Consider the following 144,179-nt stretch of genomic DNA (forward strand, 5'->3'; position numbering starts at 1 on the left):
AGAGTTAAGTTAGAAGCCATAGTCACATAGCCAGAAGAAAAGACTGACTTCAGACCCACTTTTGAAACTTTGTGTTGCTTCTATATAGATGATTTCTCTGATTCTGAACTTTTTTGATTATGTGGAATTGGTCTTATTTACTCAAACTAAAGGAAATTAGTGCTTACTTTTCTTCCTTCCTTCCTTTCTTTCTTTCTTTCTTTCTTTCTTTCTTTCTTTCTTTCTTTCTTTCTTTCTTTCCTCAAACTAAAGAAAGTTTTGCTTGCTTCTCTTCTACAAGACCTGTTTTACACAGATTACAGTGAAAAGAGTCAAAATTCATTTTAGTCTTGAACCAGGAGGACTTCTGACAATACGTCTCATTTTAAAAGTTATCTTCTCAAAGTGCATAAGCGTCCGAAGGTGCTAGTGTCAGATGGTATCCATCCCGCTCACCCGCGGAAGGCTGAAGTGCAGCCGTGAACATGTAATCTGGGAAGTGCAGGAGATCCAGTCACCAGCCTAACTCATAACTTTTTCATCAGATATCTTTCACTTCTTAAATTCGACCACTTTGTGGTCAGTGCACAAGTTTGCTAGCTAAAAGAGTGAGCAATTTGCTTCTTCCTTTGACATGTACAATGGAAGATTATGATGGCCAGTGGTTTTCATGTGAAACCAGTGCCTCACCTCTTTAAAATAGTACAGTACAGATGGCCCTTGCTGGGCCATACTCTAGATAATCTAAATATGGAATCTGCAGTTGGAGGGGGCCCTGGTATCTACATTTTTTTAAAGTGCCCTAGATAATTCTAGTGTAGCCAGAGTGGAGAGCCACTTCCCTAGAGCAAAATGAGATCTGGAGTTGGGGAGAAGAAAGAGAGGAGATGGCCGCAGAGGCCTCAGGTAAGAGGGTACCCAGGTCATTAGCAGAGAAGAGGCCATGGTGTTTTCTTTATTACTCACACACACACACACACACACACACACACACACTTCTTTCATCTGTCTAGTCTATGTCTAGAAAAGAAGAATAAGATAGCAGTAAAAAGATACAAATTAAAAAATCACTACCCAGCCTTGGACTCAGGTGGGTCTCAATAGAGTGGATTTTGTAGGGAATTCTATTGGCATAGCACTGTGATTTTCCTCTGAAACACTCCATCCTCTGTGTGTAGAATTGGAAAGAGTAGGTCTGGGTGTTACTTAGAGCTTGGGGTAGACAAGATGGACACAGAGGCCTCTTACTAGCTGCTGAACTAAGAGGTGACAGCAGACAGTTGATAGATTCCATGAAAATTCTCCTGTGGCTCCTATGAGTAAGCCACAATGCTAGTGGACATATGTTATTCCACTGCCCAGGAAATGCCACCTGGAGTGAATTCCCTGTCCAAAATAGAGGTGGTCCACATTGCTCATACTATGTTCCTTAGACTTCTTTCAAGCCTCCCTTGCCATACTCTGGAGATTACGTTCTCATTTCAGACAAACTTTAGATGTATAATCATCACTCTAGCTATTTCTGTAATAATGACCTTCTTGTATCTCATGGGACTGCCAGATCCAGCTACGACACAGCTGATTATGAATTTGTGACTCAGTGGTCGATGTTTTAAGACAACCTTTAGCCAGTTCCAATAAGGAGGCGTCAGCCAGCATCTTCCAGCAATTATTGTAATTTATGTATTAAAAAACCAAATAGCAATGCTCAGATTTCTTTAAGAAATTCTTGACTAACCACATGAGAATGGAGTTTCATCTGAAGGGGAACCAGCTTCTTGTTCACTTATGATCACAAGGAGTCTCAGAGTTAAGTGTTACCTGAGATTAAATTGTGGCTTTCTTTTCTTATCCCCTCTCCCTTTTTATTTAACTATCCTCTGCCCTAACCGGAACCCAAGAGTTAGTAGCATGGACAGTATGCCTTCCAACTGAACTGCCTGAGTGTCTATGACTCAGCTGTCCAGAGAGGCGCAGCTGGCTTGGCACTGATTTTAAAAGACTTCTCTCTCCCTCTCCCCCTCCCTCTCCCCCTCCCTCTCCCTCTCCCTCTCCATCTCCCTCTTCCCCTCCCTCTCCCTCTCCCTCTTCCCCTCCCTCTCCCTCTCTCTTTCTCCCTCTCCCCCTCCCTCTCTCTCTCCCTCTCCCTCTCCATTTACCTCTCCCTCTTGAGTCAAACAGTGTGGATCAAGAGCCAATTCCTTTTAGCTGGCTGTGAGGAACACAGAGGGAAACTCCTAGTTCTCTGGCTACAGGCTTAGGCTGGGGAAGCAACTTATAAGGTCAATGTCCCAAACCAAAGCAGACAGAAGTACAAATAAACAGCCATGGGGAGACAGACACGGAGTCAGGAAAATCCCCTACATGACTAGACTATCAGTTTCAGCAGTGCTGTGGATGGGAACATCAGGTTCAAGTCCATGACACTGAGGCCAAAGAGTTTGCTTTGGGCTAAGTGGGGTTCTCAAACCCATTTCTCTTTAGTCAGTGGCATTTGGTTAAAAAAAGAAAAATCATGTGTGGAATGGGTGGGAGTCAGTTTCAGATAATTAGAAAAATGATGCATTTTCAGTATTTGAGTTAACTGAGGTAGAAGGGCAATCTAAATTAGTAAAGGGCTTGAAGTTCTCAAAAGCCAGTGGGGAGGGGTCCTCCTGGGTGGTATTCTAAGAAAAGAGTGGGTGTTTGAGACCTGAGATGTCCACTTAAATCCTGGTTCCAGCGCAGTTTGCTGTGATCCGTGTTGCCAGAGGCAGCTGGGTCATGAGGCCAAGGAAGCTTCTATTTCAGGATTCCTCTCTGACCGGGACACAGCTAAGGGGCACTACCAGCATGTTCATATGGCTGTACATTGATGTAAACTTTGCAAAAGTACACTGTTTTGGTATTCCTTTTCATAAAAAAGGGACATTCCCCAACTTGTATTAACTTCATACCCTTTAAAACCTGAATCCACACCAGCTCAGAGCAGTGTTTGGGGCTAGAGGTGGTAGTGAGGTAGGTTGCCTTTGGAGTTCACTCTTGTTCCTACTGATTCAGGAATGGAGGAGGTACTTTGCTGTGTGTGTCCAGATTTTCATTTTCATTGGTGACTTATGGTTCCCCTGTCTTCTTCCAGGCCAGGCTCCCTTGTGTCCCTCAGGACAATTCAATGTGTCTCTACAGATACCTTCTATATTCTTGATCCTTACTTTAGAAATAAATGAAAAAGTGTGTGGGCCTGGCACAAAGAAAGTATTCAATAAATACCAACTATGGGCCCTTGCTCGTGTAGCTCAGTGGGTTGGTCACAGGCCTGCAAACCTTAAGGTCACTGGTTTAATTCCCGGTCAGGACACATGCCTGGGTTCAGGGCCAGGTTCCCAGTTGCCTCTCAACTGAACTGATCGATGTTTCTCTCTCCCACTGATGGTTCTCTCCCTTTCCTTCTCCTTCTCTTCCCCATCTCTAAAAATAAATAATCTTAAAAAAATACTCACAAGGCTACCACTCATCCCTAGCCATGGCAATTGTCCATTGTTGGCCTGTGACTTAAAGCAGGTCTTTCAGAGTCCTTCCCTGGGTTATTCCAACTGGAGCAGGGTGGAGAGAATTTCTTTTCTCTCTTCCCAAGGCTATAAAGAATATGAACCCATAGCTGGTGGGAGACAAGTCTCCTGCCTGGTGGAAAAGCTGGTCTGAGAATGAATGGAGAAAGTCAGTAGCACCCCAGTCCCTGATTTCAGCCAGCCCCATGCCATCTTTTAATGGGTTTATGAGCCAGTACATTTCCTCTTTCTTCTCAAGTAGGTTGCTTGTCTCTGGCAAGCCAAATTATCCTGACTAATACATCTTTTATCCAAATAATATTGTCTTGGAAAAAATTCATCCAGCTTTCTGTTTCATTTTTATTAGATCAAGGCTTCCTCTTGGGCATACGGTCTGTGGAATTGTTCTTTAAAATGAAATTTTAATCACTTCTATCAACACAACATGAATGAATTACTATACATCTTTGACACTTTCAACTCAGTGGCCATATATTGAATACCTATTATCCCCATGGCAACTGGCTCCCATCTGGACTAGGTAAACTACCTGGAATCCAATTGTGTTTATATTGAAAAATAAAGAAGACATAACTTCCCCACCCTCTATTGCTGAACAGAAGGAGGTTGACTAATGTTGGCTACAATTTTTGGAATATAGTAAGTGCCATGCAGACTCTGGATTTAAGATTATCTAAGAGCTTGAAGGACATTTTCGCCATCATAAGTTTTAAAACACAGACCTAGATGTGTTCGGTGTAATGACTTTGGTCTCCTGAAATTATTCACAAGAGACAACCATTCCTATTAGAGATCTCTGAGGGCGGTGATTTCCTGTATTGATGGCGCTGTGTGACTAGAAGGCAGCAATTTTTATGAGTATACAAAGATGTATACCACAGCTCAAATTTATTTAATCAACACTCAAATTAATGTTGCCAAGAATAAGACCTTTCAATTAAATAGTTAAGTACAGTTATAACAAATAATGTCTATGATTGATTTAAATGATACTATTGAAGAGATTGAAGATAGTCTTTTTCATAAGTAGGTTTTATAAGCAGGTTTACACACATACACACACACAACTTGAAAACTAATTCTCACATAAAGTGGAAAAATGTATATTAGCTCAGTTCACTACCCCAGTTTTCACACACTATATACTAGAAAGATCCAAATTATAGAGTAAGTGATGAATAGTAAATTACCTTGAATAGAGGGAATTCAGAAATTCTAAATTTTTGGCTTAGCTCTGTTCCTAAATTATTGCAACTAACCTGAGCCTCAGTTTCTTCATCTGTACAATGAAAGGGTTAAACTGCACAGTGACTGCCATTCAGCTACTACTATGTGCATGGCCGTGCACTTGCACTCCATGTTCATTTTCATACCACCACTTATTTCTCCCACTAATTCTTTTACTAAGTAGTTTGTGGGGTTTTTTGGTCTCTTTACATATAAGGAGACCAAGGCTCAGAGACCTAAAGAAATTTTCCCAAGATCTCATGCCACAGTAAGTGGCAGAGTAAAAGTTCAGACTAGATTAGAGCAGGTCAACAGCCCACACTTAACTATTTGATACTGCTACTCTCGAATGATGTCAAAGATTCTTCCAGCTTTAAGGCACTGTTCTCCTATGGCTATGTAACAATCTATTTCAGCCTTCAGAGGGTTTCATTGTCATTTTAATATATTTGGACCAGATTGTGGCAGTTAATTTCTGATTAATCCAATTGTAATAAAAATGTGATTTCAGACCTATTTGTTCAATTATAACTGGTTTAGAACTAATTTTTAACAAAATTAAGATATACTAGACAAGAAAAAACCAATGGTCATTTGATTCCATAGCTCCTGACCACACTACATTTTTTTTAGACAGAAACCCCATTTAGAAGGTGAATTCTGTCCTGTAAGGGAAATGAACCACTCTTGGCACTTTCTCAGTTAGCAAAATCCTAAACCAAATATTCATTTTTTCCCCTGGTCCCCAATCCCTTTACCCCAGCCACTACAAACACTGTCTGAATGTGTGGTCTGACAGGTAGTTGGTGGTGGTGGTAGTGATTTTTATCCACCTCCTCCAAACTTGGGGATTCCAAGGGAAATCTTTCAACAAGCTGATGCTTAGCTTCTAGAGTGTTCAAGGAGGAGCTGCGGGTTGGAGTTGCAAAGAAATTCCTTGTAGTTGCTCTCAACGGTGAGGGCACCAATGAAGCAGATAGAAATATAAAACAGTGTAGAATAAAAAGTAAGTGATACTCTAGGGCAGGGGTGTCCAACCCATAGCCTGCAGGCTGCATGTGGCCAAAGACGGCTATGAATGTGGCCCAACACAAAACCGTATATTTACTTAAAACCTTTTTTTTTGCTCATCAGTTTTCATTAGTGTTTGTGTATTTAATGTGTGGCCCAAGACAGCTTTTCTTCTTCCAGTGTGGCCCAGAGACACCAAAAGGTTGGACATGCCTGTGCCTAGGGACTCCTAACTGCTATGGTAAAAACAAGGGGAGAAACGATAATTATGAGCTGGGGTGGGGAAGAGAAACAGAGTCCAGTTACAGGCAAGACTTGGATCTGCTGGAGAACCTCGATGAGGCACAAAGAAGGGAATGAAAGTGATATTCTACAGCACTGCGAAGAGATGTCCCATAGGGAGCAGACTTCTAATCCAAACATCTAGCTAAAAACTGGAAAATTCCATCAGAAAAGGTGGTCGAGGGCAGAAACCACATTGCGCTTTTGCTCATTATTCTGCCCCCGTGCTTATAACAGTACTTGACACAGAGTAGGTATTCAACTAATATTTATTAAATGAATAAATAATTCATCTGCTTTCAATATCTAAATGTTGTATTTCATGTAGACCTGTGGCTCTCCAAGTGTGGTCCCTGGATCAGCATTGTTGACATCACCTGGGATCTTGCTGGAAGTGAAGGTTCTTGGGCCCCACTCCAGACTTGTTGAGCCAGAAACATTCAGGTCAGGGCCCAGCAGCCTGTGTTTTAACAAACTCTCCAGATGATTCTGATGCATGCTAAAATTTGAGAGCCACTGATGTAAGATAAAAGTCCAATTATGGCAATTTTACCACTGCCTCTAAAATTTCAGATACTCCATCTTCTCTTCCCAGGTTGCTCTACAATGGAAGGATAGGAATAGTAGAAAACAAACAAGCAAACAAACAACACCAACTACTGACAGGTAACATTTGAAACCCTTGGATGGTAGTGAAATCTTTGTATTTAAAAAAAAAATCCAATTGTCAAAAATTCAAATAAATAAAACTTAGATTTATCCCCTTATTTACACTGTTATTTTAACAACTTAGGGGAATGTCTCTGATAGAAAGAGGAAGAAGACTCCAGGCCCTCACAAGGCAATACGACTCAAAAATCAGGTGAGGAGGTTCCAGTTCAAGACGGCTGCCTGGCAAACATTTTCCTTACCTTCCAAAGGCCCAATTAAAGGGTGGAGCAAAGAAAATGGGAGAAACACCAAGACAACACTGAAGATTTCAATTAATGTCTGAAATTTGAGGAAGAAAGAAGACAGTGGAGCCTTCTTGGGCCATCTCGAGGGTTCTTGTGCTCCTGTTTGTAAATGCTGAGGCAGATTCCTGAGGAGCTGGGCCTGAAAGATTAGCCAGGCTCCCTCTATTCCTGAAGTAGACCAGCATCCCTCACAGTATTTCATAGAATAAGAGAACTTGTAGAGACCTTAGAAAATGCAATTCTAGATTCCACACTAAATAGTTGAAGAAACTGATGCATAAGGAAGTTAAGAGATTGCCTCCAATTACACACTAGTTATTAGCAGACTTAAGATAATCAATTGTATCTTTTTCCCAGTATGTTTTCCACCATATCCTGCTAGCTGTGTCGATGACCAGGACTGTCAAGGCCATCCATGACCAAGTCCCCTTATTTCCAGTCACAAGTACGTCAATCACATCATTGCATGAGGTGTGGAAGAAATACTGAGCTGGGAGTCAGACGCTCACTGCACATGAGTAACTGTGTTGATTCACTCACCTGTCTTGTAATTATGGGGAGTCTATGGTGTGTTAAGGAGTGGGGTGGGGCAAAAAGGTGGGGTTGTTCTTAACCTGCATTTTCATATTTTTCTTTTTCATTTTAAAAGTCATGTATGGGGGTGTTATTTAGCCACGAAAATAAGGAAATCTTGCCATATGCAACAACATCAGTGGACGTTCAGGGCATTATGCTAAGTGAAAAAAGGTTAAATACCATATGATTGCACTTATGTGTGGGATCTTTAAAACATACAAACAAAACCCAAATGCACAGATACAGAGAACAGAAGGGTAAGGAATGGTAAAAAGGTACGAACTTCTGGGTACAAATCCTGGGATGTAATGGATAGCATGGTGACCGTAATGACCAATTATACTCTGTATTGTGGCTGAACCGTGTGTTTAAAAACTACTAATAGAGTAGATCTTAAAAGTTTTCATCACAAGAAAAACTGTGGTGACGGATGTTAACTTACTGTGGTGATCATTTTTTTTACTCTATTAACAAATATTTAAGTTTTTCTTTATTTCAGAACTGTCTTTATGTAAAGACATCATTAAAAAATGCAAATATGCTGGAGATTTTCCAAGGAATAGAACAGGAAATAAAAGTAAAGGGTAATCAGAAGAACTGAAATTGTCCCAGAGAAGCTCTGAGGATCACACTTCCTTAAATGTCCTTGATAACCTCCTCACTCTCGTCCTCTGTGAACATGTGGAAATTCTGGCCAGGATGCACGGAGGCTTGCTCTCTGTTAGTTGTATTCAGCTTCTCCTCCATTACTTGTTTGAGGATGAGGAACGAAGACTGGATGGCTTCTTTCAGAGTCATAGACTTGTGCTAAATGTCTTGCAAGGAGCTCTTGGCACTCTCTGAAGCAGAGACAATTGCTTGAGCATCAAACTGTACAAAGGTCTCAGATGGACATATATGAAACAGTTGGAGTCCTTTCTCATCAACACCTCCAAAACACAGTGCCACTCCAAAGGGACAAGACATGATACCCAGATCTGCCTCTTCTCCAAACTGTACAGCCAGATTGGACACAGCCTGGGTCACACTCTCCATTGTCGTTGTCTCATGGTTCTGGGTCTCCACCCTGGCTTCATCAATTAAAGTCGTAGCATCAGCAATTAGTCCACTCATGGCACAACCTACATGAGCATCAATCTCTACAATTTTCTTAATGGTGCTGCCTCCATGAGTGGGGAGGTAATCCTCTTCTCCACAGCTGCACACACTCCTTCTGATATTTGGACCCCAATGACTGTAGAACCAAGCTTAATAGTCTGAATAGCATATTCCACTTGGAATAATCTCCCTCGAGGAGAAAAGTATTCACAGCCCTGTCACACTCAGACCAGGTGAGGAACGTCGTGAGGATAGGAGAAGGTGGTGGCAGAAGTGTTTTTTGTACTATACATATATCAAATGATTATATTTACACTTAAAACTATATGCGATTTATATGTTATTTATATTTCAATAATAAATGAATAAATACCTAAATGTAGTGTATGCTTATTAAATTAAATGAACTCTGTCATGGTAACCATTGATAAATTATTTAATCTTCGAGCATCCTGTAGGACTCATTACTTTTTGGTGTTTAATATTCAGCTTCATAGCCTTGTGAATGCATCAAATAATTAACATTTCTTTAATCATTAAACAGTCAACATCCCTGTAAATATCTGAACACATCTCATAACTAAAATAATTTTTAAAATATGGATCTATCAAATTAATACTTTCCAAACATCTAAATATTGATTGTGAATGCAAATGCTTCTAAATATTTGCTTATTAAAACCACAATTCTACCATAATAAATTATCTGGAAATATTTAAACACTTAAAAAGAGTACACATATACCACTAAAATAATAAAATGCTGGTCTGTACACCAAAACAAAAACTAGTTCCTCCAATCTTAATATCCTAGATTTAAATACCATTATTTTATTTGTATTTCTTCCCAGGTTTGCCTCTCTAAAGTTTCTGTAATTGTAGTATTTTTATGTCTCATCTGACCAAAGACAAAGGACTAGTCTCAGAAATGAGGCTAATTCATCGTTTTGGAACCCACCATGACCCACACACCTCCCACTGGGTCTGTTTGTGAGACTACCAGTGCCGGGGAAACCGCGGGACCCTGCTTCACCAGCTCTGGTCGATCTCTATTATACTGCTTACAGCCCGTACCTTCCCCAGAATCACCCTCAGTCCCCACTGCTTATCTTCCCTGCTAACCCAGAAAGTAGCAGGTGCTCAACTATAAAGTATGGACTTATTTTTTAAAGAAATGAGACAAAATATTCATTTATAATTATATTCCCTTAATTTAAGGAATCAGTATTATTAAATATGGCTTATCATATTAGCCCTCTTTGTATTACAATACATTTTTATATACTTTATATCAATCTTCTCTTTTGTGAATTATTAGGAATGATATCTTTTCCTAGATAGTTGCAACTTGTTTTGATTAAACATTATGTAATTTATTTTATTTTGTAGTGCTCATCTTGTAAGGGGAACCCCTTCATACCAGCTTTCTAAAAAAAAGATTTTGTCTATTTTTAGAGAAAGGGAAAGGGAGGGAGAAAGAGAGGGAGAGAAACATCAATGTGTGGTTGCCTCTTCCACACCCCCTACTGGGGATCTGGCCCATGACCCAGGTACATGTGCTGACTGGAAATCAAACTGGCGACCCTTTGGTTCACAGGCCAGCACTCAATCCACTAAGCCACATTAGCCAGCACTATATTAGCTTTTTTGTCCTTTGAATGTTGCCTCCCGAATTTTACAGAAGTACGCAAGCCATCTGGAAGCACAGGCTGTCCCAGATCCCTCCTGACTTTTCCCTGACCTCAGAACATGGAATCAGCTATGTTCCAAGGATCGTGGTGTCCCTCAGAGGAGAGACGTAAGAAAGACCCAAACGGGAGCAGAGATCTGCACAAGAAGAACAGGCAGTAGGAGAACTGATCGAAAGAACTGGAAAATGCGCGTGCATCTTAAAGGAAGGCCACACATTCACATAGAATTTTGTACTTTAGCATGGTGTGTTTACACATGCTTCTTTTCCTACAGGATGTGGCTTCATCAATCACTAATACTCCCTTCCACACTGACTACAGAGCAACAATATTCTATGATCCTGTTACCTACCCCCCACCAAAAATTAATATCTTGTTGTAGGCCTGTGGGCTTTTTTCATTAACAAGTTGCTTGTTAATACTTTCATCTTTAAAATAGGAATGATTCTCCAATGAGAAGATTAAATTAAACATTGTAAAAAGCATGGAAATGAAAACTATTTTGATACCTATTCCAACTATATTCTACTTATACACAACCTTCTCAGGGTTCCAAGAACACACCTATATTTTCCTATTTCCTTATCTTTGCTCACCAGGTTCCCTCCTGCTGAAATGCCCTTTCTCCTTTAATGTTAGTTGAAACCAGTTGTAGCTCAAATGTTGCCTCCTCTGAGAGCATTCCCAGGCTTCCAAGCAGGATGAGTCCTTTGTCTCTTGTGCTTTAGGAGTACCCCAAGAATTCTGCTTTTTAAAACCACTGGATTATGTAATTCGTGCATACACCCATCTCCTCTAATAAATTCATGGAGGCCAGAGATTATGTTTTTTACACCCATAGCCTCACACAGTGCCTTGTGGGAAGTAAGCAGGTGTTTGCAAAGTCAAATTGAATGTTGATTGGGTTAAATCACTCACTGATTTTCTATTATTGTGCAATTAAACTCAAAGAGTTATTGATGAGTAGGATGAATAATTATTTAAAACACTAAATTTACTCTGATATCATTGCAGGCTCTTAGAATCAAAGAAGTGTGGGCTTCTTCAACTGTGACAGAATCATCTAAAAGGCTTGTTAAAAATTCAGATAATCAGGCTTTTCCACAGACCTGGGGAACTGGAATCTCTAATGATGGAGCAAGCAATTTTGGACATTTTGTACATTTGCTCAGGTCGTTATCATGCACACCAATGGTTGAGACTGGCTTTGAAGGGGACAGTCAGAGAGCTTAGAAGCAGACAAGATAGATGGGAGGGATTACATAGGCAGAGAAAATTTTGGTATGTTAGCGGGATAAAAAGTTGGTTGGAATAGAAACCAAGCATTTGGTGAGAAATCCAGGCCCTTGGCTCACCCAATGCAGGAATCCTCCCCAGAGACCTCTGACAACTATCTCACCCTCCTTCACACTATTCTAAAAGCCTCTTAAAATAAGGCTTTTGATGCTGCAGTAGCTACATCTCCCAGGATATGAACCAAGGTGCGTGTGACAAAGTGAGGAAGGACGTCCTTTTAAACTCCTAATATTATCTCATAATAACTAGTGAGATTTAAAAACAAACTCCACTAGTGGAACAGCATTTCTGTCCATGCAAATGAAGTGTACTTAAATGAATGGGAGATCTGGCACCAGAACAGGAAGATTTGATTCCTAGCATTACCACTTGCTGACTGTGCGACCAAGGGCAGGTTACTAAGGCTCTCTGAGTTTTTGTTTTGTTTTCTGTAAAATGGAGATGGGAGAACTTCCTTCACTCTCAAGGTCGAGATGAGGACTTTTTGAGAGGCAACAGCATATGTAGAAATGCTTTATTAAACCTCAAAGTGGTCTTTGTAGATTACCATTTTCAACTCATGTGTCATTTAAAATGTTTATTTCCAGAGCTTTTCTTTGACTCTCCCAGCTTCTCTCTGCTGGGGAAGTGGCCCTGAGTGCAGCTTCACTATGACATCTACGATGACACAAATGACACAGATGACATGAATGACATCTACGATGCACACAGGGCCCCCCCTTACCCCGTTACTAGTCATGGTGCATGTTAGGGGTAACAGATTGGTCCCTCTGGTTTTCAGACATAAAATGGGAGCAAAGTTGCCTATTTTCATAGATGAGAATGCACAACACAACCAATGGCGTGGATCCTGTTCCTGTTCACTACCATTGTCCTGTTTTGAAGGTTGTTGAGCGCTACTTCAGTCAAATGCCTGGGCTAATTAATATTCAATTCAATTCAGAGTGGATATGAACCATATAGCTCAGAACAAGCACTTTAGAAAAGAGAGTAAAGGAGGCCACATCATCTGTTCAATGAAAACCAGCCCTTTTCAATGGTTTAGGTTCCCCCTCTGCTGCCGGAGGAAGAGTTTTATCCTACTCATCAATCACCCAGAGCCCCCAGAGCACCTTGAACAGATATTCGTTCAATATTCCTTGAATTGAATGTACTGTATATTTTTATTCAAAAGGATCCTGGTTTAAGACACGCTGCATTGGTGAGTGGGTGGTTATAACTTTATACTGCTCTGCAGAACTCAAAGTTCCTTATGCTGCTTTAACAGAATCTTGCATTGGGAAGAGTCCTTGACAATCTAGCATTTTCCAAAATATGTTCCATACACACAAAATCAGTGTTGTAATTCTGTAAGACACTCCTTAAAGAGCGGTGGGTTTTGACTGTTAAATACTGTATTTTGCAGTGTGTAACGTGCTCCTGTGTATACTATGCACCCACGTTTTTGGTCCAGGAAAAAATCTCGTTTTAGTTTTTTAATTCAATTTTTTATTTCTTTGTATTTAGAAATAAAACCAATCATTGTATTCCAGGGTATTATCTTGCATACAGATACCATTTAACACATAAGCATAAATAAAAGAAAAATGTGTATAGATATGGAATTAGTACTACCCATGTATAATGTGCATCCTTATTTATCCCTCAAAAACTGGGGCAAAAAGTGCACATTACACACTGCAAAATCCAATAACTTTAGGAAACACTGCCCACCCCTTCTTGGGAGGTCCTGACGCACAATGGCATGTTAAACGTTCTGAGAAGTCCTTCTTTTAGTCCTGTGGTTTCAGAACCTGTTAATATGTGACACAATTTGGTACATTTTGCTCTCTCATTACCTCAGCTTTCAACGCCCTTACTGATGTGGCATGGGCTACGTGTACAGTAAGGAAGCCATCTGTTCCTATGCTTTTAACTGCCAGCCACTGCTTGTGAAAATCTGCCACTGGACTAACCTAAGTCCTAACTGACCGATCTTGTGGTGATGGTGTAGCCTCTGATGGCCTTCTAGGTAAAAGTGAACAGCGTTTTTTTTCTTCAACTTAATTTTTTTTTTGAGTAGTCGATGAGTTCTCATGATCCAAATATCAAAAACTAAGAAAAGGTATTGAGTGAGAATTCTCCCTCCCACCCCATCCCCAGTCTGCTCAGTTGCCATTTTCCATCACCAACACCAAAGGTAACTGCTGCTTTTAATTTCTTGTTTAACCTTCTCGAAAATGTTCTTGACAATTCACACTTACACATGACTTTTTATAGGAAGTGTAGGTTATTATATACATTAGTTTCAAAGAGCAAAAATTGTTTATCATCATCCTAAAGGTCATAACAATCACAGAATTGGATTCTGCCTCAAAGCCTTAATTTGCTCATGTGAAGAAAAGATAAGAAATATGTTTATGGAGGGCCTGTAAGTCTTGGGCCTGTGAGACTTTTAAACGGAAAGAGGCAATATGTGTCAAGTTCATGAACAAACTAAAATGCAACTTTGCCATGTAGAAGACCTCTCTGGGATACTGAATGGCTGATATGAAACATGCAGCACGCAAATGCAAAGACAAAGAGGTAAAATACAAAAGGAGATATGCCAAATAAAACGAATAATACATGAGCAAGCAGGAGACCAGGGAGAGGGAAAGGATAGCCACAGATGACACAGTGAAATATTCAGTAGCAATGCTATTTCTTTTTCAGTTTTAAACCACTGAGGCAGGGGGTTGTCGTATCATCAAGGCAATGGAACAGGTGGTTAAGAGGCTGTAGAGTCAGTCAGGACTGTTTTCATGTCCCAGCTCCTCACTGGGTTTCTGTGGGACATTGGGCAAGTTACCTAACCTCTCTGTGCCTCTACCATATCTGTAAAATGGGCAAATAAGTGTACCTACTTCACAGGACTGTTGTGGAGTTTCTAAGAGGGGGAGCCTGTAAAGAACTTTGCCAAGTGCTTGACCCAGATGAATTAGTATTTGCTGAACAGGGGTGATTTTGAAGGAGACTAATAAGTAGATGGGCTATTGACACGGTATCCTTACCCCATCCAAGTAACAATCCATTCACTTAAAAGTTCAGACTGAGAGCAGGTTGTTGCTGGATTCATTGGTTAGTGCCTACTTGAACTCTGATTTTTTGCTGGTAGTGATGCCTGTTCTTCCTTTTTGCTACTGCCTTAGAAAATTCTGATGTACCCAGTGGATTTGGGTCTTACTGGGTGTTTGAACCACTGAAAGACAATTTCAGTTCCAATGGATAACAAAGTCAAGTTCTCATCCTTTATTTTAGTCCCTGGAAATGGGTTAGTGGACTAGAATCATCTCGCTAATTTGTAGGAATGACTGAGAGAAAGATGCATTCCAAATCTTATCTGTTAACTCAACAAAAACTGCACTGAACCATGTTCTTTACATTAAGTAGAAATGATACTTGGAAAGTAGTAGGCTGCAGTCTAGCATCCAGCTGCATAATAAGAACCATATTGCTGATGTCAGCAACTAGAAAGCCGTAGCCTGTGGGAAGTCCTTGGGACTCTAGCTTCCACTATATTTATAACATCTTTGCTTTTTTTTGCCCTTGAGTTAACACATCATCTCAGAGTTTCAAAGAGAGTTCCAAATCAGCGAGGGCTGAGCCTGTTTAAGAGCTGACGGGAGAATCATGCCATCAAAGTAGCTCTTGCCCGCCAAATGAGGAATAGAGTTACTTCAGAAACTAGAAATCCACAAATTTCTTTAGAACTACGATCTCCAGACAGTTCTCAGACACGGGAGGAAGTCTAAGACTTTGGAACCACCACAATGTAGTGAAGGAGGAGAATTCTTTCACATGTGGCCAGTGAAATAATGGCTAGCTGGACTTCGTAAAATATTCAAACATTTCCAGGAAATATGTGAGCTATGGATCGCCAGTTATTAGACGTAGTTGTGCGTGTCTCACTGGGACCCTCAAGATGTGAAAAATCGTACTTAATATCTCTCTGGGTGATTCTGTTCTGGAATCAGCTAAATGACATGAAAATTGTCCTCTGTTATGGATGAGAATAATAAACTCAGAGAGTAATTTTTATCCTGAATTCAGACCCTGTCTGCTTCTCCCTCCCCTCTCTGTCTACATGCTGTAATGGGATAAATGATGTTTTCAATCAGGGAGGGATGGGAGAAATTAAGAAGCTTTAGGAAAAGTATATCCTGAATTTCCAAAAAACTGTCTAGGTCAGTCCAGAGTCTAGTCAGAAAGTGTATTCATCCTGCCTGGATATTTCCATTGACAGCGGAAGCGAGGCAGGGACAGCTGAAAATGATTGCACTTGTGACCCTTTCCCAGGGAGATCCTGAAGTTGAAGGTACTTGGAGGCTCACAGCTTGTTACCATTTTTCTTTATTTCTCTGGGTAAGCAGTCATGCTGAATGAATTTGTGATTCACTTAATAAACACTCAGGGGAATGATTTCTTGCTTCCCCAAGCCATGTTTTTAAATCTGGTCTACACCACCCTTCAAAATATGAAAGAAAGAAAAAAGTCTTAGAAAACCAAATGACTGTCTTTTCTCAACACGGGTGAAGAATGTTCTCATTCTGTTTGTGTTATTATGGAAAGGAGTACGCAGGCATGGGATGGGCACTAAACTGGATGTCAGTCCTACCTGCCAGTGGGCTGGTTAAGAAAATTACTGCATTTCAAGTGGCTTGAAAAGTGTAATAAAGTGTAGATATGTAAAGTCATATTATCCTTCTCTATTTGGTGAGCCTGTCAGACTTGATAACCCTACTTGACTAGTTTCCCCCGAACTACTGTACAGCTAAGAAGATATGCTATCCTAAGACCCCCAACTAGGCTATCTAGTGTTCACCCCGAGATATGTTTTTCCCATTTGAAAGTTGTTGCACAGAACTATGTGGTATAACCATTACATGGCCTTTTTAAAGAAGCCAAAGCAAACAGAGAACATATATTCTGCTTACACTGAACTGAAGCATTTGGTTGGCCCAGTCAACTGACTTCTTATGCTCAGATGAACTTCAGCCAACTTAATCTGGCCACTCTTCAGGTGAAATGTCCAGGTGGCCCAAATAACCAGCTTCACCTGCAGTTATTCAGTTATTTTGCATGGAGAGGCACCGTGAAGCCAGCATTCTCTCTATATTTTTATGCTGTATACATTACTAATCCTGGAGTAAACCAGTTGTTCAAGGATACGATAGCATTGCCAAAGAGCCAAACAATGTTTTGCTGTAGTTTATAGCTACTGAACTCTGCCAGAAATACAATGCATATATATTCCATACCTGTTTTACTTCAGACCATGGGGAGGAAAAGGTAGAATGTTCCAATATCACGATGTTCCTTTGTGAAGAGTGTATTTCTCACTGTCTGCAGTAAGGTGTTTGTGGACAGGGCCTTCCTGTACGGAGAATGTCGTTGGCTTGTGTCATAGACAACCATGTCAGTGCTGACACAGACGGTACAGCGCTGAAAGTGTACAATATACATGCCATGTGTAGCCATTAAAGCTTTAAACAATCACCACAAGGTGGTTTTAGTTTAGCAACTACTTCACCGCTGGTATATTCAGAAGCTTTTGCTTCTGAAAGGTGCTTAAACCATCTCCTAGAACCCACCACTTTAGGTTTTAGGCTTTGATTTAACTTTAACACTCATTTATGACTAAGAGTTCTTTAATTTCCTTCTGTCCAAGGTTCTTTTTCTCTCATTATAGCTTTCGAGGACTTCTCTTTTACCTGCTTGTTAGCCCAGGTGCACACTGAGTAATCCTCTAGGTTTCGGTACAAGTTGTATAGTGTAGTAGCAGTGGGGATCGCAGTGGTCTTAGTACTAATACATAGTAAAGTGTAATACTAATAATAGAACAATAGCTGCTGTCATAAAAATAGCTTGCTTTTGCTTTCCTAGAGTCCGTTCTTTCTTCTGGAGACTTGACCTCCCTTACTCTTGACCTATATGGATACAGGGCCCAGGCCTGGCCAACTGCAGCATTTCATCCCCTGGCCCCAGTGACTAACTCACAGCTGGAGATGAGACCCAACCAGGCCAATGGAACCCCATGCTAGGATTTTCAGGAAATTCTTGAGATCCCTTTCTCTTGTGATTGCTCAGCTGAGAGAATGTCTCAGCACCCATCTTATCATCTCATGAGGGACAGTGTACCTGAGAATGAAACCAATCAGAGGACACAGATCCAACCAATTTAGAGAAAACTCGTAGTGAGGACCTTGGATGAGCTCCTAGATCCAGATGCTCCGGAAACCTTTTTATTTCTCCTTAAGTCAGGTTGAGTTGGGCTTCTGTCACTTACAACTAAACAAATCCCAACTGGTACAGGATACAGTGGTAGCTGTGCCATTTGTCAGCATTGCTTGTGTGCCAGGCACGGAGATAAGCACTTTCATGGATGTCCTCTCATTGAATCCACACAATAATCTTGTGTTTGTGTGGATGAGAAAACAGATTTAAAGAGGTTAAGTAACTTCTCTGAGGTCATACAGCTGCTGAGGAACACTAAAGCCTCTGAATTGATAATATGGATAAGGTTGACTTTGGCAAAATGGGCCTGTGACATCGACACAAAGAAATACTCAGAAGGGAGGGCTGCCATTAACTGGGAACTGAGGCAGTGACAGCATTAGTTATTAAGTTATTAACTTGGCCACAGGGCTAGTTAGATCCTGAGATTCTCCACAGGGTACAACAGTCCCAGGCTTCCATGAAGAGACAGGATGTATATCAGGCCCTGTGTATTATGGTGCCTTAATGTCTGGATGAATTAAGCTGTCTTCTGAAATGGGCCTTGGGATTGGCCCAAATGGGGTTAAGTGGCTGGTGAAAGATGAGGCAGAGGTTGGCCCCAGAGTCCATTCCAGCAGTATTTGTGGCTTGCAATTGATTTGTCATGGTCTGGCCCAAGGCAAGGTGAAGTCATTGTGCTTGAAGGTAAAAATGATCCAAGCAGGTTCACAGTGCCTGGCAGGGCCTGTGTGACTCCCATCCATTCCTTAGCTCTCCCCTGCCCTGCTTTTCAGGGGGACTGACCCCTGCAGTTGTCTGTCTCAGGTCCCAATGTTAGGTGGTTTCTGCTTGGGTAGAGTCAATGGCAGTCACTGGTGAAAGATCAGCAGGAGGAACAAGGCCAAGTTAGGGTGTTTCTCTTCTTTATTCTCCACCTCAGACTCACTCTCTGGCAACTGTTGGGTCTCTTCCATGGTTCCAGCTCTTACAAGACAGACCCACCATGGTCCCACTTCTGCCTCCTAGTTCCAGCCCCCAGAACTCTGGAAATGTTGCCTTTGTCCCTCCCGCTGAAGGGCTATTTGAGGCTTCCTGCTAGCACTGTCCTCTCTTGGTGTCTCAGGTCCTCCATCACCTGTGTAACCAATCCCCTGTTGTCAATGTTTGAAGTGTTTCCTGTTTTCCTGGCTAGCCAAACATCCCAAACTCAACCACTCCATGACCCCAGCAACCCCCCATTTGAGCACCCTCACAGTACTCACAGTACTGTAGCATGTGCTAAAAATAAATTGGTTGCTTACTTAGTTGGTGTGGAATCTCTTGCCAACCTAACCCATCCATTCATTTCCCCTGTTTTCACAGGACTGCTCTGCAGAATCAAAGATCCTGTTTCTCTGCTTCATTTTAATGGGCTGGCTGGTCCCCTCAACTTCCTACTTTCTCCTTTGTAGGCTGCTAAGAACTGAGCAACAGGAATCATTCCTGAAAACCTTTTCTGTCTTCTTAGTAATTGTATCAAATATCTGACTTTGTGTGGGCTGGTCAGAGAAAACACACTTCCCCTTTCACTAAAGGCAAAGCATCTCAGCACCACTCATTACTGCAATTGCTTGTTTTTAGTTTTGTTTGGTTTTTAATTTAGGAGTCAAGTCTGACTTACCCTGAAAGCAGTGGCTGTGGTTAATGGACTCAGCATACCAATTCTCACATAATGCAGTAGACTTCAAGAGTACACTTTTGTCTGAATGGAGGCAAATCACAGTATTTTCATACCATGGTATTGAAAAGCATCCATCATTAAATAAACATCATTTCTTTTAAGCCATTATGTCAAAGTAAAGTCAACATGAATTTCTTGTTTTGTGCCTGAAAGAGTCAGAAAATGTATCTTTAGCAGTAGCTTATACATCTGCCTGCCTTGGTCTCCAGAATGCCACATTTCCAATCCAAATCTTCCTTAATTTGGAACATTTTCTGCCTCAGGAAGCAATCCAGAAGGTTCTGGATGGGCATGTGGGGTCAACAGCACAGCTGACTGGAGCTGACTGAGCCAATGGTGCAGCTTTGGTACAGTGTTTTGTTGGCTGTATCATCTGTACTTGGGGTTGGCCAGAGTGGGAGAACTTTGGAAGTATTCACAGGAAGTGAATATTTCCTGACTGGCTCATCCTTTGCCGACTCTCCAGCATTTTCTTGTCTACACTAAAACATTTTGCCTTGTATGTTCCTGCCCAGGGCCTCTTGAGACAGTGGGTGTTTTTTCTTTCATTTTCAACTTGTGCCAAATGTGTCAGGAGTTAAGTCCATCATGCATAGGTCTTGGCCCCAGAGCTTTTGGGGATGTGGCCTGTTTCTGACACAGGCAGCACAGTAACCAAATGTGTCTGTAAGTCCTACCCTTTAAGGAATCTTGGCTTGATGCTTCTAGAGAAATGAGAACCCTGTTAAAAGGAGACTGAGGAAACAGGGCTGACAAACTCTCCTATAGCTATGACATAAGTAAAAATAAAAAGAGAGTGGAAGCCATCTAGATTGGATGTCCAAGGAGACAAATAAGGTGAAGAACCTTTAGTGTCATCCTCGGTGTTTAGCACTGGCTTTCACTTCAGCTCAGACTAGATCCTCTAGGCAGGGCCAACACATCTGGCCAGATGTCAACTCCAGGAAACACCATTCTTATAAACTCTGAAGTTTAATCTGCCCAAGCATACATGGTGGCCCTATTGTAGGAGGAGGCAACCCTGGCTCCCCTTGCCACACCTAGACCTAGACCTAGACCTAGGCCTAAACAGTCTTCTCTCCCTTAGCGCCAACTTTCTGTCTGTATAAACTGTTCCTTTTAGGCCTCAGTTTCTTTGCCTTGAAAAAAGGGGTGATTCTTACCTCCAAAAGCTTTTGTAAGCTGAAAAAACAGGGACTTATGTTACTTGGGGAAAGTCTTCCCCCAAAGACAATGTCATATTATTTCAAGTTGGCACTAACAAAATTACTCATCGAGAATGAAAAATGTACCCACATGAGCTAAACTAATACCATGTGCTGAGAAGACCATGGAAATTAGTAAGGGCTAGTGTGGTCCAAGGTCCCCAAGAAATGAGGCTGACCTCAAGTCAACCATGCTTTGGAAAATTGTGGGTTGTAAGTGGCCTTGAAATTATTATGACCCTGTGTATTAATACAACTCTTGAGTTGAAAATTGTAACATTCATTATTCTTACAGTCAACCACATTAGGAAATTCTAGAGCTTAGAGAAGGTTTTCTTCAGGTACAATTGTGTTCAGAAAGAAGGGATAGAGAAGCAGCTGTTGGAAGAAAAAGAAGCTCATGGAACCAATGAGACTTTCTTGGTGAGGAGCAACTGGACTGGCTTTGAAAGAAAGAGTCTGAGAGCTTAGGAGCAGACAAGAGAGATGTGAGAGGCTGCACGGGCCGAGGGAAAGTTCAGTACGTTAAGGATAAAGGGTTGATTGGAATGAAAACCATACATTTGAAGAATGAGAGATAGTGGATTAATGGGATGGAGTCATTACCGACCACAGACCACAGAGGGTTAGAAAGGCGCTGCAGGGCCTGCTTGGCGCTCAGACTCCATTGAACGTGTACCTTCCATTCCCCTCAAACCAAGCATTTGGGAACGAACCTATTCCTTTAACCAGGTCACAATTTAGAGGATCTTAACATTTTTTTGTTTGTTTGTTTGTTTTCTGCATGGTCTAGTTCTTTTCTCTATATATAATTTCCCGTGTGGGGACACAAACCACTTTGTCAAATAAACAGTGACTTCCTTAAGGCTTGTTCAGACTAGAACTTGTTTTTGAAAATACATTTGTCCCTCAGCAAAGAAAACAAATAGACCATCTTAAAACTGGCATCCTTCAAATTACAAACCAAAGCAAGTTGCTGCAAAGTACTTGTCATTGATAATTTATACTGACACCAAAGTTTGGTATTTTTTTTTAAAGCTTAAGTCCTTGAACACCCTTTCCAAGTGGTGTTGAACACTTAGTCAATACATAGACCTCCCTGAGACAGTGGGGTTAATTTCCTCACGCAGCCCCTGACTCAGGAGCAGGCCAGTGCAACCGCAGCAGCCGTTAGACATAGACTTCCTTGTGACCTTGAGCCAGTCCTCAAGCAGAGAGACCACTGGATCTTCCCATGTTATTCTCCTTAGGGTAGGTAATATATGGAGTATGTGTTTCAGCCAAAACTTTTTGGTTGCAAGGAGAGAAAACTCAAGTGAACTTAAATAAAGGTAAAGGTGTTGAGATGCCATTGGAATGATTTTCAGCCAGTCTCAAGGGAACTGAGCTTGAACGTGGGAAGCACCAGAGAGAAGGCAGCTTCTCCTCTGTTTGTCTGGAACAGCACAGTCCCTCTTCTGCTTTCCTGTGTTGGCTTCATTCTCCTCCATGCAAACATATTCGATTCTTGTTATTTGTGGCAGTTATGTTCTCTAAAGTCGACAGAATCACTGACTTAGTGAATGCTGAGCCATTACTCCTAGCAGAGTACAGGATTAGGTTCCTGCAAGCCTCATAACATTTTTTGCCAACTGATCAATAAATAACCTTGTTTTATGTGTATTTCTGTTTTAAGGCATATTATTGAAAGCATTGTTGATTCATCAACGTTGAACTCATGGCCAGTAGCACTGTAACGTATGTCTGAAGGAAGCTTATCTAACACATGTATTTTATCTGTAAGGAGCATCACAGCCTTCTTGAGCTTAGGAACACTAGGTAGCATTTCAAGACTGTGCCTGGGTGTCATTTTAAACACTGAAATTGCCAACAAAAATGCGAAAATGTGGCAATCAACAGACCCCCCCAAAAAACACTTTCTTTAGGAGAGTTGAAACAAGAAGGCAGAACATTGCCTCTTATTCCACATCAGCTGGGAGCATGGCATTGGGCGACTCAAATTTTTCACTATTTTTCAAATGTCTGCAAATGACTGCAAAGATATCACAAGTACTGATTTGGGGGACATGAATACATTTTAGTGAGTAAGCAAAATGGCAAATACGGGACACACTAATAATAAGGATCGACTGTAGTTTCTAGTCTTAGCTCAAGGTTTCTGCTTCTCTATAGCTTGAGCTTTCTCTGTGGCTCTCATTCCCCCAGCTGCAGCATCAGCTTTGACCTGCATGGTCTTTCCCCTCTGCTCCCATGGCTAAGTATCTCAGTAACTTCAGATCTCCATTCCAAATATCACCCTCTTCCCAAAGAATCTGTTCGGCCTAACGTAGCCTTTGGACTGATTCCATTTGGAGCAAATGTCCATCCATGATCAAATCAACGGGGGTACCAACAAGGGTGGTAGGTACGTGTTAGGGAAGAGAAGCCATATGATCCATAGGCTCCTACAGGACTGAATGCAGGGCATAGTCAACCAAAAATAGAAGTTAAATATTTCAGACAAAGTGACTATTTTCTGGTGTAATAGAACCCAGGAGTGCCAAGAAAAATCCCTTTCCACTTCCTTTCCTTCTGATATCTAAAATTTCTTTCACAAGGATAAAGAGTATTTTTTCATGATTGGAGATAGGGCTTACCATGCCCAAATGCATTGGTGGTTTTAAGACAAAGAATGTTGATTCATTCTCACAGAGGTATATATACATGACAAATGATAAGTCATTCTTCTGAAACCGGGGAACTGCAGAAGGTAGGAGAGGAAGATGTGCTACAGAGCAGAAACTAGCACAGCCAAGGTAAGCAAAGAGCTCTCAGGAGAAATGGCATTCGAATCCCAATCTTACCTGGGCTGGTGTTTGCTTGTTGGTTGGTTTCTTTTGTTTTTGTTTTTGTCCCCCCCTTCCTCCCTCCCTCCCTACACACATACTACAGCATCTCGTGGTCCATCGCTATGTCTGTGGGAAGCTTTGAATGAAACCCCAGAGCAGTCAGGTCTGAATTTCTCTAAACATAATCAACTAGACACTATCTCAACAACTCCAAACTCATATATCCAGCTATCGTGGAGTTGGACAGAAATTCAGTTAACAGGGCTTTGCTCTTTAAATGCAGTTTAGTAGCCCTGGCTGGTGTGGCTCAGTGGATTGAGTGCTGGCCTGCGAATTAAAGGGTCACTGGTTCGATCCTGGGTTGCAGGCCACCTCCCCAGTAAGGGGTGCAGGAGAGGCAACCATACATTGATATTTCTTATCCTCTCTTTCTCGCTCCCTTTCCCTCTCTAAAAATAAATAAATAGAATCTTAAAAAATAATAATGAATGCAGTTTAGCAACTCTCCTTTCATCTGAGCTTTCTCTTAGAATCTTATTCCAACTCCAGTATATCAAAGTGTTTCTACCAAACAAATGTAAACACAAGTAAGCTTAATAATAGACGCCTTCCAAAGATGTCAACAGACTACAATTTTCTCCATCTTATGACTCCAGAAAGGGAGAACAGCAAGAAATCACCCTCGTGGGAGCAGGGAGATAGGAAGTTAGAGAAACACAGATGAAGACGGCACACCAATGGCTCTGGCAAGCCGCCGGGGAGTAGGATGACAAATTTTCAGGGAGGCGGATTGGAGGCAAAAGGGTGAAGGTAGGAGAATGGTGAGTGATTCCTATATTGTTGGGCAGATAAGAGAAAACAACTATAGTCTTTGAAAAGAAGAGCAGTGTTTGAGAAAATTTACCCCCAGAAATGAGGGGAAGTCCAGGCTACAACTACAAGAACTGGAGAGATGTGGAAACCAGTATAACTGGGATTGACTAAGGGCTCACATACATTGCCTGACTAAGGCCAGGCTAAGCGTGGCTCACAACATTATCTAAAGTCTCGTTGAATTTCAGGGCTAGAACAACCAAAATGGAAAATCTGTTTTCTGGTACCAATCAACACTTTCAATTGCTTAACCCAAGGTAAGCAATGGGACATTAATGTCAGAAAAGCTTATGGCTTCTCTTTATAACACATCATGACCCACCCCCCCCCAACTCAGAAGTCTTCCTCCCTGTGTTCCTGATGTCATATCCTGGCATCCTAAAGGGACTGGGGGGAGATTACATAACTGTCTGAAGTATCACAGAATGTGAAACAATAAACAAGCTCAGTAAATTGTGAGACATGAGTCACGATTCTCTTTGTTCTGCCTCTTCATAGCTGTATTTTTAAAATTACATGTTTTCCCTTCATGATAGAAATCAAAAACAAAAAAAAGATAATAATAATTTTTAAAAACCCTCTAAGTGCCTTCTGTTAGAGAAACCTATTTTATCATATCAGGTTATACCTAGGCAACTGCTATTGAAATAATAGCCAGCATTTTTTGAGAGTCTATTGTGTGTCAGGCACTCAAAGCCACCTACTTCTATGCCAGTTTCAGAAATGAGGATACCAAAAACAGGGAGGTTAAGTGATTTTTCTATGGTCACGCAGTTACTAATTTTCAGAGACAAAAATGTGAACTTAGGACTGCTTGTGCCCCACATCCATGCTCTTACCTATTACACTATCCCATCTCCCCAGTCTCTTCTCAGAGCAGACTTCTCAAGAGACCCAACCAAAGCAAGCCTGAGGTTGGCCACCCACCCTACAACTGACTACTATTCTAGTCCACACTCATGTTACAAGTGGGAACTTTCTGCTACAAATTTCCAGGTGTTACTGGTATATTTCTCTCATCCTGATTTTGGAAGAATAGTCTTCAAACTCCTAGGCACAACCTACTACCAACTCTTGATAAGGAAAGAGATATATTAACATATAAAATAGTAGCAAGCCTTAGCGAACGCTGAAAAAGCATTTGTACTCATATTAAGTCTGTAAAAAAAAAAAATCTAATTCCAAGAATAGTTTTGGGGGCAAAGGGAATGAAACCAAAACTGACAGAGGCATAGGTGACTAGATGGACTGAGGGTAATTTTGAAACTAAGGATTTAGAAGTCTTTGGGGAGAAGAGTTCTTCTGAGCCCTCCAGTCCTCAGTAATGAAGTTTATGTGCTCTCCTCTCTCTAAAGATAAGAATTAAGTTCTAGGGATAAATACTTTGTTTAAATCAAGCCTCAGCTAGGTGATGGAGGTACAGGACACAGAGACAAACTCCATGCCCTTTAGGAGATTACAGATTGATTAGAGAAGGAAACACAGAATATAAAAATTCAGCTCTAAAGTTTCATTGAAAATCAATATTTTTATTAAAAGATATATGATTTCAATAGATACAGGAAAACATTCAGTTAAAAAATCATTACCTAGTCCTGGCTGGGTGGCTCAGTTGGTTGGAGCATCATCCTAGACACCAAAATGTTGCAGGTTTGATCCCCAGTCAGAACATGTGCAGGAGGCAACTGATCTCTCTCTGTGTCTCTCGCTCACTCTCTCTCTCTCTCTCTCTCTCCTACACACACCCTACTCCTCCCTCTCAAATCAATAATAAAAAAATATCTTCAGAAGATTAAAATCATTATCTATTCATTATTTTTTAAAAAACAGAAAAGTAACTCTTGGGGGAAAGGAATGAAAATACTACCTTTATTTGATAACAGGTATCTACCAAACCAATCAAAAGTCATATTAAATCTTGACATTTTATAAACACCCCTACTTTGTTTAGGCATAAGACAAGAATGCACACCTGCTATTCAACATGGCCTCGGCAGTCTTAACCAACCCCCCAAAAAGTTATAAGAGAAGATATAAGATTGGAAAGGAAGAAATTAACTGTCATTATTTGTAGTCTTTTTGCTCATTTATTTAAAAAAGCTGGAAGAATCAATGGACAAACTTTTATAAATAAAAGTTTAGGAAGATAGCTGAATACAAAAGCAAACAGAAAAGTCTGATAAAAATAGCTGGCAATTGTCTAGCACTTTGTGCAATTCACAGCACTCAGACATGTTCTCATTTACAAAAGCTCCTCCCAAGTCCTATGAATTTGATCTATCATCACCATACCCATGATCTGCAGCCACAACTACATTGTTTCCATTTGACAAATGGTAACTGAGGCAGAGATTGCATTTTTTTCCCTTTTTAAAAAGTGAGATGTGGGTCAGAATGGCCATCGCAAACAAATCAACAAACAAGTGCTGGCGAGGTTGTGGAGAAAAGGGAACCCTAGTGCACTGTTGGTGGGAATGCAGACTGGTGCAGCCACTGTGGAAAACAGTATGGAATTTCCTAAAAAAAACTAAAAACTCTGTTTTTTGATGCAGAGATCCCACTGTTGGGATTATACTGTAAGAATCCTGAAACGCAAATTCAAAAGAACCTATGCACCCCTATGTTCATAGCAGCACAATTTACAATAGCCAAGTGCTGGAAACAGCCTAAGTGCCCATCAGTAAATGAATGGATCAAAAAACTTTGTGACATTTACACAGCAGGAAGAAAGAAGGAGCTCCTATCCTTCACAACAGCATGGATGGAACTGGAGAGCATTATGTTAAGTGAGGTATGCCAGGGGGTGAAAGACAAGTATCATGTGATCTCACCTGTAAATGGAACCTAATCAACAAAACAAGCAAGCAGGTAAAATAGGACCAGAGACATGGAAATAAAGAACAAACTGATAGAGGGGTTGGGGGAGGAGGATAGCAGGGAAAGAAGGGGAAGGGTTGTCAAGGAATCTGTATAACGGACCCATGGACAAAGACAATGGTGAGGAGGATTGAATGTGGGAGGTGGAGGTGGGGAGGGCTGGGGAGGATAATGGGGGAAAACGGGGACAACCGTAATTGAACAAAAATAGAAAAAAGGAAAAAGTGAGGTGTGATTTATATATGGTGACATTCATACTTTTTGGCTTTATAATTCAATGAGTTTTGACAAACATATAGTCATAGAAGAGCCACCACAATCAAGATAACATATCTGTCACCCCCTTCCCACTTCCAGGCCCTGATAACCACTGATCTCTTTTAAATCCTATAGTTCTGCTTTTCCTTTTGCTTTTCTTTCTTTCTTTTTTTTTTAACGTTAGCATTCATATAAATGGAATCATACATTATGTAGCCTTTTGCATCTGACTTCTTTCACTTAGCATAGTGCATTGCTCTGCAGCCTTGTCAACACTGGTATTGTCAGAATTTTTTAAACTTTAGTCATTCTAATAGGTGTGTAGTAGTGTCTCATTGTGGTTTTAATTTTCGCTTCCTTAATGACTAAAGATGTCGAGTACCTTTACACACTGTTGGCCCAATGAGAGGCATCCATTGTACCCCCTAGGTCAATAGACATCCTTCACTGAGTGAAGGGGACATTGGGAGCTCTTCTCATTGTGCCAACCCAGACAGAGGACCTGTCATCATTCTTCAGCCGGATCAGGCCGTAGACAAGGATGCTGCTCCACCCTCTGAGTGAGACAGCTCTCTGAGTGAGGGTACAGAGGAATTTGCATCTCCTAGACAATCCTAAGCACTCAATAACCACTTGCTCTCAAATTAATCTATTCTCCATAGAAAGAAAAAGAAAAACAAGTTTATGAAGAACTTGAGGAGCTGGAGCCACTGGAAAGCTACACAACACAAATTGTGAGGAATCTGATAAACTGGCTAAGCCTAGCAGAAACCAAAGGGGGCACACAGGAGTTCCAATATAAGTATTACGGGAATAAATGGCCAAAATGAAAATTCAGTAAGTTGTCCTAAAAGGAATCACTGTCATAAGTTAGACTAGAATTCCTCATTCAGAGCCCAAGGGCCAACCACCAGAGTCATGGACGTCTGCTCTGGGGATGACAAATCCTTCCACGATGCAGTTACTGGGGAAAGGAGCTCCGATGTTGCATTCCTTCGGTTCTGTTGGGTTGTTGCTATCTCACTCGGCAAAGAAGGGATGAGTAAAATGTTACCTTCATTTTGAATGTGGAAGAGGAGACAGAAGGTAATGGAGTAGTAATGGTGTGTGTGTCAGGAAAGGGGGAGCAGGTAGGATGAAGGCCCACAGTCCTCTTGAGACACATAATAAGTCAAAAAAGTCAACAACAGAAATCAGGATACAGCAAAATCCTTCATTTTACAAAAATTTATGCCTTGACGGAAAGGAAGAATTTGGGGAGAAAGCATGAAAAAATGGCTTTTCCAATTTAAAATGGCCTTGTACATATTTCATCAAGATGGAGGATGATTTCAAATACATTTAGAGGAGCAGAGTATACTGAGAAAGGGTTTCTAAATAGATAGACACCTTACAAGGTAAAATTAAGACATTTAATAGTTGACATTCCATTATTACTAAAGTTATTATGATTTGCCACTGTAAGTAAATGTTCAAACAAAATGCACTAGAGCCGTAATGTTGACACATGCAGGAAGGAAAGGAGAACTATGCATTCAACTTTATGGAGGTTCATATCAAGAAGAATCATACAGAAATTGTTTATAGCTTAAAAGTGGCCAAAGATCAACACTTTTCTATGGTTAGACCTAATTTGGACCAGAGTCCAATCCCAATGATTAGTTTTCTAGCTACAGTATATTTCTAGTCGATATTCCTTCTCCTGATCAAAGTCTTTCCTGATGGGCCCATAGACCATGATTCATAGATGACTCACAGGGTTCCCTCCCTCAGGCCAACCGAGGGGCCACACTGGCCCCTTCTCTCCTCAACCATCATTATCATCCAATTCAATCATTGGCAGCAAAATGTAGCCACGATGGCATGTGGGATTAGCACCTCATCTAAGCAGTGCTTTTTGGAAATGTTCAGGTATATTACTTCCTTGATCCTAAAGAGAACAAGGTACGGTGTAGCTGCCAAGTGTTATCATTTTATTCAATTAGATCTCTCCTTTGGGAATAGCCAAGGAATAGAGACCTCAGAATGTATATGTGACCTTTTATCGGAGCGGAAGTCTACCCATTGCTGTTGACTGACTCATTTAACAGAGAATTGAGCAACTACCACGTGTGCAGCGCTGTCCCTGACACTGCGCGGATTCCAAAACTGCTGAACTGCCATGAAGGTGAACCGAAAAGATATACATCTATATGGGCTAAGTTACATGAGCTGAAACTTAAGAAACAAAGCAATGCCTTTGGCAAGTCACAGTGGAATGAAGGCACAAATGCCAGGAGATTTGTGCAGAGAGTGTTTTGCATTTAGGAGAAGGATAGCTTTGTGGCCAGAGAAGTGTAGGGGAGAAATGCAGTGAGGTTTGAAGGAAGGGTAACACTGAGAAAGGAGGAGACCAGAGAAAAAACAACCTGGGTAGAAGCTACAGGGTCAACGGAAACACTGCCCCAACAGAGTTTACAGGGATCGCAAGTAACAGTGTTCATTATTCATTTCATTATTCATTTCATGGGTGGTTTGGCAACATCCGCCATGGCGCAGTCCGGTGTAAATGACGGACACCTTCATCATTTGTTAATGAAGAAATCCACAAACAGAAAAGCAAAGCTTCCTGTGTTCTTTTAGCGAGTCCTCTTTTCTCACGTCCTCATTCTTCCTTGGAGCTGAGTCTGGGTGATTGGTACTGAAATCACGCTACTGAGTTGGGAACTTCTCAATATTTCTGCCGGTAACCCCAAGTTGGAAAGCACTACCAACTTTCATGTTTCTGTCATCTTTTAAATGTACTAGGTTTTAAGCATTTAAGAAGTTTCATTCATGATTGATAATTTCATTGCTGAGTTTAACTTTAAAATAAATGCAAACAATCATTTCAGGGAAGGCTCTGAGGCACTAAGCTGGTCATCACTTCCCTGTTCAACTCAGAACCCATACACATAACAGGTTAGTGAATTCACGGAGAACATCCCCTCGGGTGTGTTTATTTTAAGAGACGTTGTGAATGAGAAAAACTTTCTTTCTTTTACCCAAAAGAATGAATTTCTCATGGCATAATTTTTTACCCCAGGGCTCCTAGGTAGGAGAGATGGTTTAGGACAGGGGGGTCTTTCAAATACCACTGTATTCCAAATAACCACTTTTCTGCCCAGCAGAAAGGTTAACCCTTGCAGTGATAATAGAGAGACGGTGGCCTCTTCTCCTGCCTTTCCACACTTAAAGGGCTGGTGCCAGAACCTTCATTTGACCCTGGACAAGTCTGGTGACTTACCGAAACAGAATTCTGAAACTCAGATTCCTCCCAGAGAAAATATAATTTTGGCAGGTGAGAAAATGATAGATACAGTGTGAGCATTGCTTCACAATGGCCAGTATCCATGAGGGGATCCCAGACGATTTAGGCCAGCTGCCACAGCCTCCCTCGCACTAATGCAAATTTACCTGGGCCCGGAGCAAGGCTGTTTGTCCCAAGGCCTGGACTGAAGGGGCTGCCAGCATCATATAGCAGGATGTAGTATGGGCCTTCTCCTGTTGTCCAAGAATTGTCCCAAACAGCTGGAACTCATTGCCCTTCCTTCTAGAGACAGTGGCCAAAAATTGGAGCCAGATATTCTCCCCAACTAACTTACTAAATGTCTGTAGAACCAGCCTCACCACAATCAACCACAGTCATTGCTCAACCCACACCTCATCCTGTGGTCCATTCCTTACAGGCAGAGGCAGGGCTGGGGGAGAGAGAGTGAACAAGGGTCTCAGGTCAGGCCTGTGGGGTACCAGGGGCTTGCTAATGCAGTCTCACAGGAGCAGCCTCTATGTGAGAGAATTTCCTGGACCCTGCTGGATTCACCTAAGATGTCATCAAAGGTCAGGACATAGAACTGAAGAGAGCACAGTTAATTGCAGCAACTGGGAAAAATTTCATGTTAATAAATAATAAGATAAAGATGGCTCAAGAAACTGGTTACATCCTAAACCCATCATTGCACATTATATTACATCCATATTGTATACCACCTAAATAACATCCCTGAGACAATTCAAATGCAATGTTTGCTCAAAACAGTGTGCAGTAACCTCTTTAACTTAATTATTTAGAGCCCTCCTGATCTCTATCCCCTTAACAAACCTACCATAGATTCCTTCATTTATTATAAGGCCTAAATGACTTTTAAAGTGAGTATTAATGCTTTGAGCAATCAGGGTAGGATCTCAATGTTTCCCTAGAGCCTTCTGCTTGTCTCTGGATCCCTAATTATAGGCTTTGCACTGACTTCCTGGGGGTCAGTGGTTCTCAGGCTTAAGGGCAGTCAGCAAGTTGGAGTAATGCTTGTCGGAGCCACTGGGTGGCACTGACAGGCCTGAGATGTGGGCTACAGGGCGGATGAAAGAAGAAGGAGGCGAGGAGAGTCAAGGCGAGTCAAGGCGGAAGGGGAGAAAGGAGAGGGGGAGAGATGATAGAGAGAAAAGAAGGGCTAGGCCCCAGGCAGCTGCTGCCTCATGTGGCCTCTGAAGGCACCCCTGACACAGAGCAATGAGCCCAGCATATCTGTTCATCTCCACAGGCCCAGGACCCAGCCCTGTGCCTGGCACTCTGCTGATGCCCTGGGGCTGTAGAGAGGAGGAAGGCATGCTGCTGCTGCTGCTGCTGCTGCTGCTGCAGGAAGGGGTCATCAAATGGGGAGTTTGAAGCAGTGTGTGTCTCAAAACTCCATCCTATTGTTCTAGGATAACTTCGTTGAATATTCAAGAAGTGGTGCTTCAGTGAGGTTTTCAGCGCTAAAGGTTTGCCTTTTAAAAGACCGTAAAGCAGAAGTATCAGCACACAGAAGGCAAGATTATATAGGGTCGACAAACTTAGTAAAAACTGGATAGTAAATATTTTAGTCTTTGCAAAAGCCATGCAGTCTCTCAGAATTACTCACAGAGCTCATGTAGCATGAAAGAAGCCACTGATAAAACATAAATGAATGGGTCTAGCTTGTGCCAATAAAACTTTATTTATGAAAACAGGCAGCAGGTTAGGTTAGGCCCATGGTTTGCCAACCCCTCACTGCTTTGGGTTCTAAGATAATCTTTCTGATCTCTCCAGCCTTGCTCTTACATCCTATTTGATGCAACACCACCACTCTTTTGCTCCGTGACTGTTTACTGGACTCTCTTTGAATCTGTATTGGTGGTATGATCTTAGACAGTCTGAGAGTCCGTGGATGGCTCTGATGCACCGTATGGATTCCCATCTTCCTGTCTGGTCACGCTCAAGTGCTGCCCCCAACAGTGTTCACGGAGCCGACCCTTAGCTTTGAAAAATGTCATGACATGCAGCCTCTGAAGATTTCACAAAGGTACAGGTGAAGTGATGTGATTGATGTTAAGTTGCAGGAATTATACTGCTGTGTCCATAGTGAACCAGATTCGAACCAACTTGCGAAAGGTCCAGCTCAAACCATCAACTAACTAGAGTTTGTCTTTGGAACTGCCAACCGAACACTCTACCCCACCTCTCCTGGCTTTCACAGCCCTCATTCACTCTCTTCCCCACTCTCACTCGCACAGCAGGGAACTTCCTTCTCTTTGCTAAAGTGAAAATGACTAGTGACAGGTGGAATTGCTTCCTGCTGAGGGATGTCCACATTTCCATAGGTTGAGAGTATTTGAACAAAGGGACACAGTACTAATGGTGGGACATTATACCTTCTAGTGGTGACTTTTTATTGGAAAGTGGATTCTACTTTGACCATGGTCAGTGGGAAAATCCAGGGGAAACATTGAATAGAGCGACTCCATAGAGCCCCGTGCCGCTGCAGAATTTCACGGATTACGGTGTCAATGGCATCTTTTGGAGTTGTACAACACAGTAGTGGCCCAGGTAGTGGGTCCTCTGATGTGTGTGTATGTATGTGTGTGTGTGGCAGTTCCAAAGAGAGAGACCAAATTCCCTAAGGAATAGATGACTAACATGTGGGTTTGTACTCTCCAGTTTTCTTCCTTGGAAAGTGAAGGAAATTGACCTGGAGGAAATTTTTGCAGGCCAAATGGGATTGAACACCCTGGACAAGATGAAAATGCATTGGGTTCCTGGGAAAGACTTTCATTCACATAGTTTATCATAACTAGGTGTGGTGGAGGCCTCTTACGTATTTCAAAACCTCTGTGGTATCACATTTTACTCCAGGCCCTGTAGCAGAAACCAGCTCCTTGAAGGCTTGAGCCAGCTTCCTGCAGGTGCAGTCAAGCAGCTCTGTGCTCTCAGTACTCACTGCTCAGCTGACCTGCAGGTGACAGTTCACTGGAAGCAGCTTTGCACTCATACATGGGCAGCGTGGAAACATGGAGCCCCTTGACCAATAAGGGATGGGATCCAATGGATAAATGCTTCCTCCTTCTCTTGCCTCATGCAGATGGTTCTGAGACCACATTTTACAAGGTTCCTGAAAATGTCCTGTAGGGATTAAGCATCAGTCGCCAATACTAGGGACTAACTTCCAAAAGAATCCTAGTATTCACTCTCTTCTGTCCTTGTTTACTTTTCTCATCCCTCACCTGCTCCCTTGGATCACATCACAAATAAGTCATCTGCATAAAAGCCTCTGCCAGAGGCTCTGCTTTGTGTGGAACCCAGGCTCAGACACTGTGCTTGCTCACTTGTCATGAGAAATACTGCTGTCTCACACAGCAGCTATGGATTATTAGAGGCAAAATTGCATTCAAGTAAAATGCCTCATTCTTGATGGTAGTCTTCAAAGCATTTTGATGCAAAACACATATATACAAGATCTCAAACACAAGTTTACCTGTGGTACCCATCCCTTGCCCACGGCTTACTCTCCCCAGATGTCAGCATCTCCTACAGCACCCACCCATCTCTCTGATAGTGCCAGTTCTGGAGATAGTGCCCACCCTGCTCCACAGCTGCTTCTAGCTGAACTCGTCCACTGGCAGCCCTAGTAAGGGAAGAGGTTCTGGGCTAGAAGTGCCAGTGGGCTGGCTACTGATCAGCCCAAGGCAACATCTGGCCCAATGGTAGCCCATGCATGACCATCAGATGGCTCACTAGGTGGCCAAGTGAGAAAGCATATACTGAACTAGATTGATGTAATGAGTTAGGACAAGCACTCTAGCTCACTCAGAATTTGAACTTGAAAATATATGAAAGATTAGATGGTCATGGTAAAAGTGGAAGGAGCAGACATGCAGAGAGAAGCAGACTCGGCATGAAAAGGAGACCATGTGGACCAGGACAGAGTGGTCCTGAGGTGTCCTCTAAAGCACCATCAAGCTCAGGTTTCCTTCTAATAACTGCTCTCTGGTGGCCCCTCTTCTTTTTTAAGTTGGCTTAAGCATGTCTTAACTTTCTTATAAGCAGATAAACCTAAACCTGTTTTTATTTTACCTCTGTCTCTCAAGATCCTGTTTTCCTTAGGCCAGTAACAAACAGGGATATCTAATAGGTATCAACTCTCTTTAGACAGGAACTCTCTAGGGGAAGTGCTTCACCTCAAATAGATGATTCCAAAGCACCGGGGCAGGTCAGCAAGAGAGAGGTTGGGGGAAGTGAAGACAGTTTCAATGTTCCTTAGATGACCCTACAGAAGCAGCTGTTCAGACAGCCTATGAACAGCTCCTGCCCCATGGTAGGAATTCAGTCCTGGAGAAAATGACAGCTATCTACTCACATCTGGCAATTCTTCGACTTTATCCACAGAGGGTTGAGCTTGTGGCTTCTCAGCAGTCTCGCCAGTGACTAATACCCATGGTATAGGGAGTCTACATAACAAATTTGCTGGGGTTGTCCAGATTTCAAATATGCTATCCCATATCCCAGGGTTGTTATAAATCATTGATCTATCCCAGAAGTTTCAGTGTTTAGTAAATAGTTTCAAAATAATCCTAACTGGTGGGCATTACAATACAGAGACACATGGATTCAAAATATGGGATTCCCACTGGCTGAGGAAATATTAATGACTCACGGAGACAGATACACCATGTGTTTAAATCTGTCTGGATGTAATCTCCCACTTCAAAATTACTTGAAACACAGTAAAAATCATTGAAATCATCATAGAATTTGACTTTGCTATAAAAATGTGTACAAAGCAGAGGAGAAAATATAGTTTCAAAGGGATCCTGCAATGGAAATATCCCTTTTGGAAGAAACATTATAATTTAAAATAATGTTTTCTCCCTGCTATACTGCACTTCATCAATTTTGAGATGCCAACTTATTTAGAATTTTATACTTCTGAAACTGGGATTCATCTTTTTTGGTGGGTAGCATTTTCTATTTTAATTGAAAGCATTTTTTTCTTTCTTGGTGTACATAAAATAATGGTGCATTTTATAATTAATGGCATCTTAGATTCAATAATATACAGTGATAGTGATGTAAATGTCACTCAGAGTGGAATACTTGATAACACTTGTTATATTATATTAGATAAACACAAGCTTGCTGTCAGCCCTGTAGCTTCAAGTGTTGAAGAAATGTATTACAAATATGTCTTTTAAAATGCAGTTTGTGGCAAATCACACATCATTCTGAAAGACAGAGTTATGGCTCCACATATTTAGACTGTGCCTCTAATTTCTACCTCCTTTGAATCAATATAAATAATGAAAATATACCATTGTTTCAGAGGCTCAAGGTACTTGGCAAAGCATTGTGCCTCAAAATAATGATAGAGGCAGCTCACTGTTAGTATAAAAAAGTCGCCCCTGTCATAGCAAGTCATGTCTTAAAGGCTAACACTAGAATGCTGGCATTAGCAGGGACATAAGACCAATGGAAGAGAATTGAGAATCCAGAAACAGAGCCTTGCATTTTTGGTCAATTGATTTTCAACAAAGGTGCCAAGACAAATAATGGGGAGAAAGAGTTTTTTCAACCAATGATGCTGGGACAAGTGGATATGCAAGTGAACAAAGATGAATTTGGACTTTAATTTAACACCATATTCAAAAATTAACTCAAATGGAACATACAGATAAATGTAAGAGCAAAATGATAAATCTTTTAAAAGAAAACATAGGTGAAAATCTTGGCGATCTTGAGTTAGACAGAGTTAGTAGATGTGACACCATAGAAGAAAAAACTGGAAAAAGGGACTTCCATCAAAAAATGTTGTGTGCTTCAAAAGACAGTACTTAGAAAATGGAAATGGTAATCACAGACTTGGAGGAAAAAAATGCAAATCATCTGATAAGGGACTTAGATCGAGATTAGGTAAAGAACTCTTACAACTCAATAACAAGAAGACAAATAACCCAAATAAAAAAATAGACATTTCACTGAAGAAAACACACGTATAGAAAATAAGCAAATAAAAAACATGCTTAAAATATTGAGTCATTAGGGAAATAAAAATCATCCACAATTAGATACCACTACATGCCTATTAAAATACTTTTTTAAAATCCTAGAAAATACCAAAAGCTGACGAGGATGCATAACAACTGAAACTCTCATACGTTCCTGCTGCTGCCAATTTGGAAAACATTTACAGTTTTCAAAAAAAAATACAGTTAAACATATACTTAACCATTCCACTAACAACCCTATTCTTATGCATTTACCCAAAAGAAATGAAAACTTGTATTCACACAAAGCCTATAGACAAATGTTTATAGCGGTTTTGTTCATAATCACCAAAACCGGGAAAAGTCCAAATGCTCTTCAACTGGTGAATGGATAAACAGACTGGTGCATGATACAATGAAATACTACACAGCAATAAAAAACCTGTTATTCCACGCTAAAATATGGATGAACTTCAAAAACATTATGTTCAGTAAAAGAAACCAGGCACAAAATTTAAATTATGCATTCCATTAATACAAAATGTTCAGAAAACACTAGTGTACAAATACAGAAAATAGATTAGTGGTTACCAGGGGTTGGAAAAGAATGGAAGGAGACCGCAAACAGTAATGAAGGATCTTTTTGGAGTGATGGAAATATTATTATAAAACTGGATGCAAGAGCTGGTCGAACAACTCTGCAAATTTACTAAACATCATTTCATTGTACACTTAGATGAATTTTATGGATATTTCATATAAATGGAATTATACAGTTATACCTCAATAAAGCTGATTTTAAAAAAAGTTAGCACTGGACTGGTTATGAAAGTTTTTGAGTTTGACATCTTGCCAGGTTAGACAAGCAACTAATGCTTACGTGCCTGTTTCTACTATAATAAACCACACAACGCTTGTTGACAAGGTTATTGGCGTGGTCATATAACAGTATGGATACCAATTTTGGAGCTGTGAACACATAGGCTCTAATAATACGTTTTGGAAATTATCAAATAACTGAAGCATAACATTGGTGAGGATAGATGCCGACCGCATAGCTTGAAAGAATTATATGAGTTGAGAACCAAGATGGCGGCGTAGGTAGACACACTGCGCCTCCTCGCACAACCAGAACTGACAGAGAATCGAACAGCAAGGGGGACCAACACCAAGAAAATAGAAAATAACCATTCATCCAGACTGGTAGGAGGGGCGGCGACGGGCACCGGGGTGGAGAGGACTCGCGTGGCTGTGGCGGGACTGAGACTGGCGGAGTGTGGGACAAATGGCGCAGGCAGTCTGAGCACTAGCAGACCCTGCGGCTCCACATTTGCACAGATAAACCCAGAGGGCCAGACTCAGAGTGGTGGAGAGCGGGGCAGGCAGAGCAGTGGGTAGCACCCCGCGGCACCACATTTGCCCACAGATAAACCGGACAAACGGCGGGGAGTGAAGCAGACCGCGTAACCCAGGGCTCCAGCTCAGGGAAATAAAGCCTCAAACCTCTGATTGAAAACGCCCGTGGGGGTTGGGGCGGCAGCAGGAGAGACTCCCAGCCTCACAGGAGAGGTCGTTGGAGAGACCCACAGGGGCCTAGAGTGTGCACAGGCCCACTTACTCGGGAACCAGCACCAGAGTGGCCCAGTTTGATTGTGGGTATCGGAGTGAAAGATTGAAATCCGGAGGAGAGTAAGGCGGGCACCATTGCTCCCACTCGACCCCTCCCCCTCGTACAGCGTCACAGCGCTGCAACCAGCATTACCCCGCCCTGGTGAACACCTAAGGCTCCGCCCCTTAAAGTAACAGTCGCGCCAAGACCAAAAAAAAAAAAAAAAAAAAAAAAAAAATGGCCCAAATGACAGAACACTTCAAAGCTCCAGAAAAAATACAACTAAGCGACGAAGAGATAGCCAACCTATCGGATGCACAGTTCAAAGCACTGGTTATCAATATGCTCACAGACTTGGTTGAATCTATTCGAAAAACAGATGAAAAAATGAAGCCTATGCTAAGAGAAACAAAGGAAAATGTACAGGGAACCAATAGTGATGAGAAGGAAACTGGGACTCAAATCAACGGTGTGGACCAGAAGGAAGAAACAAACATCCAACCAGAAAAGAATGGAGAAACAAGAACTGGGAAAAATGAGGAGAGGCTTAGGAACCTCCCGGACGCCTTGAAACGTTCCAACATCCGAATTATAGGGGTGCCAGAAGGAGAAGAGGAAGAACAAAAAATTGAAAACTTATTTGAACAAATAATGGAGAACTTCCCTAATCTGGCAAAGGAAATAGACTTCCGGGAAGTCCAGGAAGCCCAGAGAGTCCCAAAGAAGCTGGACCCAAGGGGGAACACGCCAAGGCACATCATAATTACATTACCCAAGATTAAACGCAAGGACCTACATCCAAGATTACTGTATCCAGCAAAGCTATCACTTAGAATGGAAGGGAAGATAAAGTGCTTCTCAGATAAGGTCAAGTTAAAGAAGCTCATCATCACCAAGCCCTTATTATATGAAATGTTAAAGGGAGTTACCTAAGAAAAAGAAGATCAAAAATTGGAACAGTAAAAATGACAGCAAACTCACAGTTATTAACGACCACACATAAAACAAAAACGAGAGCAAACTAGGCAAACAACTAGAACATGAGGGTTGTCATTAAGGGAGTGGGAGGGGGAGAGAGGGGGAAAGGTACAGAGAATAAGTAGCATAGATGATAGGTGGAAAATAGACAGGGGGAGGGTAAAAATAGTGTAGGAAATGTAGAAGCCAAAGAACTTATAAGTATGACCTATGGACATGAACTATAGGGGGGGAATGTGGGAGGGAGGGGGGTGGGCAGGATGGAGTGGAGTGGGGGGGGAAATGGGACAACTGTAATAGCATAATCAATAAATATATTAAAAAAAAAGAAAAAAAAAGAATTATATGAAAACACACCTGAAGTTCCTTCAGTTGATGTGGAAGTTGATATTATAAAATACTGAAGTGTTTTCATATTTATACACTGGTACTAGAGACATTGAAATCATTTTGTGATTTTTACCCAACTGCTTTGCAGACAAATTTGATTGTGTTTGAATATAAGATTTCCAAGATTAATGCCTATCCTTGAAGGATCCCAATAATATTTCAACTTCTATAAGGTTAACTTTATCAGTTAAAAATGATAAATGGTTCTTAAGAAAGTTTTCAGAGATCCTGAGGCATAATTTTCATATTTATGGTGTTCCTTAGGGCAAGCAGATGTTGTAACAATCAACCTCCAAATTTCAGTGGCGAAGGACGATAAAAGTTTATTTCTTGCTCATGTTGTAGTGCAGAGCAGGTCATTAACTCTGACTTCCAAGCAGTCACTTAGGGACTCAGGTTTCATCCATCTTATGGCTCTACCACCCTCTACTCCCATGGAGCTTTCTTCATTGGAAAATTTTTATAGTCTAGACTTGGAGGTGGTGTGTATCACACAGGTACATAGTTCACCGGGTGAAACCCAGGTACCTGGACACGCCTGGCTGGAAGGGAGTTTGGAGAAAATAATTTAGTTATGTGCCCAGGAAGATGAGAAAACATGTGTGACTGGGCAGTGATATCTGTGCCTCATGGCTTTTGTTATACAATGTTCCTATTAATTTTTTCAAAACTTTTTTGATATAATCAACATACGATGAATTTCATCTTTCAGAGTGTACAATTCAGTGGTTTTGTGGTTTTTAGTATATTCACGAAGTTGTGAATAAACTAAAAACTGCTACCTTTGTGGGGTTGCTTTTTCCACCCCCAAAAAGGAACCCAGTACCCATTATCAGTCATTCGCCATTACCCCCTAACCCCAGCCCCTGGCAACCACTAATATACTTTCTGTTCCTATGACTTTGACTCTTCTGGATATTTCATATAAATGGAATTATCTATAATACATGGCTTATTATAAGTGACTTTTTTCACTTAGTACAATGTTTTTGGGATTCACCCATGTTGTAGCTGTGATATGTTGTAGTCATATGTATCATTCCTTAATTCTTTTCATTGCCAAATAATATTTATTATATTGTGTGACATACCACATTTTGCTTATCCATTCCTCAACTGATGGACATCAGAATTGTTTCCACTTTGTGGCTCCTGTGAATTACACTGCTATGAATATTCTTATACAGGTTTTTGTGTGGACATGTGCTTTCCGTTTTCTTGGGTGTATACCTACAGGTGGAATTGCTGGGTCATGTGGTAACTCTATTTTAACAGTCTGAGGAACCGTCAAACTGTTTTCCAAAAGGTTGCAATATTTTACAATCCCACAGCAATGTGTGAAGATTCCAAAATTTTCATATCCTTACCAACACTTATTACCTGTTTAATTTTATTTTAGCCACCCTAGTGAGTGAAAAGTGACTTTTATTTGCATTTCAGTGATGCTAGTGATGTTCTTTCTGTGCTTTCTGGCCATCATGTATCTTTTTTGGAGGAATGTCTATCCAAGTCCTTTGCTCACTTTTGAATTATTTTTCTTTCGTTGTTGAGTTGTAAGACTTCTTTACATATTCTGGATAGAAATTCCTTATCAACAACCTTGATTTGTAAATGTTTTCATCTATTCTTTAGTTGTCTTTCTACTTTCTTGGTGGTGTCTTTTGAAGGGAAAAAGTTTTAACTTTAACGAAGTGTAATTTGTGTATTTGTATTTGTCACATGTGCTTTTAGAAACCATTACCTAAATCCAGGGTCACAAAAATTTATTCCTATGGTGTCTTCTAGGAGTTTTATAGATTTAGCTCTTATATTTAGGTCTACGATCCATTTTGAGTTAGTCTTTACATAAGTGTGAGGTAGGAGTGAAACTTCATTCTTTTGCACGTGGATATACAGTTATCCCAGCAATCATTCGTTGAAAAGACTATTCTTTCTCCATCAAATTGTTTTAGTATTCTTGTCCAAAGTAAATTCACTAGAAAAGTAACGGTTTATTTCCGCACTTCCGGTTCTACTCCACTGGTCTCTCTGTCTACACCTCTGCCAGTACGTACTGCCTGGATCACTGTAGTTTTGTAGCAGGTTTCGAAATTGGGAGATGTGAATCTTCCAACTTTGGGTTTTTCCCACCATTCTGTTTTAAATATTCTGTATCTTTACCATTGTTTTTTACAATCTCTTTTCCAAAACTGAAGAGAGGAAAGTGTGGGGAAGGGGAGATGTTCAGGTGGGAAAAAGAAAATGTGGGCATGGGAAGCCAAAAGTGTGTACGTGTATTTGAATGACTATTTTTGCTTTACAAAGTAAAAATTCTTTAAGAAAATTGTTATTCATAATAATTACCATAATGTGGAATTTGACAGCTGTTTTCAAGGAAAGTAGGCATGAATAGTTTTAACTATGAAGACCTTGAGAATATAACATAGTCTTCATCAATTATCTCTGATTCGCTTGGATGCAAAAAGCCCTGAATGGGATAATGGAGGGGGGTCATTTTATTCTTTTTGCAAACCTAACTGCTTCATTATGAAATTCGATTTTTAAAGGACTTTATGCCCTTAATGTAAGGTGAACTTGGTAGCCAAGTGGAACAAGGTAAAATTATCTATAAAGCAGAGGATATTGGTGCCTAGAATATTGGTATTCTTGATTGCTAAATTAGTCAATGTACACACTGTGCCTTCACTGTTAGAGAGTTAGAGAAGCCACTGGTGACCTTTGAAATGATAAAATATCACTTGGTCTTCCTAATGATTACTCAGAGATGTGCCCAAAGGTGACTGTAAAGAACTGGGAACAAATAATATTGAGCAAGTGGGGAGGTTGCACCACATGGTAGGAAAAATACAGAGAGGCTTTAGGATAAGACAGCTGTGGATTTCAAACATGGACTTCTAACTGGCTTCCTGAACTTCAGAAAGATATTAAGCTTCACTCTTGTTATCTCTAAAAATTGGTACATAGCTCTTGCAGAACTGCTCTGAAGATAAGTGATTAAGAGAGACAAGAGATGCATGTGAACGTGCCCCAAAAATACCTGTCGCAGAGAGGGCCCTCAAGTCAACCTCAGTTTCTTTTTTCTTCAAATGCTGACAGGTGGATGAATGCTGAAAAAGACTGCCCAGATAATACAATAACTGGATGATAATAATAAATTTGGCATTTCTTCCCAAGAAATCATATTTTTTCAATAAAATAGCTGTCAAGTAAGATTCATGAAACATGATATTATTTTTATATCTTTCAGAAGAATTTTCCTATAAGTAAATAAATCATTTTTAAAAGCCTAGTTGTCAGCTCAATTGCCCTAATTCGTGGTTATAAAAAGCACGTTTCTTTAACAGTTTGAGACTCTGTGAACATCATACACTCACCAATCAAGATTCATGTTCTCACGAGGAAGTGAGACAACCAGAAAACAGGAAGTTAGATGTATGCAAAAGTGTGTGTCCCGACTGCGCATCCAAGAATGAGAATGAGGATGTGGTCTCTGTGTCCAGGGTCAAGTCTACGATGGAAGACCAAGTGCCCCTGATTCCAGATTATGGTTGATATTGCACCAGGGAATCTGCTTTTCGCTCACCATTGTTTCCTTGACAACAGCACCTGACACACAGCAAGTGTTCAATAAATATTTGTCGAAAGAAGGAATAAATGAGCGAACCACAGCAGGCATCATCTGATACAGTAGTTTACAGACATGTTTTGAGTCATGACTCTTGGTTCAAACAAAATATTCAAACGCAATATGACACACAGAGGCCGGAGAAACCTCTCTGGTCCAGGAGGCAGACCGAGGCCATTGCACCCCAAAGTTCTCTAGATTCTGCAGAGCATAGCCAGGAACCCCTAATCTGGTCAAATTTCTCATTTCAGAGGTGGGAACAGTAAGAGCCCGAGAGGAGCAGGAATCCCTGTGCCCATGGGGAAGAGGGCCCATTCCACCGAGTGTTTGCTGCACTGGGAGGGCGTGTGGACACCTCAGGCCATCCAGGTGGCCTCGCAGAGAAGCAGGTATCAATTGCTCATCCAACTTTTGGAAGTACAACTCATGCTATGGTGCAATGAAGGGCTTCAAGCTGTGAGGGCTGCCTGGCGGCAAGACTCTGCTTTTTTGACTATAACTGTATGTCTTCTCAGCTCTCTGCACAGGAAGAAAATTGGTCCCCAATTTATATGTAAAAGTGTGCCTATTGTCCCTAAATGAAAGGGAATATGGAGTCTTTGGGGAATCACTTGTCTCAGGTGAATGAATGAGAACTGAAGAGATAAATGTAGATTTGGTAATCCTAGAAACCTTCCAGGTCAGAGATTCTATCAGCACCCTGCCAAGAGATAATCTCAGCCTGTACTTTTTTCCTTGGGTCTTCTTATTTGCTCAGGTCACTTGTTCCTCTCCCCTCTCATCACCCTCTTGCAGCCCTTCATTTTAGGTTCAGTGGAAGCTGCTTCTCTTCCTCCACTCTCTGGTGAGCCACAGGCCAGTCCACCCATGGGATGAGTGAGGCTCAGGATCCGCCCCTGCTCTGGAGCCTAGCCACCAAAGCCATTTTTGAATTGCACCATCCTGGATAACATAGAACCTTTCGATGGAACATCAACAACAGTAACAACAACAACACCCTTTGTCAAACTGTTTGAAGACACGGGCAAGGTACCTGGGAAAGTTCTACCACTCAGGCAGAGGTTCAGCACAGTCTGGGGGCTGTGCGCCCAGAGTCCCTGCTGTTCCTCCAATCCGCCTAAAGAGGGAGGTGTTTCCTTAGAATGCCTTCAGCCAGGGGCCAGCCAGGCCCATTTGGGGTTTGGAAGACCACAGCAGCTGGCCAGCTTGTGCACTGGGGGCTATTCATAAACTTCATGTGCCTCCAAACAAACCCCAATTGCACTTTTCACATTTTTTTTTAATTGTGTCCACTAAACTGATGAGTTCTAATAGACCTAGTGGATTACTTAAGAGTCTGGAGACCCAGAATGCTGTGCGGCCTGCCTAATGCTACTCACCAGGTGCTGTTGGGCAAGTTCTGTTACGCTCAGGCTCAGTGAACTCATCTGTAAAGCAGGCACAGTAACACAAGCCCAGCTTATGCCACTGGGTGGTGAAGAGGTCTGATTGTGCTCGAAACAGTGTTGTGTTACAATTAAGGGTGCAAGCACTAGAAGCTGAAAAAATCAGTTTTATACTAATTTTCAGTTACGTCGCTTTGACAGGTTTCTAACCTCTCCACCTCTTAGGTTTTTCATTTGTAAATTTCATTCGCACTAAACCCTTTGGATTATTGTAAGGAATAAATTCATATGACAGGTTAAATAGGGCCAACACCTAGTAAGCTCTTAACAAATGGAACTTGTAAAAAATACAGCTACTGAAGCAAAAACGTTTTCAAACCCTGTCATACCTTGCACAGGTGAGGTGTATTATCTACTCTTTAACTTGGTTCTCACACAAAAAGTAACACAATATCCAAGAAGGAAAGAGCTATTTCCAATCCAAATGGAAGCATAAGACTTGAGAAACGTACCCCCTGATCAAGCAGTTCATGAATGCTTCGTTTATGTACACAGAATCTACACTACTTCCTCAGGGTGTGTCACGAAAGGGTAGACGCCTGGCCATAGGGAGGAGAAAGCTGATACTCCAGTCATATCATCTTGGAGAGTCACTATCAATGTGTTTTCTCTAGCAGCACCAATGAGTCCTTCCTCTGGTCTGTAACCCTATACATTTATTCATTTGAGAAACATCCACGGAGCAATTATGTGCACTATTAGAGTCCATACTAATAGAAATATAAATAGGGCTCAGCCTAGTTGAAGAAGAGGAAAATACAAATAAAAAATAGTTACAATATTGAGAAAGATGGGGAGCAAGCACTGGTGCTATGAGGTAACATAGAAGGGACCCCTCATCTGAGTGACAAAGAGGGGGTGTCCCAAACCTTCCTGAAAGAGATAATGAGCTGAATTTTAATAGGAATCACAAGTTTGCTGTTTGGAATGGGAAGGGGGAAGGTGTTTCAGGAGTTCTTCTCCAATTTCCTCATCTATACAATGCAGGAGTCCCGCTAGAAGTTTTCTAAGATAATTCTCTGGAGAAAGGGTAGCGGGAAATAGTGAACAAGGAGTCTCCTTGCAATAAATCCTGCTTATGGAATCCTCACTGGGCACATGAACGTGAGGGAACATAGCACTTTAGGGAGCTGTGGGTTGTAAGAACAGGTCTGAAAACAAGAGATGAAGCTGGATTGTGACAAGGTCATGGGTATTTACAAAAATCAACCTGGAGCTGTGGAGAATGGGTTGAAGGAGTACAAGCAAAGAAGTAGGTGGCAAAGCAGTCAGTCGGGGGAAATGATGAAGAGATGACTAAGGGTCAGAGGCAGATGCCAAGGTGATTTAGAAGACAAGGCTGAATGCAAAGGTATTAGAAGGTCCAACTGACAGGACTTGGCGGAGAACAATAAAGAGAAGTCAGTAATGACTCCAGGGTCACACCTGGGCCCTTGGAACCGTCTCAGAGCTCTCTCATCAAGCAGGTCATGGATGCTCCCTTTATGTCACAGAATCTACGATCCTCATTCTTTCCAGAGTGAAATTTAGAATCCATTAGGATACTGAGACATATTAACCTCAGGTGTTCTCCACCTTTGTTTCCAGCTTGGAGTTGGTCTGCTGTTGTTTTGGAAGGAAGGACTAGACCCTTGGGATGACTACCAGACAGCTGAAACCTTCAGAAGGAGGAGGTAAACATCCCCTGAGAGAAGGCAGACTCCTCCGCTTGTAACTGATGAAAGCATAAAGCAGCCTGATTTTAGGGCAGCTAGACAACACTCATCGGAAACCTTAGGAATGAGCGTGCCCTTTCACCCAGGATTTCCACCTTTTGGAATTTAGACTAAGGAAAAAAATAATTAAGATGCACCAGGACAGCCCCAAATATTTATTTCAAGGATGTACATTGCAAAGTTGTGTATAATTGTGAGAAGCTGGAAATAAGCATGACATACAAAAGTAGCGCCTGACTTCAGAGGAAGCCAGAGTGAGCCTCGCTCGGCCACTGAGGAATTCTGGACTACAAAGGATGGAGACTCGGATGGAGATGTCCCAAAACCTAGTGAGGCTCTGGAAGTCAGGTAGTGACCTACATGTTCTTTATGAATTGAAAACGAGGGCCTGTGGACAACATGCAGCTATATATCTCAAGAAGAGCCTTTCTTACCCCTTCTCCGAGCTCCCAGGCATAGCTATGCATTCCCAACTGAGCAATAAACATCAGTCTGAGATCCCTTCGGTCATCTCTCCCTCTCTTGTTTCTGCCTATCCCCAGAAGCCTTTGCTTCGTGTCTGAAAGCTGGAAGATGTGCTGAGTCACACTGGGAAAGTGGCATTGGTCTAGGGGGCAGAAAACTTCCTTTCTTTCTTGGACTTTGATTTGAGTCCTATGCTAAGCCTTGGAAAGAGAATGATAAAGAGAACAATCCCTGCATACGGCAGACACCTGCCTCCCCGATACTGGTTCTCCCTTTCCCCCCTACTAACAGAACCCTGGCTGTACTATGAATGTCCAATTAAACAACTGCATTTCCCATTCTTCTGACTACAGGCAACCAAATAACTCCATTCGGACCAAGAAGATACGAGCAGGAGTCACTAAGTGGGGTTTCCAAAAAAGCTCTGTAAAAGGGGAAGACTTGATTAGCGAAAGCTTATTACTCATTGCCCCTACCTTTTGTCCAGCCTAGAATGTAGATATGGGCAGGAGCAGCCATTTTCTGACCACCGGGTGACAAGCACCAGGAAAAAGCCCCATGATAATGGTAGGAAACTGGGCCCCTAATGATATCATGAGTTATTATGGCAAACTTGGCTATGTAAAACAAACGACCAAATGACAAAAAAAATTAACCCCCCAATTGGTCTAAGCTACGGATTAGGTGGGCTTTTCCTACTTGCAACTGAACAGAATCCTGACTGACACTGGACTTGATGGCCTAGGGCAGCAAACAGGCCCCTAACGAACGTCGTCGCCCAGGGTGCTCGCAGTCACGCAGACACAGCACAGGTAGCACGGAGAACACTGAACAGCTGTTCTGGAGAGGGTGGGAGGGTTGCTGGGAAGTGACACCTGGTCAGCAAGGCCTTCCAAAATGCCAGCATGTTTGAGTGGGGTCTTGGAGAATGGGTTGTTCACCAGCCATGGAGAAGCAGAAAGAGCGTTCCAAGGTGAGGGGACAAGAGACATGAAATAACACGACACACTCAAGGAGCTAACACGACTTCACTGACTGGGGAAAAGAATATAGGTGGGATGCTGTGGGGGGTAAGGTAGGGGAGGGGAGGAGGCAGGTCACAGAAAGACTTGTGAGACCTTGGACAAGTCACTGAACTGGTTCACCGCCTGTTTCCTCAGCGATAAAGAAAGGAGGTTCTCCTAGGAGCAGGGATAGCTGCGAATGGAGGGCTGCCCTGCCACCACCTTTTGCAGAAGCCTGGCTGAATGTTCTGGTTCCCTTGCAGGGCACGGAAGTTTCCACAGGAAGTGCTGTCCTGCCCAGCCCCACCTCCGTTGGTTTCCCACTGCATGGTGTATTCCAAGGATTGCACTGGCATTTCAGTTTGAACACTCAGTGGTGACTCAGAACGAACAGAAGTGTGGACAACTGTTTACTAAGAAGACAGCCTTTGGTGTGACAAATTAGAGTGGGCTGCTGGATTGTGCAGTGCTCATGAGCTAGGCAGCTTGGAAATAGCACAGACCATTGTGCGAGGCAACTGATTCATTTTTGTCCTGTCTTGCCAGGCAGGGAGTCACATGCCAATGCAGTCAGACCCCCTGTCCATCCAGGGAAAGTGTTCGTCCTTCTGGACTGTGCCCAAATACCCTGGGCTGTTTCTCCATCATCCCCTGTAACTTACGGTTTTCCTGTGCAGGTATACAACACTTTGTTGAGACTATTCATGCTTTTAGTTTACTGAACCTCTTGGAGCTAACAGACTTCAATCTGTAGGGAGCACCATGAAGTTTTAGAGTCAGAAATCTCAATACTATTTTTAATAGAATGGTAAAAACCAACAAATGTATTGATATCTCTTTGTTACAAGGGAGCAAGGGACTAGATACTATTGGACACACAGATTACTAAAATGCCATTCCTGCCCGAAATAGTTGAATTCAGAGAAAACACAGAGTAGAAAGGTGGTTGCCAAGGGCCAGGGGAGGGGGCCTGGGGGGGTGTCGGTCAAAGGAACAAAGTTTTAGTCCTGCAAAATGAATAAGCACTGGAGATCTAATGGACAGCATGATGACTAAAAAGTGAGAGTACTGTTTTATACACTGGAAAGTTGTTAAGAGGACATAACATGACATGATTCCTGGCCTTAAGCTTAGCATAACCTTAAGAGCACACTAAGCATTTGCTCTAGGCCAGGAGACCAGCAAAGCTGCACAGCAGACAGATCAGGATTCAAATTCTGGCTCCAGCACTGACAACAGGTGTGGGCCTGACTTATTCCCCTAACCTGTCCCAGCTTCTGTTTCTTCGTCCACCTACAGGGATAATAGTAGGACCTGCCTCTCATGGATAACTAGAGATAATGTAAGTGTTGTATGGTAGAGGGCAGTTGCTCCATAAACGATGGCTATGCCTATTGTTAAGCACAAAAGTTAAAGAATTCAAAACCATTGAGTGGCATCAAATGGCAGTGCAAGGTAACTGCTGAAATCGTGACTTAAAGAGTCAGGGACTTCCTTGCCTATATTTTGTTCCCGTGGGTATCACTACAAACCTCTGAGGAATATCTCTATTTGCAGATGAGAAAGGGGAGGGTAGAGAGAATTTCCAGGTGACCAAGGCCTTCAGTTCAGAAGAGGGAGAAATTGGGAAGTTGAGCTGGGCTGGAGGCTTCAGAGGTGGAAGCCCATCATTTAGTCCACCAACGATTACAAACACCAACTATTTGCAAAGCATCATTCTGAGCAAGATGGACAAGATCCCTGTCCTTGTGGGGTTGCGGGGAGGATTTGAAGTGATAGGAAGAGAAGAAGGGAAAAGACATTGCAGCTGTAGAGTGGTTACCCAGACTTCAATGAACCTGGCTCCCCCTCACACACCTGCCCAAACTGCCACCACCCCTCTGCCCCCAGTATTGTCTGGGACCACTTCGCATTTGCTGTTACACCACCCCTTGTTTGGCTTGTCCTAATTTCCTGACTCCCATTTTGCACCTTGCCCCCATGGCATTCTGTTTCCCCCAACACCTTGGATGGTCATCTCACCTGGCTCCGTGGTGTGCCTCCAGGCCATATTCTCCATCTAAGTTCCACCTCTGCAAGTCAGAGGCCCTCAGGCAGCAAGCCTGCTAATACTCCGGAGGGGCTCATCTTAGCTAAGCTGGCATCCACTCACCTACCATCTCACGGGGGAAGAGCAATTAGACAAAGAAAATACTAGGAGGATTTGTTGAGAATGAACCCAAATACTGGAGTGAGAATGACAAAGAATTGTCTATTGGTTTATACAAACATGCATGCATGAGCACACGCATGCACAAATCCACCACCAAATATGTGAACGTATGTGTATTAGATAAAACTTCATTTTCCCCCATAGAATGGAAGGTCCAGGAGCAGAGATTTTTAAGTTTTCTTCTCCAGAAGAGAGTCCTGGCATCCAATAGACCCCACAAGTACATGCTGAGTGAATGAATGAATCTGTGCAGCCCGTGCAACAGCTCCCGGCAGGGAGAGCTGCCTGGGCTGAGACATGAACCTTCGCGGGGTGCAAGGAAGCCTCCCAGGCTGGGGCCAGGCTGATGCCCTAGATCCATGAAGTAATGGGAAACCACTCTACAGAATAAGGGTGAAGCACTTGGCTGTTACAGGAAAACAAAACAAAACAACCACAGGAGAGAAGAAAGAGAAGGTGGGAGCCCAGCTGAGAACTGATACGGGGAGGAATCACAGCAAAAGGAGGCCCCACTGAAGGTTCCACAGAAAAGAGGCTAGGAGGAGAAGAAATTTGTCTAACAAATTTCATGAACAGATTTTGAGTGTTGTGTTATGTAAACCTTCTCATCCAATTGCCCTCAAAGGACCACCAGGTATGCCTCACACCACTTCCTTCTGTCCTTGTGCAGGTGGAGTTGCTATCAGTGGTGAGTAGAGAAGAGCTAAGAGAGGAATACAGTGACAGTTGACAGCTGGGTCCCATCTATTGTTTGTGGGGTCTGATATAAACTCAGAGAAGCTTCTCCCAGGGCCAGGCAGGGACCACCAGCCAGTGTTTACCAATCAGACTCTGCCGTGGCTAGGCTCTCTTCTTCCACTCTTCTCTCTGTTTCATGCTCTTCTTGTCCAGTGTGATTGGACTGGACTGGGCATTATCCTTGTTTTAGGACTCTTATTACTGCTGGAATTCATTGTGTTCAACCTCTGCTAATGTGATTGCACACAGGTACCAAATATTTATCAATTGGGGTTGAAGTTTAGATGATTTCCCAAATATGCTCTGAAAGACACTGGCTGCTGGTCTATTATGTAACCTAGAAAATGGCTTGTGTCTCTCTCCAATGAATGCCCAGTGTCTTTTGGCTGGCTGTATTGTTTACCTCCCTGCAAAAATTGGAGAGTTATACCTTCGTCTTTTGGCGGAAAGCTTCCCTTCCAGATTAGACTCCAATGGGAACCTCATACAGACCCACAGCTCTTCCTGCTTAACACCCTGGGAGGTGTGTTCAGCAGTAACCCAGGGGAGTCTTTCTAACCATTCCAGGCCCAATAAGGAGCAGGCCCTTCAGAACCTGCTTCGAAGAAAACCTGAAGATCCACCGATGTACCCGGGAGCATTTCTGCGAGCCCTGGTACAGAACGCCAAACAGTTACTGAGTCGACTAGCTCAGGCTACAAACTTAGGTTTGATTAAAAGAGAGCAAATGTTGAATTACTAGGGAACTTGGACTAACAGTTTTGTTATTCTTGGGTTGACTTTCATTTTTCCTATGAGTGTGGGGATGTCACAGTTTGAGATGAGCTGCTGCCACCATGAAATCCCTTTTACAGGTAAGGCAACTCAAGGCAAATGACCTGCCGGCTAGATAGGGCCAAATCATAGAGTCCACAAAGTGGTTCCCTGCCCTGGCTGCTTCTTAGGACCATCTGGAGAGTTAGAAACACACACACACACACACAAACAATGCCCAGGCTGCATCCTTAACAAATCAGATTTAATTAATTTAGGGAGAGGCTCCATTACTAGTATTTTTAGAAAGTTGCCCAGGGGATTCTAAAAATGCAGCTAGGTCTGAGAATCTCTGGCAGACCTACCCACTTCCAGTTTACAGCTCAACAGACCACAGTGTTTTCCCTTATCGCCCATTCCAACCAGGTCAGCCAGGCAGTGGCGGGGTGGGCACTTCAGTTCCCTCAACACACTCCTGAGAGACCTGAAAGCATTTGCTCGCTTTGCTCACCTGGGGAAGGGGGAGACTGAGATCTCTCAGAACTATTTGCTATATCTGAGGATGTAGAAGGCTGTTCTAGCACAGAGTAATGGCTCAGTAAATGGTAGGGGCGGTAAAGACAGTTGTTATAATCTTGGGGCAGTAGCTTTCTTTTTTCTATTTTTTTAATTACAATTTGCATTCAGTATTATCCTGACACTCTCAGGTGTACAGCATGGTGGTTAGACAATCACATGCTTTACAAACCCAGTCCAGATCTCACAGTCCAATGGCAGAACTGTGGCACCAGCCCTGGGGACTGAAAACAAGTGCCACCACTCTTGTCAAACACTAACTTCTTCAAGTCAGTCTTGGACACACAGCCGCACACACACTAGCATCTTCACACCTACGTATGTATCCAGGAAGTGGCCCCGTCAGCACCTTCAGTGTGGAGGAGCCAGGATGACAGATAAGCGAGGCGTCCTGGGGTTATCAGCGCCAACCATCACAGTTTTCGCTGTCGGTCTGAGTGTGCAGAGGTCCACGGCAGGACCTCCCGATACCGAGGAAACGCAGAGAGGAATCATTTACTACCCGCTTGCCTAATCATTTCCACTTAACACACAGTGAAAGCAGAACTTTGTGACACATTTACCCTGTCTGGGCAAAGGTTCTGCATTTTCTGGATAATCTTGGGAAAAAAAAAAAAACCAACCCTTGTCCATGAGGGAGGGAGAGCTTCTCCACCTTTCCTCTTTTCAAGAAGCACTGGGTTTCTTCACCCGTATGCCGTTCATTTGTATGCCCGGCACTGTGCTGGGGACCGAGGGCTGAAGGCAAGGTAGAGATGGCACTGCACTGGAGTTGGCAATATCCCTGCGGAGAAAACTGGTATCCAGGCAACCCCAGTGCTAGCAGCTCAGGCCCTATTCCTGGGATACCTGAAAGGACTGTCCATTCTGTCAGTGAGCACTCCAGGTCAGGAGCCTCGTGGCAATATCACTGTTCAGCCAGCATGCACTAGTATAGCCATAATGGTTATCAAACTATCAAGCTGGCAAACTGCTGCTGTCCTAACCATCTCCAGTGCTGCCCACCACCACCTTGAAAATGCTGCATTGAAGGAGTTAACCCCTGACACACGAGGTCTGCAGGGCAATGTTCTGACACCACTCCAGCCTTCTGATTAGTCAGTGCCTCTGGTAAGTGGGCTGTCCAACATTCTGAATTATACCCTGCCTCTGGGTCCGTGGAGTTCCTGTACAGAGAGGTCTAAGGGGCTCTAATCTACTTGTAAGGTAGAGATTAGAGCCCTGTCTCGAAGCTGCACGTGCAGAGCAGAGGCATGGGTTTTACTTTGATTGTGTGTCTATTTGGGATATGCTAGGGGAGCTGGTGGCTGTTTTAAGCAACTAGAGTCCTTACTGACACAAACCACCTCTTAACAATGCTTCCACTCTAAATTTAAAAGTTCGGAAGCCTGTATTTCCGGAAAGGCCCTCTCATAAAGAAAGAGAAAACCAACTCAATATACTGAAATCCAGACAAATACATTAAGAAAATATTTGTCATTCAGAAAGATGATAATAGGGCTCCATTCCCTGATAGGGAAACTTTTCAGGAATGTATTCCTTGGCAAAATGTGGCACAGTCCCTGCACTTTGCACATGAGAAGCAGCTCTGCTGGTTGCTACCAAAAGTCAGTGTGTTCCACCAGGAAATTAGCATTGTCCAGAGGAGTGCCCAAGAAATGATTATCTAAAGATTGAAGGGTGGACGTGAGGAGAAAGATAAGGGAATTTCTCCTCCTTCCTCTCTGCCTCAGGCAGCACCCCAAGCTGCAATCCATAACGTTGGTGGTACCAGCTCTCACAGGACAAGGCTTCTAGCTTCTGCCAGGAGGGCAGCCCCTGAGCTCCCACAATTCTGCCTCCTCCTCCTCTACCTTTCTGTGGTTGGAAATCTTGAGTTGCCTCATTGGCCCCTGTTGGCTTTTCTGCATCCTTATCACTTGTGCAATTAATTTCGTGCATGAAATGCCCTTTCGTTCTCTCTGTGTGGTGTCTCTTCTCCTGGCTAGACTCTAACTGATACACTGACTAACTGAGCTCTTTAGAATGTTCCTTTCCGTCCTTGGGCTTCAGTTTCCCTGTTTATAAATGAGACTGGAAGTACTTACCAGTTTTCTTTCAGCTTCATGGCATCTATGGATGTGAGGCCCCACATACCGGGGACCTCTGAGGACTGGAAGGCCTTTCACTCATCATTTGGTTTTTCCCAAAGTAGTCTACAATTTGAACTGCAGCTTTAAATTCTTTCTTTGGAAAGAGTCAGAGTATAAATGATAAAAAGTATATTTTTTAACTATGCAATTTTAAAAGAAACAGATTCTTGTTTCTGCCTCATTTCATAATTTGGTGTTTCTTTTTCTTTTTTTAACTAAGTGTTGTAGGTTTAAATGGTTTCCCTTAGTCCTAATACTCCCCCATGCGGCAGCGTGGCCAGTGTTTGTGACTGGGTTCCACTTCTTCTCTCTTTTTTCATTTGTTGGAGGGAGCATCTAAATCACCATCTTTCTGGGTTAAGAGCTGCTCTTCATTTAGTTTCTCCCCAAGCACCCACCTGTGCCCTGGGTCATTTTAACTGCCTTTCTCTCCATCCTTGGAAATCCTTAGATGTTTTCTGTGGCTGCGGCAGGTGATCACTCAGAAGATGAGTGGATGTATGGTTTAGGTGGGAGTGGTTCTGTTGGTTTCCCCTTTTCTCTTCCCAGGCACTATGTTGCACAAGCACCTTACCCCACCCCACCCCATTCTCCAGCAGAGGTCCCTCTGGGCCGCTGTGGGGCGGCGCTATGGTCCTTGCTGGGCCCTCCTGGCAGTCCTGGTGCCAACACCCGTGGACTTCCTCAGCTGCCTCCTGAGCTCATGGAGGCAAGACTCAGGCAACCAGAGGGGCTGGAAGCACATGCTTTTTATGGCTAGATCCCTGTCAGGAGTGATTCAGCAGGCAGTGACACATCCGTTTCCTAGAACTGGACTCTGAGAGGAAGAACAGGGATGGCCACACACGCAGCCTCGTCAAAGTGGCCCAAGGGGGTCAGAGTCAGATGTGGTTCCATCGCATACGATCAATGCAAACTTCTCTAATAATAATGGTCAACAATATTTATTGCGCTACATGTATGTGATATGTACCATGCAAAGTTTCCCTGCATGCATTATCTTGTATAATTTACACAGTCATGTGGGGAAGATTTTATAGATGAGGAAACAAGCTGAGAGAAATTAAGCAACTTGACCAATATCATATAACTAGAAAGTGATGGAGCCAGGAAATCCCCCAGGTCTATCTGCTTTCACAGTCTGTTTGCCACATTGCGAGTGAACTAAATTTTCCACGTGTCAGTTACCTTGTTACTTTTCCTTTCACATCAGGATATCAGTGCCTATCTTGCAGAATTCTTTCTCTCTTTCTGTCTCTCCCTCCCACTTAACATTTGTTAAGCGATTTTATCTATGCACTGAGTTACATCTGGATAACGGTAGCATTCACGAGCCAAAAAAGAGGTACAATTTCAAATACTACAGTAAGTATGCAAAATTTACTTGCAAGGTGGCAGGTATTTGGGGAGTTTTTCTTAAGTGTTACATGAGTCTGGATTCAAGTGGGTCCTCGAAATGCGCACAAAGAATCCATGACGCTGTAAAATGATGGAGGCATCTCCCCGCACACAAACACACGCCCCCTTTGCACCTGTGGAGCACAGGAGTGCTGGCTGCAGGAAGGGGTCCTTGCATGAGCAGAGAGCAACTCCTGGGGGTGCAAGTGGGGCCACCAGATCTTGTCTGTGCCCCTTTCTGTCCAAAACTGATGGAGAACTAGCTCAGAACAGGCCCGAAGCAGTGGGCTAGCACCAGGAGTTACTTGGAAGTAGCTGGAACCAGGCACATGAGCAACACAGAGTCCCTTTCCATTTGCAAATTTAACATTCAGGGTCCCACTAGTTCAGGAGCAGAATGGGGGGGGGGGGAGGTGAGGGAAAGCGGGCTGGGGCCATGGGCAGACTGCGTGCAGCAATACTGGCAGAGCCACCGTTTGATTCACTTTCTCTTGAAGATAAGGCGCATCTCGGCAGCAATGGGTCATTCTCCACATGAGGTTACCTATGAGGAGAAACCCTCTAGAAGTGTGAAACCAAACTTGTTTATTCATCAGGGACAGCACCGTCAAGGAAACAGATAACTTGAATGAAGAAACTCGAAAGAGCAGTTCACATGGGGTGTGAAAGGGCCCGTGGGCCCTGGAAGATGTGCCTGGTAGTGACGGGGGCTAGAGCTGGAGCCGATAGAACATTTGAGTACTCAACTCACCAGGGTGCGCCTCCTTAGCAGACATCTGGGCTCTATTTCCACTTCTATGAAGGAGAACGAGGGAATGCCTGGCTGTCTTCAGGATAGGGTGTTCTGGCGGAAGGTCATGCTTCTGGACTGCAGATTGCATATGCTTCCAGAGCCCACGTCAGAGAAAAGCATATTGAAAGCTCCTCTTTGACCTCTGGGGGTGAAAAGCGTCAAAGGGAAAGGGCAACAATTTGCAGCTTTGGAAGCACAAGCAATTATATACTGATGTGTGGCAATTTCACACTTACCTTACAGTGCCCAGGATGACCACTTGGCTCCCCCAGCATTTGTATCAACATTATCTGTATTATTGCTTTACACACAGCGCCAGCAGACTGGATCTACAGGAAGAAGGCTTTAAACAACAACAACGGCCACTTAATGGGTCTCCAGAGAGAGCTGAGTCCAGGCAGGACAGCATTTTTAGGCAGGCAGTAACAATGTTTACATAGCCACTTTCCACCAGTCTGCAAAGTAAAACAATCTTTCTGGAACAGAGAATGGAGACTATGGGGAGAGGGGTGAGGAGGAGAGACAAACAGGAAGGTAACAGAACAGGGAGGAGATGAAGATAAGCATTAGTTAGGGAAATACCTAGAATAGCCAACATGCCCGTATTCAAACCAACTCCCCCAACACCAGCTTCTTTGTCCCACTTTTTAGTCTCTGGGGTCACCATGCTCTTCTCTAAAGTTCCCTGCTTCTCTCCATAGTCCTTTATTCTGTATTGAATTGAAATAATTAGATCCAACATCTGTCTTCACCTTTAGATTCTGAACTTAATGATGGCACTGCCTACACCTGATCGTAGCCCTGACTGACCCAACAAAGGGCTCGTGTGCTGGTTGTTGAGTGTGCTCTTGTTGTATGTAGGACCCTCCGTGTGCGAATGACCTGTGCCTATGCTGTAACCCATTCATGTGGACCAGGGAGAGCCACGGCCTTGGGGGAGTGAACAATATCACCTGGCTAGATCTTTTATTTTCCAGGTTCTTTTCTTTGTGACCTTTACTCTTACATTAACACAAGCTACAGTTGTCCCACATCATTGTTACACTTTAAGGAACAGTGAAAAGGTATTAGAAAGTTTGCTCAAAACACAAGAATTGTTTTCATCCTGACACTAAATGATACCCCAAAGCAGGCCCCACCTTATATCTACAGAATCCTCAAATATACATACCCAGCCCTGCTGAAAACTCCCGAAATGAAGTTGGATGATGAGTTACAATGATGAAATTGTAATTGTAGTGAGGGTTTTTTTAAGGAAAAATTGCTTTTGTGGTGTTTATTGTGTTGTACAAAGTTAAATGGATAAACACATAAACACAAATATGAAATAGATAAATCAGGAGAGAGGGGAAAACAAAAATCAGGCTTAAATGCACAAACTTCTATTGCTGAAAGAACAAGTAATGCCTTTTTCTAGCTGCACAGATAAGAACGAATTATTTAGAATAGCATGGCACCTGGATGTGAGAGGTTTTAAGAGAAAGCATCTGGAATTCATGATACCTCTTTCTTTAGGATTGTGAACTAGGGTTTGGTCTTGCCCTTCCAGTGGTTGGTTGCATTGGTCACTCAGTGTCAGGGAAAGGGCAAGAGTTTTCTGTCCATTTCTGGTTGATGACATGACCATTAGTCATCTCCTCTCTTTCTCTACTCAGAAAGAGCAAATGTGCTAGGTTACACAGCAGCCTCTGAGAACTATGGCAGGGCAAAAGTCTAGTGATAGCGAGGCTGGTTCAGGGCGTGAGTCTTGCCAAAGACCAAATGAACTCCGTGATGCCCCGCGACAGGTCACTCAGTGTGCTGGCTGTTGAGTGTACTCTTGTTGTATGTAGGACCCTCTATGTGCAAATGACCCAGTGCCTATGCTGTAACCTATTCGTGTGGACCAGGGAGAGCCACGGCCCTGGGGGAGCGAACAATATCACCCAGCTAGATCTTTTATTTTGGGGGTTGGAGTGACATCTCGCACACCAGAGAAGGTGTGGGTTTGATTCCCCAGGCAGGGCACTACGGAGGCAATTGATCGATGTTTCTCTCTCACAGCGGTGTTTTCTTTCTCTATCTCTCCCTTCCTTTCTCTCTAAAATCAACAGACATATCATTTATTGTTTAAGCTTTAGACTTTGCATATAGGCTAGGTTGAAAACAACATGGATTAAAATCTGGACTTCACCCTTTCTAGGTGGGTCATCTTGACCAAGTTACTTCTCTGGGCCTCATTTTTTTTCCTTCTCTGTTAACAGGGAGTAGTGATACGGAAAAAAATTATAAGATGCAAAACACTCAACTTGTTGTACCTTGAACTACTCACTTTATGTCAGATATGAGAATACATGTGAAAGGGATTGAAAACAGAGAAGGCATCGTAAATATAAACGATTACCATAGGAGTTCCTATGCATCTTTGCTCATATGTTATTTTTACTATGTTTGAGCTAGATACTAAAAGCTATGGGATGTGAATGAGAGTTGATCTGACACCTTAAAATTAATATTTAGGTTTTTAAAAGTTAGGGATGACTTCTCAGTAATATGTCACTTTACAGAAAAATTAACAATGGTTTCTTGTTATTTAATACTGTATATTATTATAATTAACATTATTAAGGACCTGGTTCTCTTGGTTCATTTTAAGTGTGATTCAATTCACAAAATGTTATTTTGAGCCCAGTTTGCCAAGGCACAGCATTGTGGCACACCAGATACAAGCTAAGGTGGAAAATGAGACATTCTAATTGACCCCTCAATGGTCTGCAAATGGATACCCTGAGTGTGTTTGCTGACATTGACAGAGGAGCTCAGCCATGGGTGCATGTAAGTCTATAATGTTCTGCGCAAAGAGAAAATCCCTCCCTTCGGTATTCTCCTTACTGAGACCTCTCTGCATTCAACCTCTTGGACTGTGTCTCCCGTGGCCTCTGAGGGCTACCCAGCCTCTGACCCAGGTGCCTTTGTCTTGGTTCCAGCTGAGCGTGGTAATGACACAATCTTTGAGTCCATGTTTTAGTGGGTCCTTGTAGTATTCATCTTCCTTTTCCTATCTGAGCTGACCTGACTTCAAATAACTACATAGCAGCTGCATGCAATCTAGCTGCGTGGAGAGTGGCATTAGACACCACAGCCCAGATCCTGATAGTGACTGTAGCCACACACTCGCACTGGGACCCCGGGCAAGGTTCCTTCCACATTCAGGGACTTGATTTTCTTCATCTGTAAATGGGGATAAGAACGTCTATTATGTAACTTGTTGTATCAGAAAGATTATTTTCTTTCAGTACAGTGCCTGAAAGGAAGCCAGGTCTCAGTGAGCTCTCAGTGTCATTGCTGCTGTTATTACTGCTGTTATTACTATTATTGTCATCACAAAAAGGATCATCTTAGAAGAGCTATTATAGAGTAAATATCAACTTGGTATTGACTGTAGTAGAGCACTTGGTGGCTAGGGGTTTTCCATACGTTCAAATACAAATGTGTGTGGCGCCCTCGAGGACCCGTGGATAATCACCTATGCTCACAAAGAAACCCAGAGCTAGATAATTAAAAACTAATTTCTTCTTTTTTTTTTTTTTACTTTAGAATGCCCTACCTGATTTTTTCTTTCTTCAGATTTACCTCCAAACCACTCTTAGCTTAGATTAATATAGAAGCAAAGTGAGATCTGTCCTCTTGAACATGCATCCACAAACTTTGGGAACGGAAGTGGTCCGAAGAGCTGGGGAACACAGGGGGCAATGTAGTTGCATGTAGTTTATGCACTTGGAGTGGGTCCACATCTAGAGAATCAAAGGCATCTTGAAAGACAAGGAAAGAACAGGAGTGACTAATAATTCTCAAAAACAAAGAAAGGAATTTAACCGCGCAAGAGATCCAGCATTTTCCTGTGGCTATGTGAGACAGTCAAGAATTTTAGGAAGACTTGGAGAGCTCCAGTCTCATTCTTCTGGAGTTTGAGGGGCCCTCACATAGAGGAAAGAGTTTGTTCTGTTTCTGCCTCCTCCACACCCCAGGGTATGGGGCCAATAAATAGGACCAATAAATGAGAGTAAGAGAGATCAAATTAAGCTGAACAAAAGGAAGTACTTGGTAACCATTCAGTCCCCTCCGCCCAATGGAATAAATTGCCTTTGGGTCCCTAGTTTTTGAAGAGCTCAAGCTGGAGCTGGATGACCATGTCTCAAGGATGTTGCAGATTATATTTGCGGGGAAGGGGGGGTTTCAGTAACCTCTCTGATCCACTTTAAGATTAAAGAAAATTTTAACAACATATAGAATTTCTGTTTTGTTTTTCATTAAAATAGATATAATGTCAATTACCAATCCCATAAAATGGGCTAATCCATATTAAAATGTACAAGAAACTGAATTTGCAACTATGCTGTATAAATATAGATATTATCTTTGAAAATTAAAAATATACAAATATAGAGCAAATAAGTTATTTTCAACTTTCCAAAATAGCTTTGTAGGAGTTATGTAGGAGAAGAATCTCTAAAATATCTTTCAATTCTGTAAAGCTTTTTAAAAAATAATATGGAGCATCTCAAAGACATGACAGAATTATCCGCTGCGAGTTACATTAGCTAACTCTCTCAGAAATCCTGATTTATAATATATCATTACCAATTATGCTCATAACAGGTCTTAAGGGTCTGTATGCCATATATGGTTCTAACAGGTCCTTATGAAGTAGACACTTCTGGTGTCTCCATATTAGAGGGTAGAAAACTGAGGTACGGAAATCAGGAAACTTGTCCAAGGTCACCCAGCTAAACGTGGAGCTGTCTGACGCCCCAGCCCCTGACTCTCGAGTGTGTCACACTTCTTCTTGACCACTTCCTGTCTTGCCTGAACACACACAGTTTAGGTCAAACGTCCAAGCAATGATGACGTGCCCCTGTCACACCTTCCAGTTAAACCCTATAATTTCCAAGGCTCTGTTCTTGTCTGCCCTGCCCATGGAAAATGTTTATTTTGAGACACGCCTCTCTCTGAATGGCTGGATGTGCCTGATGGCCTTTCACACTCGGACCATGTTGAAGTGGAAGTGTAGAGCCGTTATTTCATCTCACAACTGAGACTGTCCTTCGCCCCCTGCTCCCAATTTGGGGTCTGCTTCAGGAAGGGTGTTGAGGCTATTAGTAGGTCCATGGAGGCTATTAATAGAGCTCTGAGCTTCAGCCAACTCAACATGTTTATGTTTTTTGGGTTGCGCTGCAACCGTTGTTGGTAATTATAGATGCGTGGGTGAACATGGGTACTGAGGAACAGTTCCTCCTCTTAGTTTCCTCTTTGCACAAGCCCTACGCTGGGGTGTCTAAACTCACAGTCTCGTCATAAGGTCTCATGTCTAGTCACTGCTGAATTTCCTGGCCAATTGAAGGCACCAGAGAGATTGAAACTTTTCAAGATAATCCACATCACCATTTGGGTTGCAACCCATATAGTCAATGCATTCTTTGAAAGAAATAATGTGACATCAAAAGCAGGTTGTTTCTCCTCCTGCAAGAAAGATTCCCTTTCTGTGATGACAAAGCATTTTCTACAGTTTTGCAGATAAATGTGTAAAGAGTATTCATGAGTATTACTAAAATGATGATCCTCAAGGAAACTCATTGAAATGAATGATGCATTGTGCCCAGTAAATTATTGTAATCTGTAATATAAGCTCTTTTGGTACCACAGAGGTACATGCAATCTCTTCATCAATGAAGGGGCAAAGGTCACCTTTCCTAGCTTTTCTCTTGATTCTCTTGTGTGCTGAGAGGAAGGGTTGGTCACAGCTGAGGATGCTCCCTGAGCTGACCATGCAGCGACCAGAATAGTCAAGCACATCTGATTCTATTTTGTCAGTTGAACTGGGACTATACCAAAGAGATATAGAAGAAAAAATGCTGCCCCTTTCAAGGTACACATTTTGGAGGCCATTTCCCCCCATTCTCCACACTTACTCCATACCTTTAGGCAATAGCAGTAGAAGGTCAACTAGTGGGAAAGAGAAGTAGAGAGACCTAGGAGGGATTTGACTAATTCCATCTTACATGCCCCTGTCATGTCCTTCCTTCACCTCCACTTGCCTAGTTCACCTGCTTTGATGACAGGTTAAGCAGGCAACTGTTCAGGATTTTTAGAGAATCTGGGCCAAGGGTGAGATAACATAGTACATGAAGCCAAGAGGAAGATACCCACGTGGTGTGCAAATACAAGGTTCTGAGGTCAAAAAGCATGTGGCAAGTCATTAACTAAAAGGTAAGCAGTGAAAGAATCCAGGCACAAAAGACCGCATACTGTATGATTTCATTTTTGTGAAATGTCTGGAATAGGCAAATATTCAGACATGCAAAGTAAGTTAGTGATTGCCTATGGTTGAAGAGTATAGCAAGTTGGAGGGTGATGGCTATGGGGTATGAGATTTTGGGGAGGATGGTAAAAATGTCCTAAAATTGATTAAGGTGATGGATATACAACTCTGTAAATATGCTAAAAAGCCACTGAAGTGTATATCTTAATTGGTAGAATTGTATGGTATGAGAACTACATCTCAGTGAAACTGTTAAAATAAAAGATAAGAAGTGACACATTTGGCGAGCTGAACTGTTGAAAACCAGAAATGTTGAATGATGAGCAGTGAGACAAAGAATACAAATAGGAGGTGGTTTGCTCCATGGTCTGGGAGGGAGTCATGTGGCTCTAGGCAGAGGTTTTATGCAGTTCCAGCTACAGCTCATGTATTCTACAAGGACTGACAGGGACACCCTCATGTAAAAGACCTCAGGAGGTCACAGCAGGGTTACTGTAATTTACTCCCATTCTAGAAGAAAGAATCTGTCTAGAGATTGAGCCTGGTCAGCTTGGTGGGTCTCACTCCTGGGATAAGATTATAGCGAGGGAAAAGTTAACCTCTTTTCATTTCCTAAAGCCTGGTAAGAAATTGGTTTGTTCATTATGATCCTTGGGAATCATTTATTCTTCCAGGTAACAATATTTTTCTATGTTTGTATTTTACTAGCGCCTCACTCAAACACTTCCAAAGTTGGCCAATCATTGGAGTAGGAAGGTGATTTTTATATTCCAGGGAAAACCAGAATTACTCCAGTATTTTGGAAAGAAATAATGAATGAGGAGCCATGTATACCAGGTCTAGGTCCAGATAAAGTAACAGGATATTCTTCATCCAGTATTTAGCATGCCCTGGGCCTTCCACAGCTCTCCAACCTCATCTCTCATTGTATCTCGTAGAGATTCCGAACTGCAGTCCCAAATGCACATCTATGTTTTTGCTAATCTTGTTCCTTCTCCACATTTTATTAATTCCTCCCTATTCTTCAAGAATCTTCTAGGAATCCTTCTCTGAATTCTCAGGATGGGCTTGGAGTTCTTTCATATGTTCCCATAGCACCTTGTATCAACACGTTTTGTGCATTATAAAGGGATTTTTATTCATCTTGCTTATGTCCCCACTGGTCTGGAAGCTCGCTAGGGCTCATCACTATGTCTCTTTGTCCTCAGTCCCTGGACTAGCTCCTAGCACCTAATATATCCATAGTATGGATATATTAAATGTGTGCTGAACCCCTTCATTACAAAGAGGTTATTCTTTGGCCAACTGAGAAGTTTGACCAAGGAAATTTGGCACCCCCCTTTACCCCAATTATCACCCCAATAAATGGACTCATTAAAAAGGATCCTGGAGTGACGGGTTGTTCTTAGTGTCCACAAGGCCTAGCACAAGTCAAGTACACAGTAGGCCCTCCTTGAAAACATTTGCTAAACTGATCTATTTATAGTCCTTGACTATAGGACTGTCATATGTTTAACTATCTTACAGCCCACACTTTCAATACCTTAGACACCCCTACCCATAAATTAAATTGTTTTCCACACACTGAGTTCAGATGTTCAATCATCAGCTGACAAAGGGCCACTGAGAGCTTTTCTATCATGGACTCCTCAACCGTTCAGTTTGACAGCAGTGCCATCTTGGTAACAGAAGATTCATGCAATTGTCTGATTATTCAAATATTGATTTATGAAAATGTGTGGAAAACAGACAGAGAGTATGCTGATATTAGTAAAAACAAGCAGAGAGGTCTCATTGATTTAACAAAATTAAGACAAAAAGAGAAATCATTAGGTGTGCTAAAAGTAGCCAAGTTTTAGCCTCAACTGGATGTTCATATCTGTTCAATTATGAAGAAAAAGAACAAATTAGAGAGCACAGTGAAATTATGAGAGTGTAGTGTCAAATATAGTTTTGAAAAGGCAAGGCATAGGTAGAATTTTTATGATTATTTTTTAAATCTCTGGGAGTCCTCCCACCCTTTAACCAAACAAGTAGTATCTAAGTCTATGGTTTGGTATCCATCCCTTTGATTTTCATGTTTGCATGAATGTATTCTATATCAAAGCAGGAAGTGACTTGTGTCATAGCAGAGATTCTTAAAGTCTTTTAAAGTCCCACAAAACTTTAGGAGGAGTAACACTTTAAGAAGAAATGGTCAACTGGAGACAAAACTCAAAGATTATATGTTGGCTTTATTTCTAAGTTACTAAAAGCACAGACATACAAGTCAGGCATATCTACATCACCCAGCATTATGTCTTGATCAAGTTACTTATTCCTTCAAACTTCAATTTCTTCATCTGTAAAATGGGGATAATAATAGTACTTTTCCCAGAGGGTGGCTACCAGATGCAAGTGAGTGACTATGTTCAATATGCCTAGTCTAATGCCTGGCACTTGATCTGAGTGCATAATGTAGAAGCTGTTCTCTAGGAGGGAAGAAGGATGCTGGGAGAAGAGCTGGGAGGGAGCTAAACTTTGCCTACTTCACACATTTTCTAGGGCTCCAGTGGATTGGGAGCTCTATTAACAATATGATGTGGAAATACTTACAGCTGCTATTACTATTCCCAATCTACCCATTGGGTCATTCTGCTTTATGCTGGGGTGAGTAGGAGTGTGCTATTTATTCTAACTTAATGGCTCCTTCCAAGTTAGAGAAGTTGTTCCACCCGTTGCTTCTTTCATTTCACCACCTCTGTACTCAGGAAGGTGTGTCTTCTATGTCATGGTCACATTTGCATTTTGATTTTCAGTTCTAAGGCTCTCCGTTCTTTAAAATAGGTGATTACGACTCTGCAATTCTACAGCCAGAGGAGCTCTAGGACATGCTGCTGCAAACAACACAGAGGCAGGTAGAGTCTGTGGGATAGATCCTGGGCACTACCCCCTCCCAGGAGCGCTTCACTACACTGGACACTATGTTTGCTTCATGCTGACATCACTGAGACGGTACCCCCATTTCCAGTCTGATGGCATTCTTGCCTATGTTTTTTAAATGGTTTATTAGAATTTCATGATGTTATTTATTACAGTTTAACATTAGTTTTTATTATTACTCCCACTTATTCAAAATTTTTGAGAAACTCTTGTACTTCTAAGATTGCATGGAAACATCAAATGCCCTCAAAGAGTCAGCTCAGCTAGACAGAGGTGGAGTCTGAATGGGGAAAGGGGAGGAGTGGCAACAAAAAACATGGAAGAAAGTGAAAGAATGAGATAAAAGAAAAAGACTCAAGACTATGATGCCAAAGTGCCCAGCCCAAAGCCTAGAACATTGTGGGGGAGAGCTCAATAGTTTAAAAGTCTACAATCTTTCTAGTCCATCAGCCTGCCCTAGCCTATTTGCTTGTGAAATAACTTCCAGACAAAATCAGTAGTCCTAAATATTTTAGTGACTCTCTCTCCTCTTCATGGGCAAGCCTTCCAAAGGCATTGTCAACACACCCTCTCCATTTACCCACTGCCCGCATACTCCCACTGATCTAATCGGACCTCCCCACTGTAGCTGCTCTCCGTCAAGACCAGCAATTGCATTACCCAGTAGGTGTTTCCAGACTTCACCTCAATGGCCTCCCTGAAGTAGCTCATGCTATTGACTGCCTCTTCTTCTTGAAACTGTCCCTGCCTACCTCAAGAACGCTTTCCCTTCTCCTTCACAATTTCCCTTTCTGGCCCCTCTTTCTTTGCCACTGCTATCAGTTGATAAGTTCAAAGATCTGGTCTTGGTTTCTGTCCTTCCCACAGGTCATGGCCATCCTCTGCCTTGGTTTTAACTACCACCTATGTATGAACAAATTTCTTGTTTTTTTCCTCACTTCTGACCTATCTTTTAAGCATCCGACCCAAATAATCAAATGCATGCCTGGCCTCTCCATTTGGGTATCCCACAGGCACCTCAAATTCAACATGCACAAAACTGAATTAATTTGTTTACCCCCTTCTCCCCACATCATCTATAATCACTCAAACCAGAACCCCAGGTATCATCTGAGATTTCTCATTTTCCTTTAATTCCCAACCCTGTCCCTCTACTACATGTCTACCCAATTTGGGGAATTCTGTTTCAAAAACTTCCTTAATTCTTTCACACTTTCACTGTCTTTCTTGCAACTTTCACGCCTTCCTTGAATTATTTTTAATAGCCACCCAACTAGTTTTCCTGCCTCTTATCTTGCCACTGTCAGACCCATTCTCCCCTCAGATACCCAAGTGACTTTTCTAAAATGGAAGTATAAGTCACCACCGTGTGTAAAATCTAGCCAGTGGCTCCTCATTGTTTGCTCACGTAGTAGAATGAAAACCCCTTTGCAGAGCGTACAAGAGGCTCTTTGATCTGGCCCGGTATTTTGTATCTACTCTTCTCGCGTCCCTCTCTTCAATTTAAATCCTGGCCCTCAAAATTCTATATACTCCCCCAAAGCATCAGGCTGTTCTATGTACTTGCAAATGCAAATGTATATATTTTGCATTTGTTTCCCATTTCCACCTTGACACATTCCTATTTATTCAGAAAGGCTTAGTCCAAACGTTATCTCTTAATCTTTTCTACCAACCCTTCCCCCTCCTTAGAGAGCTGACTACTTTCTGATCTGCCACAGTACACCTCTGTAAGGTATCTACCACACTTATGCACACGTCTGTCTCTCCCATACACTGAAAACTCCTGAAGGGTGGGGATGATGTCTTATTAGTCTTTACCCTCGCCCTTGGCACAGGGCCTGCCACAGCACAGGCATTTGTTCCATGTGCGATCAATAGGAGAACACAGTGCCTCATTATCCTTCAAGTCAACTGGAGTTGAAAACTTTAGAAGCCACCTTTGACGGCTTCAGTTTCAGTCTCAGATGCTCCATCTGGGCAGCTTAGAATAGCTTCCTGAGCCCTTCACCAGTTCAACAAGCAACCAATCTGCCATGGAGTGTGCACTGTCATTGCTGGGCCAGAGTCAACAGCACTCCCATGTATAGACGGCCTTTGCCTCTTTGCACCCCAGTCCCACACCCTTCAGATTGTGCATCTTAAAGGTCATGGTCAGGGGCAGTTTTTAGCAATCAAAACATCAGTAAGGAAAAAAAATCCCACTCAGGGATATGGTGAGACGTGGTGGTTTCAAAACACTGCAGATCGTTAAATGAGTAATGTTAATGTGATCTCAGAATAGTAAACACACCCCCACATGGACAATGCTATTAGTTGCAATATCTGGAGAGGAAAAAAGCAACATTTGGCTGCAAGAACTATGAAGAGATATGTCTGTATGGGTAATTCAAGTTCTATGAGGGCAGGTAAGTTGCTTTGTCTGACTGCCTCCCCCACGGTGTGGGCACACACATTCCCAAATCAAATCTTTCCTCTGGAGTAAGGTGTGTGATTGGGGGAAGTGGACGCCTGGGAGGGGAACACACACACAGAGGAAGAAAACAAAGCCTTCATTTTCTAAAACTGTCACTCATTCTGATTGGGAAAGAGTTTCTCAAGAATTGTGAGTGTCCTGCACAGGAAGTAACACTTCATCACATGGCTAATAATCAGCCCTGTGCTTGTCAGGGATTGGTTTTTCCCTTCTGTGGTGAGAAGATGGCCCCAGGCCAGCTTGGACACCGTCCCCACCAGCCTGGTAGCCATTTGAATGCATCCAGAACCCATCTCCCAAAAGGTTTGAGCTCAAGTTCCCATTACACCAAAGCCATGTAGAAAACGCACAGTGGCAGGCTGGGGCAGGGGGAGGGGTTCTGCTGCCCTTTCAAAAGGTTGCCATGGAGCCAGACCAACGCCCTCCCCCAAATAGCCTTTTCTACTAAATCAGCTTGCAGGAGGCCTGCACATGCATCAAGTTAAACAAAATGTACTTTTTCTCCCCCAACTCAGTTGCCTATGCCACCTCGCTCTCTGATGCCCAGTTCTTCCCACAGAATCCAGCATCTTTAGATCCTCTTATCATTAACGACCCAATCAGCTAGTTTACTCCAAGGCGCTGGCAACTCAATATAACTAGTGTTTACATTTAGAAAAGAGCTAATTACTTTACCCAAAGGAATGACTCTGTCATGGGAGCTGGTGACATGTCGCAGTGCCTCTCTAGTCCTTCTTTGACAAAGAGGACACAGACTGAGGAGGGGCAGGGAGGTTGTCATCACATGAGACCTTAGGTGCGTCGATACTTTTTTTTCAATCCTAACTCGAGGATATGCTTATTGATTTGAGAGAGAGAAATGTCTATGTGAGCGAGAAACTTCGATCCGCTGCCTCTAGTACTCGCCTTCAAACCCACAACCTAGGTATGTGCCCTGACCAGAGATTGAACCTGCAATCTTTTGGTGTACAGGACAATGTTCCAAGTAACTGAGCCACCCAGCCAGGGCAGGTGTGTCAATACTTGAGGCTCAAGTCATATGGTTCTCTTACAACAGATAAATGAAGGTCCTCATCCATTTCAATGATCACTGATTAAGCTCCAACTCTGTGCCAACAACTGTTCCAGAGATATATCAAAGAACAAAATGGACGAAGCCCCTGCCCTCGTAGAGAAATCAGTTTAAACTATTTCCATCTGTCTCCAGAAAGCAGAACTGGGACAAGTGGGTAAGAGTCTCAGGGAAGCAGATTTCTGTTTCACACAACATATGACCAAATATGGAACAGCAATGAGCTCCCTGTTACTGGAGGGGCCTGAGAAGAAGCTGCATAACTGCTTGTTGCAGAAGAGATTATACAGGGAGCTGGACTACAGGGGTAGTCTTCAACTGTTTCTTAAAGCAGCAGGAATCTTTCTTCTTTCTTTCTTTTGACACATACACACAGTTAATGAAACAATTCACCACCACCAACAAAGAAAATTAGAAAAATTCATGAGACCTCAGTGCTGTAGAATAGAATGGAACATCAAGGCAAAATGATACAGCAACTGACCCAGAAGGCTGAATGGTAACGGAAGCAAAGGGGAAATTTGGCTAGGATAGTATTAAATGCTCTTGAAAAGGAGAACGGCTGGAGAAATACTCACTTATTTGACTACTTATAAGCCGGCAGCCTTACTGTAACTGCATGGAATGCAAGCAAAGAGCTAGAGAAGGGAAAGCGACGAGAGGAAGAAGAGCAATACAGAATCCAGGGTAAGCGGGGATCTTTTTTCAAATAAAATCTTATCTGTAGCTCCAATGTGTTAGAAAGCAGAGTCACTGTGGTTGAAGGAGAAAATATGGATTAGAGGGCCCCCGAACATCCCTTTGTCCACTAAACTCTAGATATCCACGAGCTGCTAAATGAGTTGTTCCCGGAGCTCCTGGCCTGGCCTAGTGTCCTGAGGATGTGGGAATCTAAGTGCAGTGGCCTAGGTTTCCCACAGAGTCTTTCCCTCACTCTTCCCCACTTCCACCTTTCCTGGGAGAGAGTCTGGTTAAGCCAGAGAAGAGAGCCAGAGGCTCTGGAGTATAGTGGGACACTTACTGAATGCTCTCTGAGAATGTCAATATGAATTAAGGATGTTACGTCATTTGTGAAAACCTGAAAGAAGTAGAATGGTTCTTCCAGCTCCAAAGTCAGCCCGTTGCCCAGGATCCTGAACCTTGAGGAAAAGCCAAAGAGATCAAAAAAAGATGAAAAGAGCCTTGGGGAAAGAGGGCAGAAGGCAAGGAGGGAGGGCACTCATGGGCCACTCGCTGAGACACGTCAGAACACATTTGCACCGTTCTCTGGTGACCATACATATTCATCATCTTCTAATGTCAGGTTTGCTCCTGGCAATGGACTCTATCATCACCCCTTCTCAGATGTACAATCCCAAGAAGGACTAAGGGATTATGCATTATTTTGCAATCTGGAGCAGAAAGCTAGAGAAGTGTCTTTCTTCACAGTCCATGCCTAGAAATTTCCATCCCCATTGAGCACCCTACGCTTGGAAGGAAAAGGCATCTGCAGGTCAGAGGACTCTGGGCTGGCAGCTATTCACTTGCTGGTGATAACAGGTGGGAGAGGGGAAGCTGAACTAGAAATAGAGCTTAAAGTCACTGTAGGCATGTAGCTACCGAACAGAACCTCAGGTTTGCCTGATCATAACCTTACCATTCTTCCAGCTGTAATTTTCCTGAAAGTTCATCAAAACTGGACTCACATCTTCTAGCTTCATAGTCTATAAAATTGTGAGCTAAAGTGAATGAGTCAGCTGAGCTTTCCTTAAACCCATGTTTTTCCAAAATGTGTAGCGCACATGAAACATGACTTGGGGAGATGTTAACAGGTATTACTAAGATTCTGAATACTTTGGGGAACTCTGGTTTAAACAGAACTAAGCAGGCTTCATCACTGCAGAACTGTTCAGAACCTAGAAAATGCTTATGTGAATTCTGACTCTCCAGGAAAGGAATACAGTATACAGTTTTTCCCACTTTTATTTTAATTCTGAATACTTTTTCTCACAGGGCACTGAAGGACACTTTGGAAAATGCTGTCAAAAAACAAACACTTAACCAAATGATATGAATTTACAGTTTCATCTTTCATTAAAGTAAGTCAGTATTTCCGAAGTACGCCAATTTCCTATCCATCATGTCGGGCAGTAAGATTGCATGCACGTAGATGAATTGTCTCCGTAACTGAAGCTTCAAACACCAAAGCAATTAAAACTCTTTATCTGACAATCTTTCCACACACATTTCTACTTTTGATTATAAAAACAAAACAATACAATTCTGAGTATAAGAGCAAACATATGCTTATTTTTAAAACTTAAAAATTGGGAAAAAATAAGACAAAAGGTGCAAACCCATAACTCTGTTAACATTTGATGTAATTTCTTTCATCTTATTCTGCATGAAGTGGTTGCTGAAATATAAAGTAAATGTCATAGTTCACTTACTCTTTTCTATGTCATTATACATTCTTTGAAAATGTTATAGTGGCTCTATTATAATTTGAAATGTGAATGTATTATACTTGATTTAACCATTGCTTTCATTGGATAAAGCAGTTGTTTTCATCAGAAACAAGGATGAACATCTTTTTGCAGAAATCTTTGTCTCTATTTCTATTTCTTTTAAATAGAAAACTATAAATAGAATTAATATGTCAAAGTATGTAAGTATCTGTAGGCTCTTCATACATATTGTCAAATTGCCTTGCAGAGGACTTGTACCATTTCTATACTCCCAGCAATTTAGGAGAGTGATATTTTATCACACCCTCACCAACATTTAATATCATCAGTTTTTAAAAATCAGTTAAAACTGCCATACTGTTCTCGCTTTCTACCACCAGTGAATTTAAACATTTTTGTATACTAATTTTTTCTCTAATTTTTTATTAATATTTTCTCCTTCTGTGAACTGTCTACATAAATATGCCTTTTTTGCCTTATGGCCTTAATTTTTTTGTTGTTGTTTTGTGTGAACTCGGTTAAGGTTATTTATTGACTGCCATATTTATGCCAAATATTTTTCACAACTTGCTATTTACCTTTTAATTTGGTTTATGGTTTTTAATATGCAAATATTAAAATCTATTTACATTAAAATGTGTCTCCTTCTCTTTTTTTTTTCTTTCTTCCTTTGCTTTCCTGCTTAAAGAATCCTTTCTCATTCAGAAGTCAGATGAATATACACTAGCTATCCTCTAAGTGTTTTGTGGTTTCATTTTTTAAATCCTTTTGAAAAAATATGGTTTTTAAGCTGAATAAAACATTTTCTTAATGACTCAGGATCACTGTTTTGAACAGTGTTTAAATTTTTGTGCCATCTACCAGGTCGCCTCCAGAGCCACTGCAGCGGGTGGAAAGGAATTTTCCTCATTCTCTGTGACCTCAGACTCCTGTGATTTGCTAGTTCTGTGGCTGATTTTCAGTTTTAATCTCTTCTTCTGACGTTAGGCTCCCAACTCTCATTTCCTATTATAGATCATTGTTGTCTGCCACTCACAACGCTCCCTCCTCTTAACAACTCATAAGCCAAATAACCAAAGTTGTGTTACTATCAACTAAGTCTATGTGCAGCCTGGGCATCAAAGACAGAATAATGTCCTCCCAAAGATGCTCGTGTCCTAGCCCTGGAGTCAATGAGTATGTTATGTTACATGCAAAGGGGAATTCAGGTTGCTGAGTAGCGGACCTTGAGATGTGGAGATTATTCTGGGTTACAAGGTGGGTACAGCATAACCGCTGGGGCCCTTATCAGCGAAAGAGGGAAGCAGGAGGGTCAGTGTCAGAGATTCACCATGAGGAAGACTGGACCAGCTGTCGCTGGCTTTGATGATGAAAGGTGGCCAGAAGCCAAGGAATTCAGGCAGTGAGAAGCTAGAAGCTGGAAAAGGCAACAAAATGGCTTCTCTGTGAGAGCTTCTAGAAAGTAGTGCTGCCTTCCTGACACTGTGGTTTTACCCCAGCGATACCCATTTCAAACTGCTGATCTCCGAAATTGTAAGACAATAAATTTGTGTTGTTTGAAGCTATTAAATTAGGCCTAATTTGTTACAGCAGCAATAAGAAGCTAACACACTAGACCTGAAGTCTGTTAACCAGAGAAAAAAGCATGCGCTCTAGTGGTTGGCCTTGATGACTGCTATTTTGGGTGCTCTGAGGTTTTCTTTTCCCCACTTGCCCTCCCAATAATTTCCATGGTTGCAGGAAATCTAACCTACATCTAGATAAGAGCCTAAGTAGGGCATTATTATTTTACAAGAATTGGCCCCAACAAATTAAGTCGCAAGCTTTGGGTCAAATGGTGAAGTAAAAGGAAGCAATAGAGACAAAGTATTTTTAAAGCGTTTCAGAGAAATCACAAGGCTGGACCTTCTGCCCAGTTTGGAAGAAAGAATGTCCAAGAGAGGGTCATGACCCCTGAACTGGGTGAGAGCATCACTGTTTAATGAACATTTGCACTGGGTCAGATAATCATCACTGTCTCTAGGTAAAAATCCCCTCTGTCTCTAAAAGACTGGGTAGTTCACGGCAGGAGACACAAATAACCCACTTAACAGAAAGTGTTCTGGGAGTAGGGGTGGGGGGTTAAATGGATCTTGTGCCACCAAGAGCCTTGGATCCAGACCAAGTTGTAAAGCATAAACCAGTCCAATAAAAAACCCTATAGTCCTCAAGACTAGTAAACAAATAAAAATATGGGAGGATCAGAAAAGAAGGCACTAGCATCTGACCCTAAAATGCATCAGGACATTTGCCCAGTAGTCTAAGTAGAACCTGCACTTAGGTAATTTGTTGTGATGGATGTAGAGGAGAAATCTGAGAAGTGAACATTCTTTATCTCTGTATCCTTAATGTCTACTAGTGTCCTGCATATAGTAAGTGCTCAATAAATTCCCATTATGAGGATGAACAAAGGAAAGGATTTAATAATCCTCTGCCATCTTTAAATCACTTCCTGGCTCTAGGAACATAGATTTAATATCACTTTTTAATAAAAGGTTTCAACCTTAACACGAAAGACTATTTCATGCAGCCCTAGCTCAAGTTAACTTAAGAAGCCAAGAGAAGCAATGAGGAAGTACTTCATTAATTATTAGAATTATTTTTTCCAAAGGAAGAAAAACCTGGCTTTCTCTGAGTTACAAGATTTAGAGTCATATTTGAGGAATAAGAGCAAAATGGTTAGAGGTAAAGAGGGAATGATGATTACATCTTAATGCCATAATTTAATATGTAGTCTTAATAAGTTAGTACAGGTATGCACTTAGAGAGCAAGCAGTACCTGGTAGAAACGCACTCGATAGGCTATCATGTGACACTCCGACATTTTCACATGCTCTCCAATGATTAAAAAATAATACTCAAAAACATAATAACTTAAAATCATAATTTAAAATAAAACCAAAGAATATAACAGTTTTTTAAAGGAAAATGATGAATAGATCATGATAGGATGATCTTTACATACATAGAGTGGTATTCAGTACACAGAGTTATGCAAACAAGAACACAGATTTAAATATACTTTATTGGTTGTGTTCATTACGTGAAGGATCACACAGTAAATCCTCTACTAAAGTAAATATAATTTCTTTGAGGTGCTATTAATACTATAATTTTTAATATTTTATATATAATATATAAATATATTCTCATTCAAATAGAATGCCTTAAGATTAAAAAAACTTAATAAGGGGTTTCCCTCAGGGTCTAGAAACATGAGCATCAACATGAAATGTAACATAGAGATCAGATATGTTGGGCAGTGTTGATTAAACCATATCCTTAAGATAATAAAATTCACTTTCAAAGTACTGACTGGGGCATTTAAAGACTCATAAGGAATTGACAGCCACCTAAATGATAGACCTAAATGGAAAAAAAAATTAATTTCTAAAAAATTATATAAAATAAAAAACATAAACCAATTTATGAATATTTTATTTATTTTTAGAGGGAGGGGAGTCAAGGAGGAAGAAAGGGAGAAAAATATCGATGTGAGAGATAAACATTGACCGATTGCCTCTTTTATGCCCCCAACTGGGGAAAAGGCCTGTAACCCAGGCACGTGACCCGATGGAGAATTGAACCAGTGACCTTTTGGTTCACAGGCCAGCGCTCAATCCACTGAGACACACTGCCAGGGAAAAACATAAACAAATTAAAAAAAACTTCCCTCTTGTTAGGAACTTTAACTCCATACTTGCTTTGATGGAGGAGGGGAGAGGTCACATTCATTTGCTGACATCAAGGTAGCGATCGGATGGGTGTGGGTTTGAAGTTGCCAGTGTAGAGTAGCTAAATGATCTACATTTAATATGAATGACTATGTAGTTTCCTCATTTTTTAGATTATCAAAGAAATGTGGTAAATCTACAACTTTAAGATCATTGAGTCAGAAATATTCCAGCACTTTCTTTCCTCCAAGGTCCCTAGGTATGTCAATATCTCAGCTCATATTCTTGAGAGAAATGCAATATCAAAAGCTAAGTGACACCATTTGGGGCCCAAATTAATTTCATAATTAATTGAAGTGAGCACAAATTTCTTAGCTCACATTTGTGGAAACCTACCGAGAAGAAATAGGTCTTTTTGTTTCTAAAAAAAGATTTAAATAAAGACTTCTGAACCCTTGGAAAAGAAGCTGTTATCATGGGCAACTAGTGTGGGTTCACTGTTAAAAGGTATACCAACCAATTACACTTTGTTTTTGTTGGTCTTTTAGAACCTTAGGTGAAGGGACAGCACAGACATTGTGTACCTTGATTTCGGCAAAGCATTTGAGAGGTCTCTCCCATGTCCAGGTAGAAGCTGTGACCTGGAGAGCAGTAGAGCTGATAGACGGTTCCTTCAGTGGCCGAGAACACTGACCATTGGGGGGACCAGGAGGAAGTCTCTCCTCTTAGCGCTTCAAGGCAACAAGACCTTGTCCTGTCCCAATTCTTTAACCAAGGATTGGGTAAAGCCTGGATTAGATCACCTAGCATCATTGGGAAGAGTTATAATTCATGATGCTCAAGACAGCCACGGGAAGGGAACAGAAGATTCCCAAGTTGCATTAGTGGTTTGGGTGTTAGGAGCTGTCCAAACATGGCTGCACATCAGAAACACCTGGACCGTGTTGAAAAATACAGACTCCCAGGCCTTATCCCAGGCCTACTTAACTCAGATTTCAAGAGGTAAAGTCCTGGCATTTGTTTTTAATTACCCAGGTGATCTACAAACAATTGACTGAGCACCCCACCTTCAGAACCATTGCAATAGTGGAATTTAGTATAAAGGTTTTTCCAGTGGTGAATGGGCCTAATCTGGTAATCTAGAGATCTTCATGGACTTGCAAATTATGAGAAAACCCTTCCCTACACTGTGGCTGCATCCAACCTTGACCATTCCTCAGGAGGGAAGGGCAGGGCAGAGGAGAAGAGCACAGCACCTGATAAATAGAGCACCAGCTTTGGTATCAGCCAGACTTGGAGTCAAGCCCTTACCAGCTGCTCTGGGGGAAGGGGTTCTGTGCTTCCTCCTCTTAAACTGTGAGGATTTAGCAAGATAGCAAGATACTTGTGTAAAAGCTTTGCCCTGCACAGAGGTCATCAATTAAGGCCAGCTTTTGCTGTTAATAGACCGTTCACACTCCCCAGTTCTGTGGATCTCGAGCCTGTGATTTTACCAGAATGTGCCTTTCCCTGCAGCTCTGCCCAGAGAAGGAAAGAAGCCACCATCAACTGTATGCTGTACACTAGGTCCCTCTCAAATCTAATCGTATTTCCTTACGTCATCACCAAACCCTTTGTCTTTGCACATGAGAAACCTGAAGCTCAGAGAGGTTAAATGTGTTCCTACAAGTCACCCAGCTGGAAAGGAACAGATGAATACCATGAATTTGACTAATGAACTTGCACTGAGGATTCCCCATGGTCCTTTCTAAATGGTTAATATAAGGAGTGGAGAAATCTTTGCCCTTTAAAAAATCTAAGGAGAGACATTTTGAAACTGTGAGGGAGGGGGGAAGTCACACCACCTACACTCCTCATTACCTGAGCACTCAGAAATCAGCCAGAGGAAAAGCCAGGAACTCATCGCTCTGTCGCTCTGTCTCTGTCTCTATCCCTGTCTCTGTCTCTCTCTCACAGACACGCACACACACACTCCTGACCACCTTATTTGAAATTACAGCAAAACCTCCCTCATAACAATCTTATTCCTTTGCCCCGCTTTATTTTTTTCTTACCACTTAGTCACTACCTCACATACTATTATTTTGGTTATCTTATTTATTATGCCTGCTCCCCACTAAAATGTTATTTCCTTAAAGGAAGGAGTTTTTGTCCACTTTTTAATTCTCATGTACACGTGGCTAGAACAACATGGCACACGTTACCACTCACTGAATATCTGTGACGGGGTAAATGAAAGACTCAATATAGTACATGGATGGATGGGTGGGTGGGTGGGTGGGTGGACGGATGTATGATCAATAAAGGAATGAATAGAAGAAGTCTAGAAAAGTATTCGTCATAAATGTTGTGATTATTTCTTTAAATAGTGCATGTTTTGGTTTTTCTATTACAAATATGAATTGTTTATATAATAATAGATTTTTTAATGTAACCTCAGCTGTCCAGGTTATTACTGATTTGAAGTGGAATGAGGGCAGAGACAGGGCTGGGTTTATCTTCTAGAGAGCAATGCGCTGGGGCTTTTCCACAGACCTCTTCAAATCTGCTCTGTGCCCTGGGATGTTGACCTCTTTGAATGGAATCAACAAGTTCTCTTGACCTTTGGACTCCCAGTTGGGAAAGGAATGAGGTCGGGCTGTTTGTTCCCCTGGCTCCCAGGTTGCAGCAGATGAGCTGTGTTCTTCTACTGAAGGCCCCAGTGCTCGTTGGTCACCTTCCCATGCCCCTACCTCCTGGGGTCCTATGCCTGCTCCCTCTTGCCTCCCTCAGGCCTAAGGCTGTAAGAGCTTTCCATTTCACATTCTCTTCGCTGGTCATCTTAACACTGCGCACACGTTAAAGAGTCCCTTTGTGAAATTTTCCTCAATTACTGGTTGCAGAGACCACCAATTTCTGGCTGGGTGTATGACTGAACGTGTGAAATGGGGAAATGTACTGATAATTGTGAGAGCCGAGTCCTAATGCCAGTTTCATCGCAGCTTTGCTCAAGGCCAGCCACCTCTCTGGACTCAGTCTCTTCATCTGAAAACTAAGAAAACTGGGCAAGACAACCTCTAACGTTCTGTAACTTCAAGAAGCCCTTTGCTTAAGGGAACAAAGTGGTTACTTCCCCATTGGCTAGAAAGTGTCAAATTGATTCAGATTCTGCAAAGGGTCCAGTCTTCCATGAATTTAACCACGAGTATTGTCCCTAAATCACTCACAATAAAACTGAGTGTGGCAATAAAGAAGTCACCAAAACCCAGTCCTATCTTTGCCTTCAATCAGCTTCAAGTCAGTAATTTCCTGGAAAATTGAGGATACATTTTTTAAAACTGTTATTATACAAATAACAGTTTATAATAGAAAAACTAGCATTTTCAGCTATTTAAAGAGATGTTAATTACTTTCAACATTTACAAGTGATACCTTTCCAGATTTTTTTCTACGCACTCATTCATTCCACAAATATTTACTGAGTGCCAGGACAGGCCTGGTTGTTCTAGGCACGTGGATATAGGAATAGTGTCGCCTTGTTGTGAAGTACTCATGTTGCCAAATCAGAATGCTAAAGGCTACCTGAGTTCTCCACTTTGGCCAAGTATAATATGTGAAGAATCATGTAGTCTCTGTTCTTCTTCGGGCAGTGTGTACACAGGACACCTAAGCTTTGGAGGGTGAAGTTGTTTGTTCTGTTTTTGTTTTTCTACAGCACTAAGTCAAACCTTTGTCCCATTTGACTTTGCTTCTCTCAGACACAGCCTCCAGCCTCCAGCGAGAAGACCATCGCCAATCCAAAATGTCACCAATAAAAAAGGACGAGGACCCCACTGGGAAGTGGGAATTGTTTAACCAAATAACATTGGAGGTTTGGGAGTAGTGTCTCTGAAAGACAGAGCAGAGTCAAGGCAGCGATCTCCTTCATCTGGCATGACTGGAAAAGTGGACCTTCCCAAGCAGGCACGATGGGTGTGGGAGGAACCTCACATACAGCTGTGACAGGAGAGGGCTGTCTGACTCCTTCCTTTATCTAGTCTCACTCCAGTCTCACACCAGTGAAGGAATGCTTTGTTCTGTAAAATATCGCCCCAACATTATGTTCTCAGAAGCACTAATATCAGCAAAATACGCATTTGTCTATCTTACTGACGTTCTATTTTGAGGAATATCAAAGACTTAGGCTTACTTCAGGAAAGAGCCAGCATGGCCCCCCAGGATGAAATCAAGGCTGATCATCACCTCATCTGTCACTACTCAAGGCTTGCTGAGAAGATAAATATACTCACTGCTGGAGAAGTGTCTGTCACATACTAGTGGTACATGAAATTTTGTGAATATATTAATTTTTGAACAAATGAAACTTAAGCCATATATTAATATGAACATTATTATGCACTCTTTAACATTTATCAAACAACATTTTGAATTTATTCAGTACAAACAGAATGGGAAAGAAAAAGGAGGAGAAGGCATCCCCAGAGCCCTGTGAGTCAGACTATGCGGGCCACAGGGCAACCTGCTCTGCTCCGCAGCAGAGTCATCTGTGAAACGGGATGGCATTACCCTCGCCCTAGGGCTGGCATTAAATTGTGTGTAAGGTGCTTTTAATAGGGCCTAGCACATAGTCAACGGTCAATAAATGTTAGCTATTACCCTCCTCTCCTCCTTCTCCACCATTCCCAAACTCAGAGAGCCTTCCTGATCTGCCCCTCAGAATTTCATCTTCCTTCTGGAAATCAGCTGTACCTATGGACCCTTCCATATATCCAAAGATATGCTGACGATGTTTCACAGCCCTTACAATAGAGACACTGGAAATTTTTAAATAAATTTGACACTGAAACTAGCTCCAACCAGCAATGATCCTGCCTCAGACGCTCCTCCTGTGTCAAATACAGTCACTGTGCAGAGAACAATGAAACACAGACGACACTCACTTTGGAGACTGAAAAGGCAACTTAGGGTTCTTATTCCCACTAATCCAACAAATACTTATTAAATGCTTGGCATGTTCCAAGCCATGGCAGGAACACCAGAATGAATCAGACTTTGATCGTCTCAAAAGGCATTTCCATCAGAGGATGGGGAAAAATCAGAGAGAGATTGTTAACACAGGTAGAAAGTGATGTGTGCCACGGAGAAGCACAGCTACAGTGCGTGGCTCTCCAGTGACAGGGGGAACTGGATTCTGCTGGGGAATCAAGAGAAGAGAGTGCACTTTCTACAAATGCAGGTTACTGATGCCTGCCATGAGTAGTGAGTGACTCAACTCATCTTAAGACCTTAAGCATAAGGATTTGATCTTTGTCTAAGGAGTTTTGTTCACCAGAATTGTAATGTTATAATGCGGTGTGGGGGGGCTCCACCCTCAGGCCCCCCCAACCGCCACAGATGAGAATAAGTCTACCAAGGCAAGATCTGCTTGGGGAGGAAAGATGGCTGATCTCTCAAAGGAGAAGGGCCAAGAGCCTTTTCCTCTATGGGCTTTTATTGGGTTCAATTTGCACAGGAATACAGGTAAAGCTCATTAATTATTGTCAGGCAGTAAGGATCAAATAATAGATAACAAACAAAGAACTCTGAGGGCTTATTCTGAGTCAGAGTCAGTTAGCTATAACATTTTGGGAAACAAACTCATTTCAGGCTTGGACCCTTATCATTTAAATTGAGGGTATTAGCAAAGCAGGTTTCACTGGATTTTATGCATTCTTTCTTTGTCCTGATTGCCCTGGGGAATCCACCCTTTCTAGCACAGGGTCGCACCACCCTCTGTCATTGTTTCAGGCTTAAGTCAGGCAGGGGAAGTAAGGCAGCCAAGAGATTAGGAGATTTCTTGCAGACAGAATGAGGACTCAGGCTATGTCAAAGCTGAGGGGTGAGGGTCCATCACCCCCTTTTTCTATAGCCCCCTAAGTCCTTCCCTGTGGGCCTTTTCGTGACCATGCCTGTCTTAGATCATCCGTCCCTTGAGGAGTCTTACCTGCCATTGGCTAACTGGTCAAGCTCATGGCCAAGCAGGGTAAAGTAAAGTGGGCAGAGGTGGTGCCCCTGCCAGGGACATAAGCTTTGTCTCCTTAGTGGCTTATGGTCCCAAGGTCTCTGACTCAGCCTTAGCCATGGGGGTTTACAGCTTCTGAAACCAGGCAGGGCAGTTCCCAACAATGCGGGCCAAGTTTTTCATGCCTTATGCCTTTATATCAGTAGTCTCTACCACCACCGCTCCAACCCTCCCACCTATTGCAGTGATGAATCCAGACCTGGATCTTGACCCACACTCCTTATTATTCTCGTCCTACTTGAAATGTCCCCATTATATGCCCCTTGTTCTTCAGAGCCTCTGGGTAGCAGTGGGCCAATTATCAGAGGAGAACTTACCAGCACCATGGGCATCACACTGACATCATCATATTTTACACAAGTAACCTCTGAAGTCACAAACACATTCTGCCTGTGTTTAAAGCTGTGGCCTATGGCATTGTGGGTACTTAGTCAGTGTAATAACCAATCAATGGGTTTTGACCAGCTCAATCACAACAAAACCTCAGTAATTATCTGGCAACTTCAAAGTTTCAGTAATGAGGCTTCAGTTTGGTTATCATGTTGACATCTCTATGAATAATATTGGCTAGAATTTTGCTGAGTGCAATCTGCTCACCAAAACTTTAAGGCCCTGACTGAGAAAGCCACGGGGCTTCAACATGTAGACTTATCAGACCAAGGAATAAACATTTTTAGATAAAACATAGCACAAAGAAATACTGAAAGTTGTTTTAAATTTTAAGCATGACAATTGCAAAGATGGAAACAGTGGCTTTGTAACTGTCTTTTGAATTGCCTCTGTATCTTTGTCAATACAACATCATTTTACATTGGTATAATACTATGTAATTTTGGTAACACATCAGTCTCTTAAAACATGGTATTCTGGAAAGGTCAACACTGTGCCAACTTACCCGCAGCCTCTTCAGAGGGGATCCACCCTGCCCACGCTCCCTGCTGAAAGGGCAGGCCCACGCAGCCAGGTTGAGTACTCAGTGCTCCACCTCTTCTGTCCATAGATGTTTGGCCCTGGCCCAAGCTTCTGAGCCAATGGTACACAATCCATGGGCTTGGTCAGGGAGTTACAGTCTGTCCTGAAAGATAAACTGGACCAATCATATTCTCTCTCTAGGCCCTGAATTTGAGGCAACATAGCCATCAGTTAGTTCCAGACCAGAAGAAGTACACATGTAGCATGCTGCACTTAATCATAGAAATCAAAGATCCATGAGCTCCTACTGTTGAAGGCCTGGGAGACTTTGTGAATCTAGAATCACCTTTGAGCTCTGGGACCAGGATTTAATATGGCTCTTATTCTTGGATTTCCACGAACATTCTTTTATCATTTAAAAATGATGTGACATGATACAATATGCTAAAACCCTATGTCTTTCTGTGTCTTGCAAGAAAAAGAACCAAATTAAAACCAATGGGAAATTAAAACTGGGTCCCAACTGGACTCCTTCTAGAGACATCGTAAGAAAACAAACTGGCAATGCCTTAGCCATTACTGGGAAGGCAATAGAAAACAAAAGAAAAGAAAAAAGGGAACTGAAAGCCTTTAGAGACGATCTGGAAAGTTTGTGTGTGTATGCCTCCCTGTCGGGTATTCAATGATTTATAGAACCAACACCATGAATGGAGAAGGCAGAGCCTCACTGAGCTCTCTCATGGGTGAAACCTAGCATTTTAATAACTAAGCCTAAAATAGACTATGAATGATTGCTGGTTATGAGATATGCTAGGTGAACAGGAATCACAAGTGATTGAAGACAATTCACACGAAAAACAGGATAATAATATTTGAGGCAGGTTCAAAACCAGGTGCTTCATTCTGGGTGTGTCTGCATGGCCATGGTTTTTGTTTCCACTCAGCTTTGGAAACTAAATAACACTGCTCTCTATTTAAAAATGTAAATGTATTGGTTCATATAGACTGTGCCTAAATAGAACACAGTTTCCGAATATCTCCTCAATGGTTCCATTTCGTAGCCAAAGACATTTCATAGCCTGGAGTTAAATACAATTTGGTCCCTACCTAAATAACAATTGATTTAGAAATTAAATTATTATTGTGTTTGATTGAAGACATTTCACGAATTTAAAAACTAAGCTTTGTAAATTGAAGTTTTCACTACTTGAATTGATGTTGTCTATGCCCGTATCATGTAAATTATATCTTCTTGTCTAGGGGAAGCAATGTGGTGAAGTCTTTAAATTTTGGACTTTGGTTAAGATGGGCCTGAATTCAAATCCAGACTTGATGGTTTGTCTAGTCATATAGCCTGGGGCAAGTTAATCCTGTAGGTTCTTTATTTCTCAAAAAATGATGATGAAAATAATAGCATATACCTTCAAAATTTTTTAAGAATTCAGTGAATTAAGGCACACAGAATGCTTAAAGCAGTGCCTGGCCCCTAGGAAACACTCTACAAATGTTTTCTGCTATTATTTGTATTACTTTCATTGAACTCAACAGTCTCATTGAATATATGCAAGTATTGTAGTAGGTGTATATTTTCGTAAACTTTTAACACTCACGAGAGCATAGGAATTATCATTCCAATTTTACAGTTGCAGAAATGAGGTGCAGAAAAAGTTAACTAATTTGCTAAAGGTTGCCTCATTACTGAACAGCAGGGCCAGGATTCATTAATTCACAGATTAATTCATTCAGCATGTTTTCATTGAGCACTAGCTACGTACTATTCTATGTGCTAGAACAGAGAGAAGAACCACGCACACATAAATCCTGGTCTTCATGGAACTAACCTGCAGCTAGGGGAGATAGTTGATAAATAAAAGGAGCCAATAAAACTTATAGTAGGACAGACAGGAAAGTGTGCTGAGAAAGCTCAAGCAGGGAAGGGAAGAGGGAGCATGGGTGGGTATATTGGGAAGGGGAGCTGGAGTTCAGAATGCAATTATGGCTAGAATGGTAATAAGGGAATGTCTTTCTGAGAAGGGGATGTTTGAGGCAAAGCCTGAGAGAAGAAAGAAAGATAGGCTCGGGAAGTAGGGGGGTAGTAATCTAGGGGAAAGGCTTCAGGCAGAAGAAAGGGCATGTGCAAAGCCCCTGAGACAGGAGGGTGTCTGGCACGTTCGGAGAACAGTAAAAGGGCTGCAGCCCAGCTAAAGCAGAGAAAAGAGGGACAATACTGGGAGATGAGGTCAACGAGTGGAAGGCTTGGCTGACACAGGTATTTGCTAAAGAGAACCCCCCCGCCCCATGTTTGTGTTAACTGAAGCTCTGCCTCCACAAAGTCAACACAAATTGAGAAACCACTGATGGAAGAGCCTCCGCCTTGGAAAGCCCATCTTGCCTCCCATCCACTCCATCCTGTAGAGAGGAAAACCCAGACTTGGCGTTGGCAGTCAGGTAGTTCATCGGAACTGGAAACCACCTCACCAGCAGCCCCCGCCCCCCCTGCCACCAGCCGACTGGAAGCAACCATGACGATGGTGCTAGGAGCCCTTGCAGAGATGTGTTGTGGTCTCCGTGAGCTCATCACAGCAGCTTCCTATGCAGGAGTTTCAATTCAAGGTCATTTTTGGTTCCTTTTTGGTAGCAGACTCAAAACCAGATCTATTCGAGTGTAGGAATAGTGCAGACACATTAATAGCCAGGCCCCAGTGGGAGTTTTATTTTCCATTTCCTCCTCCCCCATATTTATTTGTTTCTTTATCTCCTCTTTGTGGTAAAGGTGACCTTGCATGATATTTTCAAATGAAAATGTAGAAGGTATGGTGAAGAATGGGAGGATGCCACCCTGCATTGGAGCCCACTCTTCCCCAGACCGTGTCAGGCTATGCCAACTGGCCTGCCTGTGTTCAAATCCCCATCCCACGACTTAGAAGCTCTGTGACCCTAGTCAAAATACTCAACCTCTCAAAGCCTCAGTTTCCTTATTTTTAAATTGGGGATGATAATAATATCTGCTTCACAGGCTTACAGTGAAAATAAAATGAAGTAATTTAATGTTATTTTAGAATTTAGCCAAAATTGGGGTCTGCCTCCCATTCTTGGGGTGCTTTTCATTGCAATGAGAAGGATGTTTCAGGACACTAACAGGCAGAGGTCCAAATGACATGCTTGTCTCTGCATTTACACTCAGAACAAGATTCAGATATTTTTTGCCTCTGCTGAAGATTCTGTTCTTCCCCCTGTTGGGTGGTCCCAGCCCCCCTAAGCTGATGAGTCTCTTGAGTTCTTAAAAGCAGACACAGGGAGGTCTAGGGAAGCAACTCCTCCACCAGCTCAAATGGGGAAGATGTTCCAACTGTACTTACTGCCTCCCCAGGGGCAGACTTTAAGATGTTCCTGCCTCATGCAGGGCACTGAGGGAAATGTTTGCAAATTTTCCCATAAAAATGAGGTGGGGGGGGAACTACTATCCTTTCTAGACAAGAGAATCTGCAGGGATTACATTTTCCCCCCATCAGTCTAATTTAGCTTTTGGGAAAGGGACACGCAGAATTTGGTGAATGTTTAATGGTTACAGCTTATTAATCCTATGTGGTCCTGTAGAAAGGAAAAGTCGTGATACAGTCTTGTTAGAAAGTCTCCACTGGCTGGGATTAGCAAACAGGGATTATACTATTGGCAGAAGTATAAATCAGTGAACAATAACGCATTAGGAATAGTTACAGCATTTTATAGCAACAGCCAAGGCAATTCTCTTAGGATCATTGTAAGTGAAAAAATGTGTTCTGGAAGCTCAGTGATTTAGAAAAATAGAAAAATGTTTTCTTATTGGCTCAGATGACCATTTTTGAAATGACTTATCATGCTTCCTAACTAAGCTTCAACAGGCAGAGGCCCTTCTGATTATGATTTTAAGTTGCTCATACCTATGATTGCATGGGCTCAAATGACCTTGATACTGGTATCAAATGACGTTGATACAGACCTCCTGAAATGCACTTAAAGAAAAGACATATGAAGGATTCACCCCAGGTAAGAAGGTTAGTGCGATATGAATAATCACCTTGACCTACCTCCGATTTAGTAAATTCCGACTGAGATGTGTCAGGATTTTTTGAAAGATGCACCGTAGGACTAAAGAGCCTGGTTTAAAGATAGAGACCTACCAATTCCATTTCTCACTCTATCCCCAGAGACATGTCCACCAGAAGACATGTATAAGAATGTTCATAGCAGCTTTATTCATAATAGTCCAATGTTGAAAGCAACTCACTGTCCCACAATAGTAGAATGAATAAATTATAGTATACAAACTCAATACAATACTACTAAGCAACTAAACATTTTTTTTAAAGCTACTGTTATACACAGCAACTTTGATTGGATCTCAAAACATCTTAAAGAAGCCAGACAGAAAAGGTCATTCACTGTATGATTCCATTTACATAAAATTTTGAGGCAGACAAATCTAATCTATGGAGATGGAGATCAGGAGAGCAGTTATCCCGGGCAGGATGGGGATGGGGAAGGGAGTTATGTAATTGGAAGGGTACAAAGGAGCCTGCTGGATGCTGAGATACTCTTGATCTTGATTAGAGTGGTGATTCTATGGATGTATATGTACAAAAAGGTCACCATCTGCACACTTACTATTTGTGCAGTTTACTCTTTGTAAGTTGTGACTCCATTTTTTAAAAAAATAAGGAAAAAATTAAATATAGAGGTAAACAGTATCTGTGTTTTTTTAGTGGGCTTTGTAAGACGCTGGGATCACAAACCCAAGAACTGTGACTCCCATACAGACAGACTTTTCCCAGGGTTGCTCTGTGAGTATTCATTCATCATTAACCAGCACTATTGAGACCTGGGCAGGGAGGGGCACGAGCTAGCTTCTGGCGATATGATGGGGAACAATACTATCATGTTCTCACTCTGCAAGAGGAGAAAACATTTCAGAAAGAATCTATACACATAGTTCTATAATGTTAAAATGTAACATGAGCTGTAATAAGAAAATCATAGAAGAGCTCTTATGAGGGAAAGAAAAAGATGTGGGCCTGGTTTTGTTCCATCCAGAAAGTCTCCCTGAGGAAATTACACGTGAATGAAGGTTTGAAGGTTGGGTATGCATAAACCAAAAGAATGGTGGGAGAAGAGGAGAGGAGGGGAGGGGAGTGGAGAGGAGGGGAGGGGAAGGGAGGGGGGAGGGGAAGGGAGGGGAGAAGGGAGGGGAGAGAGAAGAGAAGAGTAGTATGGGCAAAGACCTGGAGTTACTGATCCAAGATTCTGGGAGAACTCTAGAGTGGCTAAAATGTGGTGAGTAAGGGGGAGAGAAGAGGAAAATGAAAGTAAGGGAGGAAGAGTAGGCTAAGGCCAGGGTGTGGAATGCTTTCAGGTCAAGATTAGGGTTTAAGTCAATTGCCAAGTATAATTCAAAGAGTCAAGGGGTTCTTGGAGTTTTAGGTAAGATCTGGTTTAAATTTTGAAAAGATCACTGGTTTCCAAGAACCAGTGATCTTTAGTTTAGTTTAGTCATAGACTAAAGTAGTAACAGAGTCAAAGAGACCAGGTAAGACTGTTGAAATGATACAGGAAAAGGGGCAGCTTGAATTAACATGGTAAGAATGAAAATAGAGAAAGGTAAATGGAAATACACCAGTTTTTCCAAACTTATCTCCTCTTCTGGTGACCTTTCTGTCTTCAAACTCTGTTTTTCTTTCCTTCTCTCTCTCTCTCTCTCCCTCCCTCTCCTCCCTTCAAAACACATATGTACATCCGTAGCTGACCCTTACCCATTTACCCACTAGGTCCTAACTGTGATGAGATTAGAATAATCATGGGGCATAGCCAGTACCATACTAAGAATTCCAATGCATTTTCAGTACAAAAAAAGGAAATTAGGAGTAAATACTCACATTTAGTCAGCATCATCTGTGCATCAAGCATTGTGCCGGGTACTCTCACGTTTGTTGGTTTGTACACTGCAATAAACTGAATGTGGGCACCCCCCCCCCACCAAATGCTTATGTTGAAATCTAAATTCCCAATGTGATGGTATTGGGAGGTGGGCATTCTGGGAGGTAATTAGGTTATAAAAGTGGAGTCATAAATGGAATTAGGGCCCTTATAAAAGAGGTGCCAGAGAGCTCTCTTGTCCCTTCACCATCTGAGGACACAGTAAGAAGATGACCGTCTACAAAGCAGAAGGTAGATTCTCACCAGACACCAAATTTGCCAGCACCTTATTCATGGAATTCCAGCTCCCAGAATTTTAAGGATAAATTTCTGCAGTGTATAAGCCACTCACTCAGTCTGTAATACCTTTGTTATAGCAGTCTGAATGGACTAAGATATATATAAAATTGGATATTACTATTCCCATTTTAATAGGTGAGAAAACTGCAGCTTGAAGAGGCTAAATATTATTTTATTGTAGCTTCACAGATATTTTAAATAGCAGAAATAAGATTTGGGTTAAAAGCTATCTAATTCCAGAAACCATGTTCTTTCCACTACACCTTTCAGATGATCACTTTATTAAAGGTGTATGTCATTTTTAATAACAAAAGTCAGGAAGAATTATCCAAAGGAATGACTCTCTAATGGTAAAATTCAGACTTTGAAACACCTAGATGAAAGTAAGTACCTTTCAGCATAAATCTTCAGAGCCTCTGAGATCACAGCAGTTAGTACAGTCAACTGCTTACTCCAATCTGACTGTAACTAATCAGGAGCTCAGCTCCCATGCACAGGAGATGGAGGTCAGTGACGTCTAAGAGCAACCACAAAGGGGTGGGGGTGGCACACAACCTCTAAAAGCAGTGACAGTGGAGCTGAGTTCAGCTCAGGTTTGCTTGGGCAGCAAGAGCCTTGAGTAACTCACTCTGCGGCGTCTTATACTGGGTTTCACTACGAGTCAGATCTGATCTAGAAAGTCAGATCTGATCTAGCTCCAGCCTCCGGAAACAACACCACAGTCTTGTGGGGAGGGAAAGAGAAAGGGTATGAAAGGCTCACCAATCCTGGGCTTCTTCTTGCTTTGACAGTGATTTTGCCCAATCACCATGAACAAATGTCTTTGGGGCAGCCACATGATCAAGGACACTGTATCCTGGGGGGCCCAGGGAAGAGGAATGTATCAGCTAGGGTTTGATCAGAGTAGAGCTGCTCTGAGCGAAACAGAACAGGGATTTGTCATAAAGATTAGACTTTATGCAAAGGGGAAATGGCAGATTCGATGGCAGGCTGTTGCCTCTGCATCTGGTGGTGACCTGAAGTGGCTGTGGGTCAGCAGGTCTGATAATCAGGAAGCAACGTGGGATGTAGAGTGGGGAGAGCAACACAAAGCATGGGAAATAATGGAACCAATGAGCACAGGCCAGAATCCATGTCTGTCTCTCATTGCCCTCAACTTGGACAACCCAGGGGCCCTGCAAAAGCTGTTCAAAGTCCTTGCTGTGTGTACAGCAGACTGGCAGCTCAGAGAATCTGAAAGAGGAGATGGGCAGGAACTGGAGAAATTGTAGGCCCAGGGGTTGTTCCATGCCAACAGGATGAGCCACAAATGAGCAAGAGCTAAGGGGCCCACCTGCACCCTCCACCAACATTCAGAGAGCTGCTGCTGTTTCCCCTCTGCCTTCCCAATCTCCAGCAAGTTCCTCTTGTGGCCAGCCCTAACTTGGAACCATACAGGCAAGAGGGTTCTGGGAAACACTGTCAGCTTAGCTAAGTCCACAGGTACAAAGCTACTTCAGGGAAGAACCCTAGGGACAAGTAATTAGATAAATTAAAGGTTTTATGGCATGGGCAGGGCGGAAAGAGAATTCCTATGCAAACCCACAGTGCAGCCCTGGCCAGGCCCTTCTACAAGAAACACTTGGAATTCAGGCATAGAGCCAGTTGTATCTGGGGAAAAATAAACTACTAGTGAGTGCTGATGATGTCTTAAGCACTGTCCTCAGCATCACTGGATGACTCAAAGAGCTTCCAGATAAGATCTTGCCCTCACCCTTGGTTGGTTGGAGCATCATCCCATAAACTGGAAAGCTGCAGGTTCGATTCTCGGTCAGAGCCCATGCCTGGGTTGTGAGTTTGGTCCCCAGGTTTGGTGCGTGCAAGAGGCAACCAATTAATATTTCTCTCTCACACTAATGTTTCTCTCGCTCTCTCTAAAATCAATAAGTATGTCCCCAGTAAGTGTGAGGATAAAAAAATCCTGCCCTCCTTAGAAAAAAGATAAAATATACATGGTGCCACATCTGCATTTACACACAGTGTACCTCAGATGAACGAGAAGGCTTTCAAAGGCTGCCTAGTGTTTAGCTGGTAGAATTGGCTTTAGCAATGTTACACCCAAGTTCAAAGTTAGCCTTGCCCCTGCTAGCTGGGCAATGTACTTAATTGTTCTGAGTTTCTATTTTCTAATTTACAAAGTAGAGATAGTAATAATACTTATTTTCTAAGTTGATTAGTAGCAGAAAAGGAGATCATATATGTGAAGCACTGGCATGTAGTAGGTACTCAACAAAGCAAAATGGTAAGCATTTTAATTATCATCATCATTGTATCATCTTCATCACTTTTCCTTCTTAGACCCAAAGCCTACTGAGTAAACATGTGGCTTTAGTGTCCCAGATCCACTAATATGCAAAACACATATAAGTGTCCAATCCCTTAAAGAATCAGCAGTGCTGTCCTATGTAGAAGAGGGTAAAGGGGGATAAATGGTGATGGAAGGAGACTTGGCTTGGGGTGGTGAACACACAATACAATACACAGTTGATGTGTTATAGAACTGTATTCCTGAAACCTATATAATTTTATTAATTAATGTCACCTCAATAAGTTCAATGAAAAAAAGAAATATATAGGCCTGACCAGAGTGGTTCGGTGGTTGGGCATTGTCCGGCAAAATGAAAGACCACCAGTTCAATCCCCAGCCAGGGCACAAGAGACAACCAATTGATGTTTCTCTCCCTCTCTTTCACCCTCCTTTCCCCTCTTCCTAAAAATGGATGAATAAAATCTATTTTAAAAACATATTATGAGCCTCAAATGACTAATGTAAATAACATTCTTAGGAGTTAAAGTCCAGTTCAGCAAACGTGTCCTAGGACTGCCTTAAGGACTTGAAAGGAGGAGCATATCACTGTGGCTTTTAATGGTCAAGGAAGGTTTCAGAAAGCAAGTGGCATTCGGGTTCAGCTGTGAGTAATGGGTGGTCTTCTCATGAGGCAGGAGGGGTCACTTCTGGAGCAGGGCATGAGCTGGGCACTGGGCTGGGGGCTGAAAAGCCCTTGGTGTGGTCAGAAGGAAGCAAGGAGAGCAGAGTGGCTTTGTCAGGTAATAAATAGGATGAGAAGCAATGCTCTGAATGCAAGATCAGGGGTTCAGCTTCTATCTCAAGGGCAGCAGTGTCACTGATGTTCATACAGAGACAGCGCACATGAAAGCCACGTTTCAGAAAAGCTAACACTGCAGACGTCTATGGGCTGCACAGGACTGGGGAGACTGTAGAAAGAAAGGCCAGTTGGAAATCCTATCACACAAATTCAGGAAGTACAGAAAGACCTGCACTGAGACGATGAGAGCACAAAGAGGAATGCCAGAAATATTTTGAAGAGGCGAAGCAATTGTTCTTGGTGCCTGCGTGCACGTAAGGAACAAGGAGAGATGCTAAAGATGAACCAAGATTCCGAGCCTGGGCTGCACAAAGAGAAGTTGAGGGTGAGGAGTGGAAAGAAAAGAGAGAAGAGGCTGTGTTTCATGTGGGGATTCAGTGACTACCACTGGCGACAGCGTCAGGAGATGATGCCAGAAACAAAGATCTGGGGTCACCTCCATGTGGGCTGGTTGAGAGCTGAGCGGACAAGTGTGAGAGAAGGGGTGAACAAACTTGGGGAACGTGCAAACACAGGGAGTGGCAGGAGGTATCAGGGAAAGAACAGGCACAGACTTAGCCGCCCGTAAACTTAAAGAAAGCATACCTTTTGCTCATGGGAAATAGCTAAGACCTCCAGATCCCTATAATTGTTTGAGATCCAATGATACTCATTTCTAGAAGAGAAGAATCATTTTGCAGCCCTGCCCAATGGCTAAAGACAAAAGAAAACACAGACTATCCCAAACAAGAGAGACAACCATTCACTCAGGGAATGTTGGGTTAGTGTCTGCGTTACAGTCACGATGGCTACAGTCAGGGTCCCCCAGAATCAGGTGATACATCAAAAGGCTGAAGAATGAATATGAAGAGACTATTTAGAGAGACAGGGCATCAAGGATCGGCCACAGCAGTGACTGTGATCCTCTACCTGAATGAAGAAGGGAACAATATTATCCGGAGCCCAGGAGGGCTACAGGGATGTAAGGCTTTCCCATCACAGCTGCGGCTGTAGGGAACACAGCTACTGCCTGAACCTCTAATGTCAAGGAGAAAACAAAAGAGTAAATACTCCAGCTTTTCTCTCCTCCTACCTTCCCTTTTCCCATTGGCAGTTCTCATTGGCCACACCCAACCAGAAGCCACAGATAAGGAGATCTAGCTAATGCAACCTGTAGTGTTCAGCCTCCCAAGGCACTGAGCAGGGCAGAAAAAGGTGGAGAATGGATCTTGAAAACACAATGAAGACTACTCAGAATGTTAACCCATTACAGTTCCTTAGTTCAATATCCTCTGAGAAAAAGTAAAAATGATTTCTTTTTTATCAGTAGTACACATTTGTGTAACATTTTATACTTCATAAAGTGCTTTCATATAGATTAGCCATTTTGAGCTACAGAGTATCCCTGTGAAGTAGATAAAGGCATGTTATTCAGGTCGATTTAACTTTGAAGCCCAGAGAAATGGAACGATTTATCCCAGTTATGGTCACACAGCAAGTGAATTGTGAAGTTTATATTAGAAATAAGGTCCTCTGACCCCTAATCCCGTGCTCCTCCACAGGTGTGACATTAATTTACCTGGGAAGGCACCTTTGCTGTGAAAGGCATTGGGACACAGCTGTCCTGAATGTGGCATGCTGTGTGGCCCTGGCCTAGCTGTGCGTTCAGGGCCTTCCTGAGTTGTTTTCAATAAGCAAATATTCCTGACACTTCAATTATCCCAATTCAAACAATGAACACACTGTGCAAGAAGCTCCATAAATTTCATTCAGTTGGATACAATGAGAATAATATAAGTCAAAGCTTTGTGTGTATTCCCTAAAAAAAAAAAAAACCGCCCAACAAAACAGAGATTGTTGTAACAGAAACATCTAAGCTAGGAAAAAAAGGCAACACAGGCTCTGTGTTGCGTGAACCTGGCTCTGCTTCTTTCATCTCCGTTACCATGTCTCAGCGGAGAAGTGTCTTCCTCAGGGCCCCCATGCCTTCCACTCTCCTACAAATCAAAGCAAGGCCCCTGACGTGTGAACAAATCCAAAATTTGTGCTTGATAAAGTATTTTTTTAATCTGTCTACTTATTTATTTATTTTAAAATTATATTTTATTCATTATGCTATTACAGTTGTCCCAATTTTCCTCCTTTGCTCCCCTCCACCCAGCACTCACCACTCCCTCAGGCAATCCCCACACCATTGTTCATGTCCATGGGTCTTTCATATAAGTTCTTTGGCTACTCCATTTCCTGTACTGTACTTTACATCCCCATGGCTATTCTGTAACTACCTATTTGTACTGCTTAATCCCCTCACCTCTTCACCCATTCCCCCACACTCCCCTCCCATCTGGCAACCATCAAAATGCACTCCGTAATCATGATTCTGTCTCTGTTCTTCTTGTTTGCTTAGTTTGTTTTTCAGATTTATTGCCATTTTATTGTTCATAGTTTTGATCTTTTTCTTTTTCTTAAGTAAGTCCTTTTAACATCTCATATAATAATGGTTTGGTGGTGATGAACTCCTTTAATTTTTTTTCTTGTATGGGAAGCTCCTTATCTGCCCTTACATTCTAAACAACAGCTTTACTGGGTAGAGCAATCATGGCTATAGGTCCCTGCTTTTCATGACTTTGAATATGTCTTGCCAATCCTTTCTAGTCTGCAAAGTTTCTTTTAAGAAATCAGCTGACAGTCTTACAGGAACACCCCTGTAGTTAACTAACTGCTTTTATTTTGCTGCTTTTGAAACTCCCTCTTTCTCTTTAACCTTTGGCATTTTAATTATTATGTGTCTTGGAGTGGGCCTCTTAGCATCCATCTTATTTGGAACTCTGTGCCTTCTGGACTTGCATGTCTATTTCCTTCATAAAATTAGGGAAGTTCTCTTTCATTATTTTTTCAAATAGATTTCAAATTTCTTGCTCTTTCTCTACTCCTTCTGGCAGCCCTATGATATGAATGTTGGAACACTTGAAGTTGTCCCAGATTATCTTTATGCTATCCTCATTTTTTTTTTATTCTTTTGTCTTCTTGTTGTTCTGATTGGCTATTTTTTGCTTCCTTATATTCCAAATCATTGATTTGATTCTTGGCTTTATCCACTGTACTGTTGTTTCCCTGTAAATTATTCTTTATTTCAATTAGTGTATTCTTTGCTTCTGACTGGATCTTTTTGATGCTGTTGAGGTCTTCACTATGTTCCTTGAGCATCCTAATACCCACTGTTTTGAACTCTGCATCTGATAGATTGCTTATCTCCATTTCATTTAGCTCTTTTTCTGGAGTTTTGATCTGTTCTTTCATTTAGGCCCTGTTTCTTTGTCTCTTCATTTTGGCAGCCTCCCAGTGCTTGTTTCTATGTACTAGGTAGAGCTGCTATGACTCCCTGTCTTGGTAGCATGGCCTAATGTAATAGATGCCCTGTGGGGTCCAGTGGTACAGCCTCCTCTATCACCCAAGCTGAGTACTCAAGGTGTGCCCTCTGTGTGGGTTGAGTACACCCTCCTCTTGTAGTTGAGCCTTGATAGTTGTTGGCAGGTCAGTGGGAGAGATGTACCCAGGTCAGTCAGCTACAAGAACTGACTGTGACCACTGACCACCAACCTCCACCCTCCATGGAGGATCATCTGTGCAGGGGCAAGGTGGTGGTGCTCCAATGTGGTCTGTAGCTGTCAACTGGCTCTAGGGTTTCCCAGGTGATGCAGGCCCACCTGTATTCTACCTGGGGCCACCCTGCATAAGCTACAGAGCAATCTGCAGATGGCTATAAGCCTATGCCTCCATCTTGACTGGAAGTCTCAATAAGGCATTTTTTTAACTTTCTTACAATTGGTGTCATCATTTCTATATACCTCCTCCCAAGACACATCCTCTACTCCACTGTTAAGAATTAAATTGTTCTCCCCAGAAAGATACGTTGAAGCCCTAACCCCCAGGATGTGACTTTATTTGGAAATCAGGTCCATGCACAGGTAATCACATTAAAATGATGTCATTAGGATGGGCCCCAATCCAATATGACTGGTGTCCTTAAAAGGAGGAAAATCTGGACACAGAAACAGACCCCTGAGAGGAAAAAAGATATGAAGAGAAAGAAAGAAGATGGCCATCTATAAGTAAAGGAACACCTGAGGCCACCAGAAGCTAGGTGACAGACCCAGAACAGATCCTTCCTTAGTGCTTTCGGAGTGCATACACATGCCTAAGATGTAGCCAGGAAAATGGCAGTTATGTTCTTGGAAAACTCAACATTTTATAAAAGAAATGTCCAAACAGAGTGTGAGGAAATTTTATGAAAATGGTAAAGGGGGGCAAATGTTTAGTGACAGAAGATTATTTGACTTTGGGTGCTAGGCACACAATGTATACAACTCATGTATCACAGAAATGTACACTTGGAACCTATATGATCTTATTAACCAAAGTCACCCCAATAATTTAATAAAAATTAATTAAATTTAGTTTCTAAAAAAATTTTATATAGGTTAAATATTGCTCTAGTCTTCCCCATCTGAAGAATAGTTCTAGTGACACTGGTCACTAGATTAATAAATTAGTTCTAGTGACAGTGTCTGATGTGTTGATACTTAAATTAATAGGACACTTTTGGTTACAAGTAATAGAAAATCTGTATCAAAATGATTTAAACAATAAAGGTAAATTCTTGGCACCCATATCTGAAAATGCAGATGTAGTCTGGGCTTTAGGCATATTTTGCTCAAGACTCTAATTTCTCTGTGATTCTCTCAATCTCTCCTCTTTCTTGTGCTGGTTCCATCCTCAGGAGGGATTCCCTCACGGTAGCAAAAAGATTGCAATGGCTTAAGTGTACATGTCTGAGCTCAACACTTCCCAGAGGAAGAATGCTTTTACACCCCAGAATTCCTAGCAAAATTCCTGGATGTAGTGTGATTACACCATCCCTAACCAGTCCTAGGGAAAGCCAAGTGCTGATTGTTATACTTGGTTTGTATGGACCAATCGCTGTGGCCCATACAAGCCCTAGGATTCCCTGATGGCTTAGACCACTTGGGACCTACTTCTGGAGTTGGAGGTAAGTGATCAAACAACCAGAAGGACAAGCAAAGTGGGTACTGAGAAATCACCACAATGTCCAGTCCAATACTAAACCTAGTCTGTGCATATTAACCTTTACATATTACATATTCCATATTTACATATTCCATAACTTTAACATAAAACATTACCACATCAACATTGTGAAAATATGACTTAGAAAAGCATGAGCTGGGGCTATAACCATCTGATAGAATGTGGAATCCAGAATATCAATGTTCCTTTTCATATGTTAGGAGGGGTTGTAAGTAGAGGAGGTAAGGCTGTATTTATTTTATTGATCAAGCATTGGTCCAGTTACTGTGGCTACATAAGAGGTTATCTCAAGCTAAGCATCTTCAAATAACAGTGATTATTATCTCTCATGGTTTCTGTTAACCAGGAATTGGGATCCAGCATAATTGAGCATGTCAGTCTCAGAGTCTCTCCCGTGACTGTAAATACTAGATCGCCATGGCCGGGGTATCTCAAAGGCTTCTTCACTCACCCATATGGCACCTGATCTGGGATAATCTGGATGACTCCAATAGGTCAGGCTCCTTGGCCATCCCTTTCTGCTCCCATGTTATCTTTTCCTATGATCTCTCCTGTGTAGCGGCTTCAGGGTAAGACCCCCAAGGGGTGTGAGTGTGTGTGTGTCTATGCACATGTGTATATATATAAAAAGAGACAGAAATAGTTAGACAGGTGGACCCGTATCACCTTTTATGATCTAGCCTTGAAAGCCAGCAGCTTCCCGTCCACAGTCTTGTGTTCGTCAGGGCAGTCATGAAGTCCCGCTGGGTTCAACGTGAGGGGAAATGTATCTTACCCCTCAATAGAGAGTGGCAAGGTTCTTGAAGACCATATGAAACCAGAAAATTGTTGTTTCTGTGTGGGAAATACTGCCACACCCAAAGCAGCTGTGTACCATAGAGCAGTGGCTTTCAACTGGTGTGCCTGCCACAAGAATTTTTAAAACATGCAATACCTGACTATTCTGTCAGGGGCACTGAACTGTTTTCCCTTAGTTTGTCAAATAAAAAAAATAGCAACAGCCAACACAACAACAGCCATCTGGTGTGAATGAATCAAAATTATACCTATTTTTTGTTAGATCAGCAAAAAATACATTGTTGGTGGGCTGCAGAATTTTAATAATTAGTTTGTGTGCCATGAGATGAAAAGAGTTGAACATCGCTGCCACAGAATGTTCTAAGTGCATTACAAACATTAACTCCTCCAATGAATTGGGTACTAGTCTTACTTTTACAGATGTCAGAAGCTATCTGTGCCCCACCCATATCTCCTTGGTTCTCACTCTTTCAGGATCTATTAGCTCAACTTCCAAATGTCAGAACGAGGCCTGAATGTCATGCTCTGTTCCAGCATGCCAGGCATGTTGGGAAATAAATGTTCTCCAGGAGCAGCCATCAACACATAGTTGACCCAAATTGTAGAAACACTCTGGCTCCCTCAGCCCTTGGTGGAAGGGGGCACTGAACTCAAGGGCATGTGTCTATTGTGATCCCCAGAGGTGCCAGAGGTCCCAGAGGTCCCCAGGGGGATTAAGCTCCAGCGACCTACAGTGGTGATCTGCTTGATAACACAACTTGCCAAGCTGTCTTCCTTTCCCTGTCACCTTCCCCCCACCATACTGTGTTTCCTGCACCTCTCAAATAAACTACTTGGATTTGGAATTTTCTTAGGGGGCCCAACCTAGGACTTTTAACTGGCTTGAGATCACTCAGCTAGGAACTTGAACCCAGATAATAACTGCCTGTCGGTAGCTTTGGGAAGCCCTTTCTTAGCACCTTAAACTATGTGTCAGTAGAGAAAAAGCAGTGCAGAAGGGATGGAAGGGCCCTGGGAGAGGAGCTGGGATACCTTTATTCTAGACCTGGGGTGCTCCAAGGTTGCATCACCAAACATTTATTGAGCTTCTACTAGGAGCCAGGCATTGGGCTAAATGCTTTGGGGACTTCAGTTCTCTGTTTCTGGGATGGACATAAAATTCCTGGCCAGATTTTCTCTCAAGGCTGTGGTGGACATCGTAGTGAGACTGTTAGATGAGAAGGCCCTCTTCCAAGGTAAGACTCGTGTTGGTAGCACTCTGGGAGCTCGGCATGAACCATTAGGGATGGGGTTAGAGAATTTTTAACATTTTTCATCTCATGGCATACATAAACTAATTACTATAATTCTGAAGCACACCAAAAAGTATTTTTTCCAATTTGACAAAAAATTAGTTATAATTTTGATTCAGTCACACTGGACAGCTATTGTTGTGTTAGACATTGTCATTTTTTTATTTGATAATTTAAGGGAAAAGAGGTCAGTGCCCCTGATGAAACAATCAAGTATTGCATGCTTTAAAAATTCTTGCTCACCCTGGTTGAATATGGCTGGGTTAGAGTGGTTATATTAGTCTGCTTGGGCTGTTATAGCAAAATGCCACAGCCTGGGTGGCTTTAACAACAAAAATGATTTTCTCACAGTTCTGGAGCTTGGAAGTCCAAGATCAAGGTGCTGGCAGATTCAGTTTCTGGTGAGAGTTTTCTTCTATGGCCTCACCTGGAGGAAGAGGGTGGGGAGTGAGCAAAGAGAGGGAGAGACAAAGACAGAGGACAGGATCTCTAACTCTCTGGTGTCTTTTCTTATGAGGATCAAGGCCCCACCCTGACCCTCCTCGCAGACTTTACCTCCAAATACAGTCATTTTGGGAGACATTTTGAAAGGAGTTCATATTTGGTACAGATTTCTTTACAGGTGCACACCTCTTAAAGCATTTTAGTTTTGTTTTGTTGGCAGTCATTATCCATGGCAAGTTGAAGGTGTAAGCACTTCTCACTATAAAATGTAGCTGTAAAATGTAAAGGGCATAAATGTCATGTGGCTGGATGGCCCAGTACCCTGTCTGAACCAAGCCCTTTCCATGGAGGCCGATTCACACTGCTCCATTTGTGGGAGGGTATGATCTCCGCACTGAAATTCCTTCATCAAACCATCCCCCACTTTTATCTCAGAACCTAGACTTGTTTTCCTGGGAACACGCTGTCTCTCTTGTTCTCTGACCTGGGTGAGGCCTGTGTGACCAAAATGGCCTAGATTAGAAGCTTGCTGCTTTGGTCCCATAGCTGGATTTCGTAGCAGCCAACACAACCAGCACAATCTTGGGCCTTAAAAAGAAACCCCAATTGATAATTGATGAATTTAATTGTTCTCCCTTTTCTCTTACTTCATAGACAAATCAACAATAATTTCATTTTTATTGACTAAATACGGTGCCACCTGCTTTCCACAGGCAGCCATCAGAAATCAGAAGAAAAGCAGTGGACAGAAGATATGACCAGGCTGTTGCAGTGGACCTGTGGACACCCTTCCTGTACTCACCTGGGTTCACCTGTGGGAGACCCTTTATCACATTCCAACAGCTTTTCATTCACAGATGCAAGAGGGCATCTGTGTCCCTCCTGCCTTCTGCCTGAGGTTCTCTCTGGTACCACTGGTTACAACCTTCAGTCAACGGAGGGTGAGAACAGATGGGTAAATGCCCAGCTTCCAACACTCCAGTGGAAGAGTCTGAGACAGGTCAGGCACACAGCTTCCCAGAGTCTTCAGAAGGTCTGGGCTCCAGTGGTAACCACATTCTAACATATACTTACTGACTTTTTTCCCTTCTTTGTCTCATCCTCCACATGGTGTCATTTGTGTTTCTAGGAATCACTTCTCAAATAAATAATCTGCACCCACATATCTGTCTCAGCATCTTTTTGGGAACTCAGACTAAGATAGCCATTTATTGTGGTCAGCAAATGCCCAGTATGTGTGCCAGCTTCCCTGTGCCAGTGCTCTTGACACACCTGCATGTGGCATCTTCCCTTTGAATTTGGAAGCATCTTCTACTCTGGGAGTTGACTGGTATTGGCAGGTGGAATGAAAACCACTTTCCATTCCAGCCATAAAGAATAAATGCTATGTAAGCAGTAGTCAGGAAACACTTTAGGAGGTTGAGGCAGGAGACTTAGTGGGCTGGAGAGAGGAGAACATCTTCACAGTGGTAAAACCAGGACAAGACCTTGAAGTATAGTTGCGCCTCTCGTGTAGCTTCCTGGGGGAGAGTGAGCAACGGTGTGCAGAAGAGGATGTACCAAGTACATTCAGAGAGCACAGGAGTGATAGCTGATTTTATATTCACTCTGGCAGATGAATTATGTTGAAAGATCATGAGAATTTTTCCCTTGTAACAAAAACAAGTGTAGATTTTAGTTTCTGGACCTCCTTGACTCTGGTGACTTTGACCTTCACCCAAAGTCATCCATCCATCAATCCTGCATCAAACGTTAAAACTGTCCCCTCCATAATCTTGAACTCCGAACTTTGGTTTTCTTCTTTTCTTCTCTGTGCTCTCTCCTCCAAAGCTAACATCTCCCTCTACCTACTCCCATAACAATGGGCATAAATTATGAAGATGATTCAGAAATTTCTGCCAATCCTTCTTTTCAGTCACCAGATGGATACTTCCAATCAGCTGCCTTGGCCTAAAAGTCAACATGCCCGAAGTCAAACTCATCTTCACCCACAAAATAAGCTGGCTTTCTGCTTTCCTAGTTCTCTGAACAGCAAGCACCAGCATTCTTCTGTCAACCACCTTCTCAAAACCCTAGAGGGAAGAAAAGAAACTAATCTAAACAGGGTGCCAGGCACCACGCTGGGTATTTTCACACCTTGCCTCATTTAATCCTCATAATAGGCAAGGACTCAGACAAAATTGTCTCCATTTTTAAATGAGGAAACAGAGGCTTAGAGGGGTTAAAGAATTTGCCTGAAGTTAGAAAGTAGAGCTAAAAGTAGCTTTAAAAATAGAACTGGGATTTAAACTCGGGTGTATTTGACTCCAAAGTTTGTGCTCCCTTCACCTCTAACTATCTCTTGCATCTACCTTTCCCACCCATTTCCCCCCTTTGCTACTCCTGTCTAAAGTCATACCCAATGGGGGAGGTTCTAACAAATCTCCTTTCTTATAACAGCTAAAGGGTGCAGCTGTGCACAATATAGCAAAAGGTGCTTGCTAAGGGGGAAATGGTCTACCACATGGTCTCTGGCCTCAGAGGAATTCACACTTTAGCATAGGAAATGGGAAAGAGGTGGTGGGAGTAAGGTGTGAGAAAAGGGTGGGAGGTAGAGAGAGGGGAGGAGAGGAATTGGGTGTAGGCTATAGAAGGAAGCTGCCAGTCTCATGGTTTGCCATGGAAACCTTTTGTCTGCTTTGCCCTGGCCCACTCTCCTCACCCGCCCCTGCTACCTACACAGGCACAATGTGAGCAACCACGATTGTAGAATGTGATGCTCCTCCCCTGACACGAGCCTAAATGCAAAACCAAGCAGCCTAAAGAAGCATTTCTAGGGGGTGAGTGTTTGTAAACGTTGATTGTACTTCTTTTCAGTGTTACTAACTCACACTGTTCAGCTCTTAATAATGGGCCAGACTCTGCTAAGCACTTTCTAGACATTACACTAATTAATCATCACAACAATCACAATGCATTCTGCAGACAGGAAGTTAGGCTCACAGAAACGTACCTGGAGTCCTAGGGCTGAGATGTGCAGAGCCAGGTCTGAGAGGCTGGCTCTGGAGTCCCCTACAACTCACCACTATACTAAACTGCCAACCACTACATCCTTTAAAAAAGGTTTCTTGTTACTAAAGTAGCATGCTCATACTAAGTGTGTGTGTGTGTGTGTGTTCATCCCAAATATAAACAAAAGAGAAGAAAATGGAAAATGCTGTTATACTACCCTCCAGAAATGATGACTGTTAACATGTTAGCCTATGTGCTCTAGGACTTCTCTGTGCCCATATATACAATTCTTCTAGAATAAAAGTGGGATTATATAGTGTGTGCAGTTTTGTGACTTTTGTTCATGAAGCAACATATTATGCATTTCTTTATCATAAGATAGTCTTCTATGACAAAAGAGGCTGAGCAAGTCCCCTTTATTCTTTGAATGCATGTGCAATAACTTATTTAGCCAAGTCTTTATAGTTAGACATGTAGGGGTTTGTTTTTGTTTTGTTTTTTGGCTTTTCACTCTTGTATATAATTCTGTGATAAACATTTAGGTGCTTGAAGATTTCGAAATGGGCTCCTCACAACCACCAAATCCTTTGCCATGTTGCAGCTGGAGGGATCATGGCCTTGGCACATGATGTTTCATCTGCCTGGAGCGCCCCTCCTCACTCTCCATTTAATAGCTAACTCATACTGTCACTCAGGTCTCAGCTAAAATGCAGCTTCTTCCAGGAAGCCTTCCTAGACTGCTCAGACTAGATTAGGCCCCTTGGTTGTTTGTACTCATAGACCCTACACAGTTCCTTCATTGTATTTAACATATCTGTGAATAATCGGTCCCATAATTCTTGTGCTAATGGCGCTTTTCCCTCTTAGACTATTAGTTTCATGGTGGCAGCACTGTGACTCCATTTTCTATTGTGTTATCCCGAGAGACTGGCAAGGCCACACAGGAGGCACTTAATAGTTGTTTCCCAATACATAAATGAATGAATCTTTGTGGACATCCTTAAATATTTTGTAAGTGAAGCTAAAATATGGATCAAAAAACACACATATTTAAGACTTTTCATATATTATTCAAGTGTCCTTCAGCAAAGTAATAATGATTCATTTTCATTACCATCACTAGTGTGTAGAGGGCAGAGCTCCCTTCTGCATGTTTTCAGCCAAACCATTACGTGCTTTTTAAAGGGCAGTTTGTAAAACAATTGGCCAAATTGTATCAATCAGTATTGGAGTTCCCCACCCCCCAAATCAAGCTGTATGTAGACAGAACAGTAAATTACTGTTTTACAAGATGGACTCTGGGTCCACAGAGCAGATCTTTCTGCTTTTGTGTTTATCATTACTCTGTGACATTGGTTCTACTCTCGGATCCTAGGTTTCCTAATTATCACAGCAACGACTCCCCTTTGCTGGGGATCTACGGCACTAACGCGCCATGATCGCGCTTTCCCTGCATTCTCTCCTGTAGTCCATGCACAGCCCTGATGAGGCCAATATCATGATTACTCTCAGCCACAGGCAAGTAACTGAGGCACAGTTAGGCGACTTGCCTGAGGTCACACAGCTACCCAGTCACGGAGCCGATGCTGGAGCACACTCAGACAGGACCCTAGAGCCTGGGCTCTGCCCTACAGCTGCCACTGTCAGCCAACAGCCCTGCCTTCTCAGCTCCCACTTGCAAGCTGCCTTGAGCTAAAAAAAGAAAATCCTGCCTTCAACACCATTTCAAAATCATTCTTCTAGAGATAGGTAATTTAACTACCTACTGTACGCCATAGCTTACATCAACATTTTCAGTATTTTTATGTCAGTGTTATTATTATTGCCATTTTGCAGATAATACACCAAGGTTCATGTAAATTAGGCAATTTGTCCACACAGCTAAGAAGCGGTAGAGCCAAAATTGGACTCTATAAGCTAAAACTATTTTCCACTTTCCCCAGCTCACTCCCAGCTATTACACATTACTTATTTAACAATTTGTTACCAAAGACTTTTATGAATCAAATTTGTCTACTGGAAAACGTACTTGAATAGGAGATAGAAGATTCTACTTTCAATGTTGCCACTAACTAACTTTGTGATCTCGGGCCCAGAGAAATTATGAACTCCGAGGTCCTTTCCAATTCTAAATCCGGCAATTCTATGCAGCATTTTGGGCAGCAGAACAAACATAAACTTTGACATCAGAAAGATCTGTTTGGAACTACTATAAAGGACACATGGACAAATCCAAGGGGGAGGGTGGAGGTGGGGGAGGGAGGTGGGTTCAGCTGGGGTGGGGTGGAGGGATGGGGAGAAAAGGCATACAACTGTAATTGAATAACAATAAAAATTAAAAAAAAAAAAGATCTGTTTTCAAAATGTGACTTGGCACTTTCTACCCGATGGGTCTTGGTCATGACGAACTTTCCAAACTTGAATTTCCTCATCATTAAAATCAGGATACTATCTTCCTTGCTCTATTGTTATGAAAATTAGAGCTAACATACCCAGCAATCAACAAAAGAGAGGGAGGCTGGTGCTGGTCCTGTCTGTGCTGGGGGTATGACAGTGACTTCCTCCCATTGCCACGTCGGCCCCAGACTCACTGTAGGACTCTCGCTGCACACACCTTCATCTCTGAGTAACACCTAAACGTGGCTCACACCCCTGACTTTCCTGTGACTATGATACGAGCTATTCCATTTTTCTTCAGGTGACCCTCACTAGTACAGAAAGTCTGAAAGCGTACAGTCAGAGTTGCATAACTGTGAGTCTGACCTATAAAGGAAGCCACTCTTCTCTTCCTCCAAAGTTTTTTTTTGTCAACTTGAGGCATTCCCCTTGTGGGCGTGTGATCTCCCCAACGGCAGCAATAGCTCAGGCAGCCACAACCACAGCCCTCAGCTGCTGCAAGGGAGCAAGTGAGTGCAGAACACCTGGCCTCCGGAGGCCCAGAGCTCTGGAGGAGTTCCATCTGGTGGCTGTCATAGAAAAGGCTGGCCAAGCTCAGAGGCCTCTGGGCTTGCTCAGAGTAAGGAATGCATAGGATTTGGCTGTCCCTCCCCGTGGCAAAACTGACTCTAGGAGAACCTCTAGTCCAATCCCTAAAGCCCAGGACCCCAAAGATGCCAGGAGAGCCAAGCCACTGAGATGACCTCTGCTCATTCAAAACATGCCCTTGTTTGTGGTCCAGGTAGGAAAGCAAAGTGTTACATCAGTGCAAGGTCATGTCACAGGCACAGGAGACCATTGCAAAAACAGGACCAGCACCACAGAAATGGCCTCTCTTCTGCCTGGTTGTCCCTAGTCCTGCTCGCACTTCGATATTGCCAGGAAAGAAAACCACACAAATGATGTGGGCAAACACATTATGATAGCTAATCCTTACATCCAGTTCCCTGTGCACGTGCTGGGCACGTCTAAGCACTTCACAGTCTCCCAAACTCCTAAAGGTATATGACATCATTAACTCACTTCACACATTAGCAACATGGGAAAATAACTTGCCTAAGGTGACCCAGCAAATAAGTGGCATAGACAGGGTTTAAACCCACATAGCAATGTGGCTTCAGACACCAAGCTCTAAGCCAGTATTTTCTGCAAAAGGAAAATTACGAAGGACTGATCAACCTATGAAAAGGTGGTTAACCTCACTTGGGACCAGGGAGAAGGTATGGGAAATGGACATGCTCAAATACCCTTACAGTAAACATTGGCCTGTTAGACAGGTGGTTGGTCAGTGTCTATCAAAAGTAAACTGAATTCCCCTTGACCCGGGATCTCACTTCCAGTCGTCTATACTACTGGAATACTCGAAAACGTTTACGTGCAAGGGTGCTCACACATAGCATTGTCTGTGCAAGATCCTCTAGCCATCTTTCTCCGTGACTCATAGTAAAACACCTGCACTTGTTAGGCATGCCAGAACCATTTGCAGGAATATACAAATGACAAATATTCATTTAGAGAACTAGTGATGTGCTTGTCCAAGTACTTCAATATTGTCACTAATTAAGTAGTGCGAGTGTGTCCTGACCCAAGTTCTACAAAACTAAAAGCTATCAAAGAGGCTCTTCTCTTCCCCGCTCTGTGTGCCAGGAGGCTGGCCACTAGCTAGTGTGTTGTTATGGCTCTCCTGCTCTGGGGCTTCTGATGGGGCTCAGCCATTGGCGACATCAGTGGATCAGAGAGTGAGAGTAAGAGATTGGAGTATTTTTTCCCTTTTCTTCCCCGTCTGCATCCCCTCGCTCCATACCAGGTGGTAGTTTCCTCAGTGGCTGAAATTCCTTGCAGCCTCAGCTCAGCCCCAACTCTCTCTAAATGGCCCCTCTTTCCTGGTTATGACTCACCCTGGGTTTGGTGACACCTTTCCTTCCCCTTCAGGTCTAGAGGAGGGGACAGTTTCCACTGTTGCTAGTCTCTGGCTGCGTCACCATCTCAGTTGCTTCCACTCACGTGCCCTCGCCTCTGGAAATAGGCTTTCCAGTAAGCAGGCTTTGATGGAAATCCTTGAGTGTACCACCCGTTTTTGCTAGGACCCTAGGTGATTCAACCTCAGATTTTCATCTTGTGCGCAAGTGTTGAACATCTACTGTGTTCTGGTGTCAACCTGGTACCGGAGTCACCAGCATGAGGAAGTCAGTCCCTTCCATCTGCTGACTAGGTTCAGTAGCTACAGGATAGTTTTTCCCACGGGTCTATATGGAATCTTTCCCTCAAAATTTGGTCAGAGCATGGCTCTTTTCTAGGTGAAAATGAAGTAAGATGGTGTACATTCTATTAAATTAGTTCTTGTTCAGGTATCAGTATCAGAGAAATCTGAATCCAGTTGACATTTATGTCTCGGTCCTGGCCACGTAGCTCAGTTGTGTAGAGCATTGTCCTGATACACCAAGGTCGTAGGTTTGATCCCTGGTCAGGGCACATACAACAATCAACCAAGGAATGCATAAATAAGTGGAACAACAAATGTATGTCTCTCTCTCTCTCAAATCAATAAATAAAAATTTTTAATAAACACATCTATGTCTCCAGAAAGCTCCTAAGGACTTTATCCAACAGGGCAAATGTGGTGAGTTCAAGAAGGCCAAGGGGGTGCTAAGTGCAAGTAAAGCTGCTTTCTACTCAAAGTCCCCATTTCAGAAAAGGGCACCATCAACCACCTACTTCCAAAGCCAGAGCCCTGGCATCTCCAGCTCCATCTCTCTAAACCTCTCTCTGATTCGTGCTCTCCTGCCATCCTCCTATCTACTGCCTTGGTCCAGGTCCTTACCTTTTCTTGTCTGACTTGCAGTTGCCGTGGGCAGTGTATTGTGTCCTCATCTCTGAATTCCCAGCCTCCCACAGCGTCTGGCATACCATGGGTCCTCAATAAAGTTGATTTCATGAATAAAATCCTGCCACAGGAGCCTCCCACTTTTCTTCCCCCACCAGTCTATCTTCTCTCCTCCCCATGAGATCTTTCTAAGTCAGAGATGTGTGTACATTGTTACTTAAATTCCTTCAATGGTTCCACTGTGGCTCTTAGCCAGGAGTCACCAAACTTTCCCTGTAAAGAAAGAGCAGATACTTTAGGTTTTGTGAGCCATGGGGTCTGTTGCAACTCTTCACCTCTGCTGTTGCGGATTGAAAGCAGTTGTACGTGATACATAATGAATGAGCTGGGTCGCACTCTGATAAAACTTGACTTACAAAAACAAGTGGTAGACTCGATTGAGTTCATGGGCTGCAGGCGGCCAGCCTGGCTCTGAGCAAGTGCATCCAAGCTACTCGGCATGGCGTACAGCAGGCTGTTCATGACCTGGCTTTGTTTAGCTTTATCTCCTGACACTCCAACTTCACACTTCACTCACCATCAGTGCCACACTTCTTCAACTCCCTCACATGTGCTATGCACTGTCAAGTATCTGTGGCTTTGCATTCGCTGCTCTCCCCTTCTAGAACCCCCATCTTCACCTATATGCCCATGAAACATTAATCCTTCAAAACTCTCAGACCAACACCTTCCCCATGGATCCTCCCCATCCCTGCTCCAGGGAGTAACTGCACCCTCCCCTTGTCATCTTTGCACATGCTTCCATTATTTCACTTAACCTGCTATCCTATCATTACTTATCCACGTATCTGTGTCCAGTTAAGGGAGAGGACAATGCCTGGTGCAGAGGTGCTTAAGAAACATTGTTAAATTAAATTGGGACCAAGATACCTTTCAGAAGAGTGATTCTAGGTTTGCCAGAGACAACTCCAGTTTTTTGCCTGTGGCCTTAACATAATTATTAATTAGTTCCACTTTTCACTCTCAGAAGTGACCCCCTGTTGATAATAAATGATACGGTTGCCCGACCTTTCAGCATTCTTTGAACCATATTGCACTGGTAGCTATCTGGTCAGCCTGCCTGTGGGGCCAGCCATAGATGGTGCTCGGGGTCTCCCTTCCCAGTGTCGGCCAGCAGACCAATGTTCCTGGCTGCCCCTGTCCAGGCCTGAACAGCAGTGGGGCCAGAGAAGCTGGCAACACAGAGAAGTTGTCTGTGTCCACAGAGCCCCAGGGGGCTGGGGCCAATCAAAGCACCCAGCATAGCAACGCTTTTGAGGAGGGTACAATCCCGTGGTGACCAGTTATTTCTGCCCTATCTATGACCCAGAACAACTCTAACGGAGGTCAGAGCAGTGGGGAGAGGGCAACAGAACCCCAGGCTCAGTGCAGGAAATCCTACAAATCCAGGCCCCACCAGGGATGGGAGATTGCTTTTCTGCACAAAAGGGAGTAATTCACTACAGCGACCACCTCTTATCAGGGGTCATAGGAGTGGCTCTTGGACAAGGTGCCTAGCAAAGAGAAAGAGAAACACTGAATGACCATTTCCCCCCACGCCTCCTCCACTTATTTGACAAGCAGTCTGGTTGACCTAGCCTCTTTCCTGAACTTCCTCCCTCCTCCCCCGCATCTCAGACACTTCCATCTCTGTTCCCTGGGGCCCTCAGAGGAATACGAAATGGCCACCCTTAAGCAGAGCTACATAAGGAGCCCTTGGTTCTTTGAAAGCCATCTCAAACCCAGGAGCAGTTCCCACAGCTGTCGCAGCTCTAAAGTCAAAGCCAAAGGCAGCTGAATGCATTTACCCAAAACGTGTCCCTCTGCACGTGAATCTGAGGTGTTATCTATACGACCATCTCCACAAAGCTGCCCTCCTAAAAGGTCAGCCTCATTATTCCCAAGAGAACCTCAAGGCTCCTTCTGATCTCAAGGCTCTAACTCGTGACCCTAATCTATACTCCTGACTTTTCATTTAGTAAGTCCTTAGAGTAGCTTTTGAATAATTCCCACTCTAACCATTATTACCTTCAGTTTTTCCAAAGAGACATGCCCCTCTCATTGTGTATCAGGCAATGCCCTGCTTAAAAAATACATGCCGGTAAGCAAAAATTCAAACTTAGAATACAAAGTGCTCACTCTCAGACATTAAGAAGCATCCTTTGCATGATGAGTACTCAAGGCAGTTTCGTTATAAATTGAAAGTGCTTCTGAATCTCAGTGTTTGTTTATGGCTCCTCAAAGCAAAGACTTCAGGAACCACTGTCAGTAAAGATTGTCCATCAAACTATAACAAAAGTAACACAGGAATAAATTTATTCCAAAAGTTTTAGAAACAATCCCCCCTTCCACTAACTTACATTGCATAGAACATAGGTGTATGTTTGATATATAACCAAAAATAATAATAATAATAAAATCAAGCCCAAAACAATAAGGCAAAACAACTTGGTGGTAACAGCTGTGAATTCTGAGACTTTTTAGCCAATCGGTGACTTATTGCCCACTGTGCACAAGATACTCCATGAGCTTAAAAGAACGGCGCATAGCTGTTCGGAGAATGTACCCTGTTTTCCCAGAGCTATCCACTTGGAAGATAAATAAGAAGGAACACAAATAATTTACGTAAGTCAGAAAACAAACTGTGTGATCTTGAACAATTCATGTAACCTTACTAAGTCAGCTTCCTCACCTATAGAACAGAAAGTTCATATGTCATAGGATCTCTGTGAAGATTAAAGGATACGATGTGGGTAAGGAGCATAGTACAGTGCGGGGAAATGAAATAAGTCATCATCAGATGTTAGTTGTCCTGCTCTTGTCACCACCTGTGTGTGCCTTACATAGCCACTTCAGAAAGTGGAAGAGATTATTCAGTTAGGAGATTCAAGAAAGGCCGCATGGAGGAGGTAGAATTTGAGCTGGATCTTAGAGAATGGGTGGGATTTCAGGACGAAGAGATAGAGCTGGGGAGGCAGGGGGGGGGGTCCAGATAAGGAAGTATCTCAGCTTCAACAGGAGGAAGGACAGATTCAGCAGGAGTGTAGGCCAGGTTCAAGAGGCCATACACAGGTTTGGCTGGCAGGGAGGATACAGGAAGTAAGGCTGGGAACAGAGGTTGAGCTCGAATTATAAAGGAAGTGTTATCGTCCCAGTTGAAATATTTGAATGTTATCCTATAGGCAATAGGGAGCCATGGAAGGTCTTTGAAGAGAAGAATAATATTCTCTAAGTTATATTTGAGATACTTTTTTTTCTGGTAGCAGTGGGCCAAATGGATAACAGCAGAGAGACTGATCAGAAGGCTATTTTAATAGCCTGGGCAGGAGGTAGCGAGGGCCTATCAAAACTCAGAGACTGTAAAATACAAATAAAGGGAACAGATGGGAGAAACATTTTGGAGGAAGATCAGCAGGCTGACTTTAATAGAGAAGGAGTTATGTGGAGTCATCTTTCAGTGACTCACAGATTTTCAACTTGAGTACAGATGCCATTAAATAAGTTAGGGAACACAGGAAGGCAAGCCAACTCAGAGGGAGGAGACACTTGTAGTTGTAGTGCCTGACTCTAAGGCTGCTACTGGCAAAGACCTTGGATGGAAATTAAGTTTTCTGTTCCCTCATCTGTGAAATGGGGATGTCTGAATACCTTTCAACTTCGCACAAATAGCTTCACTGATTTCTAAGTTTGGGCTTCTCAGGGTCTGGAGTCTCTTTAGTCATGATTCACTGTAATTTTGGGAGTAAATGAATGAATCACCCATTGTGAGCTTATTTATATCTATTACTACTTAGCCAGGAAGCCTTAAATAGCCTGGCAAAGTCAACGATGGGCCTGTTCTAAAAACATCAACTTGGAAACCAGAAGATGGGTTTTATCTGTTTGGTAAATGTCAGTTCCTTTGCTGTATAATATTCCAGTAGTAGTTATTGAGGCCCTATAATTTTTTGGCAACTTGGATAAAAATTATAATACTGTATCTGTCAGTGGCCGGCCTGAAAATAAACCATATTAGGTAATTTAACAGACAGAGTATGATGTAGGGATTTGGTTAAGCAGTTATGGAGGACTGAAAAAACAAAATGAAAATATTGAGTTAACAACAAGGTAATGACTGCAGGCAGTGGCCACCACCACCAAGGAGAACAAAGAGGCAAGAATGGCGTTATCAGAACCTGCCAGCTGGGGCTCAGACCCCCCTGGAGAGACTACTGTCCCGCTGGTGCTGCTCTCTGACTGACCGGGCAGATTGAGGCAGCCTCTGAGAGTGCTGGAAGAAGCTGAATCAGAGCCAAGAACCACTGCTGGGGTGAAGGGCCATTATTGGGGTCATGCTGACATGAGCAGCCAAATTGGAGCAAGCCCCCGGCCCTCTGCTCCCGCCTCCTGTCCCCCCTTGGAAGAAACCAACACGAAGCTATCTAACAAAGGAGAAACACAGTTTGCAGATTCCCAGCATTGCAAGGACTTGGAAAGGAGGATGTGGAGGGGAGAACCAACAGAATAACTAACATGAGGGCTTTCATATAGCACGTGATTTGAGAATCATCAGATTGCTCTATTTATTTTCTGAACAAGCAATCAAAAATATATAAACTGACTCAGATAATGGAGTACAGACTAGAAATATTAAGCTATTATCCTGCAAGCCCGGAAGGAAAGAAACGTGTGTGTGTGTGTGTGTGTGTGTGTGTAGTGAAAGTACTTGTAACAGTGGTATCAGTTATGCATGGAAATTGAGGCAGATGCACCCTAAGGTTACCCCATTGGTTTATGACCTTATATAATCGCATCCCCCAAGTGGGGGCAAGACTGGGAATGGCTTTTAACAAATAAAATACAGAAAAGGTGATGGGATGTCACTTCTTTGATTATGGTATGTTGTCCAGACTCTGTCTTAGGCAGCTGGAGTAAGAGCTTCTCCTGCCAGCCTTGAAGAAGTAAATGCCGGTGCTGTGAATTGCTGGTGACCTCTAAGACCAGAGGGTGGCTTCCAGCCAACAGCCAGTGAGAGGCAGAGACCCTCAGTCACTCAAACACTCCAATTCTTTCAACAACTCCAATGAGTTTGGAAACGGATCACCCCCTGGAACTCCCAGGTGAAGCTTCAATCCAGGAAAACATGTGCTAGCAGCCTGCTGAGACCATGAGCAGAGGACCCAACTAAGCTGTGTCCCAACTCCTGATGTATGTGAACTGTTATGGTAATTTGTTACACAACAACACAAAACCAACACAAGCATGATCCTCATTTCTCTATCTCCCATCTACTCCATTCAACACTGAGCTGATGTTTATTGAACATCTAACAGGGGCCAACTGTTTTGTCTTCAAGAAGCCAGTTTAGTGAAGAAAGCAGACCAGTTGGCACATCATTCCAGCTGAGTGTGATGTGTTCACTTGTAGGAATGGCCGAGGGGCCGCAGAGCCTGGACGAGGGCAGCCTGACCAGAACAGAGGCATGAGAAGCCACGAAGGTGGAGATCTTAGTCAAAAGGAGGTTAACTAGTTAACTAGGAAACAGGACTTTAGGCAAAGGTCCAAAAAAATTAGATTGTTCTTGATTGCTGATCGGTTTTCTCCAGCTTCATACATGTAGCAAAAATCAGAAAAGGCTCTTCCTTAAATTGTTTTTCTTCCATCGAATTTACACTCAAATTCCAGCATTCAATTGAAAATCCAGAATCCAGAAGAGTAAAAAAAAAAAAAAAAGAAATGCATGCTTGAACTTAAATATGTCTCCTGATAGAGATTAGATTAGCGATTGTTTGTCTTAATAACCAGCACTTCCTCTTGAAACTGTGCCCAAGACAATCTTAAAAAGCTCCAATTGCATGAAACGTGTCACTTCCTCCCCACTCATAGCCCCCTTTTTCCTTCCTTCCCCTGGGTCTCACTTTTTTTTTTTAATGCAATGCTATCGTGTTTGAAATAATACCCCTCTCTGGCAGGCTGATATGATACAACTTCCATTTTTCTGGGGAGAGTTTTGATCTCGGCCAAGGTCACAAAGAGGGTTAGAAACAACAGAGCTGACATTCAATTCCTCACCCCAGGAGCCTCTAGATGAGCCCCATAGCGGTTTTCTTGTCATCGTCTGAACTTGGAAAGGCTTCCCACCCACGCCCAGTCTTCTCAGGCGCCTCCCTCCCTTCCCATAACTTCACAGAGCCGGTTCTTCAGGATCCCCCTCCATGACCGGCTCAACTGTGCTACACATTTTCATGCTACTCAGGGAAACTTGGGAGCAGAACCATGATGGTGGGGGCAAATTGCCCCCACCAACTCAGTTTGGACCCGATTACACCAAACAAAGTAGTAGAGGACAGAGCAGATGAAAGAACACTAGGTATGAAAAAGATGACCACAGCTGGCTTTCAGCAACACCAGAGTGACCGGTTGGGGGATTTCTTGAATGTTTGGGCAAGGACACAAGTCCCCATCCCCACTCCTGTCAATTTCAGATCCGATTCCCAAACATACGCTGATCAATTTATTTGGAGCATCATCATGAAAGCTGCTTGGGGAGGACCCCTATCTTCTGTGAGTTCTCTAATGCAGCCTGTACTCCTCCCGCAAAACATTGCCAGGCTACCATCTCCTTTAAGGAGGGCTATTACCTTTTCAGAGGGTGTGAAGAACTACCACTCGATTTTAAATAAAGCTAATGCCAAGGAACCCACATTTAAAGTTCTAAAACAGCAGCTACTCACCCACCACCACCCACAGATCCAGCGACTGAGATTTTTTTCAGCTTGGCCTATTATTTATTTAGAATCAAAAATGATTTCTGTCTGGATGATGCCGCCATTCGAGCTGACATCTCAAAAGCGTCCAATAGTAAGTCCCACTCCCTTAAAAATATCAGTGAGGTTCTATAACGGTGACCTCCATAGCAGGGGGTAGATGTCCCAAATACAAAGAAGGGGGCTCATTGATTGGCTGGAATCACCTGCTTCTCCCTACCTTGCTCAAACCAGAGACACCTCAATGAAAGGTGTCCAAAATGGAAGCAGAAGTGACGATTTCTTTCAAGGCAGTGAGGGCTCATTTCTGTTGCAGCGCTGGCCTTGGACGTGGGTAGCCACTGGCAGTGCCTTTGAAGACAAAATTATGACTGGACACTTGGTCCAGTTTTCCTTTGAATTTCGTAAGTGGAAATCTTGGAGAAACAATGGGATGGGTAGGGGAAAAAAGAAAAAGAGTTTCTTTTTAAAAAAATAAAATTAGCCTAAAATTTTTTAATTAAAATTTTAAGAAGCAGGCACTAAGAGAAAAGTTTCTTCAAGAACATCTTTGCTGTATGTCAATTAGTGAGCCTGTTCTTGCTGTCGGTTTTCTCTGCCGCCTCAGAGCCAAATCTTCAGCCTCCCACACAATCTGTGAAATCAATTGTCTTCCCCAAACATGTGGTAACCACAGAGAAGTGAAATTAATAAAACTGCTCCAAAAGATGATTTCTAAAGATGACATTCTTACGCTAGGCTTAGGCTTTCTTTTCCTGCGGCCAAGTAGGAGCCTGGAGGGGGAGTGGGAGTGGTTTGGTGAGGATTTGGGCACCTCCCCCACCTTTTTTTTAGAGTTTTTAGTTTGTTTTAGTTGTTTTTTTATTGGGAGGGGGAGGCTGGGAGTTGGGCAGAAAAGAGTTAAGAGTAGAGGCCAAAAAGCCCCCAAAGCCAGCAATTATGGACCGATCAAGTGAGGCCTGTCATTCCTGACAAACAAGTCAAAGCGGAGGAGAGGGTTGAGGCCAGCACTCAACGCCCCCACAAACCCCTCTGTCCGTGTGCTTCTCCCAGCGCCCAGCTTGGTTGAAGGCTACCACTGAGGGCAGGGTGGCCCGCATACCCGACCTGCCACGGGATGAGGAAGGCTCTGCTCAGCCCCAGCCCTAACAATGCCAGGAAGACAAGCAAAGGCCATCAGTCTCCATTAGGAAGACAGTATTTTCCTCCCATATTATCCTGTCTGTCATGTCCTCCTAGGACTCCAAAGGCATCGCTGTCTCATACATCATCATCATTTTCTCCCCACAAAGATGGAGAGCCCCAGGGAGGGGTCCTTGTTGCTCATCATCCTGCTCTGGATGGCCAAGGGCCTTCCCCTGGTGACAGGAGCAATACTCAGCTACCGGGGAGATATTTGCATCCCAATTAGGCCCAGGGCTTTGAAGAGTGGGGGAGGAGGGCATTCACAGCCAGTTTGTAAATCAGTTTAAACAAACTTCCACAATCTCAGGAGGCCTGGAGAGGGCATCTGTAACACTGAGTGGGGAGGAGAGAAAAAAAAAAAACCCAAATCCAGAGCTCAGGATAATGGATACACTTAGTCTTGACGGAGCAAAGGAGAGCTGTCACTAATGAAAACTGGATTATTAATAGTAGTTAATTAGGCATTGGGTATACTATTTTATTGAATTCTCACAACAGTCTCATTTTACATCTACGGGACATTTGTCAGGGAACAAAATTAAAGCTTAGAGGATCAGCCAGAATTCGAAGGAACATATTTGTCTGATTCTAGATCTTGACAGTATATACTACAGTGTGTTCATTGGTCAGTTATGGACCACTCTACAGTTTTTGCATATGTCCTAAATAATAATGTTAATAGTTACTATTTTTTGAGACCTACTATGTGTCAGACCTTATTCTGAACACTTTATGTACATACTTTCATTTAATCCTCACAGGTGATACCATCCTTACTAGTATCATTATCTACATTTTATAGCTGGGGAGACTGGAGTTGAGAGAAGTTAAGTAATTCACCAGGTCCCCCACTAGTGGTTCTGGAGTTAGGATTCAGACTCAGACTCCATTGTCTATGAATAGGCAATGTAAAACTTACTTGCTGTCCAGCAGTGTAGACTATCACAGCAGAAGGAGCTACCACGGAGTGTAGGAGTGAGCCATTCATCACTGGCTTCTTCACCAGTGTGAATCGGGATGAAATCAGTTGAAAATGAACTTCACAGCCGGTCTTAATGGTATAAAGAATGCCACCAAAGCAGATGAGGAAGGCCTCAGACCTTTCCTATGAGGTGGGTATCAGTTAAGTTCTTTCTTGATGACAGGTTTTGGAGCCACTGCTTGCTCTCCAGTAGGCACTGCCATTGGGCAGAGTGACAAGCACTAGGGGACTGCCTGTCGAAAGCAGCACACAGGGCTCCAACTCCTGGGCCTGTCTGTAGGGTGGGGTAACCCAGCCTTTCAGCCCTGTCTCTGCTTGAATGAGGCACTAGCTTGTTCTGAATTCCTAGAAATTCAACTAGGTAATCCTCACCCATGGAATTTGACCCAAAGGCTTAGGGAGGGACTTCTCAAACTCAACCCCACTCAAAATGGTTGTAAGAGATCCCGTTAGTTTCCACCAGTACCCCCTCCCTGACCTCTTTCTGTTAATAGAACCTTGATTTCATTTAATCTTCATTTAACCTTCAGCGTCCAATGTTTCACTATATCCACCATGGTAACCCCATTTCCCTCACCAGTGATTGGATAAGAAAGGGGCAAGTGACAATTCTGGCCAATCAACTGTGAAGGGATATATACAGGAGAGCTCTGGAAAGGTTTCTGTACTGGATTTTTAAGAGACACACACAGAGAAAGTAATAATCTTTTCTCTTCCACTAAAATTGTCAAGACAGGATGTAATGGCTGGAGCTGCAGCAGGCATGTTGCCACCTTAGGTTATCTGCCCTGAGGACTGATCCAACACCCTGAGAGGGGTGGGATGGAATGATGGAAAGAACTTGGTTAAGTCACCAAATTCACCAATGCTAGAGCTGTCCTACCCTGGACTTTTAATTATATAAGATATTTTTCTTATGTAGAAACAGTGCAGTACAGGAAACACCAGTTACATGAAATTAAAAATAATAATCCACACACAGCACTTTTAGCAGTGCCTGCCATATACGGAACTTTAGCTATTATGACATTTGTCATATGTGTGTAAAGCTTCTAGCTCTGTGTCTTACCCCACAACCCTCTACTAAAAAGGCTAATTAATATTGAAGGCAACTGGCCTGTGTAACCCATTTCAGGTCTTTATGAAGTCTTTGAGGTGTTCAACCTCAAAACATGTTAGTTGAACCATGGCAACAGTCTGAATGGAATCGACGCAAAGCAAAGAAGTTCAGTTATTTAACTGCCTTATCTCACCTGACTACATAATCATAAAAACCCACAAAAAAGGACATAGTTTAGAGATTTGCTGTGAATTTCCTGGCCTTGTTTATTAACTGAATCAAAACTGAAAGTAGTATCTCTTTTCTTCCTTGTAAACTGTACACTTTGGGAAGATATTGGCGGGCAATAATATTCCCAGCCAACACGTGCATGTTATATAATAAATACATATTATAGATACTTTGAAAAGGAAGTGATTTATAGTTGGATCCTAGCAGCTGCTTTGAAGCATTCAATTTTTCACTTAAGACTAATTAGAAGATTTTTAATTAGCAAATGTTCCATCCAATAGATTAGATAATGAAGATTCTTCACAACCACTGTAATATTTAATTCTCTTTTCCCATTTTAACAAAACAAACTAGAAATAATTTATAAGTAATATCTGTTCAAGGACTACAAAGTCTATAACCAGGACATGGTCAGGGAGAATTGAGATACATGGAATACTGTCCCATCTGTGACTCTGACTCCGTTTGGGATCTGGAGCAAGTTACATCCTTTCTATTCTCATTTTTCCCATCTATGAAATGGGAGGTTGAACTAGGTCAGGGTTTCTCAACCTCAGCACTACTGACATGGCTAGGATAATTTTTTAGATGTTTAACAGCATCCCTGGCACCTACCCACTAGATGGCAGTTGCACACTCACCCCCACCCCAGTTGTGACCATCAAATATGTCTCCAGACTTTGCCAAATGTCCCCTGGGGGAAGCTGGGCAAAAATACCCTGTTTGAGAACCAGTGAATTAGATCAGGAGTTATAATGCCAACACATGTCAAGCTGTTATAAAAATGAGAGAAGTAGGGCAGATGAAAGAAAGGCAAATTTGGATTCTGAGACTTCTGGCCAAGATATAGGCATAGGTAGATATACTTTGCCTCTTCACACAACCAAAAGAAGGACAACAACAAATTTAAAAGCAAAAAACAAGAACTGGCAGAAAATCTAACTGTATGGAAGTCTGACAACCAAGGAGTTAAAAAAGAAACATCCATCCAGACCAGTAGGAGGGGCAGAGATGGGAAGCAGAGGCAGAGAGGACTGAGGCAAGGTGGCAGCTGGCAGATGGGCGGTCCCACATTTGCATGTGGATAAACCGGAAGGAACAACAGGGGAGCGACACAGACCAGGCAACCCAGGGTTCCAACTCAGGGAATAAAAGCCACAAAACCTCTGACTAAAAAAGACCTGTGGGGTTGTGGCAGAGGGAGAAACTCCCAGTCTCACAGGAGAGTTCGTTGGAGAGACCCACAGTGTCCTAGAATGTACACAAACCCACACAACTTGAAATTAGCACCAGAAGGGCCCAGTTTGCTTATGGGAAGTGACTGAAAGACGGTGGAGAGTCGAATAAGCAGCATTGTTCCCTCTCTGACCTCTCCCCAACATACAGTGCCACAACACAGCAATGTGGATTGCTCTGCCCTGGCAAATACCAAAGGCTCCACCCCTTAAAACATAACACATGGGCCAAAACAAAAAAATCACCAAGTGAATGAACAGATCAAAGCTCCAAAAATAGAACTAAGCAATAAAGAGATAACCAACCAATCAGATGCTGAGTTCAAAAGACTGGTAATCAGGATGCTCACAGAAATGGTTGAGTATGGTTGCAAAATAGAAGGATAGGTGAAGGCTATGCAAAGTGAAATAAAGCAAAATATACAGGGAATCAACAGTGAAAGAAAGGAAACCAGGACTCAAATCAACCATTTGGACAAGAAGGAAGAAATAAACATTCAACCAGAACAGAATGAATAAACAAGAATTCAAAAAAATGAGGAGAGGCTTAGGAAACTCTGGAACAACTTTAAATGTTCCAACATCTGAATCATAGGGATGCCAGAAGGAGAAGAGGAAGAAAAGGAAATTGAAAACAAAATAGACAGGGGGAGGTTAAGAATAATATAAAGAATGGAGAAGCCAAAGAACTTATATATATAACCCAAGGACATGAACTAAGGGTGAATGATAATGGGAGGGGGGTGCAGGACGGAGGGGAATAAAGGGAGGAAGAATGAGACAACTATAATAGAATAATTAATAAAATATATTTTTAAAAAAGAAAGGCAAATTCAAGTGCACGCATCCTATCAAAAGGGAAGAACATGCCTCATTTTCAATGGACCCTCACCATGTGTTATATTTGTTCAAGAGAGAGCATGAATTACATGATTATGTGAAAACTCTTGACTTTTTTTAATGTTGGAAGCTCACAATGTGCAGCAGTTAGGAAAGAGGGTTCTGAAGGTGGATTGCTTGAGTTTGAATCCTAGTTCTACCTCTTGCTAACTTCAATAACAGGAAAAATCTTTATCATCTCTATGCTTTGGTTTTCTCATTTGTAAAATAAAGACAATAATAACACCCATATCATAAGATTATTGTCTTATGAAACAAGTAAAAGATTACAATAATCTTTTAATAAGAATTAAATGACACAACATATGTAAGGGGCCTAAGATAGTGCCTATATAGCAAGGGCTTAAAAATATTATCTATTGTTGGGAAACACCCTGCCTGGTTTCAGAAGCTGTAAACCCCCATGGCTAAGGCTGAGTGACAGACTTGGGACCATAAGCCACTAAGGAGACAAAGCTTATCTCCCTGGCAGGGGCACTGCCTCTGCCCCCTTTACTTCACCCTGCTTGGCCCGGAGCCTGACCAGTTAGCCAATGATGAGTAAGATTCCTCAAGGGAGGGATGACCTAAGACAGGCATGGTCATGAAGAGGCCCTCAGGGAGGGACTTGGGGGGCTATAGAAAAAGGGGGTGATGGACCCTCACCCCTCAGCTTTCACATAGCCTGAGTCCTCATTCTGTCTGCAAGAAGTCTCCTAATCTCTTGGCTGCCTTACTTCCCCTGCCTGACTTAAGCCTGAAACAATGACAGAGGGTGGTGCAGCCCTGTGCTGGAACAGGCGGGTTCCCCAGGGTACTCAGGCCTAAGAAAGAATATATAAAACCCTGTGAAACCTGCTTTGCTAAGAATGCCCTCAGTTTTCTGATAAGGGTCCAAGCATGAAATGAGTTTGTTTCCCAAAGTTTTATAGCCCTTTAGCTAACTGACTCTGACTCAGAATAAGCCCTCAGAGTTCTTTGTATGTTATCTATTGTTTGATCCTTACTGCCTGACCATGACTGATGAGCTTTACCTGTATTCCTATGCAAACTGAACCCAATAAAAGCCCATTGAGGAAAAGGCTCTTGGTCCTTCTCCTTTGAGAGATGGGCCACCTTTCCTCCCCAAGCAGATCATGTCTTGGTAGACTTATTCTCATCTGTGGCAGCCGGGGGGGGGGGGGGGGAGGGGGGGCCCTGTGGGCAGAGCCTCCCCCAAACTATCATTATCCCTAAGACATAAAACACCATAAAACAAACTAAATATATCTAGAGTTCATATTCAGCCAAGAAGCTTACAATTCTGAACTACAGGACCTCAAGGGTCTGTTCAGGTTCCCTAAGGTTTTGTGATTCTATTTTATGAGAGCAAGACACTAATTAGCCTCTGATTAACTCTATACAATTTAATTGAGGAGAATGAACTCTGACACTAGCAAAGACATGGTAGTCAGAAATCAAATGCCAAAATACATGTTCTCAGAGGTCAGAAAAAGAAGATAAAGAGCCATCTGTGCTTTCCATTTTTTAAAAAATGGTTGTTTTTTTTGTCTCTGTTACTTTAAAAATAAGTACATGAAAAGAGAACAGCATCAAATTTGGAACCTGCCATCCTCAATAGTATCCTCCTAACAGATGCCATGACTATACGATGAGTTATTGTTGACTTTCTAGCTAGAATAAATTGACAATTATAAGTTAGTATCATTAACCCAATTACTTTTCAGTGAGAGAGCTGATAGAGGCAATCATACATCGGCTTCTCCATCCTTATCCTCCCACTGGAAAACAACATAGCCACTCCTGATCAATACTTTGATCTGAGTTACTTATAATGCTGTCAGACATGAGTGTCTGCTTCACTTCAGAGTACAGAAATGAGATCGTTTTGCAAAATTTAGATCAGGCATTAAATTGTTTGGGGTGAACTGTTATGCTAGTCTACAGTCACATAACCAAATCAGCACTACAGAGGATTGCCAGAAACTAACAGGGCCTGATAAGCGCCGCTGTCTTTATTAAAACTATATCATTCGTGGAGGCGTGGACTAGAACAAGGTCACGTTAGTCCATGTGTTTGAATTACATTTCAGGACAATGATTTGGGAACCTGCCTTAAATTTTTTTTAAAACAACAGTTCACACCATTTGACCTATAATTCCCCTTCAAGGGATCTGTCATAGTAAATAGTCAGAAGCTGGAATCAAAATGTATTCATACAGGTATTCTATATGGTGTTATTTATAATAGAAAACGTAGGTACCAACCTAAATGACCAATATTAGAAGAACGTAAAATAAGTTAAGGAATAGCCCCATGATGGAATATTATGCAGCCAATTGTAAGTTGTATTTCAAAGTATATTTTACTACATGGAAACATACTTAATATATAATGCTATAAAAAGGTGATAAAAGTTGGATATGCAATAAGTATGTATGTATGTGTAGGTATGAAAATATTGTACATCAAAATGCGAACGCTGGTTATTTTGGGGTGCGATTATAAATCTGCATTTTCTAAATCCTCACATTGACCTCAAGGTTGCCACATGTAGTTCTGTAGGTTGAACCCTGCAGAACAGAACCAAGCCCATGGGCCCCTCCACGTCATGTACCCATGCGTGAGATCTGTACAAAGAGAGCGCCTTTGTAAATTCATACAATAGCACCATGCAAGATACTAGTACGTACTCTGTTACATATTTTTTAGACATAAAAAATGTAACATGAAAAATAACAAGCATCTATACCAAGGTAGATAAGAGTGTATGTGGAGCCTGAGGTTTACACAATTTAGAGAGATTTGTTTGTGAAAAGAACACAAATTTTTAATCATAAAATTAGAGACAGATGTGAATTTTAATTTACAATGAGAAAATAGATTACAATAAAAGTTCTTAGAGATTAGGTCCTTTCTCTCTGGGAAATTTACCAGAAATGCTTATGTGAAAGTGCTTTGTGATTGCAACCTGGCTACCCTCTGCCACCAGAACACTTTACAACTCCCAGCAGCCTTCAGCTCTCCTGGGGTCCATGGAAGTGAAGGACGCTGGAGCTCATGCTTCGTTGATATCACAGTAACTTTGGCTCTGATCTTCAGGTAAAGGAAAAACTGGAGAAATGCAAAGCCAGGTATTATTTTTAGAGATAAAATTATCTAAATAATACTGTCCCAAATCAAATAGTCCAGAAAGTAACTTAGATACTGAACACTACAAAAAGAACTATTTTATTTTAATTTTGTAAGAGTGTTCAATAAATGGTCATTAATATATTTACTAAAATTTGGGAAATTTTCTGCTTTATACAGACAGCCACCTTCTTATTATTTAATATGTTAGATTTTTAAAATATTTTTAATATTTTAAAAAAGAGTCAATCTCAAGAGCCCTCTGCCATCCTTGAGTTCTCCACTCCATCAGGACAGTGAAGAAAACCTTCCACAGGGGTCCGAGCCAGCGGCTTCAGGCAGAGAAATGGCCTAAGATTCAGAGCCACTGGGGATACTGAGCTAGGGTCCTATCACAGAGAGGTCACAGCAGAAGACTGCTCCTTCAATTCAAACCAAACAAAACAAGTCCAAACAACAGTCAAAATGGACTTTCACATAAATACAACAAGTCAAAAACTGACCCTCAAACTATCTTCTAGACCAGTGGTTTTTCAGTAAATTAGAAAGAGAATATTTTTGAAACAAAATCTTAAACTGAACTCTAACATATAAATAAGTACTTTCGGTAATGTTCCACAAAAATAAAGACCACCCAGAACTAAAACTACCTTCCGTGTGCCACAACATGGCTCATTATGAATTCATACCTCAATTGACCATTAAACTATTTTAAAATTGACAATGGCATATGTATGCTACCCAGCTTTACGTGTTGGACAAGACTGAATTGCAAAAAAGACAAGTATAGAGTTATAATATTCATATACAGTGACACCTATATAAGATATTGAAAGCTGTGCACAGAATAGAAAAAGACACCATAACTAAGATTGAAAGACAAATGATATAGTGTGGAGGGAAATATTCACAACACGTATAATAGCCACACATATATAATGGGATTCCAGAAGAAGAAGGGAAGAAGGGGCAGAAGAAATATTTGCAGAGATAGTAGCTGAAACTTTTCCAAGTATGTTGAAAGATATCAACACACAGATACAAGATCAGCAAACTCCAAACAAAGTAAAAACAGAGGAATCCACATGCTAGTACTTTACAGTTAAACTGCTGAAAACAAACAAAAAGAAAATCTTGAAAGCAAATGGGGGCTTCATGGGGTGCGATGAAGGACATATTTCATACAGGGAAACAAGAGTAAAAATGATAACTAACTTCTTGTCAGAAGCAGTGGCCAAAAGACATTGGCATGACATCTTTAAGTGCTGGGGGAAAAAAAGTCCTGCCAGCTCCAAATTCTGTATCCACTGAATATGTCCTTCAAAACTGGAAGTAAAATAAAGACATTTTTAGACAGACACAGCTGAAGCTCCAGTAGACCTGCACTACATGAAATGCAAAGGGAAACTGTGTAGGTTGAAGAGCTATCAGATGAAAAGCTAACTCTGCAGGAAGGAATGAAGAATTCCAGAAAGTGAAAATATGTCAGTATATTAAACATTTTTAATTTTTTAAACATATATGCATGTATGTATAAATTTCTTTTAAATACTTTAAATCATTAAAGTAAAAATAATAACAACACATTGTGGCATATACAGAATAGGTAGAAGTAAAATAAATGACAAGAACGCCAAGGGCTCAAGGGTAATAATTGGAAGTTTACTGTCCCGAGAAGAAAATGGAAGTAAAAGAATGGAAGGAAGGCAATGTGTAAAGAAATGATTACCAAGAACTTTCCAGAACCAAAGAAAAGCAAGCATTCTTAGATTGAATGAGTATCCACATAACCAAAAGGAAATTTTTAATTCTCTATATAGACATAGTAAAATTTCAGAACCTCAAGAACACAGAAAATACTAAAAGGAAAACTACTTTTTCAGAGAGAAAATTTTAAAAATATCCTCAGACATTCAAGCCTCAGAAGTGTTAGCACTCACAGATGATTTTCTAAAGAAATGCTACAGAAGGTTCTCCAGCCAAGGGATAAATGAATGCAGAAGAAAGGAGTGGGAGGTAAAAAGTACTTATAAGTACAGAGTACAATAAATGAATTAATTCTCAATAAGTATTTCTTTAAAAGGACGGTTTGTCATAGCAATTTGGAAGTAACATTCTGGATTATACAATATTGAAAATGGAGGACGCATGAAGAGAAGTAAAGGTTCTTGTTTTGATGTAAAGAGGGACATAGACTGATTAACTCTTGTCTTTGTCATAAAAGTATATGTTCATGTATACATAATCAAAGACTAACTGTAAAATAATGACAACCAATAAAAGAATACAAATGGAGTATATAACTTTAAACCAATAGAAGAAAAAATGAAACAAAGTACACTTACTAATTTTATGTTTGTAAAAACAGAAATTAAATAGAAAGTTAATGTGTGTATGTGTGTAATGTGTGTCTCTGTGTAAACATTTTGTGTGTCTGGTGTGTCTTTGTGTGTCTGGTGTGCATCTGTGTGTATATATATGTGGTTTGTGTCTGGGTACAAAAACTGTTTTATGTTCTTTTTCTTCACATAAATGGGATCATACTGAGCTGTTTTGCCTTTTCTACCTACCCAACATACTATAAATGTTATAGTCAACCAAACTGTCAGAGAACCTGAAGGGGCACCAAGCCAGGAAGCTTGATCATCCTGGGACCCACAGCTCCCTGTGAATGGTCCTGGAGAAAACGGGAAAGTTGTCTTATTTTCCCCAAGAACAGTGTTGTAGATGGGCTGCTATTATTGGGCTCAAAACCGGAACTGAAATACCACTAGTTTTAGCCCTTTCATGGGGAGCAGAGACTCTGGTGCGTGGAAAAGAAAGCTCAAGTTCCCAAATCTGAGTGAGCTGGGCTCTACAGTCCAAAGGCTCAGAGCATTCTCTCCAGAGACAGACGGCCCAGGGTTCAAGTACTGACTCCATCACTTCCTAACTGTGTAATTTTTGCAAGTCACTTTATCTTACTGTGCCTCTATTTCTTTATCTTAAAACAGTGATGATAATAATGGAGCCTCCCTAACAGGGGCATGGTAAGGATGAAAGGAGCTAACATTTGTAATCACTTGAATAATAATACCTGGCTCATATATGAAGCCTCAGTAATCAGTATGTTGTCTAGGGTAGACAGAGGTGTGAATGGAGCAGCACCAGCCTTGGGCTGATGTTTGTTGGGGCTAAGTGATGCACACACACGGTGTTACTTTTAGGGTATGCTCAAATTCTCTGCAATAAGAGTGCTTTGTACACTGTAAATATTAGCTGCCATGATAGGAGGTGCCAAGGAAGAAGTATGGCTTCACTGTGGCCACAATTTTGCTGCAATGAGAAAGATGAGGTGTCAGTACACAAAGCAGCAGTGAGGCAATGATACAAATGTCATCTATTCTTGCTATATCATGTGATCTTAGAGGTTTTGTCAAGGTGTTGACCCTCTTGCCTTGCCCCCACCCACCTAAAAACTGTCTCTCAGGTAGCCTCATCCACGCCTGAAATACTTTCATTAAAACCTTAGCTTAAGTTTTGATAACTGAGTCAAAACAAGGGTGAGGGGGGAGGAGTAAGAGAGAACAGAGGTAAATAGTTAAAGCAAAACTGCTGTCATTGTTTTTATAAAACACACTTGCATGTTGATTCTCTTCAGAGACTAGATTTTGATGGAAAGAAAAGGGATAGATCATGAGAAGCCACAGGGATGTGGGGCAGGAGGGGAGGGGGATCCAGGTTGGGGAAGCTGGCATCTCTGTGCAAATGGGTTTTGTGTCAGCCCTGAAGGAAGCTCAAGAAGTTGTTACCCGAAAGAGAAAAAGAGCCTTCTTAGTCTCGCTACTCAAAGTGTGGTCCATGGACAAGCAGCAGTCCCAGTATTGACTGGGAGCTTGCAGGACATGAACCTCAGCCCCACCCCAGACCTGGTGAACCAGACTCTAACCTTTAACAAGGTTCCAGATAATTCTTGTGCACATTGAAATGTGAGAATTTAATCACATACCCCAGGACCTGGACATGACTAGCTCATAGCAAATGTCTGGATAGATAGCTGTCTGAACAGATGGAAAAAACAGTGCTAGCTTTGGTTTAATTCAGCGACCCTGCATTCAATCTGCATCCACAAGTGTGTAGAATTGCAGAGGGCTGTGGTTTGGTGTTTCTCAGACCTGGTTGTAAGTTAGAACCACCCAGGATGCTGTTAACAACAGCTGCGCAGATTCCATATCCAGAGATTCTGACTCAGTTGGTCTGGGAGAGACTTAGTCTAAGATGGTAGTAACTGATTTCTTCTGATTTCTTCTCCTTCTCCTTCTCCTTCTTCTTCTTCTTCTTCTTCTTTCCCTTCTTCTTCCTCCCTCCCTCCCTTCTCTCTCTCTCTCTCTCTCTCTCTCTCTCTCTCTCTCCTTCTTTCTTTCTGAGAAATACTGTGTGCTAAGTAATAGGACTCCCAGTGAAGATCCAGGGATGAGACATTGAACCCACCACTTGTAGAAGACAAAGGCAGTGAAGGTGTCAGGAGTCAATACCATAGAGGAAGAGAATATTTATTCCCAACTTGTACTGTCTTTTTTTCTGCAGATGCCCCAGCACACATGAATCTATCACTGGTTAGGTGGGTGGTTGGAGGGGAAGGAGGTTGATGTGTCTGTAATGGGTTTTAGGCTGTTTAACCCTTCTTCAAATAGGTTAACCTATATCCTGAGTCATGAAGATGTTTCCTTTAGCCTCTTTCTCTCCCCTTACTTCCTTACCCAAATACACACATAAACAGGGGCCAAAAATTACCACATAGAACCTGGGTAGCCTCGACTTCTAGTTGCATCTCCTTTCTTTGGCTACCTTGAGCTCAGGGAAGTTAAGCAGAGCAAAGCTGTTGATCAGTCTTGAAGCTGTGCCTTGTGTGGCTGCCCTGAACCACCACCAATGGGTGGATTTTAGTCAACCCCTTTCTGGTTGGGAATTACTTACTTCTGAACCACTCTGCCATCAGGAAGGGGATGACCTTTAGCATACACGGTCCAGTTGCATTCCTTAGCATCCACCACTAGAAAATTTACAAAAGTAATCATGTCTCTGCCTCTCTCTTTAGCTTGTCTTAACTAAAATTATGCCCACGGCAAGATAAGGACAATGGGAAGGTAAAGCTGGGGCCATGGCCTGTCTGTACATTGTTTTCTCATTAAAAAAATTTTTATCATAATCACTCAAAATTCATCAAAGAAATTCAGACATCTCAATCCCCTTTCCTTTGTCTTCATGGAACTCATTCAGAGACAAGAGAAATGGGAAAATGAATGATGAGCGGATAATCAAAGCTAAATTCAAGTTAAGAAAAAGTAAATTAATACATGAAAGGTACAACTTGTGATGAAGGAACGTGTGTAGGTGAAATTAGCTCCGATTCCTAAATGCTTTGATCAGTGTGAGAATTCGAAAACTTCTGCTGGCGTGAAATGCTTGCACTGAGGTGGCATCGCAAACGAGAGAGAAGTGATTAAACTCCAGGCTGCCTGTCAAAGATGTTCCAGTCTCTCCTAACTTGTGATACTTCTGTGGAGTTTTTGCATGAGAGCAGGCTGTCACGTTTGGGAAGAGACAGCACCCTCATGCTAACTCCTCCTCCCTTTGATGCCTGTAGAACTTGGCCATTAAAATCTGCCTTGGGCTAAAACTCAGCAGGCAAGTTTCCAGTCCAGGAACAGCTTTGACAAAATTTTAATAAAATTAGAACCAGATTGGCATTTTGGGGTTTGAGTTAGAGAAAAGTTTATATATGTAGATAGACATGTGAGGAGGGCCAAACTCTGTGAAATGCTACATAGCACTAACTCCTGGCTTGTTGGCATTGTATGCGTGACTACTAGTGTCCTTGATCCATGAATCACGTTTGGGTTGGGGAGTTTGCTTAGGCACTACGGCATTTAAAAGGTCCCATGTTTGGGCAAATTTCGCTACTTTCAGTATTATTATGTATCAGCTGGCTAAAGAGTGTAAAAGCTTTAAGAACAGCAAAAGATATTTCAAATCTCTTTTTTTAAAGTGAGGCATGTGGTTAAGTTTTGTTTTAAATTAATAGAAATAACTGCATAGCTTGAAAACACATCAAAAGTGTTTTCTTTTGAAAATTTAATTTTCTAATATTTAAAGTTTCTTTAGATTCTTAGTACTTCAAGCAAAAAAAGACTGGCTTATTTCTGAGTATGGGCAGCATCCATAGCTCTATGCCTACTGTAGGAAAAGTGGTGGTGCTTGTACTTCATTAAAAAACACAGGATTAACCCTGGTTGGTGTGGCTTAGTGGATTGAGTGCTGGCCTGTGAACCAAAGGGTTGCTTGTTCAATTCCCAGTCAGGCCACATGCTTAAGTTACAGGCCAGGCCCCCAGGAGGGGCGCATGAGAGGCAACCACACATTAATGTTTCTTTCCCTCTCTTTCTCACTCCCTTCCCCTCTCTCTAAAAGTAAATAAATAACATCTTTAAAAACCCCCCACAGGAATAGAAGATCAGAGAACCTCAAAATATTTAATCAATCCATTCAATTCTCTTTGCCACTGCTCTACTGCGGGCCTATACCACACAGGGGAACTGGTAGTCCTTTCCTTAGGAACTATAGACACTCATAAGGACAAAACCTTCCCATCACTTTGAGTTCTGTCCTATGCACTCAATGTTATCAGCACCTTACACAGAAGCTTTGGAAACTTCTTCTCTAACAACTTAGTCTCATCTAAAAGGTTATTGAATAAAGAAGCAACAACTTGACATATACAATAAGGACCCTCCGAATTACTTTTTCAAGTATGCCTTTTAGATGTATTATTCAGCAAAGACTAAATGATCCCCATAAATATGCCTCTTTTGTGTCCTGTTCTTCTTGGCTCAGTTGTTGATTTCATGAATGTCCAAGAGAGACCATTTTCTAAGAATGCTATGCAAATTATCTAAAATTTGTGTCTACTAATGCTAAAAAAAAAAAAAATCAGATGCTAAAAGATATACATCAGAGACTATAAGTAACTTGGCTCCCATGGATGACTACAACCTAGTACCAATGAAGAAAATATATTTGCTAAATTAAATACTCATCTTTTCATCACTAGAACCACTCAACTACTATTTGATCTTTGGGGGATTCAAACTAGCATAATAACATTGAAGGGTTTTTTTGGTTGGTTGGTTTTGGTTGCTTTTAACATACAAAGAAGTCAATTCTATCATATTGGTTTAATCTACCTTTTCTTGCTGCACTAGCAGATTGAGTTTGTATATTTATATATTTTTATTCCATTTTTTGATGTCATAGATACAGGGAAAACGCTTAATCTCTAACATGCATTGAGAGACCAGAGCTAAACAGTAGTGAAAGGGTACCAAGGCAAACTCTCCTAAAATCACATCTTCACTTTCTAGGTCAGCTCTTCTCTTTAAAACTGTGTTCTAACTCCTGGCAGAAAACTTATGTTTAATATTTTCTGGTTTTTGTCTCCAGGAGATCCTTTTGCATGAATATAGTCACTACTTAGGCCCAGAATCAGGAAAATCCTCATCGTGAGTTCTCTGGGAATGTCTCATTTCTTGGGTGCCTTTTCAGAACTGATTGGTCCTGACTTGACAAAAGTCTACCAGTCAGTTGTTTTTTCATTGTATTTTGGACAAGAACCCTCAAGATCTCATGTGCTCATTAGTCCCTGTGTAGGGCCCAAGGTCAGATGACTTCCTACAGAGCCAAATATGGAGAAAACAAAACAAAACAGAGCTCACTGAGTCCTCTGGCAGGAGGAAGAAGAGGGATGTTCCACTTTCAGAACCACTTAACCTAGATTGTGTTCCCATGATGCAGTAAGAATCCCTCCTATGTTATGCATATGTTCAAAGGACTATGGCAGGTGGTACTTGCCATCAGTAGGCTCAGCTTGTGGCCTATAGTAGACAATGTATGATCCCTGATCTCGGATTGCCTTCAATTTAGTTGAGAGAATAAGCTATAGATATATAAAATGACTAGTAAATTGCTGGCAAACAGGTACTAAGATATATGTCTAAGAACTAGTTAATAAAACACAGCAAATCTATTTTTCAAAAACCTCTCAGTTCATAATGGTTCATCATGTAGCTATCTACATGGCATCCCTCATAATAGCCTGCATTTCAATTTTGATTCAACAATCTTAGACACCACAGATTTCTTATTAACCTCCCAGTCAGTGAGATTGTTACAGACTGCTATAGGCTGACTGAACGATGCTTTTAAAGATAGAACGGTGGGGGCCCCAAAGACACTAGTATTAGCCATTCGTGTATTGTCTTCTAGTAATTTGATCTAGAGATGACTATTATGACTCAGTAGACCTATTATTGCAATCAAAGTTTTTTTTTTTAAAGTAATTTATTGTTGTAACAACCAAAACCCACAGATCCAAAACGTCACGTGGCCAGAGCATCACAAGGTGGTGAAATGTCAGCTGCAGGCGTCCACCAAAAGCACACTGTAATGTTCCATTGCACAATCAAAACAAACTTTTATTAAGCTTATGCTATGCCAAGACCAAAGTATACCAAGATGAATTTTAACAATTGGTTAAGAAATATACAAAAGAGCACATCAATGACATGTAATGTGATAATTACTATTAGCAAAAGAACCTGGGAAGAATCACAGGGGCACTTATAGCAAAGAAAAACTTGCAGAGAAGGTAACTTTTGATATGGGTCTTGAAAAATGATTAAGGGTAATGAATATGAGCAGCAGGCATAGCATATATACATAAACAACTATATTTAGCATTTACCAGTTTAGAAGTATGAAAATATACATTTGCAAGTGAGTGGCTTGGCATAGCTGGAAAGAAGGACATGGGGAAGGCACCGGGGCCAAGGTTGCAAAAAGATAGTCACAGGATTGTGCGGGGCCTTGCTAAGGAACAGGGAAAGGAACTACTAAATGCTTCCAAACAGGAGAATGATGTGATTAATAAGTAAAGGATCTATAGAAGGAGAGATATGAGGTGGGCAAGGAAGGTGGGGAAAGAGGTGATGAGGACCTGACGATTTATATGTTTGTTTGTTTTCTACCTCATTCCGTGGAAAATTGAAGGTAGCATCTGAGGATACATAAAATGTAAATTGTCATAAAATAAATGTGAAACCAAAGAAAAATGAAAAACAAAAAGCAAAACATTCCATTAGAGATGAAGCCCCACAAATCAAGGGTTAAAAAATAAATGCTCTGCATATTTGTTACCAATTCCCCAAGAGAAATACAGTTCTTTCTTCTTGACACAAGACAGAAATGTCTCCTGAGTGAAAAGAAGGGTTCAGAGAAGTCATCGATAAAACACTTGATAATCTTCTTTCAGCTAGCTCGCTGCACATCTGGTTTGATACAGGGTTAGATTTGCCCTGAACGGGTCCTTCTAACCATCCTTCCTTCATATTGCATTTCTGGGCTGAGCTCTTGATAAAAACTGGATGGTCCAGATTCAGGGAGGGCTCAACTAAGAGGAGCCACAAGCTACTCTGGGCTGCCTTTGATTAGAGGTCTTTTTGTCTTAGTAGATGACCAGGTTGGAGAAAGGACTGGTATCTCTTGTAAAGTTGAGAGCAGCTCTTCATAAGGATAGGGGAAACCGAAAGAGAACCTTTCTTCACTGGAAGTGAGCCAAGGGAGAGCATACGGGAAGGGAAGGTTCAGAACAGAGGCAGAGGTGATGAGAACGGAGAAGAGAGGAGTTGTTTGAGAAATATTTCCAAGGCATCATTAATAAGGCTATTCACCAATTAGATGTGAAAAATGAGGGAAAGAGAAAGTAGAGTTGAAGTTGTTTTCAAAGTCCCTTACTTGGGCACTTGGATGAACTGTGGTGATAGAGGAAACAAAATAGGAAAGAATAGGTAGGATTTTTGGATAAGATAATTAGACCATTTTGATAATGCAATGTTCGAAGTAAGGTGTTCTGGAAACAGAAATAGGAATCTAAAACACTAGTGAAAGTTCTGGAATGAAATTATAAATTTATAAATGACTGACAGACTTCTTTGAAGCTGGTAGAGACGTAGTAGTGTATAAAATCATCTTGGGAAAATGTGGAGTGTTAAAGAAAAGAAGATGGAGTAGGAGGTGGGTTGTGAAAATAGAGGGGAGAGGACCAAAGGGAATGCACTGGAGAAAAAACAGTGAAAATTAGAAAGATAACCAGAAGCTACGAAAAGGATCGAGATAATAATTCAGAAGTTGAGAACTTCTACTAGGAAAGACGAGTATTGCCGAAGCCCATGCAGGAAGAGGAGGAGGGAGAAAAGATGTCACAGGGTTATCAGTAATCTTAGTTATGACAGCTGCCATGGCAGTTATGTAGAGATCAACTCTATGACCTAATGTGTGGTGGAAAGCAAAGGCATGGAGAAAGCATGAGTGGGCTACTCATACAGGAAATGTGACAGCGAAGTGACGAATGAGAATATGGCAGTAACTTAAGAAGTAAAGTTGAAGAGACAGTTTTGGTTGAGAGGTGTATCAAAATAAGTTTACTCACAAATAAGTCTGTGAAACTACCTCTTAAATCTAACTGACTAGCATTTCTATCTTCATAAGAAAGTAGCTTTATGAGGTAGGGAAGCAATAAGTTAAAAATAACAACAACTACAACAACAACAAAAAACCAGTGTGCTGGCTTCAGGCAAGAGGGATTTATTTGTCTCATGTGACAAGGGTTACAGAGATAGATGTTGAGGACTGGAGTGACAGCTCAACAATGCCATCGTGGACCCAGACTCTTACTATCTTTGGGTTGTGCCACCCTCAGTGTGTAGACATACTCAGTGCTTCATACTTGTCACTCACAGTTACACGATGATTGCTGCACCTTGAAGCTGCCCACCTGCTTTGGAGAAAGGAAAGGAAGTAGGAAGAGAAAGGGGTAAAAGGGAAATGATTGTCAAGTCTATCTCTTTTTCTCAGGAAAGGAAAAACTTTCTCAAAAACCTCACTCAATTATGTCTTCTATTCACAGGCCAGAATGGTGTCAAATACCCACCAGTAGCTAGAAGGTGACTAAGCAGAAGGGAGTTATGTATGACAGGTCAACTCTCACCATTGCTCACAATAGGGTCTGCCGCCCCAGCGAGTGATGAAAAAAGGTGAGCCACCAAAATGAAGACAAAAAATATAAAATCTTCCCGAAATAAAAAAGACAAGGGTAATTATCTGCTTCCTCCATCTACCTCCTTAATGAACTAAGTTTCCAGAGACAGAGTTGAGAATTTGGGTCAAAGATCATTGTCATTGCCTTGGCCCTGGCAGGCAGAACATCACTGTCCCAGCCCCCAGCTTTAAATGTTATGCTCTTAGGCTATGTACCTTATACTCTTCTACTTGTTGCAGACATCTAACAAACCATTGTTACCACCACTTAAACAACATTTCTTGAAGATTTAATCTCCAGGCTCAATTACTGTCACTGTCAACATTACTCCTGACCTGACATTTAGTGTTTCAGTATCCAAGTAGATGATCCTTCCAGGAAGATGCCCTCTTGCTTCCTTGACCGCCTTCCCTCTGATGATCCTACTCTCTACCCTAACTCAGCTCCACTTTCTCGTGGCCACACTTTAGTCTAGTACTTACCAGTCACCACATCCCTCCCACAATCTCTATTTTAGCCATCCTACTCTCCGTCCTCCATCTGCTATCTTTCCAGTTCTCTCCCGCTAGTGCCTCAACTCTGGAAGCTGGTCCACTGTACCATAACCTATAATCCACTGGGTTCTACCACCTTTTTACATCACCTTTATGGCCTCATTCTTTTACTTAAATTCCATAGTTAATCAATTATTCCTTTGGGTCTACCTCAGTTCTCCTGCTCTGTCCTCCCTTCAACATGACAAAACCCAGTCCTGATTGAATGTGAATCTAACTCTTCACCTACTTCAGGTCTGTCCTCAAAGAGTTAAATCATGATTGGAGAAAAGGACAACATTCTGAATAGATTCATTTGAAGTACTCACCACTGATCCCAAGAGAACTCTGAATGGTGCCTGAAAATCCTAATGCATTTTTCTATTTCATTCAATCTTCTACAATGCTAGATAACCATTCAACACCTTTTCCTCTCTTCTCAAACCTCCAACGTCTTCTCCCCATCCATTCTTACTTTTAGTTAGTCATCGTGTTTATTTTTTCCCTTAAGAAAATAGTGGCATCAGAAGAGAAGTTCCACATGTTTCACTACCACCTCTACCCACAATACTCTGCCCATCTATTCTGCCCTCCCACCTGTTACTATGGGTGATTTCTTTCAGGTTCGGTTTGAGGTCGACGTCTCTACTCCTTCACTAGTTGCCACCCACCTCTTGTTTACCCAAAGACATTGCTCCAGCAATGGCCTCCATCTCACCTGAATTATCTGTGTGATCTCTTTTTAAAATGATTTTCTATCAGCATTCAAATATGCTGGAATTTCTCCCATCTTAAAACAACAATCATTTGATCCTCATACTCCTTCAGCTACCATCTAATTTTCTATTTTCCCTTGAGGGAAATTTCTGAAAGGAATTTCCTATTCCCATTGTCTCCAACTTCTCTCTTCTTATTTTTTTTCTTGAACTTATTCCAATTGGACTTTTGTCTCAGTCCTTTGGCCAAAACTCTCTACTAGGCCACTAATGAATTTTAAGTTGCTAAATTCATAGTCAACTCTCAGGCATCATCTTACTTGACTTATAAACAGCATGTAACAGACAATCACTCCTCTTTGAAACACTTTCTTCCCTTGGGTTCAGGAACATCAAACCATCCTGATTTCCTCCTACATCGCTGGCTGTTCTCCATGGCTGATTCCTTCTATTCCTCACAAATCCTAAACCACAGGTGGCAAACACAAGGCCCTCGGTCTGAATCCGGCCCTCCACCTTGTTTTATCCAGCTTGGCCCCTTGTTCTACCCGGTGGCAGTGCAGAGCTCTTGCTTAACTGATAGGGAGTAGTTACATTTTTACAGTCCTAAAATTGCATTCGTCCCTTTAAAGGGAACTGTGAGGCTGATGTGCCCCCTGTGAAAATGAGTTTGACACTGCTGACCTAAACATTAGGTCGATCCAATCGCATTCATCAAAACTCATCTCTTCTCCATTTGTACCACTTTTCAGGATCACAATCTCATTTGGTCACACAGCTTTAACACCAGATACAGAATGATGATTCCAAACTTTGTATTTCCAGCCTGGACTGCTCCCCACACTTGTAGACTTATATCTCCAGCTTCCTACATAACATTTCCACTTGGATATGTAATAGTCATTTCAAACATAAGGTGTCTGAAAACTAAACCTGATCTTTCCAACACCTCACTACCTTTCCCCCTATACTTCTCTACCTCAGAGGAAGGCAACTTCCTTCCAGTTGCTCAAGCTAAAAATTTCATGTCACCCTTGACTCCTTTTCTCTGTAGGCTCATATCCAATCCATTAGCAAATACTGTTGGCTCTACCTTTAAAATGTCTCTAGGGACTTGTGGCCAAGATGGAGGCATAGGTAGATACACATTGCCTGCTCGCACAACTGTAAGAAGGACAACGACAAATTTAAAAACAAAAAACAAGCATAACTGACAGAAAATTGAACTGTATAGAAGTCCAACAACCAAGGAGTTAAAGAAGAAACAATCATCCAGACTGCTGGAGGGGCAAAGATGAGCACCTGGGGCAGTGAGGACTCACAGCAAAGCAGTAGTTGGAGGACTGGAGTGCAGGAGGTGGCAGTTGGTGGACCAGTGGTCCCACATTTGCATGGGGATAAACTGAGAGTAACAACTGGGGCACGAAACAGACCACGCAACCCAGGGTTCCAGTACAGGGAAATAAAGTCTCAAAATCTATGGCTGTGAAAATCTGTGGGGGTTGCTGTGGTGGAAGAAACTCCCAGCCTCACAGGAGATTTCATTGGTGAGATCCACAGGGTCCTAGAACATACACAAACCCATGTACCTGGGATTCAGCACGAGAAGGGCCTGATTTGCTTGTGCGAAGTAGGGGAAGTGATTGAAACCCAACTGAGAGCCGAGCAAGTGGCGTTGTTCCCTTTCTGACCCTTCCCCCACATACAGCACCACAACACAACAAAGAGGGTTGCCTCACCTTGGTGAATACCTAAGGCTCCAACCCTTACTACATAACAGGTGTGCCAAGATAAGAAAATATGGCCCAAATGAAAGAACAGATCAAAGCTCCAGAAAAAATACAAGTAAGCAATGAAGAGATACCCAACCTATCAGATACACAATTCAAAACACTGGTAATCAGGATGCTCACAGAAATGTTTCAGTATGGTCACAAAATAGAGGAAAAAGTGAAGGCCATGCAAAGTGAAATAAAGCAAAATATACAGGGAACCAACAATGAAGGGAAGGAAACCGGGATTCAAATCATGGATTTTGACCAGAAGGAAGAAATAAACATTCAACCAGAACAGAATGAAGAAACAATTCAAAAAAATGAGGAGAGGCTTAGGAGCCTCTGGGACAACTTTAACCATTCCAACACCCAAATCATAGGGGTGCCAGGAGAAGAGGAAGAGCAAGAAATGGAAAACTTATTTGAACAAATAATGAAGGAGAATTTCCCTAATGTGGCAAAGGAAATAGACTTCCAGGGAGTCCAGGAAGCTCAGAGTCCCAAAGAAATTGGACCCAAGGAAGCACACACCAAGGCACATCATAATTACATTACCCAAGATTAAAGAGAAGGAGAGAATCTTAAAAGCAGCAAGAGAAAAGGAGACAGTTACATACAAAAGAGTTCTCATAAGACTATCAGCTGATTTCTCAAAAGAAACCTTGCAGGCAAGAAGGGGCTGGAAAGAAGGATTTGAAGTCATGAAAGGCAAGAGCCTACATCCAAGATTACTCTACCCAGCAAAGCTCTCATTTAGAATGGAAGGGCAGATAAAGTGCTTCCCAGATAAGGTCAAGTTAAAGGAGTTCATCACCGCCAAGCCCTTATTATATGAAACGTTAAAGGGACTTATCTAAGAAAAAGAAAAAGATCAAAACTATGAACAGTAAAATAACAAACTCAACTATCAATCCTGAACCTAAAAAAAAACAAAAATGAAAACAAACTAAGCAAACAATGAGAACAGGAACAGAATGACAGAAATGGAGATCACAGAGAGGGTTATTAGTAGGGAGTGCAAGGGGGAAGAATGGGAGAAAAGGTACAGGGAATAAGAAGCATAAATGGTAGGTACAAAATAGACAGGGGGAAGTTAAGAATAGTATAGGAAATAGTAGAAGCCAAAGAACTTATGTGTATGACCCAAAAATGTCTCTAGGATTTGGCCTCTTCCCACTACCTCCACTGCTACTACTCTGGTTCAAGCCACCACCACCCCTTGCCTCAATTATTGCCACAGCTTCTTAACTAGTTTCCCTGCTCCCAACCTTGTCCCTCTTTAGTCAACATGGCAGGCAGAGTGATTGCTTATTATCTCACTCAGAGTAAAAGCTGAAGTCCTACAATGGCTCAAAGGCCCTAATAAGGAATTCTCAACCTTCTTTGTGATATGAATCTTTTGGGCAGACTGTTGAAGTTTATAGATTACTTCTCAGAATAACATATTATTTTGTTTTAAACCCTTTATACTAAAGGTATTATTATCTTTTATTTTTAATAATAATATTTTAATAATACTAAAGGGTATTGTTATCTTTTATTTTTAATTAAAAAACATTTCAGTTACAGTTGATATTAGTTTCAGGTGTACAACATACTGATTAGACATTTATATAATTTACAAAGTGAGAGGTGAATACCTACAACCAAGAATACTCTACCCAGCAAAGCTCTCATTTAGAATGGAAGGGCAGATAAAGTGCTCCCCAGATAAGGTCAAGTTAAAAGAGTTCATCATCACCAAGCCCTTATTATATGAAATGTTAAAGGGACTTATCTATGAAAATGAAGATCAAAACTATGAACAGTAAACTGACAACAAACTCACAACTATCAACAAATGAACCTAAAAAAAAAATGAAAACAAAAACTAAGCAAACTAGAACAGGAACAGAATCAGAGAAATGGAGATCACATGGAGGGTTTTCAGTGGGGAGAGGGAGGGGAGGAATGGGGGGAAAAGGTACAGGGAAGAAGAAGCATAATCGGTAGGCATTAAATAGACGGGGGAGGTCGAAAATGGTATAGGAAACAAAGAACTCAAAGAACTTATATGTACAACCCATGGACATGAACTAAGGGCGGGGGGGGTGCTGGAGGATTGGAAGGTGCAGGGTGGAGGGGGGATAAATGGGGAAAAATTGGGAAAACTGTAATAGTATAATCAATAAAATATAATTTAAAAAAACAACAAAGTGATCACCCCATTAAGTCTAGTACCCATCAGACACCATACATAGTTATTGCACTATTATTGACTATATTCCCTATGCTGTACTTTATATCTGCATGACCGTTTTTATAGCTTGCAATTTGTACATCTTAATCCTTTCTCTATTGTCACCCATCCCCACAAGCCTCCTCCCATCTGGCAACCATCAGACTGTTCTCCGTATCTGGGAGTTTGTTTCTCTCTTGTCAGAATAACATTTTCAAATGCAGAAAATAAAATACATGTATTAAAAGAGAAACCAACTGTATTGAAATACAGTGAACAAAAATTAAGTCCAAATTCATGATATATTAATACATGGGCTCCTTTATTCCATTGAACAGTATCTAGTAGAACCCCAGTAAGAGATTTTGCTCTGGACAACCTGGTCCCCACCACCCTTCTGACCTCAGTTCCTGACACTCTTTCCTCCAATCATTTCACTTGGGTCACTGTGGCCTCTTTGCTGGTCCTTCAAACATGCTTCTGCTCCCTGGGCTTGGCACTTGCTATTCCCCCAAATATCTGCGTAAGTTATTCTTGTACCTCTTCCAGGTCTCTGGTCAAATGTCACCTTGCCAATGATGCCTTCCCTAGCCACTCTATTTAAAATGGCAACTCTCCTCCCACACATACACCCTAGCACAATCTCTCCTGCTTCGTTTTTCTCCATGATACTTATCACCATCTGAAATATAGATAGATAGATAGATAGATAGATAGATTATAGATAGATAAGATAGATAATTTCTTGGTTAATTTATTAAATTGTCTGTCTACACACATGCATGAATATCCTTTCCATAAAGGCAGAAATTTTTATCAATTTTGTTTATTGTTATGTTTATGGCACCTGTCACATTGTTGGTACTTAAATATTTATTTTTTTAAGAATTTATTTATTTATTTATTTTAGAGAGGGGAAAGGAGGGAGAAAGAGAGGGAGAAAAACATCAATGTGTGGTTGCCTCTTGCACAACCCTTACTGGGAACCTGGCCTGCAATCCAGGCATGTGCCCCGACTGGGAATCGAACCAGCAACCCTTTGGTTCACAGGCTGGCACTCAACCACTGAGCTACACCAGCCAGAGCTTAACAAATATTTATTTATTGAAAGCACAAACAAATAAAGTTAATTACTCCCTCCCAGATGAGTGAGTCTGTGGGCTGTCTTCTTCTGAGACAGGCGTCAGGCAGTGACCAGGCTCGGGGAAGACCCTGCCGACTTTGCCCAAGGTTATATAAGATCAAAATACCCATTGCCATGTAGTCTGCCCAATAAGATTGTTTAGTTGGATAGCCACACCCTGGGTGGGGGCAGGGACACTAGACTGAGTCCTTGACTTGGGTGTTTGACCACTTGGCCACTTTCCTCAATGCCCAAGGAGAATGGCTTGGCCTTGGCCATTCTTCTACCTGTCAGGACCTTTTAAATAAAGTTCCACTCCAGAGACCAAGTATGAAAGGAGAGAAAAGAAAACTTGGTGATAGATAAGATACTACAAGAGACTGTCAGAATCTTTGCAACAGAATAAAATAATGCTTGTGGTACTGTCGATGAACACGATCATGAAGGAGCACGCCATTATCTTAACCAGGGCCCCATCCAATCTGTGGACTGTGGCGCAACATATTTCTCCTCCAAAGATGCCAATTTCAGACTCTGACTATTGATCTCTATCCAACCCTTAAAAGTAATGGTCCCAAGGGGGAAAAGTGACACTGAATCGTTGGAGAATTTCAGACAATAAAAATAAAACTAACGGAATTTCAGCAAGGCCTGGGCTTGATAAGTGTGAGTGTCACGGTTTTAATCCATCGTGTCTAGTATAACATATAGAATTAGAACTAATGGGCTGTGTTTGTTTGTTTGAGTTTAGTGGAGTTTGAGTTTTTGTTTTACTTTGAATCACTTTTCATAGGCAGCCTCCATGGGTCCACCTTGTTTTTCAAATGCCTTTTCGTCATTAAGGGTGAGGGGGCAAGAAATGGGGGTGGGGGGGAAGGATGAATCTCCATAGAGAACTGTTTACCCTCAGGGAAGCATATGCTAGTGTGATGGGGGTGTGGGGTTACTGGGAAAGGGGGTCACTTCTACCAGGTGGTATTAGAAAGATCCAGGAATACAGTATCACTAAGGGAAAAACTTGTTTTTTCTCTCTGCAAGCCACATTCCTGTAAGATTCAAGCTTCCTTTCTGTGATGTCTTTTGCCCCTACAAGTTTTCCTCTGATACTCATTTAAATGTGATCCAACACATTAGCATGACAGGATTTACCCCACATGCTACAGTTTCCTAGGACTGTCTTTAAGACTTTAGACCATGGGCAGGTCTCCCTTGGATACGTATGAGATATAAAGTGTGAAATATTCTTTAAGGCACCTCAAAGAATATGAAGGAGCCAGAGGTCAAACAAAGAATGGTGAGACAACCTAGAAATGAGCGAAGTAGGGATGAAGACTAGCTCTAGGATGGAGAGACACAGGAGGGAGGTAGCACAGGGTCAGGGACCATGGAGCACCCATCCGAGAGGGGCTGGAGCCATAGACCATACCCCGTGGCTGCCAGTAATGCCACCTGCAACCTCTAACCTCCTGCCAACCCTCCCAGTTGCTAAATCTGGACAAAATCCACCTGGGAACTTGGGTAACATAGCCTGTAGGATCAGCCCCTTGTGATAATAGAGGATAGCAGAAGAAGGATGAAAAATGACACCGAGAGTAAAATGACCGAGACTGACACAGGATGGCAGGGCAGCGGAGGCCAGCTAGCCACGTCCCAGAGACTTCCACTGTTGGAAGGAGGCGTGTGGCAGGTCCCGGGAGACAGCTCTCCAAGGGAGCAGGAAAAGAAGCAGTGCTACCTGATGGCATCCTCACACTTTCAGGCTAGTGTGTGCCAGTCAAAAACTGATGACCATCCAACACGCCCTACGAGAAATACACAGCTGGTACCATCGGAGCTAAGAGACCCGCCTGCCAGGACACTGGAGCCACCAGCACCTGAGAGCAGACCAGTAAAATACCAGTGGCTGGGCCCTGCTGAAATATACTTGGCTTCATCCCAGTTGATCAATTTCCTTCCCACTCATGTAACCTCACCTGTGGGAGAAACTGCCTTCGGTCTCCTCCCCAAACAGAGGTATAAGCCCAAGGTCCCCAGAAGGGTGTCAGGGTGAGCGAAAATCCTTCAGAAATAGGTGGAAACCATGAAATTAGTGTTTTAACCTAGACAGTGGCTAACAATAAAAACACCTGATTTGAGCCCTGGCTGGTGTGGCTCAGTGGATTGAGTGCCAGCCTGCAAACCAAAGGGTCACCCTTCCCATTCCCAATCAGGGCACATGCCTGGGTTGCAGGCCATGTCCCCAGTAGGGGGCGTGGGAGAGGCAACCACGCATTCATGTTTCTCTCCCTCCCTTCCCCTTTCTCTAAAAATAAGTAAATAAAATATTTTTAAAAAAACGACACTTGATTTGAATTGAATAGTTATTTGACATGAGACTATAGTAAACCATAGGTAACTTAAAGTTTTCAGGATCTGACCTGATTTCACAGTTTGGATAAAATTTAGTATTCTCTCTTCCAAGAGGGAATGGGAACTTGTCAAAGAGACATAAGTGCTTTCATTAAAAAAATTAAGTTTTATTTGCACATAGCTGAGAGATGATATTTCAGTCAGTGCCAGTACACCAAATACACAGAACGCCTTTAAACCGCAAAGGAAATACAGCTGGAAAAGAAACATTTTCATCACTTAAGTGTTGGCAGGGAGGCTGGGGAGCAGTGTGTGCAACACCATTGGCAAGGACAGCCCTCCCTTTTTTCTCTGATCAATCCAGGCAGATCTCAGGAGGGAACTGAATATCTGGATTTTTCATGTTTAGGAATAATGACTCAGCAGGGCTGCGGAATGGAAATTCTGGACAAATGATGCTCCTTAGAGAAAGTTCAGGCAGTCGTGAGAGTGAATGGCAAAGGGGACTTTGTCAGAGGTGTGTTTATTAAGCATTTGTGTCTCAGCTGCGATCCACTCCTCCACACTCTGCTCTGCAATGCTGGGGCTGAGACTCTGCAAACCATACTTCACTTTTGCCAGCTGGATCCTTTTAGGGTTCTTCATGGCGGGGGGGGGGGGGGGGGGGGGGGGGAGGGGCGGGGGGGCGGCACAGGGAGACAGGAGGAGTAGGGAGGAGGGACTTGCTCATTCCTGCAGACTTTTTGTTTATTTTGTTTCTATTTTATGGCCTTTAACTTTGCAGTTGTTAGTTTCTGGGTCCAGAGTCTTTTCTACACTCCGGGAACCCCCACAGAGGTACCTGCACCAGCTGGCCACAGTCTTGCTCTTAGTTCTGTGTATCTCCTTCTCCAGGCTTCTAGGTTCTTAA

The 144,179-nt window shown here is 42.2% G+C and overlaps 1 pseudogene; it reads right to left on the bottom strand.

The window, feature by feature from the left end:
• Positions 1 to 8,215: 8,215 nt before the first annotated feature.
• Positions 8,216 to 108,435, bottom strand: LOC112305322 (proteasome subunit alpha type-5 pseudogene; annotated as a pseudogene).
• Positions 108,436 to 144,179: the final 35,744 nt, after the last annotated feature.

The sequence above is a fragment of the Desmodus rotundus genome, chromosome 4, assembly GCF_022682495.2.
Source record: "Desmodus rotundus isolate HL8 chromosome 4, HLdesRot8A.1, whole genome shotgun sequence".
Classification (NCBI taxonomy): Eukaryota; Metazoa; Chordata; class Mammalia; order Chiroptera; family Phyllostomidae; genus Desmodus; species Desmodus rotundus.